Genomic DNA, 110,881 nt, shown 5'->3' with positions numbered 1-110,881 from the left:
TATGGTCTTTGCCGATCAGATCCAGAGGGCCTATAGTACCAGGTTAAAGGCTATTACATTACTATTATTATTATGCAAAACAATGTGCTGTTATATACCCATTGTATTAGGATGGCATATGTTTTTGCAAAATGGTTAATTTTTTTTATCTTAATACGTTTTTTGTTTGGTGATTTTATTGTTTTTTTGATGCTAGCTGCTGACAGAACCTATTACATATCTGACATTTAAAAATAATTCCCCAAATATGGTGTGACACAGGAGATATTGTCATCAATAGATCTTCCAGCCTTTGATAGAACTAATCATGTAGACTAAGAGAATGGGTTGGCATCACTGAACCTACCCCTGGACTGGTTCATATTGTACATGTGAAATAAATAAGTCTCTTTTTCAAGGGTTGTGGCACAATGCCCTGAAGCAGCCTAGAATTTGTGGTTGGGGTTTAGGTGGAGGCCACTTCATTACTTAAAATAGTGGCAAGAAAACCTGGAAGAAAAGTGTGAAGATTCAGTAGCCTACTATTTCCTGACTACACCACAAGATGGCGCTATTTGCTCACCTAAAATACACTAGACGCTCCAGAAATAATGTTAAGCTCCTATTATACACTCAGTGTCACATCATGTCTAATTGATCCACAGAAATCAAAGTTATGATTTAAAAAAAGGTCCAAATAACTATATCTTCAAACTCCAGCTCTCCAAAACTAAACAGTTAAATAATCCAATCACAGCCAATGAAACATTGTTTATAAAGCATAAAGCCTAGTTAAAGCCTGCTTGTTTCAGTATATGTGTAACCAGTAGTGGTAGCCTGAAAGGTTGTGGGTTCAATTCCCGGCTTCCATCGTTGTGCCCTTAAGCAAGGGACAATGGCCCTTGTAATATAACTGACAAGTCACTTTGAATAAAAGCATCTGTTAAATGAATAAATGTAATCAGACCACATCAATGGCACATAGGCTATTTTGCGAGATTTCTCACATTGTGTGGCGCAGCTATTGCATAAAGAAACCGCTTGGAACAGTAATTTTTTTAAAGTATATTTTTTGGGCTTTTTTTGCCTTTATTCGGATAGGACAGTGAAGATAGACAGGAAGGAATGGGAGAGAGAGATGGGGTGGGATCGGGACATGACCGCAGGCCGGACTCGAACCTGGGTCCCCGTGGGCACTTGGACCCGTACATGGTATGGGCACTGTAGCCTGTTGCGTCACAGCGCCCCTCCAGCTTGGAACAGTTCTGATTGGTAGAGAGCAAGGTGTAATGTTCTCTAAATGCTTTACAGTAGACGAGAAGACACTTTTAAACACCAAAGTAATTTATTGAAAAACAAAGAGTACAACAGACAAATGTATCAGATTTACAGCTCTCAAAACAATGTACATAAAGGGTGTGGATTCACTGATTAATCATGTCAACACTGTAATCAAACACCATAGCTCAGCAGGAAAAACAAGCATATTCAGCACAGAGACTAATAGGCTAGACAACTGCTCAATAATGCCTGTCCTTGTTGTGACAGTGAAAAAGTAAACGCACCCTGCCCTTAACTCCAAACATATCAGAAACCAGGATTATGTCAGTCATCAGCGATGTCTGGAACGCTACAACACACATCAATAGAAAACGTCAATAGTGTCTTGTATTGGAGCAATTTTACAATGCAGTACGTGGGGTGTATGCAGAGATTCTGTTGAGTTCTGCCTCCACATGAGCCAACATTCTATTCTATTTCTCAGGAGAGGGGTGGCTGTCCTCGTTCATTTAAAACGCATAGCGTTCAAAGTGGTAATCTCTTAATTTACAACAGACTTCTCAATTTGTCCAGTGTTCCTTTATGATATGAACTTGAGAAGTACAGATAAAGACCAAAAATGTGAATCAAGACTGGATGCCACACGTGTTCCTATAATATTCCTGACTACTATCTGTCTGTAGTCATTTACATTTAAAATTACCAGGTTTTTTTATATAGAGGCGCAACTTGTGACTTTGGTCTTCTTTAAAACACTCAAAGTTAAGATTTTCATCAGTCTCCAGTGGTTAAGAAAGAAAAGGACAACATTGAAGGAAAGAAAGGACACCACAAATTTTCATTAGGAAATGCATTGTCCATCAATACACTCTCACATTACAATAAAATATAACTACTGAGAAAACCATTTTATTACCGCCATCACTTCTAAATAAAGAAATTAACAAATACTGCCATACATATTGCTGTTTTTCTTGTTTTCATGACAAAGACTTTTTTCCATTATAAAGCACTTGAAAAAGCTAAATACTCGAAGCTGTGCATGTACAAAGGGGTTTACACTTCATGGCTTATCCACGTCTCTACAGATTCAAACAAATGAACAAAATGAGAAATTGTACCACACTCTCTTTTTTTTGGTATTAATTTGTGACTTGTCTACTCCACAGTCCACTCTACTGTCAAAAACATGTAATGTAACGTCATTACTGACTTTTCATTTAACCCTCCATGGACTTTGTTAATACACGTCACGAGAGTCAAACTCCTTAAAAATAACATTTCAACAATAACATAGTTTGTTTTTTTCTACTTTGCTAAAATTGTCTATTTGCTGCACCCAGCACAACAAATTGATTAGGATTCATTCAGTCAAGTGACCACCACAAAAAGATCTACTCTTTTTTCTCTGTACCCTCTTCATTAAGTTCCTTCGGAATGTTTAAGTAAACGATCAATGGATACAAAAGTTTGAATTCTCTGATATGCATTTCACTTGATTCCTTTCTGCAAAATGAGAAGACATTTTTGTTTCCTCAATGGCACACAGTGTATAATATCTGTCCCAGCAAATGTTATCAAGCAAATTTCAAAATGGCTTCCATCAGTACAATGTACAGGTCAAAAGTGCAAATCCATTCCGTTCAAAAAGATTCAGTAAGATGTACACATCTATGTCTGAGATGTTTAACTTATCTGCATATACATATACAAAACATTATATTTACAAAATATGTAGTTAATATTGTAAACCACAGTGGCTCCCAAAGAAAAGGTCATATTGCCATGTCGTAAAGGGTAGAAGATTTGACCTGTTGTATCTGAGCATCTCATCTCACAGTACAAAATAACTTTCCAATCAAAAATGACTGTGTGCCGCGAGTCTTGGTAATGCTTGTGCATGAGCAGGTCCACTCACATAGATCAAAAAAAATCCCTGACGTCATTTTTTAAATTCTTTATCAAAGATAGAAAATTGATGCAAAAGTATTTATCTATGCCTTTTAACCCGTCAAAAGTACAGTGTTGTATTTGTAGGGTTATATAATTATTTTTTTCTTTGAGACACTGAATGGTGGGCTAAACCAGCAGAGTTTAGACGAAAAGCTACATCTATGACAGAACACAGCGTCACAACAGAGGACCTGAAAATCTCAACACGGGGGAATATAAAGGACGGGGTGTGGAAGGACATGTAGAAGGATATCTGTCTCTCTGTAGTGTCCAGAGTTCTTTCTTTGAGGGTATGCTGGAAAGGTGAGACTGCTGCTGATATATTTCGCATCTGCGTCTTGCATTTTCCATCCACTCATGCATACCAGTGTCAGAATGTGATGACCTTTTGCACAAAAACTTGGATAAAATTCAGCTCTTCATCATCAATTTCTTTTGTTGATGCTAATAATAAAATATTTGGATTTATATGGCTATGTTTCAGGTAATATTATTATTATTATTATTATTATCATCATCATTATGTTGTTGTTGTTTCCTTCTTGCCCTTCCATAGGGTTGTCTTTGATTATCTGTCTCGGACAGTATATCAGATGTTCTGAGATGAAATGCTGAATGTCTGTGACTGTATACAGTGTAGACAAGAATATAACCTTCAGGGGGAAAATCACAAATTTATGGAAAAACACTCAAACAAAACAAATAAAGTAAAGTGATTTAGCCCTTGAGGGTTCTATTGATCACCAGAGGGTAAAGGCCTCTGGAGCGCCCCCACGTGGCTGGGGGGGGGGGGGTTCTGTGACCCATATGGCTGAGGAGGGGGTTCCTTGTGAGGGCTTGGGACATTCCTGCTCTTTTAGAGAGCCAGGAGGGTGGGGGAGTTAAGCGAATCGGAGGACTGGTCCCCTCCGCTGCTGCTGCTGCGGCGGTGGGCCTTTGAGCAGGACTCGGACGACGGGGAGGGGCTCTCCGGCTCCAGCATGCTGGGGTAGGTGAAGATGAGGCTGGGCGCGCTGGGAGTGGACACTGGGGTGGACGCGCCCACCACCGGTGTGTTGAGGCTCTCGCCATCCGAGCAGAACATCCCCCCTCCCATGGAAATGGGTTTGATGACTGACGGCTGGAGTGCGCCGACCTCGTCGTCATCTTCGTCATCTTCGTCGTCGTCGTCATCCTCCAGAGGCTCCTGCTTCACCACGACTGGGTTGAGGTGGGTCATCTGGCAGCGCTGCCCCATGGTCCGCATGGTCAGTGGTAGCGGTGCGCACTGCCGCGGGTCGGCCTCATGGCGGTCCTCGGGAGGAAGCTTGCACACGGGATTGTGAGCGACGAGCATGAACTCCAGCTTGTCCTTCTCTTTCTGGAGCGTCTCAATCTCTTTCTGCAGATCTGCCTTCTCCTCTTCAAGCTTCTCAGTCTCCTGGTGACAACATTAAAAGGGTATATGAGCATCTTTCTAATGTTCATAAACATCTTTCTGACCAATTTTGACATTAAGCATTTGTTATTCCCAAATATTTAAAATGGGGTGATCTACCACCCTGCAAAAATAAATTTCCGATAAATTATCAAGCACCCATATGCAACAAGACAGTTTTGATCTCATCTTTATGATACCATAACTATAGATAATAATGTAACTGTTGTCAAGACTCAATATACTGTACTGGATACAGATTTCTGATCATTTGGATCTTCAGACTGTGTCAGCAACCTTTATACTGGTGCACTGCTTTAATAGCCTTCACGGTGTTGAACTGTGTTATTAAAATCAAGCATTATCAAAATATCTTGGCACTTTGTGCACAAGTAGATCCACCTTATCTGCAGAAATGCATTACTTCACAGTGCTTGGCAAACCTTCTGTTATAATATCAATCTGCCAAGGTGCAGGCACACCTGGCTTTTTTTTTTTTTTAAAGAGAATGGGAGATAATTATGGGATTGGTTTGTTACATGCAGCCAAAACTCTCCCATGGTTAAATAACAAAGTAAGTACACCCCTTTTGAACCACACACCTGGTTCAATACAGTTCATGGCCTTCTTCAGTAATAGAATGCACTATGCCAATGCAACAGATATGAATATGAATGATTGTAATTACATACAATCGTTATTGATATTATTACGATGCTGTATTTTGTTTAAGAGGTCTTGGATAATGGGGGTGGGAGGAAAGTGTGTGTGGGGTCAATACTCAAAATAATGTAATTAAAACTCACACACACACACACAGACACACAATACTGCTAAGACACTCCAGGCTTTATATTCACAAAGCATTTCATCTTGCCACTAAGAGTACTTCAAAGTCACACTAACAGCAAGATAAGAAATATAAAAATGCCTGTGAATATGGGTCCTTGGGTATAACATGTCTGCTTTACCATGTTGCACCATTAAACTAGTGGGGGCCTGTGGCGTTTACTTTACTGTGGCGTTTACTTTACTGTGGCGTTTACTTACTCCTTGAAGCATCTCGGTGAGCTCTCTCCTCCGATTGCGGCACTTTGCTGCTGCAAGTTTGTTCCTCTCTCTTCTCACTCTTCGCTTCTCCTCCTCCTCTGGGGTCAACTGAGATCAAATAATAATGTTTTATTATCCCACTCTCTCTCTCCCTCCCTTCATTTATCTTGTCGATCTCTCTTTTTTCTCTCTCTCTCTCACACACAATCATACATACACACACACACACACACATTTCCCGACCTTGTGTGTTTAAATTTGTATTTATTTTTCCTGGTGCAAGATGAAACCCGCTTTAAGACAAATAAGGAGAAAATAACAGATTGAGGAGAAAAAAAAAATAGGTTTTATGACCTTCAACTGAACTGAAATTGGCTGAGACAAGAAGAGGGCTATTAAGAGTCGCAATCAATCAAGATACTTGAGAAAATGTCCATAACCCAATATTGATGTTAAATTGAGTGCAATTCTTTCTAGGAGAAATAGGTGAGTCAAAGAAGAGATCTCATTTCAATGTTTCCCCTCCTCTGGTCAGGGCTCTAGACAAATTTTTTCCACTGGTCACACCTACAGATGGTCCCTTTTTTAGGCACAGCATGATATTAATCAATGACGTTGCACGCTGATTGATAGTTCTCTGTATTTGTGCACCATAGTTTTGCATTGACATTTGCATATCATTTCAATCTGAACATTGTTTCACAGCCAAAAATAGTGGCTGCCAAAATATATAATCATTTAAAAAGAAAATGCAACCAAAAAGTTCTGAAAGAAAAGCATGAGAACATCATGTTTGTTTCTACATGTACTTAATGACTGTTGACAAACAAACAAAAAAACAAAACAGATTTGAGTCCCTTTATCCAGGTAATGCTGAAAGGACTGAAATCTGTTTTGTTTTCTTGTTTGTTTTTAGTGCGACATGAATTGGAACCGTCAAATATCGGAATTCATCGGACTTTTTTGCCTAGATATATCCTGCTTTCTATCATACCCTATGTTAAGGATTTGAGCTTTTTATTTGAATCTAAAATTCAACTAAAAAAAATAATGCAGTCATCAAGTCTTTTTACAATCTCAGGGTTAAACAAACTCAAGCACATGTTTTCTTTCAGTGATTTGAGACAATAGTCCATAGCCTACTTTTATCTCCTCTTGTTTAGACTGTTGCAATGAACTTGTGCTGTAATCAGCCAGACTACCCTTCCACGCCTTCAGATGGTACAGAATGCTGCTGTACACCTTTTAACTACAGTAAATCTAAAATAATTATGCCATATTACTCTGATTTTATGATCATTACACTGACAACTAGTTTCATTTTGAGTGGATTATACTGTATATTTTTACTGTTCATTTGTAAAGCTGTAAACAGGCTAGCCCCATCTTATATCTGTGACCTGACACACCCTCACTATCCCGCCACTGAGGTCATCTGATAAACTATTACGCCACATCCTGAACAGTTGTTGGAGGTGAAAGGTGGCCACACCTTTTCTGTGGTTGGGCCACAGTCTACACCTCCATGGGCCAGATATGTAAAAATGTGTGCAAACTTGTGTAATCACCCACAAACAAATGTGCAAGCTGATCCACGAACGGTGTGGACTGAGGTTGGCTTCTTTCAAATATGCGTTTGCCTTAATGAATATGTAATGTGAGACGTTTCTATCTAGGTGTAGAAAATACTGCGAGGAAAGCATGTAGGTTAATTTAGTACATGTGATTCCTTTTTACAAGGGCTGTATGTACTCTGTATGTGTGAGAGTATGTGTGTCTGTGTGCCTTTATGAGTGTGTGTATGTGCGTATCCATGCCTCTGTATGTGTGTGTGTGTGTGTGTGTGTGTGTGTATGTATGTATGTATGTATGTCTCTACTATTTCAAAAAATAATCAGAATTGTGTTCCATGTGGTGCATTTTGTCCGTCTTAAATGGGTCAGGGTTCTTATATTTATATTTATGTAGTTTAGCAGACACTATTGTCCAAAACTAAATCTTATGAGATAGAACATGTAAGATCCAAATAACACATTTTACTATTAGTTGAAGTCAAGAATATGTCTGAAAAACAATATGGAACATGGAAAATTGACATTTATAATAGGACATGGGTATACACTTTCCTACCAATATGTTTCCTAATAATAAGTAGCACTGCCAGTGGATGGAATGTTATGAAATTTGGCCTGCAAACAATGTGGTACAGATGTAGCACGTCACATTTGGTCAACTTTGAACCTCAGCATAACAAGATACTGGCACATGAATGTATTGACTGCCAAATAGGCTGTTGGCAGCCATTTTGTTGAGTGAGACCAATGAACCTTTAAAAGGTGTGATATTGAAATGTGTCTGTTGCAACGTCCCGTATGGACTGAATTTGATCAAATTCGATGTACATCCAAAGAATGTTGTTGTAATCCGTGTCAAATGTCATGAAGTTCACACCGTCCTGTCACAAGGTATTGGCCATTGAAGTGCTAGATTTTTGCATCGACATCATTCACTAGGTGGTCCATGGAGCAAATGAATGCTAAAGGCCTAGGGTTAGGGTTAGATACATTATCCTGTGAACCAAGGACTCATTGTGGAGCTAATGTTTATCACAAGGAAGCTCAAATGCAGTGACAAGGTCACTAATCTGCTCAGGGTACAGAATAAGGAATATCTATGGGTGTCTACGCATGTTTAACCAGTCCACAGTCCAAAGCAAAACATACTAGAAGAGCCCTGGCCTAATCAACTAACACAAGCAAGCCAACTCGGATTCAGTTTCTCAGGAATGATTAAGGGTTTGTTTAACTCAATAAAGACCAAAACTCATTGACATCACTTCCACTGAACATAAGACACACCAGAACAACCCATAGGCAATAATGTCTTCATAAGAACTGTCCAATGTAACCTCACCATCGGCAATAAAACCTCAGTATGTGTATGATAACGGATCAATTTACCTCACACTTGCTCAGCCACCTCACATAACAATCTGACAGGAAATATTCCAGGGCATCTCAACCGTCCCTAGACTGCCTTGCCCAGCTTGAGTGATTTTAAAACGTCTTCACTAACCAATCACTCCCCTATTACTACTATTGTTAGAATTGGACGAGTGGATTTTGCGTAGGCTACATATTTCGCTCCTTTAGCTTTACATGATTGCCCTGCTGTGTGTGTGTGTGTGTGTGTGTGTGTGTGTGTGTGTGTAATGAAATTGCCAAGAAAGAATCTGAATAAAAAATAAGTCACCCAAAAGTGTCTCACTTGCTCATCTCTCTTGCGTCGACCACGAGCGTCCCCAATGGAGCGGATCACTCCTGGTCGGGACAGTGCTGTGTGGCCCAGGAGAGCGGTACCGCTGGACACGGGGAGCCCGTACGGATGTGAGCGTGTGTATGGGTTGGACATTGAGGTGATGACTGTGGGTTGAACCATCCACTGCAGGTCCTGGCTGGTTGTGATGGCATTAATAGTGGGAATAAAGGCACTACTCGAGCCCGGCATGTCGACCCGGTGTTTCTATTCATGAGAGAGAAAGAAAGAAACAACAAAATGATGAAACAGTCTCAACTAGAGAGTTGCATAGATCACCATTCAAAGTTATAATATAACCCTAAAAACATAGCATTAATCAGGAAATTTTCCTGAAACCTCTGTGTCCTCTTGAGCATTGCATGGCATTGTCCTAATCTGTAGCCTACAGTGAATCATCACCCTAGTGCAGTCGCATGGTATGCTTGACCTATTGCAGCCTAGTAACACAGTTTAGTGAATCATACAAAAAGCCCACAGTCTACTGATTTCACAATAACCTCCTGTCCATGATGCAATGGGAGACTTTACAGACAGCGTTAGAATGTGGAAATCCACGTGTGTGTTTTTGTAGCCTACTGAATAACACACCTGTTTAATCTGCTATATTTCCTGTCTGAGAAAATGGAGGAAGAGCAGGAGAACTCTCATTTTACGCGCAATTTAACGAACGCTTAATTGAACGATTTTAATTAATTTTAAATTAAATTTTAAATTAAATTTAGCTAACACTAACTTCATGCCATTTAAATCTATTGACAGTTTAAAACATTGTTTTATACGTCCATGTAAACCTATACTTGTAAGTAGCCGCTGACTGATTGTTGCATCACATTGCGCTGTCGTCCTGCCTCTGAAATCGAGCTGGCTGGGACCAAATAGCCTAGTAGACTAACCAGTGCAGAAACTACTTCTGGCCTAACAGTATTAGTGGTTGAATATGCAACAACGCACGTAGCCTACCCTGAACATGATTGATTAGGCTACATTCGTATCATATGTGCCGACAGTAGGTTCCACGTGTTACTCATCTAAGCTACTGGGGAATATGCCTTCCTTGCATTTGGCCGCGCGCGAGATGACTAATCCCGAAGGTATGCCAAAGACCGTCGATTCCAGTAAGACGGGAAACAGCACGATATTTAAGGTGCAGGCAGGGAAAACAGAGTCTTGGCAAAACATTCCATGTGCCACACAAAGAGGAACATTCCACGACGTTCACGAATCCCGTAACAAGAGGTTGTCTGAACTTGACGGGAACTGATTCCAGTAAACTAAGGATGGGGATGAGAGTCATTTCTCGAAAAGCTACAAAGGACTGACGTGGTTAAATGGCCTTGCGAAAAAAGAGCAACCTCATAAACTAATAGCCTATGGTTATACGTGTAGGCGAATTGCACAGATGTCAGGATTTTATTAGGGCATGTTGGGATTAAAGCCTGAAAAAAAACCCTTATTTAAGTCAAACTAAACGCCCTATTGACGATTATAAAGACGTATTATAGGCTAATAGTCGTGCGTCTGAAACACTCTATTGTCTGTTCTAGGTCTATCTCAAGAAAACAAAGTGTTTCCACATCATAGGCTACCCTGACAATGATACCCTAAAAATAATGCCATTACTTTTCTCCCATTGCGAGATGAATGTAAACTTAGTTTAACTTTTCATGGTGCGGCAGACCAGTTCAAGAACTGCACGCTTGGCTGCTCAGAGGCTTAAATGTTTAATCAGTTTCCCTTGTATGTGGGGATAGACATCCTATAGACGTGTGTTGTATTCATAGGCTAAATCAGCGCTATAATTTAAGAAAACATTTGTTTTCTTAAGGCTGAACACAGCTAGACGTAGAATAGCTTCCGCCATCCTTCGGCTAACTACCATATTAGGTGGACAAAGCCTATTTGGGAAGCTGGAATTCACAGTTGTGTGGGCTGGTCTAGACTTAGGTGCCGTTTCTTTTCAAGGCTGGGGTACTACTACAAGGATATAGGTAACACATTTTGCCCACATTGTTTTTGCAGTAGCCTAGGCTATGAAAAGTCATCTTCATATGGCCTAGGTTACGCACCCTTCCTAGATGAGGCGGACAAAAAGACAAGCATTTTAGGCAGATGCACTGAAGATATCTGTCAAAGCAAAGACTTGATGCTTGATACATCCTCGCCAACAACCCATAGACCTCAAGCGCAAAAGCTCGAAAATTGCTCTTGGCTTGAGAAACATATGCTGAGTTTGAAAATGGCCTCTTCGATTTCTATAAGCAGACTTTCCACCTCGACTGAATTCAAGACCATGTTTCAGTTCCTTTTGGAAAATATGTGTCAATACAAGCCTGACAAACCAAACGCATGGAAACGCACGTTAACGTGGTGTAATTTATAACTCGGACATTCTACCTAGAATCTCGCCTAAACGAAAGTTAAAAATTCTAGGCTACTGCACCTACTATACATTTTGTAACCTACTCTGGCTATGGCCCGTGAGGCGCAATAGGATATCACACCAAGTTCAGATGTCAGACAATATCGACCTTAATTGCCATAATATTTCCAGGTGATGCGCTCACCGATCCATGCCACAATCTGAGCGACATCTCTCAACTAGTGACGGTGACCAGATAGAATTCCATGTTGGCTGATTTTGAGCGCATCACCGAACAACACAACAGATTTCAACGGAACTCCGGATAAAGCACACATATTAAAAATAGGATTTGGATTGGTCACCTATAGAATATTCACAGGGACACAAAATTGCCACGTCTCCGCCTATTTGCACTCGCGTAAATGGTGGACAAAAGCGCGATAAGCACAACCATGGCACATTATGCCAACCTAGAAGTGATAACGCTCTGAATCAGTGGAACCGAATTCCCAAATAATCAATCACTCATGTTGTAGTCTTTTATCAGGCCATAAAACTTTAATTTATCCTAGGCTTCCTTTCATATTTGAATTCCACACATGACCAATCAATCTGTTGCTTAAGTTAGCCTACCTGATAGCTTGAGGTAGAAATCGGACTGCCGATACTGCTGCCGCTTGTGAAGGATTCTGGCTGTGCCGGAGACGCGCTGCTGCGGGAGGATGTGTCGTAATTCCCGGGGTAGTCCTGGTACATGTTCCAGGAGAGAGGGGAGATTTCAGATGATTACTCCGGTGTAGGCTAGTCTACTCAAATCGTCTTCGCGGAGGGAACAGCCTTTCCAAGTAGGTTACACCGACAACGGAATCCCTTACTCTCAAGAAATAGTAAAGGCTGAACTAAAATGTAGCCTTAAATAGGCTAATCTACATCCAGAATAGCCAACCTAGAATTTTGAAATGTTAATTGTCTGGCTCCTAAAACGATACAGAACAGGCCTATCCGTTTACATCTGCTTTACACATCAGGCGTTCGCTCTAAAAACATAAAATATATCCTTTGCGGTGAAAGTAGCCTACTTGTTTCTTTCGGTATAGTGTTGTCTATTTGTATACTGTTGTCTCAGGTGTTGTACCAAACTTGAGGAAAGTCATCGAGCCACCTACTTTCCGCAGCCAGTCCAGGGTTCGCGTGGAATGTAGGCTACTGTGCGGATGAATCACAGGGACGAATTCAACGTCGTTCTTGAGCTGTGAAAACTTTGATTCTTTTTTTTCTTCTGTAGAGCAATTATTGTCCTGTTCTTTTCTCGACTGCCCCACTCAGATAGCCTATGACTCACACACTGACACTATATTCTGCAACTCTGCTTATCAACGCCAACTTCACTTGGTACGTCATCGTCCGAGGGCGTACACTAGAGCATTAAGCTTTTACACACTTAGGCCTATAAGATAAACATCTTCAGCCAACATTTTATTATTTTACAAACATATATTTATTTATCAAAACATCGTATATGTATGCAACCCTATTCTTTGAGACATTATTTGGCTCTAAATAATTAATGTGATAACACATTTCATATCAGTTGGTTTCGTCCATTGACGCATGTTTCCAAAAATGGTCAGTTGCGTCAGAGAACACGCGTGTGGGTTTCCTTGGTAAAGGCAAGCTGAAAAGGCACGTCAGCGAAGGGAGGGATTCCCTTCCTCCATTTTTCATTTCATCTGTAGGTAGGTGCTAGTTGTTTGATGTACAGTATTCGTCTCAGACTGTAGCGCAGAGAGAAGGATAGGCAACCTTAAAGGATATTTCTAAAACAGTTGTGATGGTAAGAATTGCTCAGCTAAGTTCTGTCATGGCCAAGCCTAACCTATGTCATGGCTTGGACTTTGACACTTTGTGGGTGAGAGAGTTTAAAGAGGAACTAAGAAAGTCAATCGAAACAGGGTAAGCCTCGGGTAACGTAGGCTCGTCTTGCCTATGGTTTAGATTCGAAATTCAATTCCAATTGAAGCACAATAGTGAGCTGTCACCAATGGGAAGATTCTGAGATCCTCTGTGCGCCAAATCCAGCAAAACCATATCAGATGCTGAGCTAGTTAGGTAGATGCTAAATACACGTTGCTGTTAAATTAAGAACCGATTTGTCTGTAAGCAGAATGTCAAGCTATGAAATTATCAGTGACTGAAACGTAGCCTAGGGTCCAGATTGAGTAGTCGGAGACGCGGCACTAAAAATCCCATTTTCTGTAAGTCCTATTTTGGGTTTATGCCCCAGATTTGGCAAAGACACTAATATTTTTGACATGCATTCAGCTATCAGTGAAGGGATAGGCTGACAGTGATCATTAAAGAATATGCTTGAAGGCAGTTCTAAGAGCTCACGCCGTTACAATAGGCAAACAATGGCATCCTGTCTGTTTTTTATTATTATATATATACAAGACAGGATGTTATACATTAATATATATATATATATATATATATATATATATATATATATATATATTTATATATGTATAACATCCTCTCTTGTTGGTGTCATGCATAGGCCCAAGCTACCTCAGTATAGGCCTACATCTTGTCATGTTTGGGGTCACTTAAATATTTCCATTCCACTCCATTATAGACAGAATGCCAGCTGAGATCAGATTACATTATGTGCTTACATAATTGCAAAAGGGTTCTCCAATGTTTTCTCAGTTAGCCTTTTAAAACTATATCAGATAAGTAAACAGAAGGAGCCTTTGGAACATTGGATGCATGGTTGCTGATAATGGCCAATGCAGATATTGCGATAAAGATCAGCCATTTCTTTCTACAACAGCCGAGAACCCTTTTGCAATTATGTAAGCACATAATGTAATCTGAAAACTGCTGCCCTGATTAAAATTTTTTATAAAGTATAAAGGGCAGCCGTGGCCTACTGGTTAGCACCTCGGACCTGTAATCGGAGGATTGCCGGTTCGAACCCCGACCAGTAGGCACGGCTGAACTTATCACTTGTGAAGACGTCACAATACCATCTTCATCTGTGATACTGATAATTAATGCCAAGAATCAAATGGCTTGGTCAAGTTAACCTTCTAAAAAACTCCAACGCGTTTCTTCCGGGAGTTAACTGCGACTTGACCAAGCCATCTTTTTAACTTTTTCAGTAGAGAGTGCCTTGGAGTTTTTTTTCTTGGCATTAATTATCAGTGTCACAGATAAAGATGGTATTGTGACATCTTAACAAGTGATACTTTATAAAAAAATTTAATCAGGGCAGCAGTTTCCAAAGAGCACCTCTAACTTAACCAAACTTTAGAGTCCAGGAAGCGCTCCTCTACCCCCCTTTTTTGTTGACTGATAATTAATGTTTCAGAAGGCCTTAATTGGATGATTTTGTCTTTATGTGCACAAGAGGAGTACATTGAGTCACAGGTCTTTTGCACTGATTGTCTAGTTATTAAGCTGTAGGTTTACATTAAATCTGTATGATGCAGCGACAGCAGGCGGGCTAACGTTAGGCAGAATCAGCATGAGGAAGTGACGTGACTGTTCAGCCGTCCTGAATGTTACAGGGGCACCTGACATTTAGGATCTCTATCTGAGAAGCATAGAGGACGATTACAAACCAGCCTACTTCAATATTAGCAAAATCAGTAAAGTCTTTTTATTTTTTTAATGAATGTCATAAATTGTTTACTGTTGATGAGATGGGATAATCCTTTATTCATCTCATAACAGGGACATTTTCAAGTGAAAAGTGCAATGGTTAGATAAATAAAAACAACATATAGAAATAGGTAAATGGACAGAAATATTTATTTATTCATATATTTAAATGTATTAATTTAGCTCATGCTTTTGTCCGAAGCGTCTTAAAAAGAGGATAACCTTCGTATAAGGTACAGTGCAAAAAAATAGCTGATAAAATAAAACAGATAGTACAGTGTCTGCCACTGAGCAGGGCTATATAGGCTAATCCAGTGTAATCTGCACAATTACTTATTAGATGTACTGTAATGTCATTGTGCTTTTGACGACACATGTCACACATTGTATTCATCGCAAAAGAATGGAAAAGTCCTAAATGTCCTCGTAATATGATTTTCTTTCCGATATCCTCGAGCCTACACAGGAGAGGTGTTAGAATCCTTGTGCCATACAGTAGGTGGAGGATTTCCCACAATGGCCAATCAACAACCACCAAGCCTGATAACATTACACAATATGACATTGAATACAACTACAACAACAACAACAACAACAACAACAACAATGATGAACCAAAGCAACACAAAATCAGCAACAAAGCAGCCTTTCTGAATGGATCTCAAACCCCAACACAGGATCATATTGCTGCACCTAGATTAGCTCCTTGACCTAGATCTTACACGTCCTTCATACACAAACATAAGCTCTTCACTCCGCATTCTGCTGCAATCCAGCGGCGTGCCTGAGCTCATGTGATTTGAGTTGAGAAAACTGATGTGTCCCTTACATACTTATCAGCAGAAATCAGCAGCTTCTTTTTCACCTTTACCCAGTCAACATGACGCAGTCAAAATTATATTCTGTGATTCATGATATGATGTAATACTTCATGCCACATCAGATAAGGTTTAAATATGTTTATGTTCATGTTTGTTAGCAGACACTTTTGTCTTAAAACAACAACAACAATAAATATTACATAGTTTAACATTACATTATTTTACATAGTAAAATAAATAAATATTGTACACTAGGTAAGCATAAAGAGACAGGATAACATACACAGCATAACCAGTGGCACTAATACAGTCCACAGGCTCTACACAGATGTCTCATAGATTCCAGCCTGGCAAAGACAGCTGATTTTGATTAGACAACCGACTATCTCTGCAAATTTTATTTGCAGGTTTCCGTGGCAACTAATAAGGAGGACTCAGAGACAGAAAAAGGGTAGAATGTTAATATTCCGGGGAATGTGAGATTGTCAGCAAAAGAGAAATGAATTCATGCTGGAACATAAATTGGTTTATGCATACCATGCACACAGTTCCGACTATTTATTTTGTTCGAGAGGTGAGTTGAAATTCAGGTCTACACAGCATTCACACATTTAAACCTCTCCCTTATGGAAAATAACTGAAGGGATCTTATAGTATTTTGGGACAAAATATTATACTTATCTTATTGAAATACTATATATATTGTAGGAATATTATAGTATTTGAGGACATATAGAAGTATAAGTCTGTCCTATAGGAACAATGTAGAGGGCAAGGATATTATCGAATATTACAAAATATTATATAGTACTATACACTCCTATAGACATCTTGGTAACACTTGCACAGTTCTTATTTGCCTGATGAAGATCTGTTGAGATCGAAACGTTGCCTTTTAATAATAAAGTATCTCTTGGAGCCCATAGAGTGTGCAGACCATCTCCTTCTCTCTCTGACACGTTTTGTCTGGCACCTGTTACAACATATTTTGGATGTGCGCACCCGTCTCTACAAAAGCGAACACATGTTAACCATTAATACATAACTAATATGTGTATGTATTAGTGATCAATAAGGTCTGTATTAAGCGTCATTACACATTTATTAGATCTTTATTCAACAATTTCTTATTCTTACTCAGTATAGGTTAACTTTTCTTGATAAGCAGTTGGTCTTAATGTAAAGTTATTAATATGTAGTATCAAAATAAAAAAATGTATAGCCTTCTAATACATTGTCTTAATATGTTATTATTCTGTCACTATAGGAGACCATGAATTAGGAGTCTATAAACTCTCTATTTTGATCCATACTATATACCAGTAACCTTAGATCAAGATCAACTGGTTACCGTAATTTCCCAACTATTAGCCGCGGCTTATACATTGATTTTGCTAAATTTCTTCAGCTATGAGGTTAATACATGGGGGCAGTTAATATGACATTAATATGGTTTTGTTTCTTTTAACTTGCATAAAAGTTGCTCATGACGTCATCCATGTGGATTGGCTGATCCTCCCATGCAAGAAGTTGCCCTCACATCCACCAATCCACATAGACAACATATGTTGGTGTCCACTAGTGATGTGGCACCTAACTGGCTTGTTTATGAAGACGTGGGCGGAAGTGAGCCCTTCAGGGAAGCTATTTTTAAAGCTGGCGGATGCTAACGGGCTGAGGCTAACCCCTCCAAATCCTGACCCCCTGGTCTGAACACTTATCATCTGAAGCATCACTTCACTATGCTGCAAATTCCTCTTCATGGGCTGGCATTATCAGCTTTATACGGCACATCAAAGAGAAAGCACACTAACAGCAATCAGCAGAGAACAAATTGGAACATGACAAGGGCAGCATTGCATGCTATGAGTGTTTTTCTTCTGATTCTGTCTATGTATCCCCCATCCTCCTAGGTTGCCATGGCAGCCTGTAAATTGAGTACTAGTCCCTAGTTGGACTCCTCTGGACTGGGTGCTGTGAGATCGCTGTGCAGGAAGATGCTAGGACAGTGCCAGTGAGCCAGACAACTGTATAGCTGTTTGTTGTATGGACTATTGAAAACAACTATTTTACTGTTACTGCATGATGGTGTATGGGTATGATTTAGCTGTGTGGTGATTTAACTGTGTGTGTGTGTGTGTGTGTGTATTTGTGGCAGGGTTGGCAAGGACAACAAATTCCTAGGTGGAGGGAGGGTGTTTTGTTTGTGCGGTTTGTTTAATTCTTCCATTTTCTTTTGAGGCAATTTTGGTTTGTCTGTTTCAACTTGTCTGTAAACTCTCTATTAATTCATGTATTCACATTCGTGTTTCCCGACTCCTTTTTTACTTGGGTTTATGTGTTATCTCCCGCATTCCCTTTGACAATAAAGCTGGGACGTAACAGATTGGAGCAAAACATGGTTATGAATATGGCTATGATATTTAGCTTATTTTTGACCAAAGCAACTTACAGAATATGAACATTGAAAAACATGAAAGCCACTGAAATAAATTTAAGTTAATACCAATTCTGAGGTCTCTCTCCACACCCTTATTTTGAGGGGAAATGAGAGAAACTGGGAGGCAAGTATCAACCTCTTCCCCTACTTGTAGCAATGAATATCTTATGTACGACTCTTTTCTTTTTATTTCCAATACGAAAGCCGAAATATGTGGCAACGTTCCAGGCATGGTGAGAACAGGCATGGCAGGGTAGAAACCAAAGATTCTAGAACAGAGCTCTGTTCTAGAATCTTTGGTAGAAACCAAGCAGAGACAGGGGACTAAAGGGACATAGAAACATAGCTGGGGAAGAAGATACATTTTCCACTGCTATAACAGGAGGTAAAACAGGCTGTTAGAATAAAGAGCAGTGACCTGACGAAGCAGTGGTCATGCACAGAGGCAACACTCTACTCTTCTACTCTGCACTGCACTGCACATGAAAAGGATGAAGAGAGGTAGGCAGAAATTAGCATATTAGAGAGGAGAGGAGGAGGAGGAGGAGGAAGGGTGGCATCAGTCCTTTCCTGAGGTCTCTTCCTTCTGTGCGGTTATTCCTTCCAGCTGGATGGAGGCTTAATGTGAGTGTGGAAAAGTGGAAAATTTAATTAGGCTGCCAAAGGGGGTTTGTGTCACTTGGCACGAGCAGTGCGTGACCCCTCCCCCACCCTCCACGCCCCTATGTTTCTTCTTCATCCTTAACCACGCTCTTTTTTTTCTGTTGACCCGCCTCACTTGCTGCCTGTACTGTACGTTTGCTCTCTGACCTTCCTTAAGGGCATGACCTCAGCTGTTTTGGGGGACAAGCAAAGGTCAACATGTTCTGACCATAGACTGTATAAAATAGGTTCCAACACTGTTTGGGCGTGACATGCTGTGTTTACACAATGATCCTTTCTCCACCTAAAAGGAGACTGGAGGACTGAACAAGCTCTGCACTGATACATCTATCAGGAGAAACTGTAAACCAATACATAATGGAAATAGCTACTCATAACAAAAACCACAATGATTCTCAGTGACAGAGTCTCTCTGTTGTAAAGTCTTACTGATATTAGTGTATAATATAATCAGTAAACAGTTTGGGTTTCTCTTCTTTCACATATTAATGAAGTGAATTTAATTTACACCTTGTATTTTCACATCGGAAATGCACAAAACACATATTTCATAACTGAAGACCTGAAAACATGTAAAGCAGAATGAACTTATCTGATTTCTCTTCACATGCACATCTTTCACCAACTCCACAGGCAGAAGGCTCGTCCTGTCCCATCGTTTTAAATGTACCTGTACATGCGTGACTCAGTCTACTGTCAGTCCACCTGACAGGTGTAGCTGCGACATGGGCCACCAAGATATGTCTCTTATGATTGTGACAGGCCCTCAGTCAGATGTAAGTCAATTCTAACTGACAGGTCCAGGGGTGAGCTGGCAGGAGGGGCACAATAGATTTTTAGTCTCGGAAAAGTAGGGTGACCAAACTCACAACACAAACTCACTCTCATACAGAAATGCATTGGCCTGTGTGTAATTTCACTAAAATTACAATATGAGCTCATCCATGTAAGACTGATAGTATCTACAAAATTTCATGATTTCCATGCGAAGACCAAACATTTACCTCATGTCCAAAAATATCACACAATATGGTGACTTGATTTAATACATTATTACAAATACTGGACTTCTGTTACAAAGGTGTTTCTTTCCATGCCATGGATTTTTTTTTATTTCATTTTCTTGGTGGAGAGTGGTTGCCATACATTTAGCCTTATTTTAATTCAAGCCTAAAGCAACACTCCCTCATTTTATTTTTCAAATGTATGTTTATCAAATGAATGTTTATCAGCTTAGTGGTGTTCTCTTCTGGATTTCGATGCTAAACTAGGAGGAGCCTGATTGGCAATTAACAATCAGAATTTTTTTTTTTACAGCAGTTGGTATCTGCAACATTCTATAAATTGCATGCAGTGTGGTTCTGCAATGTAATGTGGGGGGAGAACAGTAATTCTCTAATTTCCATGACATCTTCAGGGCCATTTTTCTTGCACTTTTAGATCAAACGGGCTGCAACAAAAGGCGCCAAATCCCTCCACTCTCGCTCACTCCCAAATTAGCTAAGCCTCTCAGCTCCATCATCCCAAACATGGCTCACGTCAACAACTCAAGCCACATCCCTGTGCGCCACCACTACAGAAAATCACAATCCTCAATCCTCTCCCGCCCCCACACTCCTCCACCAAGGAAAGAAAAATGAGGCAGAAAGAGAAGCCCGAATAAAATGGAGAAAGGAAAAAAAATCCTCCTCCTCATGTCATTCTGAATTTCCACACGTTAGAACTGGAAATAGCCCAGAGTAAGACAAAAAAAGCAGTGAAATATGTAAGAAGTTGTATATGTAAGGAAGAAATAAATATATAAGACATTGTTTTCCACCTTTTCTGTCCTCCAACGACTACTTCTACCTGAGGAATACGATAACTAAAGGAGACTCCAAAAAGTGACTAGCCTGGTCTGACAGCTTAAGCAGTTGGCCATTGTAAACAGGCATAGGAGGCGTATGCCTCATCATGACAGATTCAGGCCTGTGCAACGTTCCCCATTTCGCTCCAGTTGTGTCCTGCACTCTCTTCTGCCCTGTCTACTTAGCGTCTCATGAAATAATGGTGATTCAGAGTGGCAAAGTGGTTTTCAATCAGGTTCCCTTTTTTTCATGCACCTGTTATGTGGACTCTTTCTCAATTTCTGAGGTGGAACTAAAACCACAGCGAAGTGAAGAAATGTCATTTTGACATATTGACATTAGAAACTGACCAATTAATATACAAACGTCTTAGAAACAAATTCACAGGGCAACTTATGAAGGTAAAGGCCTGGGATATACTTGTTGTTTTGTCCAAGCATTCGCATACATTCACGTATACTACCGGCTGCATAGTGAACAAAACCATTCTTCATTACTACACAGGCACTATGTTACCAGCAGTCTCCACTGAACGTACTTTGCTGCATTTTGTACATTTTGTCCCTGTGATAAATAAGTTTAATAAACTAAACTAAATGTTTATCCCTATTTAAGAACCAACATGCAAATTCCTTTTTTTTTGTTTATGACTAAAGACAAGTGCAATTAGGCTAGAGATCTTATTGATAGTAGTACTCAAAGAGTGATGTGAATACCAATAAAGTATCAGAACCAGCCTCAAAAGTAATGCCAGCAAACCTGATGCGATGCATTTTACCTTGTGTAACGGCTAGCAAACAACATATCCTTCTCCTGTATGTAAATCTAATGTGACATATTTCAAGAATCTGTAAATGGAGTGATATTGTGCGTAGCACCTTCATCATCATGTGATGCCCATCATAAACTACCAGAGGTGCAAACAGCCAAGGGGTGTTAATGTTACACCAATTACTGAATCACAATTTTGTTTAAATCAGCCCTGGCTTCAACTCCTTAATTTTCCCAGCCTGCTGCCACAGATCTCTGAAATAAGGCAGGATTAATGGATTTGAGGAATTAAACCCAGAGCTGGCAAGCACAAGGCCTCTGGTGCTGCCGACAAAAAAAAAAAAAAAAAGTATTTCCCTGTCATCTTCCCAGCCCAGCTCCAGCTAGACTTATTTGAGGGCTAAGCCATCTACTTCTCCGTTTTATGCTTCTCCATTTTATACTTCTCCATCTATACTTATACTATATTTTGATACAGTGAGTAGGCTGAACTCCCTTACTCACATATCTTGGTGGAGTCTAGTATGTTACTACACAGGAGGCTAAAATTAGTCGATAAATACATGCTCTAATGAAGACGATTAATTAATGTCTATCATTATTTTTAGAGTACTGTAAATACCAAGGAAAGAGGAAACCGTTTCAGGCATATTTATTTATAGTGGGAAACTACAACATCCTTCCTTTCGTTCTCTGTATAGGCAGAGGGAGGTTATATCAGTTGGAAAAAAAACAATCTCACATTGTAACATCTTATTATTAAGGGATCTGCAGCTAATAAATGCTCCAGATACATCTTGTAGTTCCCAATTCAATGTGACAGTCCCTGCATTACAAATAGTAAATATAGCAGAGGGCTGGCCCTCGGGCCAAGAGAGGCTGCTGACAATGATAGTCATGTTTAGAGATGAAAACAACATCCACGTCCACACACACACGCACTCACTCACTCACTCACACGCACGCACTCACACGCACACACTCACACACACACACACTCACTCACATCCACACACTCACGTCCACACACACACACACTCGCGTCCACACACACACACTCACATACACACACTCACGTCCACACACACACTCACTCACATACACACACTCACGTCCACACACACAGCTGCCTTTCCAACAGTTATTCTGCCTGTATTAAATCCTTCATTTGAAAATGTACACTCTTACTCTTAACACAGAACATTACAAGACCTTACCACGTCTTTCAGTTGACTCTTAAGAGGAGTAACTCTTTAACACACTGTTTGGCTTACCTTATGTTGACACACAGCCCTTCCCATGGATGAAGAATGTTTCAGGCCAATGTGGAGGAGCTAAAGAAAGCCTTCCAAACCTGGGCTTGGGGCCAATTTCGCAGACTGATAAGCACAATAGAGCAGACCTATGTTCAGTTGAATTAATGGGTTTGGCGACTGCATATTATCCCCTAATCATTAACTTACTTAGAAACAGATGTTTTAAAATGAGAAGAAGTCTTAAGGTCATTGCTGAAAGCAGAAAACAGATCAAATCAGTTATTTATATTTTGGACATGTTTGGCCATCATAGCTCAAATTAGGTAGATCATTTTAATAACTCCTACACAAGTGACCTGCCTCCAAATCGTTAAGAAACTATGTGGGCCTGGTAGATTTAGATTTACAAACTCCCTTACCCACAGCACAGTACTGTATGTATTCATCTTATGTGTACTTCTCAACTTAGCTCATTTGGATTTGCTACGAGTTCAGCACTTGATCACAGGATCACCAACAGAATTGAGTTCCTAATAATTCCAATCTATCCAGGAATATAACCCAGTAATGCATAGGCCAGTTCAAAACTCAAAACGACTAAGAAAATCATGTCAGTGATATAGTATTTTATAAACAGTGTGAGGCAACAAAGAAATCTTACATAACAAACCATTTTTCAACACAATAAGTCACACAGATTTAGAATAGTTACATATAATTTTGGCCATTGTGTAGCAAATTGTAGTCTAAGAAAGTAGCATTTCTATTTAATCTACATAAGCAGGTAAATGTGCAGCAAAACATCTTCTTTGTTTTTGGGTGCAGATTCCAAGATGAATTCAACTTCCAGTCAGTAAGATCCTTAAAGTTGAATTCTGGGTATTGTAGTCTCTAGCATGCGTATCCCCTTTTTTCCATGTTTTCATTTTACAGATGCTACCTCCAAGAACAGACCGTAGTCCAAGTACTACAATTTCAAAATGTCCCACAGTAAATTCAAAACGCTTGACTCAAACATCGACATGCACTGATGCGCACAGAAGCCAAAGTCAGGTGACCACTATAGTTTTCCATTGGCAAAGGCCCCCTCCTGAAACTGAGGAATAAAGCTCCTGAAGTAGGCCCTGTAGAGAGGGAAGATGAGAACGGGAACAGGAAAGGAAGGCAGGAGTGAGAATCAAGACATGCAACACAATGCCTTGCAGAAGTATTCAACCCCACTCAAGTCATCATCATCGTCTTGATTACAAAAGATACTGACACACTTTGTCTCCCATTGGTATTGTCATTGTTATCAGTTATATGCTGTATTATTTCTAGATACAAAATAAGAAGATTGTCTACTGAAATAAAAAAGGAATGACCACATGCAGTATGAGTGGTTTAGAGTAGAGGTCTTGTTCTAGATATAAAAAGCACTCTGTCTAAGAGTCATCAGTCACGTTGTGAAATAACAGAGACATCAAAGACTTAAGGGCCAAAGTGATTAAAATACTCAAGTGAGAAAAAGCATTGCAATAGTAACATCATGCCGTGGGAATATTTCTCATCTGTGTGGACTTTGAAACCTTTCCGTATTCAGAGGAGAATACATGGGAAAACAAATCCCAATTTGGTGAGAGAACTTGTTGGAGTCTGTAGTAACACTAAGGCTGATTAAAGGGCACGGCACAAGGTTAAGCCCTACTGGCACGGTTCAAAAACAGTAAAGTGAGTGTTCTTCGATGCCCCAGACAAAGCCCTACCCAAAGTTCTATTCAAAATCAAAAACCCCAATCATAATCCTCCTGGCATAATCTGAGGCACTACAGTCACGAAGCGCTAACCAACCTAGATGATGCATAAACAAAGAAAAAATGGGATAACGCTTGCAGAACAAAAAATGTAAAGACCCACAGATGAGGGAATGTACTGTATACCTGTATACGCTCAGAAAGGCAAGGGGGGGGATTCAATTTGTATTATAATTTCGCAATACATTATTGTATTATAATGGTATAATAATAAAAAAGCACAACAATCCTTCTGGAGCCTACCAAAACCATCAGTAGAAATGTGGATATAGTTCCCATGTGCCTCAGGCAAAGACTAACATATGACAATAACCGCTAACTTGAATTCTATGCATTTATCAACTCGATTATTCATTCGATGACTTACTTGGCTCTTTTGGCCATTTCATTGCCATCCCAACGTGGACTATAGGGGTAGGATTTCTGCACCTGTGAGTAGAGCTGACCGCTATTTGTGAAGTGGTAGATAGACTGGAAAGTCAGGGTGGGCTGGTCTCGCGGAAAATAAAGAGGCAGATCCACTGTAAGCGGAGAGAAGAGGTCAGTCAGTGTGGGAGAAGCACTTTTGATGTTGTAAACAGACTTCAGGCTCAATCTACTCAAAATCACTCACCGTGGACTAGGAAACAGAAATCTTTCCACATGAGGAGAAGTGTGAGCTTAGTGAAACCCACGGCGTCATACTCCACCACTCCCCTACACACACACACACACACACACACGTACAGACATGCATGTAAGCGCACCACGCAAAACACACACGCCCACACACGCCACACAAACACACAGGTCAGGGCCATGGAGTGATGTTGTTTATGAGCTACAGTATGAGGTCATTCTTCACATGATCTGTCAAGTCATTGTGGGCGGACTATCCAAGTTAAGTGTTAACCAGTGCTATTATTACACGTTAACATATGCTCCACTCTATAGACCCTTTCAACAATAAAAACAAAAACAATGCTTGAACGTTCTATTTGGTTCCCAATCTACTTCCTCTGCATTAAGATAACATATGGAATGTTAAAACGGAAGCCTTGTGGGGCCAACTATGATGCTGATAATGGAACTCTCTTGAAAGGGTCCATAGAATTACATACAACAGAGAAAACATCTACAATACATTAGCACAGGACTGAGGAACTCACATTCCAAAGTGACTCAAGAAGGCTGCAATATATTCTCTTCTTTTGTGGTAGCCCTGAATGACATATTGCACCTATAATTTACAGAGAGAGGTTGTAAGAAGAACTGTAGACAGTCTGATACAGATGGACCATAGGACAGATGACAAATGTGTTCTATACCAGGGGTCCCCAACCTTTTATGTACCATGGACCGGTTTGTTTCCTTTTTTTTTTTTCACGGACCGGCGAGGGGGGGGTTCCATGTTCCATATGTGTTGTGCATGCATTACTTGAAAAGAACTAGCTCCAGTTATGTATGAAAAGTGAAGGTAACGATCTCTTAAACATGAAGAAGTGAAAATTGAACAATATGAACTATGAATATTGAATAACTTGAAGCTACATCTATAAGTGTGAACATGCTTAACAAAATATGGGAACAAAACACGGGAACTAAACGTGCATTACGAATATAATCAGTCTGAGCCCTGTGCTTGTTTCCCTGCAACAAGAAGGTTCCATCTGTGGGTGATGGAAGACAGTGACACCCTGAGTGTGTTTGAAATGTCCAGTCGATTGCGCAATTTGGTCTTAGTTGCAGTCATTGCCGAAAACCCGGCCTCGCATAGCTACGTGGTGGGAAATGGTAGCAACGTTTTCAGCGCTTTTACGGCTATCTCGGGATATTCTGCTTTGGTTTTGATCCAAAATCCCGCCAGATTGGTTTCCTTATACACACTCTTAAGACCACCGTCATTTGCAATTTCGATCAACTGCTCTTCCTCCTGCGCTGACAAGTTAGGACTATTCGGGATATTGACAAATGGGTTGCGGACCCACTCATTGGTTTGCCGTGGATCTTTGGAGGATGGGAAGTAACGCTCAAACTCATTTGAAAGGCCAACAAGGTGATCGCGCACCAGCTGCGAGAGAAAGGGCCCTGCCTCAGTCTCTCCCAAAACCCCCACTACTGTTTGGAACATATCAAATACACCCCGGTCCACTCGTCGCCCCACAAATCAAGCTTGGCTTTAAATGCAGCGACTTTATCTGCCAGTTTAAAGACAGTCGTCATTCTCCCCTTGAGTGACAGGTTGAGGTCATTAAGCAACCCGAATATGTCGCACAGGTAAGCGAATTTTGACACCCAGTCCTCATCACTAAAATGTGCAACTAACGGTGACTTTTTTTCTGTAAGAAATCTCTGCAGCGGCTCTCGCAACTCAAACACTCTGGCCAGTTTTTTGTTGCTCATTGTAGCAGTTTAGCTAACTGCGTGTGACACTACCGTTCGCTAAGAATGTGAAGTGAGCTGACCTGAGGCTGCGCAGCGCTGAAGGCAATATGTAAAAGTGTTGAAGGCGGGACAGACAGACGTAAGAAAATAGACCTTGCAAAATGCAAACATGCGTGCAATCAAACAACTGCATATAGGCCTATGCCATGTAAAAACGTGACATTATTGCGAATTTAATTTAATTTAGTTTGCATTAATTTTTTTTAAAACTCATGTCGTAGGCTACGGCCCGGTTAGGAATGTGGTTGGGGACCGCTGCTCTATACAATTTGACTGAATGGCCTCCGCAACTGAAACCATGCTCAAACATGGCTGGAATGTGTACAAGAAAAGTCAACAAAAAGTCATCACAAGCTTCATTCAGTATAATGGAGGTTTTCACGCATAAAAAAACCCAACTAACTAAACAAACTGTACCTGACCTGACACACACACACTCAAAGTTTATATTGCGAAATATTGACACTGTCTGTTTTGATGCACAATTCAAACTTTTTAGACTGTCACACAATATAAATTGTCACTAGGCTATGCTGGCGACCCAAATAAAATCTCCTACGACCCACCCACCCACCTCTCTAGACCACTCTTTTACCACATTTAATAAAATATATTATCATCTTACTTAAATACTTCAGAAAACAAACAAACAAACTAAAAAATCCATCAATCCAATGTGCACAGTTGGTGGTGTGAACAATCATCTCCCAAAAGTAAAAAAAAAATGGCAGCTTTGCTCTATTAAAATGCTTGACTTCTAATTCGTAAAATGTAGCAACACAGAAAAAATACAGGAGTCTTTAGCCTTATGTGAGCAGCCCTGAGCACTGCAGCTCTAGTGTGGATGGATGTGCATACTGTAGGTCCAGTGCGAAACCCTTAGGCCCAGGATACGCAGGGACCGCAAGTGAAGCGCTCCGTTTCAGAGCGTAAAAATAGTTTTCGTTTTTTTGAACGTATGCGCCGCTATCATGTCTGGTGTAGCCAGTGCCATTGATGACGGTGGAAGCTAATTGTTGCAGCAGACGCTCCACAAATGGAACGCTTCAGTTACGTGCCTGGTGTGGCCTCCCTGTTAATAATGAACAGGATATGACAACGTTTTTAAATGGGATGGGATATATCAATATGTAATATGAATATATCAATATTCTTTGGTATGACAATATTCAGCCGTGGCCTACTGGTTAGCGCTTCAGACTTGTAACTGGAGGGTTGCCGGTTCGAACCCCGACCAGTAGGCACTGCTGAAGTGTTGTTGCAGGCAGCTCACTGCTCCGGGATTAGTGTGTGCTTCACCTCACTGTGTGCTGAGTGTGTTTCACTAATTAATAAATAAATGCCGAGACCAAATTTCCCTCACAGGATTAAAAGAGTATGTACACTTATACTAATATATATATATATATTTCTGATGGTAATGGATTACATGAATATGTTACAGATTCTCTCTCATTTCACCGTGGTATAATTCTACAGTATCATACTGTCCACAGCTGCATAGGTCCCTCAGTAGCTGTACTGGAAATAACTACTCTGTGCTTGTAAGGCAGGATGCTTGGCTGCATATTAACCGGGTACCCCTCCTGGTTGTTGACGACTGCAGAGGGCAAGTGAGTGGGGATAGGAGTAGGGGGTTGGGGGTTGGGGGATGAGCACAGACAGTGCTACTGGACAGAGCCTCTGGACAGGTCTGTAAGTGTGAAGGTCATTATTACTGAATGACCTCCATGGGACTAAAATGCATCCATAGGAACAGGTCAGATAGGATTATGTTTGGTGGGCCTGGGATGGGACTAAAATATGCAATGGTAATGTGAATATAGCACATTGTCCCTACCAGGTCCCAGTCTATGATATGAGTCAACTGACTCTGTTGGTTTCTCTGTTTGGGCACACCCCCACAAAACAAGCCTGTGCATATTGCAGAATGTGACACACACACACACACACACACACACACACACACACACACAAATGCGCATTCATACACAGACAGAGTCTACTGCTGGCTATGTTTCTGCGATAAGGATGAAATGTGGATTAGTGCATGTGATTTACACGGCTGTATTCAGTGGGGGCAGGAGAGAGTCCCCTACACAAGAACAGGTGTAACCAATAGCAGCAGGCATGCATCCTACCAAAAACATATTTAAATCTGTGGGGGGGAAATCCTTCATCAAGAAACAATTATCTATATAAAAATCACATCATGCCACAATTACTAGCATCCCTTGAAATCGTATAAACAGAATGTAACTGATGCATTTTTCGCATTTCTGTTTCACTAAGTAAATCAGAGTGTCTGGAGTTTCAAGCTGTAATCCATAACTTCCTGTTTTATTGAGGTATAAAACAAGGTGACACAGAGGTCAAATGCCTTCGACATTCTTCAACATGGCATTTATTAAAGGAGAATTCCGGCAGTATTTCACATCGATCTCTGTTTCTCGAGGTCACTAAATATTGTTGCTACAGAAAAAAAAGAAAACAATCGGTTCAACCAAGTTCGACTTGCTGCTGCTAATAGCTAGAGCTGCCAACCAGCTCGTGCTTCACTCTGGGGGCATGAACATGGGGGCTCATGAACCCTAACAGCCTGTTTACAAAATTGACAATGACATGACAACATAATTGCACACATAATTACCGGAGATAGAAACACACAACCACAAAACAACCAGACAGGTCTAACTTACCTTATTAGTGAGTAACTGGCACACTTGCGGCACATAGTCTATAAGACAGCCTCCACTAGGGAATGCTGGGATGTGTAGTGCTGAAGAGCCTCCAAGGGCACTATGACATAGAGAGGGAGAGAAATGTAAACATTCATCACTACAAAAACAAAGTCTACATAATATCTTCACATTATATTTCATATGCGGCAAGGGAAAGTAGCCAAAATCTTGAATGGCAATTTTGGAAAAGGGGGAGAGGAACTGCACTAGGAAGAGTGGTGAAAGGTGCGATAGAAGAGTATTGCAGACAGTGTGCATCAAACTTTCCAGCGAAAGCTACTTCTTTCACTAGCTGAAATTATATGCTAAACTTTACATACATGTATGATGATGTGTGGTTTTCTTTTAATCAAAATACTGCAATGAGTGTATTATGCAAGGAATGGGAATGACACATCTTTGTCATGTGGCAGCATCACCGGGCTATACAAGCAGATGGCATCAATAGCTCCTCCTGCATAACCCTGCGAGCTTCACTGCGCCCGCTGTTATCTTCGCTAATATATTCAGACAAGCCACAGATCTGCTAGAACAGCACAGTCAATCAATGTGCCAGTCCAAAAGACCTGCGTTTCCTCAGTGTAGATATAGCCTGCTCTGTCCTGTTCTGGGTGTACATTGTCTGACTAGTCCAGTTTATTATGCAGATGAGCGCCAAGATTCTTATAGGATTTCACCATCTCAGTGTCCATTACATGGATATTCACTGCTTTCTGAGAAGGTTATTTCCACCTATGGAAGTCCACCACAAGCTCTTTGGTTTTTCCTGCACTGATCTGAAGGTGATTCTGTTGACACCGACCCACAAAACTCTGGGGTCAATTCTATGTAATCTGGGTCAGTTCTCTTGACTCCCTGTGATTCCCAGACAAAACGATCAGACAAAGAATCCAACTTCTGCAGGTGTCAGTGTGCCGAGATGTGCTTGAAGTCTGCATTGTAGAGGCTGAAAAGGAAGTGAGCTAGAATTGTTCCCCAGACGGGAGGGCTTCCGTAATACAGACAATCATGTTGGACTCACAACCCTGTACCTTCACATACTGTGGTCGTTTTATAAGGTAGTGCAGGATCCATGCTGTCAGGCGGGTGGTCCACCCCTATGTGATCCAGCTTATCAATCAACAGTATGGACTTTATGCTATTAAAATCACTTGAGATATATTTATCAACTGCCAACGCGGTGTTCAGTTATTTTTCAATACGTTTTTTTTCCAGATTATGTTTATGCCTGACACCTTTTTTCCCCTTGCATGTACTGTATGCATGTTTAAATGTATGATATATGTGTGAAAACATGTATGTATGAATATATCTGCTTTCTTCTGATTTTCTCTGCCTCTTCCCCATCCCCCTCATCCGGCTGGCTTTAGGCAGATGGGTCCCCTTTTATGAGAGGCGTTCTGCTCAATGTTCCTTCCTGTTAAGAAGACGTTTTTGTAAGAGGTTTCCGCTTTTGGGTTCTGTAAAGTGCCTTGAGTGCCATTTTTTCACTTTGTATTTTTTACCTGCATAAACATACAGTGCATACGAGTATTTTATTTTGTAAACCTGAAGTATCTGAAATGATTCCTCTGAAATAATATTGCACATCAGGGCATAAGCAGTGCCCACTTGTTTCCTTTATGTAATACTGTGTGATGCCCAAGTGAGAAACCAGTGAATGAGTGAGTCACAGTATACTGAGGTTTAACAACTTCAAAAATATGCCCACATAAAAATAGAAACAACAGCATAAAATGTCAAGACTGTATTCAGACTCTCTCACTGGATATATACACATATACACCTATAAATGGCGGTAGCCAAAATGAGTTACCATCAATGTTTATCAAATGAGGGGAAAGTTGAAAGCTTTTGGGATGATAATGTTTAACAGCGGAGTGGGAGTAGAACATCAGTCAGCATCACCGCGGTTTCGTTCCTGTTTATAGTGCCAGAGGTAAGGCAAGCAGACACGGAGCTGCGCTCACAAGGGTTTGCCTCAGAAGACAAGGCCCGAAGAATAGAAGCAGAAAAATGAGGAAGAGGAAGAGAGAGAGAGACAGAGAGAGGGGGGGGGGGACAAGTGGAAAAGAGCGAGAGAGAGAGAGAGAGAGAGAGAGAGAGAGAGGGAGTGAGTGGAACAGAGAGAGACAAAAAGAGAGAGAGAGGGGGAGAGGAGCAAAAGAGTGGAGGCCTAGTGAGGTTTTCCACACTGCCTTGATACTACAGCTCCTAGTGACCCTGCAATACTGCATGCCTTTAAAGTCCCACTCATTCTCTTTCTCCATCTCTTTGTGCCAGAGGGGATGTCGAACCAGAGTGAGTGTTCCATGAGCATGCAGAAGCCAGGGAACAAACAAACAAACAAACAAACAAACAAACAGACGAACACAAAAACTTCAGAGGTGCTGTCTTTTTCACTGTCTGCCCCTAAAGTAACTCAGAAACAACAGAAACAAGACCACTTCAACAACAGAGCCTAGGGCATACAGAAACTCCACACACACATGCGCACACACACACACAACACCACACACACACACACAAACACGCACGCAAGCATGCACGCACGCACACACACACACACACGCACGCAAGCATGCACGCACGCACAGCTACTGTACATTAGTGTATTAACATGTCCAATTTCAGTTGAATACATTAATTTGCTGTTGTACAGATATTATAGATGCCCAAGTGAGGTATTAGGTTTTTTTGTCTTCCATGATGATCTTTTAGGATTGACCATGTCAGACAAGGCGATTATAGAACCAAACATTCCTGCCGCGTCTTGGTCAGGAGGTTGGCCACATTACAAGAGGCAGCCTATTGTTCACATTGCGTGTTATCATAGTGTCACAGTCAACAAAGTGTCAAGAGATTCCCCCAAAATTCTAACATCGGCTTATCAGTTACGACAAAATTGTGGCAAAAGCAGGCTGAAATCGTGTAATCTGACCAACCCATTAGTTGGATGCCCTGAGTGTCCTTCCAGATAGGGAGAGCCTCCCACTACAGAACACACACATGCACACACACACACACACGCACACACGGACACACACACGCACACACGGACACAAACATGCTGCTCCACACATCCCTCACATGGTCATCAAACATGGCCATCTGACACACTCACACAAATTTAAATTTATTCGCTTTAACACTTATAACACTTTTATCCAAAGCCACTACACACATAGGTACTCACCCACATACATACCCACCACCCCACTCCACCCACACACTTCAAGTCAAGACCATTTTAGTTTCCTTATTTCCTTTCCCTAGTGCTCAGCACACTAATGTAAAACCACCCTGGCAAGGTCAACTCCACGCAGACACACATTAGTACAGCCCTGCAATGCAGCGGGGCAAAGGCAGTGTGGTCTCTGATTGATCCAATGTGACATGGCCAGAGAGCGGACATGCCCCCCCCCCCCCCCCCCCCCCCACACACACACACACATTCAAGCAAAGCTGAATAGATGCAGGCCGGCATGGGAGGGGAAGCTAGAGGTGTGTGTGTGGGGGGGTGGGGGGGGGGGTTGGGGGACAGTGTCTGTCCAGAAGCTGACACAGGCAAAATTCCTTTTGTTTGCCAAGATGGTCTTTGTATGGAAAGCCCCCAGTATTACCCCCAGACAGAACCTAGCACTTCAGCACTTCAGCAAGGGGAAGAAATAAAGGATGAGACTGCTATAGCCTGATGTATATGCAACCATCCGTCTTATTTGAAACTATTTCACCATGTTCTCCTTGGGAACTCTGTCTGGTTTGCATCACCTTGGTAGCAAAATCTTAGCATAAGATATGAGACCTTCAACAAGACAATGTTGTTTTGTGATTCCATTTTTCTAATATTTAATTTTTCCACACATAAGATGCAGGGATATGCCAGAATGGTAAGCTGGCAGACAGTAAGCAAAACTATTTAAAACTCTACACACCAAATAAATTGGGGCAGCGCATCATCAGCAGTCGTTTGTATGCAAGAGAGAAAAGTGTTCAATCTGAAAACGTACTGTGACAGGAGGAATCGAATTTAAGCTGCCCTCACTAGCTGTACCCCTTCCCCGCCTCTCTGTACATTGATAAATGCCACTGCTGAGTCTCTTTAAATAGGCAACTGCTACCATCTGGGTATGCGCCCAGTTGTGTGTCTGGGGGAATATTATAGTACCGGTATAAAAGTATAGTATCATGGACCTTTCCAGATTCAGAATCGTAGGCTTTTCAAGGAGGGTCCCCAGGTATTTTAGCCCATATTATAAGGCTACATATAAATACACAATAACTTATATTTTGGAACGGAATCTTATGTTAGAATGTTGAAAAACCCACACCTTTAAGGATTAAAGGACTGCAACGGTTGTGAGGGCCAGCTTGTTTATTTTCGGTGGAACATCAGTAACGGCATCTTCTGTTACAGTATATTCTGCTCCTTTCGTGTTCACTTCGACACTAAATATCCTGTTTATGCCCAACAGGGCAACTCTTTATTCAACTTCGACACACGCATAAATTCTTCAGCATTTTAACATGCTCATTCACTAGGTGTAAGACCCAACCGGGTCCGTGTAAACAGGTACGCTAAAACAATGCAGGTGATCGTCCATCGGACTAGTTTGTGCTGGCTGAAAAGCCTTCCAGGAAATGCATCGCATATAGGCAATAAAGCTGGATAATATTATTAAGATAAGAAGGTGCTGATCCAGGGTGCTGTATAACCTGACCCTCGCCAGATGAATTTCGTTCCGCTTAGCTCCGCCTAGCTTCACTCACATCCATCTGGGACCTCTTCCATTGAGAGTGATTTCTGCAACCGACTTTATGGTTCAGCCAATCAGGACGCAGGGCGGGAGTTTCATAGATGTGACGTAGTGGAGAAGCGACCGTGAGACTGTTATCAGCGTCACAGGTTGGCTTAGATGTGAGTGGTTGAAGTAGCACATCAATAGATGATGGACAAGTGGCTTATTCAATCATATGCAAGCATTTTTTGATTAGGCCCAGCCTTCTGAAACACCATTCCGATGGATCGGTTCCAGATGGATGAGTGGAGCTAGGCGGAGCGAAATTCATCTGGCTAGGGTCAGGTTAGGTGCTGTAGGCCAGAGTGAGGGATTTGAAATTAATTCTGTCTGCTGTAGAAAGCCAATGAAGAGTAACCAATAGAGGAGTTACATGTGTTTTCTTTGGCTGATCAAAAGACCAGACGCGCTGCTGCATTTTGAATCATCCATAAAGGTCTCACTACATATGCAGATATGTCAGCCAATATTTCACTGTAATAGTCCAATTTGGAGGGAGTGGACCATGACCTGCACAAGAAGTTGTGTGGAATACTGCATGAAGTAAGGTCTGATCTTCCGTACATTGCATTTACATTGCGTGTAAATCTACATGACTTCCTGACTGAGGCTACACGCTCAGTATTATACAGAGTAATTGAGATGATCATCAATGATGACACCCAAGTTATGTGCAGTCATAGCTGGGGCCAATGAAGATGAATCAAGCTGGATGTTGATCTGTTGGGGATAGCTGTATTAGCTGGGAATACCAGGAGCTCAGTTTTGGAAAGAGTGATCTGAAAGGTGATGATTTTTCATTCAAATTGAAATATCAGTCATCTGGTGAGAAAGACAGACAAGTTAAGTATCATCTGCATCAAGCTGCTTAACAGTGATTGGAGAGTCCTTAGGAGCAGATGATATCACCTAAGGAAATGGTACATGGGAAATAGAAGGGGCCCAAGTATTGATCCCTGAGGTACACCTGTGGTGAAGTCATGAGAGCTCCCGTGAGCTCCCGTGTACATTAGAGTGCGGATCGGGCTGCAAATTTCTGTCCAAACCCGGCCCACGTCCAACAGAGTTGCGTCCGAACCCGACAGGCATTTTCATTTTTATGTCCGAACCCGACCCGACCCGAGCCCGACGCAGATGATGCCTCAGTTATTCCCATGCTAGTGGATAGCCTGTCTTTTTAGCCCATTAAACGGAACACACAACAAATTGTCAAGATGAGTGTGCACGCACGCAGGTCACACACAGCGCACATTAAAGGAATTATCCGGAGTAAAATGCACTTTAGATCAATTTACGGATGATTGGGAGTACATACGTTGACTTGACATCAAAATCATGTCATTCGGATATGTTTTGAGAAAGTTCGATTTTACCGTTTTTAGTCAAAACTTGTTAGCCTGGAAGTGACCCGGGCATGTCGCATGTCATTTTTAAAAAAACATAGTCCAGTATTTCTTTCAAAATTGAAATGAAGTTGTATGCAACAGCAAACCCTAGCTTACTAACAGGTTGGAATTTTGAAATGTCACATGACGTGATGTCTTGCGTGAGGTAGCCTCCTATTGAAGGAAGAGGCTCTGATTGAGCAGCAGAGAAGAGCAGGAAAGAAAAAACGTAGCAGGATGGCAGAAGATCTCTACGAAGAGGAGGTTTGCTGTTGCATACAACTTCATTTCAATTTCGAAAAAAATACTGGACTATGTTTTTAAAAAAAAAAAAAAAAACGGCGACGAAATTGTGAATTTCCAGAGCGTGCTATATGCAACGCAAATAATCTTAAAATCTCCTGATAGGCTAACAACTTTTTTTAACGTCACCCAAGACTGTGCTTATGTGCATATGTGCGAAATGTGCATAACCATTTGTTTATGTAGTCGTGACAACGCGTGTGAATTTCAGACGGCATGCCTGAAATGCGTTGTCACGATAAACAAATCTTGCACACAGGAAGAAAGCTATTAGGTCTTTTTTACAGTTTACTTTATTCTCAGAAAACAAATGTTTGCATCATGTAAAGCAGACCTGGAATTTTAAATAAATGTTGTGACATTTCAGGGACCCGTTGGGCTCGGGTCGGGTAGCCACACTCTAGTGTACATACCCCCAGAGTGTAGCGCTGTAGCTGCCTGGCTGCAGCAACTTGATCTAGGTAAAACCAATTGTTTTAGTTTTTTTTCTTGTACCGACAGTACTTGGTGACTTTGAGAAACGGAGATCTATGTGAAAACTTGCTGGGTTTCTCCTTTAAGGAAAGGTGTGGACCTTGTCTGTTTGAAAGAAAGAAGAATTTCTCCATAACCGAGCGATTAATTAATAAAATGTCCACTGGCAAAATAGTGGGTGTAACAGATTGCAGAAGAATGGATGTAGTTATGCAACACGTGGAACACCCAGTTCTTATGCAACTAAGTAACCCTTCACAAACCAGCATAGTTGCAAAAACTTCTGATATCCAGAGAATACAAACAATTGAAGATGTTGGTAGAGGACCAGCTGGTGCTTATGCAAATTTCTTGAATACAATCACCTTTGCATAGGGTCCAAGAGGCGTCCACACTACCAGCAGAGTGGGAACTGGGGGAGTCTCATAACTGCATCTAGTAAAGTCAATTTCATTTATACACTGCCTGGCCAAAAAAAAAGGTCACACACTCTAATATTTCGTTGGACCACCTTTAGCTTTGATTGAGCACAGCATGCATTCGCTGTGGCATCGTTTCCACAAGTTTCTGAAATGTCACAACATTTATTTCCGTCCAGCCCTGTATTCATTTTTTGCCAAGATCTTGTATTGATGACGGGAGATTCGGACCACTGTGCAGTCTTCTCCAGCACATTCCAAATATTCTCATTGGGGTTAAGGTCTGGACTCTGTGGTGGCCAATCCAGGTTTACAAATTATGTCTCATGCTCCCTAAACCACTCTTTCACAATTTGACCTGACCAACTGCAACAACCCCAAATCATAGCACTGCCCCCACAGGGAGGCTCTTACCTATTTGCTTAGTTAAATCCAGGCAGTGACCTTTTGTTTGGCCAGGCAGTGTATAACGCATTTTCAGGCATAATGGCAAACTCGGCAAATGGCAACTCGGTTTACACAGACATTAAAAGACATAACAAAATAGACAGAGCTTAAACAATGTTAATAATCAATAAGTTAAATTAGAACCACTGGTTATTCATTGGAGAAGTACACCCCACTATGTTAAATTCCCATAGAGGCAGGCAGATTTTTATTTTTAAAGGCCAGTTATTTAATGGAGTACTTTCTATAAGATCATCTCTCAATGTAAATTAAACCAGCTATTAAGCTAATTGAAATAAAACCATGCCAATCTCTAGGTATGGTGAAGGGTATGTGATGATGTGGGGCTATTTTAATTCCAAAGGCCAAGGGAACTTTATCAGGATGCATAGTATCCTGGATCCATGAAATAACCCCCTGTATTTTATTTATTTATTTACGATACATTATTCATTCACAAAGAAAATTGGTGTCCTAAAGGTTGGATTTTTCCTCATTTTGTTAATTAAGGCATTAAGATCAATTTCTAAAATATGATTTTTTTTATTCCTCTTTTTAGTCAACTTTAGCATGGGTGTGTAAACTTATTCCCACAACTGCATTCTCACAGTCTGACACGATTACTTGAAAAAGAATACTTGGCAATGCTACCGGTCAGCTAAAGGGTGTGAATTTGAACATGCTAACAAAATATTACATTCCGCAACTATTCAAGATTTTAAAATTTCATGCTGAATTCCATGAACACAGATATTCTTTAGAACATTCATTTTCCAACAGTGGCATCACACTGGTGTGACGGAGCATGCTTGTCTCCCCACTTAGAGCACTCAGCCACATCTTTATGAAATGTTTTGTGCAACAGTGTGCATGCATCCCTTGTTTCAGCCAGGTGCTTTCGCTCTCAACATAGGGGCCAACGTAAGACAGAACTTAGCCAATCCAAAGTACAGATTTAGTTTGGAGAATATGACAAATGCATAACGTCCAGACAGTCTCCAAATAAGTTCTGGCTTGGAAAAACACAAGATGATTAATTCACTCCAGGTTTTGGAGAAGTAAAGAGCAGAAGAGGAAGTTGGATCCTTTAGTCACTCTCCAAGCTTTGGCAGTTGGCTGGGTGTGTCAACTGCCCGCACGCTCTTGACATGTATGGATCACTCCTGACCTTAACCTACATTTTCATACTGTCAAGTCTAGCGTCGGTTCCACAGATACAGATAAAGTTTACATTTCTGACCTTCATATTTGTGAGGACAAACGCAGTCATTTAAATGAGATGATACAGAACATTTGTTAGAAGTCTGACTTACTGCTCGATACTGGGGGAGAGGTAAAGTTTAGGAAACACTTGGGTGGCCTCGGCATCTTCAAAACTGACGGAGAGAAGGGCAACATCTTCAGCTGGGTCCAGCGCTGTGTCCTGGAATGAAAGCCACACAGACATAATATTTAGGAAAGAACAGACTTCCTAAAACCATTAGATATCAAACACACTCCCATCTGTACACATAGGAGTCAGATGACAGACTAGCCAGGCTATAGCGGACAGCCTGACAGTGTTTAATACCATGTTAGTTCAGGCCAGCAAACTTCATGCTATGACAAATCAAACTGCATGTACATGTTCAACATACTGCACTAATCTTGACACATTTTGTAGGGGTCATTCCATGTCAATTCAACCAGGTAACATAGGTACACCTGGTAATTTTTTCAGATTTTTTTTGAGACCTAAGTGCGTGGACCCTGGTTGAATTGACGTGGAATGATCCGTAGGGTAGCCGTTCGGCTACCAGAAGGTAACCGGTTTGAGCTCAGCTCCTCCAGACCCTATCAAAGCATCCTAGAACAAGACACTGAACCCCAAACTCCATCTGAGGTGCAGGTTGGTGCCTTGCATGGCAGCCTCCGCTATCAGTGTATGAGTGTGTTTGTGTGTGTGAATGGGTGAATATGAGGCATTAAACTGTAAAGCCCTTTGAGTGCTAATAGAAGTAGAGAAGTGCTATATAAATGCATTCCATTTGCCATTAGGTGCAACAAATTTAATATAACAATAAAATAAAAGTGAGACGGGTACTCATATTAAATACACTGTATTTATAATTCTTCATAACATTTACAAAAACTATTAAACATGATGACAATTACAATTGGTGGACATGTGCAGACATGTCCAGAAAATCTGTGACTCCTTAGTTTCTCGGTCTTCTCATTTCCTTGTGTTTTGACCTACTATTTTGCCTGCAGTAAGAGGTTTCATCTGGGCATCATTGACACAACTGCAAGTTGCTAATAAAATGTCTTTCAGTCCATTTGAACTCATCCATTTGAAATAATTGGCGCCTTCTGTAAAAACCTTTCCCACCACTGCATTGGGCATGCATGTGAAAAGACACAGTCCCACCAGCCATGGCCTGTGATTCTAACTCCCTCTGCTCTCAGCGAGGCACACTAAGGTCGAAGATAATTGTGTGTCAAGAGGCAGATGAGACAACCCTGGTCAGCAGCCATCCCGATGTGATGCCTCACTCTGTGCCTTCTTCAGTTCTAACAAGCTTTCTTACATTTGCACCAATGGAATCAGGTCATAAATCACTCTACTCTGATACTGAAGTACCAGATAACAGATGATGTCTAAAATATCCATTAACAGAGATATAAAAGATAAAGCTCCTTTGCTGCAGCTTAATTAAAGATGGTGAAAGTACCATAATATATTTTCAGTGGTTGCTTACTAATACATGATGTTTGCTAGCATGTGCACCAAGTTTCAGAGCTGCATATGCCATATCATATCAATGTCAGAAATTGGACCAAATGGCTAATTTGCTTTCTGGGAAGGAATTGGAAGATAACATTTTGATGGTGGGAAAACTCCTATTTCTTCTAGCTGTTGATCTGTCTGATAATACAAAAAAAAAAGTCATACTACTACTACTACCAATAATAATAATATTTATACAAATAATACATTTAATTTGCATAGCGCTTTTCAGAACACTTTACAGTTTTTACATAGGCACAAGAGCACAGACAAGGTACATAAACGGAGAAAAAACACACAGGTACAAAGCAGAAGACAAAACTAGAGAGGTGGGCAATGAGAAGAGAAAAGCCGGAGAAGTCAATTAACAGGAAAAGGCAAGTTTGAAGAGGTGTTTTGAGGGCCTGTTTGAAGGATGGTCAGGGTGTTTGATTGTTTGATGTGTTGCCAGGGAGTGCGTGCAAGAGAGAGTGAGAACTTGTCATCACACTATAACCAGTTTGGCAACTCCAGGAAATTGAAATCATCTTCAAATTACTTTGGAGCTGCTCAGACAGGCATTTCCTGGTAAGAGGTAGGTGTATGTCACAAGTGTACTTACAAAGAACCAGTTCCAGAGAATACTTATGTCCTGTGTGTGCTTGTATAATCATTACTCTGTTTGAGCTGAGGAGAACAGAAGCAAAAAATAAGGTGGCCTGGTTTGTTTTCTATTTTGCAAGCGTGTAAAACGTTGTACACCCCAGGTTTTCACTTTTTCATAATTCTTGTTAAGCAAATGAAAGTTATTAAGTGAATAACTACAGTAAAGATGATCTACCATTGTTGTAAGACATTATGGCTGTCCCATGCAAGAAATAGGCAAGAATGTATATTACAAAGCAGGGCTCCGAACCGGTTCAAGGAACGAAAACGAAAACCGAAAACGAACGGAATTTTACGGAATTTTACGAGGAGCAGAAACGGAAACGAAAACAAAATGGTCTTCAACTGTTCCGGAACAGAAACGTTATTCTGAAATCCACAAAACCGGTTAATAACGTTTTTTTTTCGTTCTCTATATATTTTATAAAATTTCACAAAAGCATATCCTATGTCAGGGAGACTATTTCCGGTTGTGCGAAAAACAAGCCCGCATCTACACTGTTAATGTGAGCTAACAAGCCGCTATGTAGCCAACTAGGCCTACCTATCCGTCTGCCACTTCGGATCTTAGGCCAGCTCGTAGCGTAGGCTACTGAAACTTATTTGGAAATTGTTTGTAGCCTATGCGTAATAGCCTATTTTGCCTGTCCACGCCTTGTCGTTTTAAAGTCGGGATTTGAAATGTTTGCGCAATTATAGCCTATTCTATGTAGAAGAGTTAAATTTGGGAAATTTGAGATAGGCCTTGTCAGCAACAGACAGGTTGGAAATTATAGCGCAAGCCTTTGAAGAAATCCATATGGATAAAACCAGGTAAGGAGTTTAGCACGTATCCAGAAATATTTTTGATAAGAAATTATTTATAGGCATAGGTTAGGCTTACAGTAAGTCTGTAGGCTATGGGATGGATAGCCCATCTGAATGTTTTTGGATGCCGCCTGTGATTTATTATTTTTGGGCATAGCTACGGTATAGGCTAAATCAAGGGGAAATAATGAGTACGTCTATTCTAAGGTAAAGTTCACAAAAATAGACTTGATAGGCCCGCCAAACACTGCCGGAACTTTAAGAACGAACGATATTTTGCGTTCCGAACCGGTTCAGGACCGATATGTTGGTGGCGGAACGCATGCAAGAACGAAAACGTTAAACATAGGCCTACCTGAACCGTTCGGAACGGAACGTTTGAAAAATAATTTCGTTTTCAAGCCCTGTTACAAAGGTATATACACATACTTTCACAAAATATTTTACCAAAACCAGCAACCAGGATACAAAGAGAGGCAGGAGGCATCTAGCACATGTAGGCAATAACAGAATGTGCAATTTCTCTAGTAACCTCTAATTACTGGAGACACTACCTACAAAATCGAAAAAAGTTTGCATTCCTTTTAAAATAACTCTTTTAATGTCTTCCTTAGTAGCGACAGGGGTAAAAAACTAATGTTTCAGCCATTAGGCCTTCATCAGCATGTCTCTGGAGATGCACACAAACACAGGCCCATTATATAATGCTAAATCTAAATGTTACTCTAATCAGAATCTCCAGTTTGAGTAAAAGACACCTCTTAGTAGAGCTGCTAGCTGAAGACCTGAGTCGTAACCACAAAACACCAATCTTATTTTCAACAGTGCAGAGGGTTCAGAATGATGGCCTTTTAGGGAGAGTTTAAGAGGAAAAGCACGTGTTGAATGGTTAAACATTCACAAAACTAGATGTACCTTGTACGCAGAGCGGTACAAAAAATCACGCTGAAAGGCCTATATGATTCTAACTGTCTCACTAAATTGCATTATCCACACTCAATTCTCACAGGTATCTGCTAGACAACAAGTACCAAAACATGATTAGTTCATAGATTTCACATGTAAAATTCATTTTATACAACCCTACCCCCATCTTGCCTGTTCATAATTCTGAGAAATTCTTGAATTGTGTGCATGTGTGCGTGCACACGTTTATGTTTATGTGTGTGGGTGTGTGTGTGTGTGGGTGTGTGTGTGTGTGTGTGTGTGTGCGTGCTTGTGTGTTTGTCTGCGTATGTGTGTTTGTGCATGTGCATGCATGCGTACATATGTCTACTGTGTGAGTATGTGTCATACGTATGATTACTGTGAATGTATGTGTGTGTGTGTGTTTATGCACATGTGTGCACATGGAATGGGTTAACATGACCACTGGAGGCAAACATACAGACAAAAATTGGTCATCCTAGGCCCTACGGTTCTCAAGATATTCACAGAAAACTGTGTCTGCCCTACCCTCCTTTCGGGGGGGTCCAGTCCAGCGGGGGGGGGCTACATATCAAAACGAAAAATGATGGTTCCATGCTATCCATGTGGGGTTACATGCCCACCAAGTTTCGTGTACCCCGATCTTTCAGTGTCCCAGGAATCCTTGTTGGTGTACGGTCACTAAATGTACACATAAATCATTTTATTGTAAGGCCCCCCATGAACGAAAGTTCACAAAACTTGGCATGCATTCGGAAGGTGTCATAATGATCCTACACTTTCAATTTCGTGCAGTTTTGACCATGTCAGCCAGAGATATTGTGATGAAAACACCTAATTTTTTGCTTTTTAATTTTTAACTAGGTGGCGCTATACATGAAATAAGTGGTAATGGGATGGGTTGACATGCCCCCTTAAGACCAACATACAAAAAAAAGGTGGACCTCCTAGGCCCTATGGTTCTCGAGATATTCACAGAAAACTGTCTCCGGCCACCTACAGGCCAGTTGGTGTATAGTAACATAAATTAATTTATTGTGTTGCCCCCCATGAACGGAATTCCACGAAACTTGGTGTGCATTCAGAGGGTGTCATAATGATCCTACACTTCCAATTTCGTGCAGGTTTGACTATGTTAGGTCACAGATACCTGCGATTACAACACCTCATTTTTACTTTTTTGTGTTTAACTAGGTGGCGCTATACATGAAATGAGTGGTTATGGAATGGGTTGACATGGCCCCTTGAGATCAACATGCAAAAAAAATGGTCCTCCTAAACCCTACGGTTCTCGAGATATTCACAGAAAACTGTGTCTGCCCTACCCTCCTTTCGGAGGGGTCCAGTCCAGCGGGGGGGCTACAGATCAAAACGAAAAACGATGGTTCCATGCTATCCATGTGGGGTTACATGCCCACCAAGTTTCGTGTACCCCGGTCTTTCAGTGTCCCGGGAATCCTTGACGGAAATTTGGACATGCGAAAAAGAAAAAAAAAGAAAAAAATCTGACTAAACCTATATGACCGCCGCTTCGCTGCGCGGCGGTCATAATAATCAAGCCAGCTAAGAAACCATAGGTCACCCAACTCCTCTTGTGATTGGTCAGCTGTCAAAAAATGCCTGACAGGGGTTTTCCACCTGGAAAGTAGGATAGATCTTGGCTGTCCAACACAGCAAGCAACTACCTGAGACTACAGCAAAGGAACACACTTTTACTCAGACTGCATCTCACTACTACGGTGTGCATATTTAGGCATACAGTATTAGGACATACTCGGACAACTTTTCATTTGAGGCTGTTTCACCTGATGTCGTTTTGCCTGACAGGGATTTTCCTGACACTTGACACTTTTTTACTTGACGGTGTAGTTCCGTAATGACAGACGTTTTCCCCTGAGACCTGGCAGCTTTTCATCTGATGTCTGAGACATGACTGTGTAATTCCGTAACTTGACAGAAGTTTTCCTGAGACCTGATGCCTTCCCATCTGATGTCTGACACCTGACTCTGACATCTGAGGATGTCCTAATATGTACACCATACATTTGGGGCAGCCGTGGCCTACTGGTTAGCGTTTCGGACTTGTAACCGGAGGGTTGCCGGTTCGAACCCCGACCAGTAGGCACGGCTGAAGTGCCCTTGAGCAAGGCACCTAACCCTTCACTGCTCCCCGAGCGCCACTGTTGTTGCAGGCAGCTCACTGCGCTGGGATTAGTGTGTGCTTCACCTCACTGTGTATTCACTGTGTGCTGAGTGTGTTTCACTAATTCACAGATTGGGATAAATGCAGAGACCAAATTTCCCTCATGGGATTAAAAGAGTATAGACCCTTTCAACAATAAAAACAAAAACAATGCTTGAACGTTCTATTTGGTTCCCAATCTACTTCCTCTGCATTAAGATAACATATGGAATGTTAAAACGGAAGTCTTGTGGGGCCAACAATGATGCTGATAATGGAACTCTCTTGAAAGGGTCTATACTATACTACATACTACAGGAGCAATAGCTGGATGTGAGGCCGCTGAATTTATGTAGGCACTGTAACAAACTACAGTGCTGCATTAAAGAGGATAAAGATGATAAGTAATTCCTTAAACATGCTTGGGGCATGCATGATGCTGTATTTGTATGAGGCCTGGGGCTTTTTTTTAAAGAGCCTCATACAAAAATAAAGCATCATTAAAATGAACCTCTCCATGCTCACTGTGGGGAACTAATGAAGAGACTTGGGAGGTGAGTAATACGTGTTTAAAGGCCCCTTGCTGGGGGACGAGAGTGGGGCCGTGTGGCAGAGTTACTCCACTGCTGTCCTTCTCAGAGAGTATGAGTCAGAAGACTTACTCCAGTGAGGGGAAGAGAGTTGACGGGGAGAGCCCCTGGTCAGGCCCTCTACGTGGACATAAACCAGACCGCATTTCTGCTTCCCTGCTTGCCTCCTTCCATCTAACCTCCCTCAGGCCTTCCATCTCTGTTGTATCTGACATGACAGCTTTAGAAATGTGACAGCTGTCCTTGTCCTTCTGTCCAACCATTCAAAGTCGCTTAGAAACACAAAGGAAAACAAACACACACATATATAGAGGAGGATTCTCTGTGAGGGAACATAGTGAAAGTCCTTGAGAGGAGCTTGGTAACCTTTATCATTTGTAGCCCTGAGAAATTAGATGTATTTTGTGCTTTTAACCAGTTCTCTCCATGTTAAATTAAAGGCTTTTTAAAAAATATTTTTTCAACCTCAGAGTGCCTCTTCAATTTCTTTTTTCTTTTTTGGATTCTCACTTCACCTGTCGCAGAAGAGCACCTGAGCAAGGAACTATCTGAAGTCTCCTGAGCGCCCTAAGCCCCTTTGTGTCTTCTTAGATGTATAAGGAAACCTTAATCCCTAAATATCTCAACAAAAAAATAATAATATTTTAACTAACCCTGTCTTGACAGGTTTGTAGCTATGTTAATAGTACGATTGTAAACTGGTGTAGCTATAGCAGCTGTAGCATAGACAGTATGGCAAAACTTTCGGTTTGTTGAAGTCTGTCAGGACTATTAAAAATACAATTCAAATAATATTGTTTGGATTTACATAAACAACTCACATAGACACCAACAACTTTGCTTTGGAGCCACACACAGGCAGTTTACACTGATGTAAAATATGATATTCTACTACACACTGACATACATGGACTGCCAGTGAATCTGTCAGAATTCATTGTTATATTTGTACTGTAGTATAACACTTTAACTGTAAGCTGATCTGTACATGCTCAGTGATCTCCTGTCCGTTTCACCAGAAGCAATCGGTTGAAACACTAGCTACTGCTTCTGCACATAAACCCATTCTATGTGTCTACTCTATGCACTGTTGCAAAACACACTGGAAGAAACTATAGTGGTGTCGGCAAAAAGTTAAAATTTTTCCTGAATACAGTTGCTTATGTGTCTTTTTTCCCCACAAATAATTTGGGAAAACGCCACTCCACAGGCCAGATGTCGGTCAAAACTAGGTTCTATCCGTGGTAACGCAACAATGGGCTGTTCTGACTCTTTATTATGAAACCTCACAACTAGTACACTGCCCATCTACAGTAAACCAGAAGTACTTAGCTGTGGTGTTTACTGCTTAAAGCTATGGTTCGGAGTAATTTCACTCTAGGGTCCTTTGCACCATGACCCCGAGCCAAACACCCTCCCAGAACCTGTTTTCCCTTTGTCGAACCCTGGTCGAGTAGCGCTGTCAGAAACTAATGACTTTCTGCAGGCGCTAATAGAACCAACTTTACTCATAAAACAAGGCATTGGAAAGTTTGTAAGTACACCAGGAGTTTATTTAACACTTGCCTGATAGCTTCTACTCTGCTGCTATCTACCGCTGCTTCGACGTTACTTCAGTGATTTGGGAAAATAAAATAAAAAAGGTTAAAAAGTAGATTTTTGCCAGAGTGAGTTTTTAAGATTGTTTCCCCATGAGATAAGCGAAACTCTTGTTTTTTAAAGAAAGGTAATCAAACTTTGTGTCAGAAATCAAAATTTGTGTCAGTTATCATAGCAAATGACTGAATCCAACCTATATATTATGCCCACTCCTGAAGCTTCTCCCTACAATAGTAGCACACAGTACAAAGTGCCTCCAACCAACAATCGAAGGTGCTCCTCAGAGTTTGTTAAACCTGTTTCCGAATGATCCCCCTGATGACAGAAGTTCACATTACAGAACACCGTCAGAGCAGAACACCCTCAGAACAGAGCAATAATAGAAAGAGGAAGACAAAGGCAGAAATGAGTGACATGATGGCGGCCTTGACATGCAGAAGAAACAGTATGATTAATCCATGCACCTGTGCCAGCAGCAAGATAATCACTTCACATGCTCTTTAATTTTTACATTTCTGTGAGTGATATTTATGTATGTGAGATATGTGTGTTTGTTATGTTATGGTTAAAAAAGCTACTGGATGCCTAAAATTTCTCTGGAGATGTATAAAGTAAAAAAAATCTATCTATCTATCTATCTATCTATCTATCTATCTATCTATCTAGAATGAGGGGCTTGATACCTGAATGAAGGCTTGAATGGAGGTGGAGGGGTGGGGGAACAGGCATAGAAAGAGCAATGCCGAGAGGCACACAAGGTTTTTCAGAAAAATGATGGGACTCTTTAAACAACGGAATCAATCAGGGAATCAACTGAGCACACCGATGTTGAAGTTGCTTATTTTTATATTAGAATAATGCAACAAATGACTAATGTTTCAATCTTCATCAGATGTAACCACATCCATGGACTCCATGGACTTTGATGAAGATATAACTACATCGAAACATTAGTCATTTGCTGCACACACAAAAAAAAACATACCTAACATGCCTTAACATACCTGGGCCTACTGGTTAGGAGTTCCGGATTGTAACCGAAGGGTTGCCGGTTTTATCCCCGACCCAGTAGGAAAAATGTGGGTGGGGGGAAGTGGTTGAGCACTGCTTTCCCATGCCCACATCCACGGCTGAAGTGCCCTTGAGCAAGGCACTTAACCCCTCACTGCTACCCGAGTGCCGCTGTAGCAAGGCAGCTCACTGCTCCGGGTTAGTGTGTGCTTCACCTCACTGTGTATTCACTGTGTGCTCTGTGTGTTCACTAATTCACAGATGGGATAAATGCAGAGACCAAATTCCTTGTTTACGCAAGTATACTTGGCCTAGAGATTTACATTTACATTTAACTGTTCTTTTAAATCAAATTAATCCACTGAACAATACCATAGTCCTGAAACATATGGGCTGCATGGGCCTGAAGTCAAGGCCCGGAAGTCCCTGACACACCTCCTCTGCGGTTTACCACAATATCTAAACTGTGGGAACAGACTGTGCAGTTCTACACAAAATAAAAGTGAAACTAAATTTGCAAACTAAATTTGAAACTAAAGTCGGGCTTTTGTGTTACCTTGCTTAGAGACAGACAAACAAGTTGCAATGAAAACATAACCTCCTTGCCGGAGGGAATACAAGGACTCAACACTGCCCTGTAAAATTAATAAACAGAAAATATTTATATCAAAGGGCTTTTTTAAAAATATATAAAATGATATTAGATTCCAATTCGAGAAATCACATTTTGTTGATACATTTGCACAAGGGAGTGGTGAATGAGTCTGTGTCTCAAACTTTCTTTCCACTGGAGTTCCCAGGAAGAACAAAGAAAGATTCCCAGGAAGAACACAGACATACACCACTACTTATCTTTTATTTTCATCCAACAAAATGGAAAACCAATGAAGGGTGTTAGAGTCATACAACATGATGTCATACCCACAGTCTCCTTATCAACATTCTCCAGTCAAATCTCAAAGCCCATGTTTCTGACAAGAAAGATTGCAATGGCACACACGTGCATGAGTACGTCTAAATTCATTCTGAGCAAAACAAGGACTTAGCAAATGGAGGCAAATACGAATACTTTTAAGTTTAAATTCGAGAACTATCTTGAGCCACCAAATCTCTGGGCTGCCCAACAATACTACAGCAGGAGGGTCTGTACAGGAAGAGAACAGTAAAGATTGTATATGTGTGATAAGGGATGTGAGAAATATGAAAAGAGAGAACATTTAAAGCTGCAGTAGGCAAGTCTGACAGATTATGGGGACTTAACCAAAATTTTGAATGTTTACAACTCTCATGCCCCTCCTCCACTACCACCGAGCATCCCCTCATCGAGTTTGTGCTCGTCAGTGCGCAGCAGACTGCACCAGACTGTGATTGACAGTCAAATCTCACACAGCCCTGCTCTGACCAGAAGACCAGAAGAACCGGGAGCTATGGAATTTTGCAAAACAAATAACAGGCTCTGGGTGGAGGTAGAAGTGCAGGTTTTTTTCTAAAACTGGCTGATTTATGTTGTCCTGTCGGAGCATAGTGTCGGTTTCATTGAATATGATCAAAAAAATCTTGCCTACTGCAGCTTTAATTCTCTGATAACACTACTAAAAATGTAAAAAACTAAAAGTTTCACTGAAAAGAGCAACACAAAAAATGTGCGTTTCAGAGATCTCAGTCTAATGAAGAAGACAGACAGACACTTCACACACAACTCAACACGATGGTGTCAAACAGAACTATATCAAACAGCCTGGGATGCTGCAAGCCCCCCCTCCATGTTGCCATGTTGAGGCACTGGGTCCTGAAGCTCCAGTGATTCACAGGCGTGGGCCGCGGAGTAAGGAGCTTTATGTCACTCTCCATTCCACTAATCTAGGCTTTGCTGAAGCCAAGCGGTGCGTCAGGGATGGTGTTTTTGGGTAGAGTCCTCAGGTGCTGAGATTGATAAGACTCAAAAGAGCTAGCAGTAGCATCTCATCTCTCTGTCTGCCTGTCTGTCTGTCTGCCTGCCAGAGACAGGAGCTTTGGATGTTGGTTAATTTCTGGTTCCAAATGTTCACATTTTTTTGAGACAACCTAAATGTGTGTGTGTGTGTGTGTGTGTGAAAGGTAATCTCTTATTGCTCTGTCTTTAATGGCTAGGTGGAGAAGTGGCAGTGTTTCCTGAAGAGAACTACTGATGAAAAACTGACTAAAAACGTGACTAAAAAACGTGCCCACTCACTTTCCTTCACCACTCAGGACTATGAGTTGCCTGATGACATTTTTTTTAATTTTAACTCCTCTTCTCAGTACTTGCTGTAGATCAGCAGTTCCCAAACTTTTTTCCCGCGGACCACCTTCTACATCCTGACTCGGCTCGCGTACCCCCGCCATCCGACACATAAAAAAGTAACACATTCTATTGAACCATTCCAGGTAACATGTTTAATTAGCCGCCCTACATGATAACAAATAACAAAATCAAAATGTGCAACTGGTCTATGAGCTCTCACGCTAAAAAAACAGTGTAGAGAACCCCATTAGAATGGTTAGATAGCACCTCACTGCCAACCACGCACTGTGGCTTTGGGCAGTCTGTCTCCCAATCCACTTGAAGCCGAGGGCTATATGCCTCATCATACTTTCGTTTTCTTCGCGCAGTCTTTTCTGTCTCGTTCTTTCTTTTATCCCCCTGCGCTCCACCTCCACCATTCTGACCCCCGTCCCATCGTTACCTGTCTCTTAATCTGTTTCTTTCGCTGATCCTCTTCGATCGCTTTAATTAGGCCTTTTGGACAGTGTCCCTGTTTTTAAGCCAGTTTTCCATGTTTGCGTAGCCTTCTACCTAGCCTATACTTCCATGAAACTAACGCGCCAGATATTCTGGCTGCCTGCAAGAAATCACGTGCATTGTGGGTAGCTTATTTTTTAAGGAAAACATATCCTACTATAGAGTTTACAAATGATTTCCTTTAATTTCATGTTTCCATATCATTATAACCCGATTCAAAATTATTTATTATCTATGAATTAATTAGATTATTAATGACTTCATCATTTTTAACACCTTTCCGACATTGCCCTTTTCATCTTGCGTACCCCCTAGTACTCGTACCACAGTTTGGGAATCCCTGCTGTAGATTAACTCCACAGACTTCAACCACATTAAGATTAAGAGTCAGAGTATCCCAGACACAGGGAATTCTGACTAACTTGATGATGTGTTCAAAAGCAGAGCCAAAGAGCATACTGTATATGCCCCCCCCCCCACACACACACACACACACACTCACTCTCTCTCTATCACAGCAGAGGTGAAGAGTGCGATAGGGAGGTCAAGGTGTGTCAGGAGAAAAGAAGTGAGCGAAGAACTGCTGGGGAGATAGTGACTACACTGGTAGATATAGTCATCAAGTAGGAGAGGGTTAAGAGGATGCGATGGAGTAGCATCCTGAGGGCACATCCTCTTGTGGTTTCCACACAAAACATTTGCATAAAAGCTGCAGACAGAACAACAACAGAAATGAGAATAGTTCTCCATGTTTCCTTTTTTATCCTGACAGAAAAAAAAGAACACCAACACCTACACTTTGGATCAAAGTGTCCTCAGTGAAGTTACGTACTCTGTCAAAGAATTCAGTGCCTCATATATTTATTGCCATGAAAGAGAATATAGCAATAAGCTTTTTTATTGCTATACTACTAAACCACAGATACGAATGAAAGAATAAAAGTGTGTGTGTGTGTGTGTGTGTGTGTGTGTGTACTGTACAAACGTGATGTTGAACGTGTCAACATTTTCTCCAGTATGTATATTTCCAATGAGGCTATTCACATGAAATTTTCACCAGACATTAGTATTAACTCAGGAAATCCACACATGAAGAAATCCAAACAATAAAGTCCATAAGTAAAGTTATGTGTAATAAAGTGAAACATGGCAGGAAAAAAGTGTTGAACACGCTAAGAAAAAGTGAAGGAAAGGCAAGGAACCAGCTAAAATTAGTTAGAAACGTAGTTAGAAAGTAATTATACCTCCTATCTGTGCAAATTAATATCAGCTGGGTTAATACATATTTATGGGCTATAACAAGGTATTTTGTAAGGTGTCACACAAGAAGCATTATCATGATGGGTAAAAGCAAAGAACTCTCCTACAAGACCATACCCCAATTGTTGCAAAACACATCAATGGAACTGGTTACAGATGTATTTCAAAACTTCAGAATCTTCCAGTAAGCAGCATTGGGGCCATTATCTGCCCAAGAGCCAAGGACCACTCGGAGAAAGCTCCATAAAGACTTGGAGGCACTAGATACATGCACACACTCACCCCGCACGACTCCATTACTGAAGAAAAACATGTCAAAGCTTGTTTAAAGTTTGCTACAAAACATTTGGACAAGCCTATGAAACACTGAAAGGCTGATAGTAGTCTGGTCAGACGAGAGCAGAATTGAACATTTTGGCTGTATGGAGGACAAATGGCACTGCACATCACCTTAAAAATACTATACCAACAGTGAAGTTTTGGAGGTGGAGGCATCATTGTGTGGGGCTGTTTTTCATCTCATAGTACTGGCAGACTTCATATAGCTGAAGGAACGATAAATGGAGTATTTTTTTCCAGCAAAGGAAACTTAGAGGCCTTGACTTTAATCCAATTGAACATTTATGAAAGGAAGTAAAGATTAGGATTCACAAGAAGGCCCCCTGGAATCTTCAAGATTTAAAGACTATCTGTTTAAAAGAATGGGCCAAAACCACATCTCAATACTGTGACTGATTAGTTTCTTCATACAGGAAATGTATTGAGGCTGTCATTACAAACAAAGGCTTTTCCATAATGTATTTAAGAAATTTCAGTTGGCCCGTTCAATACTTTCCCCCTGTGTCATTCCACTTTATTACACATAACTTTATGTACAGATTTTAATTTCTGGATTTCTTTCTTCAATGTGTGGGTTTCCTGAGGTAATATTAATGTCTGGGGATTTTCATGTGTACATACATACATACAAAGATTCTCGACATGTGCACATCTCATGAAGAAGGCCTTTATAAGCTTGACAGTAAAAGTACAGTCCCTCTTTTCCCTGCGAGTCACACCCATATTTTGATGATATACCCTCTTCTGCACTCTCAATTCCCCAAACCATGTCACACCTTTGAACATAAAAACCCAGTGCCTTGTTCCTAGAATACAATGCAAAACTAGTACTTTTAAAATATTTCCTCCCAAGAGACTGAAATGACTGATACCACATTTTATATTGTACCTTCAAAATAGAGTAAAGACAGATAATGGGAAAATATAGCCACAGGGGAAACCAGACATCACAACTAAAGAGGTGTAAAATGTTAGCCATTAAAATGAATCATACAAAGCTTTCAATGTCACGGCCCAAAATATATATGCTCCATAACTACTGACTCTTTGTAAACCCTTCTCTGCGAGACTGTTGTCTTAACACCCCGTTCTTCGTCTCTTTATACCCAGGCTGTGGTCTATGTTTGTGTTTGCATATTGTTTCACTGCACCTCATTCCACACTGGTGTCAAAAGAGATACAGTGTATATTCATAGTAGTAACATCTAAAATATAACATTAAACAAATCCACACATCTAAATTCTACTTCACCATCATCGTAAAGAGGAGGCGAGAGAGGGGGGTAGAACATAAAAAGCTGTGCAAAGCTTTTTGTCTAAATAAATGGGGGTGGAGGAAACACGGATGCCCTAAGGGTTCATTCAACCCTTACCACATCTGACAAGCAATGCCGTGGGAGAGTCAGCGCAGGGTGGGGTGGGGTAGGGTGGGGTGGGGGCTTAGACGGAATGCTGTGTGATGGGACGGGAATGTGATGGGGGATGGAAATGAACAAAATAATTAGAGTAAATAATTGAATTTTAGTTCTGCTCAATTTGCATATTTGTAGGAAAGAAGGGAGACTAGGGAAACATAACACAGGCAGAAAACACAGCTGAGGGACAAGCTACACACCAAAAAAGGAGGAAAAAAGCACTGGAATCTACAACAGACCAGAGAAATACTACCATGACCTAACCCACCACCAGTGTGAACTAGCAAAGCATGCTTTCAAAGCATGATAAATGCAACCTCACCAGGCTACAGTGAAATAAAAGTCCATAGTCTGGAGACAGAATGTCAATTGGGCCACTAAAAGTGCTGAGAAAGCAAGACCTACCTGTCAACTCTACCTGTCAAAGCAATACCTAACTGTCAACTCTATTCTACTTTCCTTTGAGACCGACCCTCCGGAAGTCTTTCATTTAGTGTAACCCTAAAAGTCTTTGGGCATTGACGGATTATGAGGACCATGGAGGACTATGGAGTATTTATCTCAAGTGTTCCACTGCAGCCTCAGAAAATATTGTATAATTTTTAAGAGGCTGTAAGTATAAACAGAGGTGTTTTCACAATAAACAGGATATGTGGCATCAGGTGGTCTGTCCCTAGGGGCCTCGTTCACGCTTTTAAAATCCTGTAGGAAATGTAGCCTAGCCGCTGAGCTTCTATTTTACAACGGCTTTATTTCCTCTGGGGTAATTCAACATGTCAAATAACTCCCCCAGGAATATAAGGAGTGTTTCAAGTTGAGTTATGAGTGTGCCCGTATCAACATGTGTGTGTATATGCTTGTGTAGGCCTACTTCTTGCAGTTTTGAGTTCACACTGCTAACCAAATCTGCCTACACAGACGAATAATATGAAAGGCTGATTACTGCTCCTGAAGTGAGCTCAATGCAGCTGTGCACAGTGTGCAGGCTGGATGGACACTGTCTGTGTCCATGTGTGTATGTTTCACCCCTGACATAAGGGTGTGATGCTGATGATAGCTGCTATTCTCCGTATGTTAACCATCATTTCGTCTTAATGAAAAGGACAAACATGGCTGAAACTGGAAAAGGCCATAGAGCAAAGGCCTCCTGAGGGCCCAAACACACACACACACAGACACACACAGACACAGACACACACACACTGTGATGGAGAGAATGTGCGAGAGAGAACAAGAGCGATAGAGAGAGAGAACATAAGAGAGAGAGAGAGAGCATAAGAGAGAGAGAGAGAGCATGAGAGAGAGAGATAGAGCATGAGAGAGAGATAGAGAGAGAGAGGAACAGTGGAGAGAGGTGGCAGCAGCAGAGTGCGTGGTGTGGGTGTGGGGGCGGGGGCCTGCGTGACCTGCATAGCCTGGAGCCGAGTCAGCATGCAACTCAGAGTTGATACAGAATGACGGGCCACTGATTAGTCAACTCACAGCCCCGACAACCAGCGACCACAGACACAGACACACAGACACACACACACAGCCAACAAAATGAACATTGTTTAATCAACAATGACTATAAAGCAGACACACTATCCTCTACTATCGTCTTACTGATATATGCACAAGAATACTCATGGAAATGTATGTCCATTACTAATTACCATTATTAATAGACACTATGTGTGTCATGACATCTCTGTGCTCATGAAATCACATGTGCATGTGTGTGTTGGTGTGTGTGTGTGTGTGTGTGTGTGTGTGTGTGTGTGTGTGTGTGCGTATGTGTGTGTGTGCGTGCGTGGGTGTGTGCGTATGTGCATGTGTGTGTGTGTGTGTGTGTGTGTGCGTATGTGTGTGCGTATGTGCATGTGTGTGTGTGTGTGTGTGCGTATGTGTGTGTGTGTGTGTGTGTGTGTGTGTGTGTGTGTGTGTGTGTGCGTATGTGTGTGTGTGCGTGCGTGGGTGTGTGTGTGTGTGTGTGTGTGTGTGTGTGTGTGTGTGTGTGTGCGTATGCGTATGTGTGTGCGTGTGTGGGTGTGTATACCTTGAGGAGATAGATAGGGATGTTGCTGAAGTCCACAGGGAGTTTAAGCAGGAAACGAGCAGAGAACTCTCCTGTCTGAAAACAAACAAACAAATAAACAAACATATGCTACATTGTTGCCACAGTCTCACATCTCTCCTGTCAATCATGCCCACTGCTGCAATCCAAAAGGGCAAGATCATGCAAGCGACAGGACATCATTTTTCAGAGAGGCAAGTTCACTGTTATGCTGTGGTCTCAGTTATTCAAAGAGAAGTATGTAGCTTTTTCCCCATAATATCCCCTTGGGAACGAATAAAGTAATTACCTACCTACCTACCTACCTACCTACCTACCTACCTATCTATCTATCTATTAATACACACACACACACACACACACACACAGACACACACCTTCCTTGAACAAAATAGTAATGCTTTATGCTACAAAAACAGAAACATGTAAGACCAAAAAGTTACCAAATCACTGTCTGTTACCCCACAAACCACAGTGGCCGTTAAAACATCCATCCATGGAACTGACTACCCCCACCACTACAAAACAGTTTCCTCATAGCTACTTCTGCTGTGGAGGCTCTATCGGTTCTTTAACCTTTGCACAAGTAAAACATTTTACAGCTCTTAAAATAGTTCTCCCCACCCATGAAGTAGATCTGAGACTTCTTGCAGTTTTGAGTTCACACTGCTAACCAAATCTGCCTACACAGACGAATAATATAAAAGGCTGATTACTGCTCCTGAAGTGAGCTCAATGCAGCTGTGCACAGTGTGCAGGCTGGATGGACACTGTCTGTGTCCATGTGTGTATGTTTATGTGTCTGTGTCCATGTGTGAGTTAATGTGTGAGCTTCGCAAAATATTGTGTATGGATGTTTTCTACTTTTTGACTCCAAAGTCATCTGTCCATTGTTGTAGACGATGATTAAAATGATGCTTTAGCTTTACACGTCATCCTCATGAAAGTGATGAAAACAAGACAAAAAAACACTGCGCAGAGTCTGCTGTACACACTTGCTGTCAGGTGATTAAACAGAAACAAAATCTAAACTGATAATAGTCATTTGACAATTGGATAATAGTCCGATTGTCTGAGTCTGTGTGGGTCTTCACATGTGTGTATGTGTGTATCCATGAAAACCGCTTGATGGTATTTTAAGCCCCCAACGCTGTCTTCCAGGCAGCGCTGCCACTGTTGACTTAAAGGCACCTAATCCTAACCCTAACCCCAACCCTAATCCTAACCTTAACCCATGCCTAACCCTAGCACCTTCCAGGCAGCGCTGCCTTGAAGACAACGTTGGGGGCTTACAACACCAAGAAACATGAAAACCAAGATGCAAGTGGGTGTACCCAGCTGTTTTTCCGTCCAGCGTAGACCTCCATGCTGCGGCCATATCCTGGTTCCTCCAACAGACTGTCGTACTCAAAGAGCAGTCGCGAGCTTTCACGCAGCCGTTGGCACTGGTACCCGTGGTACTGTTGGAGAAGCTCCTTCACCAGCTGTAAGAGGCACTCTGGGTCCTGCGCATCCCAGGCACACAAGTGCTGTAACAACAACAACAACAACATCACAGTGCATTAATATAGCGCCTTTTAAAACACCCAAAGAACTTTACTGTGAACAGGGAACCTCACTAACCACCACCAATGTGTAGAACCCACCTGGGTGATGCATGGCAGCCATTATGCGCCAGAACGCTTACCACCCACCAGCTTGAGGTGGAGAGTGAAGGAGTGAATGAACCAATTTAACTGGTGGATGATTATGGGGCCAGACTGAATGAGCCAGTTTGGGAATTTAGCCAGGACATATAGCGCTGTAGGCCACAACGGAGAGGACAGGCAGAGGAGATGAGAAATGACGTGTCAGCAGAGAAGACAAGAGGAGATTCGGAGGAAAAAGGAAAACGGGTCAGACAAAGGTCGACTGTTTTAAGACTTACTGGTGTGATTTATAACGCAGACCTTTATGCTAGGTTTAAACGTCAAGTTTTCAATGCAGTTCCAATTTTGTGCCACTATACATTTTTAAATGGTATGCTTGGAACAACCAAACCAAGCAACTTTTACCAAGCTAATTTTGTCTTTCCCTAAAGGCACAGGAATATTCCAGAGTGACAATGCCAGGATTCACCAAGCTCAATTTTGAATGGGTGGTTCATCCATTCATGCATCTGCCACCACAGTCCTAACCTTAACCCCCATTAAATGCCTTCGGGATGTACTAGAGAAGACTTTATGGAGTGGTTATTAGGATATGTTATGTTGGATACGGTGGTCGAAACAATGCCGAAACCCCATTCTGTGATGTAATGAAAGCAATCAAATAAAAGCCAACAATTCCAAAGCTGTTGTTTTTTCTGTATTACCAGATTGTATTTGAAACCTAGTTAGAGCTCTGTTACACACTGATTGCTTCGATACATCCCAGAAGCATTGTAAACTCATCTTTACCTTTCATTACAGCCTTAACATTTGCCATCATTGTTGTTATTATCTAATATTCAATGTCTACATTTCATATTTATTTTTAAGGTCTGGAAATGCTGGGGGGATCCCAGTAATTCAGATAAGTGGCTGTTCACCCATTACTGAACCCTTTCCAGATTGGCAGCATGGATCCTCATCAGTGGAACTAACTTATGGCAGTTGCACCACGGCAACATCTAAGTTCCCCTTTCATCTCTGACCCCTTGTGCCAGAACTCCCACACATCAATGTCAGCAGACAAAGTCCTTCCCTTTGTGCCAGAAATGGAAAATCTATGCCAAGGCACAGGGTGGAAAGCCTACTAGCATAAGCATAGTTCAAAGGAACAGCCTATTCATTAATACAGATAATTGATGTGAGTCTTTGCTTGCTTAGCACTGTACTGTACATCAGTCAAAATTATTTTTGATTTAACAAACTGTTTGCCATTACCAGTTGGTTTTAATACTTACTGGCATGGAGGCATCCTCTTATGAATAAATACGTCTATTAATAAAAAAAATAGACCTCATTATACGAGAGCGAGGATCGAGTGGGAGTTAGCTTAGGTTAGTGAGGTTATACAAGCTGCTGGGAGGCTTTGGCTTTTGTGATTTACTGTATGCATCAGTTGTCTTGCATGTATCATGCACATGTGCAATTCCACTGACCTCCTCTCCCACAAGTTTACATTAACATAAACAATGCCACTTGACAGTAATTCTGTTAACTAAAGTAAACAGGTATTCGTCTCTCCTCAGATTATACAAATAATAAACATCTTACCACAAATTATCAACACTTTTTTAAGCCCTCCTCCCCACTCCTCTAAAGCCCTACCACACAAGCTGTCTTTTTTCCATGTGCACAACTGATTTGTGAGGAAAGCCTGATACAAGGTCAGGTGAAAATTATGAAAAATATCTCTAGAAACATGATAAAGAACAGAGAGTGCTGGTGACGGTGTTATAAACTGATCTGCTTTACTTAAGAATACGGAATTAAATTTACAATAAAACCAAGATGGCTGAGTGCAAACAGTGAGTGCAAATCAAGAAAATCCAACTGCCTTGACAAAATGCTGGAAATGTTATGCTGCTCGCCGTCATAACCTCTCAGATGATGGTAATGCAATTTCAGCCTTATTTCTGTAGCTCCTTTGAGTCAAAAGATCGCTGCAAGCTTCACTGAGTGTGAGAGACAGAAGGAGGACAAGGTTGAGGCAGTCCATCCACAGAGGCGAGCTCTGCTTCGGTCATTAATGACTGAAACCAGTGTAGTGTCTAAATTCATTACATTATAACATTGTTCAAATCAAGAAATGTTCACAGTCGCCGCAGTCGGAAGGGAACAGAGAGAATGGGAACAGAGAGAAAGAATCTGATTTTGAAAAATATAGCTCCCACCAGCAATGTGGGGGGCAAGCAGTTGCAATGGAAGTTTTGCAATGCCAGCAAGTTTTGCATTACTATTGCATTATGTCTATTAGCTAACTTCCTGTTAGACAGTTTCACCACCAAATTTAATTGGATGTAATTAGGGCTGTATTAGAATATTTGAAAACCTGTATAAACTGGACTGATTTGAACCCTGAATACACATATACAATATTATAATATATGAATATATTATATTAATATGATATTGATATATAAACTACTGATATAAAATGAGAAAATATTGATTATAGCCTAGGTAGGCTACTATTTCTATTACAGCTCTACCCCTTTCTGTATCTTGCTGCTTCAGCCGTCAGCAGCTCTGGTTGAAGCCTGAAATATTGTAAACAAAGTAGCCTAGTTGGCTAGCTTATCATAGTTTACTGGTTGGACTGTTCAGTTTCCCCATGTATGTTTAAGTTTCAAAGTAAGACTTTTTGTCCTTGGGACAGGCCCTTTTGAGTCTTGGAAAACATTGGTTTTGAATGCAAGACTTTTAAACAAATTTGTGCAGCGTGCTAATAATGATGGATTTAATATCAATTTAGCTAGTCGTCTTCTACGTGTCCTTGCTTGCTTCGATTATGAATGTTTTATTTGGATTTAATGTGCATGCTGAGGGGAGAGAGAGAGAGAAGGGCAAGGAGAGGGGGGTTAAGCTATGGAAGAGCTATGAGCAGTGTTTCAAATGAGTAGAAACCCATGGAATTTGGCACACATATCAGGTGTGAGTGAATTTGGTGCACACATCAGGTGTGAGAGCAATGGCAGCTATAATTCTCCTTTCCCTATGTGGCATGTTAAAATATCTTGGTGTATGGGCTCAGACTTTCTGCTCACAGGTCTGGTTAATTTACCATAATTATGAATCGAATAAAGGAACTATCGCAGGCAACATTATTTCCCAATCTTCACCAAAATTGGTGCAGGCATTCTGGCTGGTACAGATGATCTTCAAACTAAGCCATACCTGCCCATAACTTCCCTGGGGCCCTAAGCAAGGTTCTGCCTAGGGGCCCTTCTATCTGACCCATAAACCATGTAAAACTATTTGGCATGCAGTCGCAGCAAAGTGCTGTATATATTTATTATTTGGCTCTTGGGTGCTCCTTGTTGGTGCCCCCCCCCCCCCACACCTTTCTTATGCAGCCCTTGCCACTTAATCTACTAAACCCCTCTTCTACTGCACTTTTTACCGCCCCCATAAATGCACAAATAGGCTGACACCAGACATAATTTCACTGCATTTTTTACTTCCAGTAACTATATGCATGTGACAATAAACTTCCTTGTATCCTTGTATATATTAATGCTTGTATGTTATCGACATAATACAAACAAATGCAATGGAATTTAATACCAGGAGTACCAACTCTCCTTTGGTACTAACGGTCATTAGATCTACTACAAAAGCAAAATAAAAGCTGCTCATGAAGCTTTCTAATCCTACTACAACAATGACAAAATGGTTTGAAGCAGCAAATCTTTATTCTTTAGTATTTTTTATTAATTAAAAGCAATTTCATTTAAACATGTAATATAAAACGGGACTGACATTATCTACCAAATACAATTAATAATAAGAACGATTTTTTCTTGTACCATTGATTAAGCATTGTCATAGAGCTGTCTACTTTGAGCAAGAATACTCACTGGAAGCTCTGATGGTTCTGGAAGAAATTCAGCATCCTCTCCGAAAATAAAATCCGGGGGCAGCATAGGATCCCCTGCATTAAAGATGATGTCCCCTGGGAGAGAAATACTATGTTTATTATATATATATATGTATATTATGTACTTTCTTGTCAACAGTGCAATTTATCAAAAGTAAAGGCATAAACGTTTAACCAAACTAAAAGAACCTGATTAACAAACAATTACAGAACAAGAAAATGTCAAATAATGCTTCATATTCCAAGCAAATCCTATGTTCCACACACCCTCATTGAACAAAAACAAGCTGCTCTCCCACCAGTGGTGGAATGTAACGAAGTACAAATACTTCGTTACTGTACTTAAGTAAATTTTCCACGTATTTGTACTTTACTTAAGTAAAATTTATAGTGCATACTTTTGACTTTTACTTCGTTACATTTTACAGCAATTATCTGTACTTTTACTCCGCTACATTTCTACAACACCATCGTTCCTTTTTACGATAAATTTTATGATCAGTTTTTTTTTCTCTCTGACAAACACGTTTGTTTTACCGGGGGGGTTGCTACCAAAGATTCTGGAGCGCTACGTGCATTCTTAGAAACATAAGCTTCTAGTCTAGACCAGGCAAAGCGTGAGCTTGTAGCCATCTGCATTCGGTAGGCTATATTCACCAGACCCATGGCTACACTATACATGCAACTGTGTTCTGTGCCTTTCTCTGTCTGTTATCTGCAGCGTTAGGGCCTCCTCTCCGATGAGATTGCTATCCGCGGATCAGCGAAGTTACAGGCTATGCCCATGCTTCTGTCACACGTCTGATCATTTGCGGCACAAATGAATGGTAGACTATTAATGAACCTGTGGCCGGAAAAAACGTAACATTTTCCAGATTAGGAAATATTCCTTAATTGTGTGTGATTAAATAAAGATGCATAGCCTACAATTGGGGGGTAGTAACGTGAGCGCTCATTCAATGTCTATGCGTCTGCAAGTGAAACTGAACTTAATCATAAAGACACCTTTCTCAGCAACGTTTCTGTTCAATCAGCATAATTGGCATTACGATCCACCCGACGTTTCCCTTGTCTACCCCGTTAAACTTCAGGCTCTCGTGTTTTGCTGAATGATATTACTCAGCAGATCACCCTAGTAGATAACCAGAATTACAGTCTCTAGAATTGTAGGTCAGAATGTAAACTGCGCCACAGATGGTAAGCACAAATGCATTAACTTAAAACTATCTAGTCGAGTATAACCTAAAACTAGCTTAATTAAAATGCCACAGCCCATACTGATTTTTCCTTTTAGAATATAGATATTAAGAGAATAAATCATTATGCAAATACTTTTACTTTTAATACTTAAAGTACATTTAAAAGCAGGTACTTTTTACTTTTACTTAAGTAGGGTTGTCATTGTGGTACTTTTACTTTTACTAAAGTAAATATTTCTCTGTGTATTTGTACTTTTACTTAAGTACTGAGTTTCAGTACTTCCTCCACCACTGTCTCCCACACACTTCCATTGCGTACAGTATGCAAAATTATAGCACACAGGTATATAGCCCTGTGAAGTCTTAGCATCTAGCCACATTTGTACTGTAGGGCTGAGAGTGTTTTGATAACATGAGTTTATAGGTTATTCCAAAGAGGGATTTTATCTGAATTAGCAGAGGCACTTACATTTGAGTGTCTCTCCAGCATAAGGTATGTGCAGCTTGAAACGATCACAGCATGGGCCTGCCATCAAGGAGGTACATCTGAGAAGAGAGAAACAGTGATAGTAACTAAATAATTTCACTCCTAAAAACAAAAAACATGAATATATCTGAATAGTGCTTATAATAGGTTATTCATTAGCCCTAAAGTGGGTATTTAAAAAAAAAAGAAAAAAAAAGGCTATTTTTGTAAGGTTGCTCACCCAGTCTTGAGGTCAGTTATACGTAGACAGTTTGTAGAATCTAGGCCCACACTGCCATTGCGGATAATACTGCTCAATAATGGCCGCAACTCAGGTGAAATTCGGCTAAGCGCCACTTCAGGAGACAAGTTGCTCATCTTCTTTCCGAGGGTTTCTGGTAAATTTAGGGCGTACATCATACATTAGAGTATGTAAAGACCCATACAGTTTTGAAGAGTTACAATGAAGAAAACACCCATTGTGCTAATTAATGAAAACTATTCAGAAATGTTACATGAATACATGTTACATGAAATGAATACATTAAATGTTACATGAATTGCTAATTCATGGATTGGGATAAATGCAGAGACCAAATTTCCCTCATGGGATCAAAAGAGTATATATACTTATACATCAACTTTCAGCACAGGCATAATCATGACAGAGTTTGTGTTCCTGAAAGTGGTTACTATTGGTATGAATGGTTACACAATTACAAAAATATTGTCAAATATGTTTCTAACATTCAGATCATTTATGTACATATAAGAAACATGAATGATAAAAACATGAATTTTATAAACACCAGGCCTGCTCAATTGAAAATTAGTTTAACACAATTACAATAGCATTCAAAATTTGGTGCATGTATTTGGGTTTCATAACAGCCCAGTAATCTATGTCCCTAGCAAATCTGATGCCCATGGCTTTAGTCGCAGATAAAAGACCCCGGGCAACAATGCTCTAATGCCAGCATTCCTAATGGTCAGAATTTAACGAAATTTAGTGTACAATACTGTTCGAAAGTTTGGAGTCATAGAATAGAATCCTTGTCCTTGTTTTCCATAGAACAGAATTCGGAGTGAGAGGCCCCAGTGCACAACTGAGTAAGAGAACAAATACATTAGAATGTTTAATTTAAGAAACAGAAGTCTCACAGGTCCTCAACCTGGCAGTTTTGGTAATTAGTAGGCTACCCACAAAACACCAGTGTCAGTCAGCATCAACAGAAATGACTTCAGGATGCTGGCATTCTAGACCGAGTCATATAGAAAAAGCCATATCTCAAATTGGACAATAAAAACAAGGGAAAAGAGAACACAGTCAACAGAGGTAGACTGGAAAAGAGCGTTATGGAGAGACAAATCTATGGGTAGGCAACAGATCAGAAAGAAGAATGCTTGTGACTTGTGAGATGCTGACCAAATGCTGGAGGAATGTTCAACTCCATCTGTCAAGCATGGTGGAGGAGGTAAAATGGGAAATGTGTACAGAATAAAATGAATCTTTAAGAAAGAAGGCTATCAGTCCAGTTTGCAATGTTACACCACACCCTGTGAATGATGCTTGATCAAAGCCATTTTCCTCCAAAAAGAGGACAGTGACCAACAGCACAGCTCCGAACTATGCAAGAACCATGTAGGTTAAAAGTAGTCAGTATTTTGTCTATAATGTAGTGGAGTGGGGAAAAAGTGGCTCAACTTTTGAACAGCAGACGTGCACCCTCATTCACTAAGTGATCTATTCTGACATTGTCTAGCTGCAGGTTCACATTAACAGAGGTCCTGACAGGACCTCTATACACAGAACGAAACTGAAGGAAAAGCTGCTGCTCTCAACCAAATACAGCAAGGCAGTGCTTCAAAAGGCCAAACCAAAGGCTTGTTGACCATTACAATTAAACAAGCCCTGATCCATCAATTAAAATCCGTTTCAGTGCCTCAGCAATAGGAGACACTGTAACGTTACCGTATTATTTAATACAGCATTTGAAAAAGGCTTTCCGTTTTCATTTTGGACACAAAATGTTCCACAAAGGACTTGGGGTACTTTGACTCTGAAACTATCACTCTAGCCGGCTGACTGACCAACATTTTTAACCTTGACACCCTTTACGAAAATGAATTGAACACAAGCCTCTTGGGCATTATGGAAGCGTATACAGGACTTTTTTCTACAACATTTCATTGTTAGGAAATTGCATGAAGCTCACCATCATGCCCACATATATCTACTCTACCACACTTCAAAGAGGCTAATATCACTCACCACTCAGCGTACGGTTAAATCACACAAATTAGGAGTCGTCCCACTTGATAGACTGTATATGGCATGACATGTCAGTGAATTTCTGAGATGGACATGCTCGATAAGGATAAGGATGGATGGTGTGTAAACTAAGTTAGCTATAGGATAGCTTGCTAACTTTGTATGCAAGCTAGTTGTGCTTGATCCAACACGTTTGGCACAATGGCAAGGTATTATTCGCAATAACCCAGTTTAATGCTGTACAAATGGATATTTTGCTCGGTACCTGATCGGTCCTCGAAAGGCAACTTCGATTGAATTATCAGTGTTGACAACTCGATTCTGCACTTCCGTTGTTATTATTCATGTCTGGTCCTTCACACATTGTGAATAGCTGGTAGCTGTTTGATGATCTGCCTGTTCATAGTTTTGTCAATAATGTACAAACACGCTATATTTAGGTGTTGTTTGGTTCAGTTCTGTTCTTGATTAGAATGATCAAAAAAGACAATAATCAATAACTGAGATTAAATTGCGTGAATTAAACTCTGCCTTCATATTTATTATCTGGCTTTCGCGCGTATGGACCATAGTCTATGTTAACGTTAGAGACCTAGGTGCAAAGTCTGAACATTTGTTTCAGATAATATTAAAAGTGTGTCAAATGCAAAAGTGCGTTCATGTGTCTCGTTCAGATAAATTGCATGCACAGATAGATTCGCATTATTATTAGCGTCGTTGGACCTTCTGCAGAGTGATGGTGAGAGACATGCTGGTTTTAAAATGCTTAACTCTGAATAAAGATGAACAAGTTGAGAACGAAAGTACCAATCCAGTCGTTCTAAATCCATAAAACTTTAGTCTGCCTAAAATTCATAGAAGTATAGGCCTAGTCTAAGAGACAGCAGCTTCCCCATCGTTGCAATAATATGCTATGCAACTGTCATTTTGAACCGTCAGTAACAGCCTATGCTGTCCTATGGCCAGCGGCCAGTCTCTCATGTACAGCCTTGAATCAGGATTAGCATAACCTAGGCTACTGTTCAAGGGATTGGAATTAATTAAGGATTTTCTGCGTTGCTGCCAGTCACATCACATTGTATTGAAATAATCAGCTATATCGCAAATAGGTAATTGGCAACCTGAAAGCCAACATATCTCTTTTAGGCCGCCAGCTGCCATGTATAGACATTATATCTCCCATGAGCTATATGATACCTCTTTAAAAATGGGGGGAGGGAGTCATTCTTTTATTATCTGCCCATCAGAGTGCTGAGGACTATGATGTGGTGGTCGTAGGTTCCTGCATGACTGACCTGGTCAGGTGAGTGTAAAAATCAACTGTTTCCCTAGAAGTATCTTTCAGATTGTAAAACAGAAGTAGCCCATGAAACAGCAAAACATTTCAAATTGAAGGCTAGTTAAAAACAGTTAAAGTATGAAGGCTGAATTTGTTTTTGCACTGTAGTAGCCTAACTATACCACAAAGCTAGCTTGCAAACATTGTTGGTACGTTTATGCCACTACAATCAAAATTGACTCACACTACAAGTAATTGTCAATATTACAAATATGCACTACTCTTTACAAATATACTGTACAGATCGGTTTTACACTACAAATCATCCGACAGTTAAATATAAAATATTTCCATTACAAATATATTCTACAGTTAGACTACAAATAAATGCTGTATGTACAAAAAGTTGTCAACACAGCACCACCTTTGGGATTATAAGTGCCTCATAAATTGTTTGTGTGTGTGTTAGGATTTGTAACTGTAAAACTGATTTATGACTTTGCAAAAAAATACATGAACATTTTTCAGTATTACCCATTACCCATACACCCACATCCCACATATAATGTACCAATACAAACCGTTCCACATTAGGCTACTATGTCTTTCAATTACGAATCTATTTTGTGTGAACGAGTCATTTCTACAGAGCTAGGGACACTTTTGAGAAGATCGATGCTTTCTGGTTGAATAGCCAATGGTGATGTTCAGGTTTGGTTAGCCAATCAGAAATTTAAGTTCACTATCTGTCACTACTACGTGACAATGACACATACAAAACTTATGATTCAATTTTGATTCAATAGACCTACCTTTTCCTTCTTCCGGTCTGTGGCATTGCTTCAGAGAAAGTCCCTATCAGTGGATTCCCTATTCTCTGACTAGTATGGACTTTCTCATGACTCAGAAGCGATGCAACAGCCCGGAAGAGGACACTATACCAAAACAAGACAAAAAAACGCAGCCCGACGATTTTTTCCAAGCTACTGTACTTTAGTTTTGCCGTCGCTCCGCTATCGTCATCGTTTAAACGCAACACCAAACTTTTCCTCTGTCGCACGCTATTTGTTTATCCAGCAAGGGCTTTGCAAATAACTATGTCCATAGACAACGTAGAATATGTTGCATGATTTTATGAAAGTACGATGTATTGCGACATCATGCAAGTCAAATTTGTAGTTTCTTATGTCTCATTCCATCGAACTACAGATCCGCTACCCGATCTGGCAAACTTACATAGTGCGGTTATAGCCGATAGATGGCCGCGAAGCGAATGCAGAAGTGCCGTTCACTCTGTTACGAGTTGATGAACCACAAAACTAATTTTGGAAACATTATTTTAAGGTACAAAAAACTCTTTGGTGTTGCTTTAAACCTGCCAATAGCGCGCCAGGTGGATAAGCCAGCGTGTAATTGGTCACGGCAAAATTGTAACGGAAGCAGCAGAGAAAGATGCACAGGTTTTCAGCCTGAGCTGCAGGGCGAAAAAGAAATCGCCGACAGATCAGGCTGGGTTTACCCAGTCTAGGGACAGGCCAAGCTACGGAGAATGTCAGGAGAATGTTACCTTGCAATAAGTAAGTATAAGTATGAGTATATATACTTTTTTGATCCCGTGAGGGAAATTTGGTCTCTGCATTTAACCCAATCGGTGAATTAGTGAAACACACTCAGCACACAGTGAACACACAGTGAGGTGAAGCACACACTAATCCCGGCGCAGTGAGCTGCCTGCTACAACGGCGGCACTCGGGGAGCAGTGAGAGGGTTAGGTGCCTTGCTCAAGGGCACTTCAGCCGTGGCCCACTGGTCGGGGCTCGAACCGGCAACCCTCCGGTTACAAGTCCAGAGTGCTAACCAGTGGGCCACGGCTGCCCTGCAAAATAATACCACAAGCCTGAAGAAGAAGAAAAAGAAAATACTTACCTTGGGTCATGGCATACCATGGGCAGGTCATTTGGGTCTTGGCATCCCATGGGCAGGTCATTTGGGTCATGTGAATCTACAGAGGATAGCTAGCAAATTGTAATGGCCATACACTGATGTGCAGAAATACTACTAAACATATTCCACTTTTAAGTTTTCCAGTAAACCAGTTAAGCATTTCCAACTTCCGTGAAGGTTCTTGCCATTAGAGGTCCTGTATGACAGACAGGTGAGGGGCCCTCTTGATCTTCAAAGACAGTGTTTCTCAAAGGTTTTTTTTTTTTTGCAATATTGTACCAACTTGTATGTAATGCCCAACGGTTCTGCAACATTACCTATGTAAGCTACGCCAGTTTAAATCACATGAATCCTCTGACACAATAAGCAAGGTGCAAAGACAATAAGCAAGGTGGTTCAGTGAGTAGGCCTACTGTGTAATATACTGTTGAAGTAGGTCTACTGTTTGTTTTTTTAGATAGGTGGTCCGTGAAGTTTTTTTTTTATTGGTTAAGTGGTCGTTGGTCTGAAAAAGTTTGAGAAACACTGTTCTAAGAGATGCCTGGGAGTGGCCAAAGACCACCTCCAACATACTCACCTGTCATCACCATGAGGGAGAAGATGGAGGAGATGACCAGACTGGTAAAGAAGAATCTTCATTGGGCTCTGCAGACCTAGACAAGCTGATATGACCAGCCAGTGAGACAGTGGTCTTTCCAGCCAGGCCAGAATGTTATCCTGCTGAGGAGATCAAGCTGCTGGCCAAGTGGCAGGGACTTCTCTGCATCAGCAGAAAGCTGGGGCCAACCACCTATGACCAGCCTGAAAGGAGAAAGCAAAGGCAGGAGTTGTAGGCTGTCCTCCCTGAAGAGCCTGTTTAGAGACCAGCCTGGAGTCACTCCCCTTTGCTGAACCCAACATCCAACTGAGGGACTACACTCCAGGCAGGCAGCCAATGTACTGAGTTCCTGAACGGTTGTTGCCTGCAGGAGCTGCAGGTAATGCAAAGGCTTGGGGTGATTGAGAGGTCAGACAATGCTTGAAGCAGCTCTGCACTTCTTCATAGACTTTCAGCAAGTAAATGCTCAATTATACTTTGATGCCTACACAATGCTGAGGCTAGTGGACCTTACAGAGCATCTGGGGAATGCACACTGTATCTCTACCCTGGACCTATATAAGAGCTATTGGTAAATGCCTAAGGCTAAGGAGGTCAAAACGGCTAAGGAGGTCTGACTCAACACAGCACTTACTTGGACAATGCGAGCATTTACTTGGACGACATTGTCATATTCAGGGATGAAGCATCCATCAGGCAGGGCTGACTGTCTAGCCCTAGAAATGTGCCTTAGGCCAACAGGAGGTGCTGTAGGGCATATCCAAAGACATGGGGTAATTAGATTCCAGAAGGACAAAATTGAGGCCATTCAAGACTTCCCACCACCCCAGACTACGAACAATGTCCAGCCCTTTTTGGGGTTTGCAGTTTGTGCAACATTGCCACCAACACTGCATCCCTCACTGACTTAAGAAGAAAGTCTGGCTTAGTAAACAGTGTTTCCCACAGAATTAAATTCTATCTGTGGTGGTAGGTTTGCAGAATTAACTGGAATGCAACAGTTTTTAACAAATTAGCGTAGCGTGGTTATGATGCTAATTAAATTTAAGCACAATTTAGTACAACCTGGAAAATCATTGTGTGGTGGTCAATGTTGATATTGTGGTGGGCCGCCACAAATAAGTCAATGTATGGGAAACACTGGTAAAGGTCAGGGGGACTTTCATGACCTTGAGGGAGGCTCGTGACCTTGAGGGTGCCTTGCAGTTAAGTGGGCTTTGAACACGTTCAAATACTACCTTTTGGGTAGGGACTTTGTTTCTGAAACGGACCATAGAACCATGAAATGGCTATAGGGAAAAGCCCGCATAACACGTTGGGTTTTGGCTTTGCAGCCCTTAAGGTTAGCAAACACAACACAATGTTGTGGCAGATTTTCTGTCTCACCACCCCAGTTGAGAGTCTACAGAGGGGGAGGGAAATGTGAAAAGGCAACCCATCCTTTTCACTGACACGCCTAACACTTCCTGCAACATTTAAATGGACTTACTTTCCCCTACATGCACCAGCACGCATACACAAACTAGCCAACATTTATTTCTATGGCGTGCAGTTCTGGTAATGATTTTATGATTACTCAGCATGAGCGCAACAAAGCCTTCAGTTAACCATTATTTTTGTTGAATGGCGAGGTACCCGTCGATTCTGCTCCATAACCCATTCCATTCTGTTAATCTATTAATTTGTATGTTTAAGTTAAAGTTCACTGGTATTTATCAAAATCAACATGGACTTGCAACAACTGGTTTGGGAATTGGAACCGGGCCAACGGATTGTCGTTATTGTGACATTACCACTGGTTCACCACACCCACTTCTCAAGTTTTGCACACCAACACAAACATACGCTGACAGCTTATTTCTTGTCCTGTAAAACTTTGTTTCCCCAAGGAACGAACATGCGCCTCATTGAATTGAATACTTTATTCCCTGTATTGAGATTGGTGAAAATGACTGTTTAATATGGGGTTGGTTATTATTGCTTTATCAATACTATATAATAATGTTTTATATATCATTTATATGCAAAGCCTTTGTTTATTTGTATATCACTTCTGGTAAAGTCAAAATACTCCCCAATAGTCAGCACAAACCATTCCTGCAATTTTGCTTCAGCGGCAGCCATTTCTCTACACTACAGCTGTACAAGCTGTGCAGCTGCTAAATGTTGAGCCACTTCTGACTGGTGAGCATGCCTGGTAAATAGGGATCATGGCACTTCTGATTGGTGAGAATGACTGTCTGTCACACAAAGAGGATGGCATGTACTCAAAAGCCATAAACCAAAACAAAAAAATCAGGTCTGAGTCACGCGCTGCGAGATTAATTGCAGCCTTCACAATTTGCTAATTGCATTAGTTCAAATTGTGATTTCAATGAAAAAGCAATTAACCGTTTACCCCTAACTGAGCGTCATGTGTTGATTAGATGTGAAAAACAAAATACATCAGTGCGCTATAGACCCTTTCAACAATAAAAACAAAAACAATGCTTGAACGTTCTATTTGGGCCCCAATCTACTTCCTCTGCATTAAGATAACATATGGAATGTTAAAAAGGAAGTCTTGTGGGGCCAACTATGATGCTGATAATGGAACTCTCTTGAAAGGGTCCATAAAGCACCCACCTTTTGTTGGTGCACACTAACATACGAATGTTATGAAATAGCTACATGAATGTGCTAGTGATCAAAATATCTCTATGTGACCTTGTTTGTTGTCAAAGTTGTGTCTGATGCAGTATTACATTAATTCTGTCTTAATCATGTAAAAAAATATCACTTATCCACACATCAATAGTTGACAGTCCTAGTGCAGTGCACTGAGAATTATAGGCCAAAAGGGCATGTATTTAAAAATAATTGTGAACATTTGGAGACAAGTAAGATATTTAATTATCATAATAATAATAATGAGAGTTGATTCAGACTCTCACTATACCCCTTCAGATACCCCCTGTGACCTACGGTCCATCGGCCATCAACCATCAGGCCTACACACTGTGTGATACCACGATAGAATTCAGAACATGAGTCCCAGCCACACAGAGGATGTTTTAGAAGCTCTCTGTATTCTAATTTACTTTAAATCATGAACTCTGCTATTTGAACAATAGAGTTGAGTTGCATGTCTTAAAGTTTAACTCTAATTCAACACAAGAGCAATGGAACTTTGAATTGCCCTTTAGTGAGCTTTTAGTCATCTTCTCTTCTCTGAATTTTGCAAGTTCAATCAAGCCCATATCTGATTTGGATCTTACACATTTTCATCAGGTCATTTGTCTTCTGTTCTCAAAGGTGTCCACTGGATCAGTGCTGGATCATTTACAATAACTGGAAAGGGATATTTTATTTTTTCTGTCTCTTTTTTGGAAAAAAAAATTTCAGGGGGTGTTATAAAAATGCTTCCAGCTCATCAAAGTGCTATGCATGGCTTTGAAGTTTGAAATCCAGTTGTCTAAAGGCTGATGTGTAGTGCAGTTGTGACAAATGGAAGGACACAGCCTACTCAAAGCACGTCTTCCTTCTTTTTCTCTCCTGCTGACAGCCAAGGCAAAATAGTGCCATCTGCTGTTTCTAACTGCAGGAGCCAGCATAACCATAGGGTCTTATGGTGCTGTGGGATTGCACATTTGCAGAAATAATACCCTATGTTCCTACAAGCCATTGTGCTTCATTGTGTTCTACTCAGTTTTGATGTTCCATTATTTAGAGAGTAATTTTATAATTTTCTGGCTTTATTAAACATTTGATTGAAACCGTCAAAGACTGAAGAATCACACACTCTGGAACAGGTCTGGAATAATGTACATAGACAAATTGATAACGGTCTAAATACATGCATTATAGTGTTAATAGCTAATGCCAATTCTGCAGCACCCGTCCCTTGAAGGGCTTCTCAGAAAATGAGAAATTAGTGCAATAAAATAAACATAAAAAAAACTCAGAAAGAAATAGTAACGTGTATGGTATGAGATGAGTAACGTTACAGCTGGATACAGTTGATATAAGTGGGTACTACAGTAAGATAATAAAACACACATTTAGGGCTAACCCAGCTACAGAGGGCTAGACCATGAGTAGAGGCATGTTGTTGGATTCATCAGGGATGGTGACTCTTAAAGGTGTTTTGTAGTAGTTTTGTAGCATATTTTAAGTGTTCAGGTAGCAAGTTCCAGCACTTTGCTCACAGATTGTTTTTGCTAAGAATACAGTGTCAATATATTTAACTTTCGTTTCATTTACCATATTGGTGCTATTTTAACTTTGAACACAGACATGACTTGGGGCAGCCGTGGGCTACTGGTTAGCGCCTCGGACTTGTAACCGGAGGGTTGCCGGTTCAAACCCCGACCAGTAGGCACTGCTGAAGTGCCCTTGAGCAAGGCACCTAACCGCTCACTGCTCCCCGAGCACCGCTGTTGTTGCAGGTAGCTCACTGCGCTGGGATTAGTGTGTGCTGAGTGTCTTTCACTAATTCACGGATTGGGATAAATGCAGAGACCAAATTTCCCTCACGGGATCAAAACAGTATACTTATACTTATACTTATACTTGTCTGTATCCAATGTTTTTCTAATAAAAGCAACCTATTTAATATAATAGTACGCTGCCTTCTCATTTTAGTCAGGCCCCAAGGCTGCCCAGAGTTGGAGAGACCATCCATGGACACAAGTTTTTCATTGGCTTCGGTGGGAAAGGAGCCAATCAGTGTGTACAGGCTGCCAGAATGGGAGCAAAGACTGCAATGGTCTGCAAGGTATTATATGTGTTTGTAGACTGTGTAGGCCCTAATTAAAATGGCGTGCAAAGCTCGAAGTCAGGCAACAAGTAAAGTATGTGTATATGTATGTTTATCTGTCTTCGCTCTATTCATCTCATATCTTGGTTCAGGGGTAAACACACACCCTCTGAGAGGGCTTTTAGGCTTTAATTGGCCATCTGGAATTTTAATGTAATAGTGTTGTGTATGTTTAGTCAAGATATATCCACCACAATGAACAGATCCAATTGAAATTCCAAATATTTATTTCTTGATGAGTTTTTTTTCTCTCAGATTAATGTATTGAATGTTACAGATGAAACATTGGGAACCAACAGATTATTACAGCCTGTATGTCAATAACCTAATTATATCAACTAAAAGAAAATGATTGATCAATGTCACTCTGGTGCTAGTTAAAAGCAGTATTTTTGTAATCTTTTTGTTTATTTTTATGATAAGTAATGACAAAGTAATTATCATTAATAAAGTTAAGTAAAAACAATGTGACTGATTACAATAGAACACTCTTTGAAAATTGTAAAAGTATTTTAAGTATATTTCAAAATAATATTTTCAACCTTCATTTAGGATTACGGGAATAACCCAGGCTCACATACCACACATTTACATGAAACATTGCAGAGATATTCAAGCTATTCAGAATGGTGGGGTGGCTAAACTGTATTGGCTGTGTGTGTCAACACTGATTCATCCAGTTGCAAACCTAGACTGTCTTTTATTGCTACATAGTAACACACTTGAGCCTGCTCAAGGGGAGAAGTGACAGGACAAGGAATGTAAATCTTTGAAGTAATTTTCAGAAACAAAAAACAGCAGAGAGCTGTTTACAAATAGTAAAGCTACTTGTATGAAGTGTATTGTTTGCACTGACAGATCTTATTAGTTTTCTGACAAACTCTGGTTGAAAACATTAACTGTTATACAGTATACAATTATAATAGAACCCTATTTAGAACCTTGGTTAGTTCCAGTTTGTGGTATTTAGCAAAGGACACAAAACAGTAACTGTAACTGGTTCGGTACAATTAGTGTCTTAGGATTGTTTTGGACCTACGGTACTGTTTCCACTGATTCCCTTCAATGGGTTCAAATTACCCTGTTCTGTTGCAGGTTGGCAAAGATGTTTTTGGAGACAATTACATACAGAATTTTAAGAACAATGGCATATCAACAGGTAATGATTGAAGGTTTAGTGTAATTTACTGTCATTAAAACTCATAGCAAACTATTCTAACTCCACCATTTATCTCTCCTTTTTCCACTGCGTTTTGGCAGACTATGTGGAACAGACCAGTGACGCTGCAACTGGAGCTGCCTCGATCATTGTGAATGATGCAGGTACCAAAAGTCAACGAAATGAACTAAAAGCTCCTAAAATAGAACCAGGCCAGATGAATGCATTCTAAATAAAGCCAGTATACATGTACTTCAGTTCACCTACTTGACTACACTCAGCACTCTCATACACCCCCACACTGTATTTAGTTTTAAATAGCCCAACCTGGACAGAGAGCTGGATGACATAACCAGCCTGTGTCTGTGTGTGGCATGGGCCTAACTGCACACAAAGCTTGAACCATCAACTTCACTTCTAGTTATAGAGAAACAGGAAATGTAAACTTGAACGTCAGATGGTGATGCCAACAGAAGCCAAAGTTGTTCATGAGGAAACCAGCTTTCCCATTCAGCATATGTCTAGAATCAAGTTTTGTGTCTTTAGGGGCAGCCGTGGCCCACTGGTTAGCACTCCGGACCTGTAACCGGAGGTTCGAGCCCGACCAGTGGGAATGGCTGAAGTGCCCTTGAGCAAGGCACCTAACCCCTCACTGCTCCCCGAGCACCTGTTGCAGGCAGCTCACTGCGCCGGGATTAGTGTGTGCTTCACCTCACTGTGTGTTCACTATGTGCTGAGTGTGTTTCACTAATTCACGGATTAACACAAACACTTGTGGGTTAGGCGTCTCAAGGTAGCTATGATTTTCTAAATTATCTGGGTCTCATGTCATAGACACTAATCTCTTTTTATTGTTGGGTTTCCTGTAAATCCTGGGACCAGATGTGATACAGTAGGTGATTCAAGCCAATAAACTTCCAGGTATTTATTGGAAGTTAAGAACTTGTTTTTATCACCGGATTGGCTTCTGATCAGTCAGACATATAAATACTTTTGATTGTATAGTGATCTGATTGTATTTTATCACTGTTATCAACAGCTGGCTAATACTGGCATATTAACAGAAATGTTGATTCAGTCAGCGATTGCACAGGAAGTCGCGTTTGTTTGTGTTTATGTTCATATTTAATTTATTAGCAAACGCTTTTGACCAAAACAACGTACATTATATTTGAATTAAGGATCAAAACAAAACACACCAGAGAGGTACAATAGCTTACCCCTCCCTTCAGTATTCCCAGAGAAACTCCACACAGGGTTTCGGTTTTGTTTGGGGGACAGGCTGGCCCCACTTTGTTTGTTTCCAGTTTTCGGAGCCTGGGCTGCCTACAGAGACTGAGTTTTTTTTACAGTGTATTCATGGAATGGGCAGCTAGCAGATCGTGAGGAGATGATTTCTGAATGTGTCAAAAAAGGTTATGGGCTTGAAATCGTGTACAATCGCTGACTGCATCTTTAATGTGAGTAATCCTACTCTCAGAAAAGTATGTTTAAGTGATTTTTACATTATGAATAATATGTGAAACTAGTTATTGCCTTTCCTAGCACTGTGATGATGAATGTGTGATGGCATCGCTGATGAGAAGGTTCTATTAGAGTTTGACCATGTAGATGACAGCGACTTCTTCCCATTAGTACAGGAATTTCCTGATTGTTAGCCACATTGTGTATAAACGACTGGACAGTGTTTTATGCAGATTAAAAAAACAAATCTGTTTATTGACCGCACCCGTGTATTTACCACAGCTTATGAATCATTACATTACTAATGATAATCAGATTTGTTTTAATTCAGATTTCAGATGGAAGAATGAAGAAAATAAATACATTCCCATGTACTGTATAGCCCACCCCCTCATAGCTGAAGAAATTGGGCAAAATCAATGTATAAACCTTGGTTATTAGTTGGGAAATTATGGTACACTTCTCACTTACTACTGGCTAAGCAGTTATAACTAAGGTTGAGTCAGCAACAACTTTGTTTATTCAACAGAGCTTATTCACTCTAAGCAGCACATTTAATGCTTCAGAGATGTATAGACCCTGCTTTGTCTTTGTCTGGTGTGTCATGTCTGCAGGTGAGAATGCCATCGTGATTGTGGCTGGTGCCAACATGCTGCTAGGAGACCCGGAGCTGCAGAAGGCGCAGGGGGCACTGAATCATGCCAAGGTGATGATCTGCCAGCTGGAAATCAGCCCGGACACGTCTCTGAACGCCCTCCGGGCAGCGCGTAAGCATCAAGGTACAGTTACTCATCCATGACCCTGCCTGTGACAGTCTAGAGGCTTGCATTAGATTTAATCAAAATACTGTAAGTCGCTTTGGAGAAAAGCGTCTGCCAAACACCATAAGCATAATCTAATCCATCACTTTATGACCCATAACTTGAAGCAAGTTAGGAAGTCAAATTTAATTTTAGCAAGTTAGTAAGTCAAATTTAAATTTAAAATTTAAATTTAAATTTTAACATTTAAACACAGCTTTCACTGACCAAAGTGCTATACTAAATCAAATATTGTATTGTTAATTGTTAATTGTATGAGACATACAACAGCAAACAGACACATATCAACAACAACAACAATAACAACAACAATCAAAGGACAGCAGGAGACATACAGTGGAGGAAATAATTATTTGATCCCTCACTGATTTTTTAAGTTTGCCCACTGACAAAGATATTAAAGGTCTATAATTTTAATGGTAGGTTTATTTTAATAGTGAGAGACAGAATATCAAAATATACAGGTAATGAGCTAAGATTAAAGCGAATAAAGCAAGTAAAACTTTCTTAAAGTGAAGACTAATCTGTGGGAGACAGATTTTTTTATGGTTGGTAGGGGATCAAATACTTATTTCACTCAATAAAATGCTAAATAATTTTTTTCATGTGTTGCAATGTGAAACCTACCATTAAAATTATAGACTGTTAATTTATTTTTCAGTGGGCAAACTTACAAAATCAGTGAGGGATCAAATAATTATTTCCTCCACTGTATATGGCAACAGATGGAAGGTTAGGAAGCTGGGAAGGCCAGAGAAAAAAGGTTGGTTTTGAGTTTTTAACAGTCTTGGGCATGGCCGTAGTACTTAACTAAAGTAGTTTAACAATGGAATTGTCCATTGTTGAATTTCACTAAATAGGATACACCCTCACTAGGACTCTCAGCTGTGTGGTTTATAGATAGAATCACACCACTGTTCTCTTAGAGTGAAATGACAGGAAGCACAAAATGTTATTAGCACCTGAGCTATTCTTAGACCCTTCCATGTGGTGCAGACATTTGCGTGTTTTCTTTGGCTGGTAGGAGCCCTCTCCTCTCTGCCTGGCACAGGCCAGTAACCTAATGGTGACGCACCAGGGCCTGTCTGCAGATGGGCAAGACAGATGGCCGCCCACGTTCCTTTTGACATCACATACTAATGTGCATTGCACTCAACGCTGCCAAAACTCCATAGAGCTGGTGATGCTGAACCATGTTTTAGTGAGTAGGAGGGGGGCGGGTTGGGGGGGGGGGGGGGGGGGGGCAGCCGTGAGGGGCCTTCGTTCCAAATTAATAGAAAATCACTTTAGATATCAGGGTTTGGCCTCTAGCCGTGACACAAGCTAATAGCATTTAGCATCAGCGTGGGCTTGTGCAAATACTCCCTTCACACTTCTCTGTGATTTTCTTTTCCTCCCTCTCCCTCGCAATTCAACTTTACCTTTATCTCCTCCCCCTTTCCACTAATATAATACAATATACATGTTGTTCACACACCATCTTATTCAGCTTAGGACCCCATCCTTTGGTGAATAAAACTGAATTGCACAAGATCACTATTTAGTCAGTCCTGCCAAGATGCAATTAAAGTCATGTACACTTTCCCTAAACAGGAACAATTCCGCGCCTCAGTACATGTTTCTCACTTAGGTTTCATTTTATTGTGAAATAACTTTGATTACTCTATGATGATTAAGCTATTTTTCTAGCTCAGACGGGAGCTCCTTACTGTGTTAGCATTTGAAATGTTAGCCAGCCTCCTCACTGGGTTGGTGGTGTTATATGCAGGTCAGCCAAACCGGATGTTTGCAGACCTTTGAGTTGAGCTGTTGAACACTCTGATATTTGTATTACACACAAGATGTCCACAGACCTGATAATCCCACAAAATTATTGAGTATCCTTTCAACTGTAGGTTTTATGTATGGTTAGTATTTGCTATTTTCCACTTCTAGATCACATTCACTGTGCAAGGAATCGTGAACCCCTAAACTAGAAAATCAATTATCTGCATTTAGTTGTATATTTGTCTTAAAAAAAATGGTCTGGCCTTCATCTAAACTACAATTGTGAATTGTGAACAAACACAAACACAATCTGTTTTTACTGATAACAAAAAAATATTGTATTGATTTTGTCCATATCGAATACATAATTCAAACATTCACAATGTCGGGTTGGAAAAAGTAAGTGAACCCAATGGCTGAAACAAAAGTCAGAAGTTAGCACACCTGGAGTTCGATCAATGAAATAATACATTTGGAGTTTATCAATCTGCCAGCTGAAGCTCGGGAAAAGTTAGTTCATGCAACAGGACAATGACCTTCAACATACAGTAGAAGGAAATCCACCTATGGAATAACCTCGAGAGCCATTCACACCAACACATCCTTATGTGTGATGGCCACTATTGTCTATTCCCCAAAACTGTATAAAAGGTGGATGACTTAGCATTTACATTATGAAAATATCACAGGAACATGCATATTTTGTTCATTGATCATTTGTACTCTCACTCAGAAGCAATTCATTGTGACTTTAAGGCTCCTTGCTCCTTGTTTACTTTAGTATTTTAATCCATTGTCCAAAATGATATGTAATGTCATTATGGAAAGCCCTGGAAGGATTTGGAGTGTAGTGCTGAAAGTACTGTCCCCCTCCCGCAGTTAGAACCATCTTTAATCCAGCACCTGCTTTTCCTGACCTGTCCCCCGAGTTCTATAAGTTGTCGGACATCTTCTGTTGCAACGAGTCAGAGGTGAGACAAAAACAACCTTTGCAAACCAAACCCAGACACTGCCAATACACTACTGCCTGTATGTACTGTGCTTAACTTTAGATCACCTGATGCGCTTGTCAATTCTAATTCTAACTAATATACAGTGGGAGAAATAAGTATTGAACCTGTCAACATTTTTTTTCAGTAAGTATATTTCCAATGAGGCTATTCACATGAAAATTTTCACCAGACATTAGTGTTGACTCAAGAAATTCACACATATAAAGAGATCCGAACATTAAAGTCCATAAATAAGGTTATGTGTAATAAAGTGGAATGACACAGGAAAAAAGTATTGGATGTGCCAATTTAAATATTTAAATACTTTGTGGAAAAACCTTTGTTTGTAATGACAGCTTCAAGACATTTCCTGTATGAAGAAACTAATCAGTCACAGTATTCAGGTGTGATTTTGGCCCATTCTTTCAAACAGATAGTCTTTATATCTCGTAGATTCAAGGGTGCCCTCTTGTAAATCCTGATCCCTTCCACAAATGTTCAGTTGGAAGTCAGGGCCTTGATTTTCTTTCTGTATGAGTTTCCTTTGCTGTATGCTTTGGATCGTTGCTGGAAGGTCTACCCACGTCTCATCCTCATCATCCTGGTGGATGGCAAGATTCTCCATTAATCATTCCTTCAACTGTATGAAGTCTGCCAGTGCCATAAGAAGAAAAACAGCCCCACACCATGATGCCTCCAAACACAGTCTATAGTATGACAGCCAAAAAAATCAATTTTGCTCTCGTTTGACCAGACTACATTCTCTCAGTATTTCATAGGCTTGTCCAAATGTTGTGTAGCAAACTTTAAACAAGCTTCGACATGTTTTTCTTCAGTAATAGAGTTGTACAGGGTGAGCGTGCATAGAGGCCATGGCAGTGGAGTGCATTGCCTATGATTTTCTCTGTAACAACTGTACCCGCTGACTCCAAGTCTTTCTGGAGCTTTTTCTGTGTGGTCCTTGTTTCTTGGGCTACTCCTCTGACTATCCTTCTGACTCCCTAGTCAAAAATCTTGCCAGGAGATCCTGAATGTGGCCGGTTGATGATGCAGTGATGTTCTTTCCACTTGCAGAAAATGTGCCCAATGCTGCTTACTGGAAGACTCTGAAGTTTTGATACACATCTGTAACCAGTTCCATTGATGTGTTCTGCAACAGTAAGGTTGTGAAGGTCTTGGGAGAGCTTGTTGCCTTTACCCATCATGAGAGGTTTCTTGTGTGACACCTTGGTAACGAAAGACCTTTTTTGTAGCCCATCAATATATACTAAGCCAGTTGATATTAATTTGCACAGATAGGAGGTATGGTTACTTTCTAACTACTTACAGATTTCAGCTGGTTCCTTGCCTTTGGGTTTCTTTTGTGTGGATTTCCTAACTTAAAACTAATGTTTGGGGAAATTTCATGTGAATAGCTTCATTGGAAATGTACTTACTGATTTTTTTTGACATGTTAAAGCAACACCAAAGAACTTTTCCTCTGTCGCACGCACGCTATTTGTTTATCCAGCAACGGCTTTGCAAATAACGATATCCATAGACAAGGTAGAATATGTTGCATGATTTTATGAAAGTACGATGTATTGCGACATCATGCAAGTCAAATTTGTAGTTTCTTATGTCTCATTCCATCGAACTACAGATCCGCTACCCGATCTGGCAAACTTACATAGTGCGGTTATAGCCGATAGATGGCCGCGAAGCGAATGCAGAAGTGCCGTTCCCTCTGTTACGAGTTGATGAACCACTGAAACAATTTTGGAAACATTATTTTAAGGTACAAAAAACTCTTTGGTGTTGCTTTAAATACTTATTTCCCCCCGTTGTAAGATGACCCCTTTTTGCTTGTCAGGTCAAAATCAGTATAGAGCTCAAAATATATCACTGTACGCCCTGTCTATGTCATCACACAATAAATTCCATCAGCTGCTTAAAAACACCAAGAAGGAGACTGGTAACTAAATCTGTATATTTAGAGACCACTCTCAAAGACAAAGACAAGATGCTTGTCTATGTCAGTCTTGCACACAGTGTAGCTTACTAGTGGAGGACAGATATTTTATCGGTGAGTCAGATTTTGTACAAGGCACAGGTGTAACCACAAAACACATATCATACTTTGATGTGGCAGGTACATTGTTGTTGAAATGTTTTTTATGCTTAAAGGTGCCATGTGTAATGTCTGCCAAAAAATCAATTCATACTCCACATTCCATAAAAGATGGAGCAGTATACCTCCACCTCCTTTTTGGATATTTTTACCTCAATTCTTACACATGGCACCTTTAAGGCCAAAGGTACATTGCACAAAATCTACAAATGCACAAATGTAGGGGCAAACATGTTACCATTTCAGACGTAATTGTGTTGGTACATGCACCTAAAACATGGCATGTAGAGACTGCACATGTAGAGACTGCATTTCATTGCATTGCCTACTACAGGAGTGCAGAGCAGAAGGGCATGCTGTGTTTTTCCGTGTCATACATACCGGTATGCATTCAAGGACGTCATGAAATATTCCTTTTTAATGTTGCTGACTCCATTCAACTACACCTGCGATTGAATGATAACTGTTCAGTTGTGGGCGTCTCATATTACGGTTCCGGAGTGTGGTGACATGCTGGTTACATGGTTACCCTGGGGCTCAGTTTATTCAGTGTGAAATGAAAATCTCTCTAATGTATCTAAGTACATCTGCCCCTTAGATGTGAGTAGTTGCCTTGTCTGGTCATCTTCCCTCTGACATATACACATACAAGAACGCACTTTTATTCATTCACAGCTTGATATTTCAATACTTGCAACTTGCGCACAAGAACATAGTGGTCAAGCCATATTCATGAAAAGTCACCTTGTGTTTGATTGAGAATAAATTTAAATTTATTCTTGTTCCTCTCTCTGTCGATTTTGTGTAGTATGTAAAATTATCTTTATTAGGCCGATATTCTCACCTCAGTATTGTTTAGTTTGTAAATTAAGGTCTTCTCTGACCCTGTTTCTCCAGGCGGAAATTCTTATGGGTAAGACGGTTGCCACCTCGGAAGATGCTGGGAAGGTAGCCCTGGAACTTTTGAGACGTGGGTGTGGCTCGGTCATTGTCACACTAGGATCCCAAGGCTGTGTAGTGCTATCGTCACAAGACTCGCACCCAAAGCATATTCCAACAACCAGTGTCACAGCTGTGGATACAACGGTAGGAACTGGAACTTTGAGGACTATTTTTGATTCCACTTTAAAGGCCCCAATTTTCTGCATTTTACCCTGACAAGTCAAGTCAAGTCAAGTCAGTTTTATTTGTATAGCGCATTTAACATGCACAGAGTGCAAATCAAAGCGCTCCACATATAAGACATTGTCATTGACACATACACTAACAAAGACAATAGCGGACGGAGCGGCGTAGTCGCCAGCGTACCCGTGACACCAATAGAACTACATTTAAGAAATAACAAACGCAAAAGATGCCGGACGGAGCGGCGTAGTCGCTAGCGTACCTGTGACACCAAGACATACAAGACAGACAACAAACAAATTAATAAATAAAATAAGTAAAATATAAAAATAAAATTAGTCCAATTTCCAGCCGGCTGAAAATGTCCAAGGGCAATGATGACTCGCGTGACAAGGGCCATAGGGACAAGGGCCCCTATGGCCAATATTTCTGTTATGTAATTGAGTTTTGGTCTTAGTTCAATGGCAGCTCACATCCAGCTTCTAGTCACCTATTTATATTAAGAATATATTTTAAGAAAAGTAAATCCTCAAAATATAGACCGCATTCATACTACTGTGCCTTGCAATATTCAACCCCTCTTAAAATCCCAACCACATTTCACCAATACAAAAGATAGTGGCATATAATTCATCATATAAGAATACAAATATGAAAACATAGAAAGACGCTTACAGTTAATTCAAACCTGTAACGTTTTTATTTGCAAGTTTAACATCATGGGCAAGGCATTGTAGCGCAAACATTGATGAATCAGCTCAATGCTCCCATATGCCACACAACAGCTGTTTTTTAATGCATGAAAACTTTGTTTGCTGACATACTGAGCACTTTACCCGTCAAATGAATTAGGGCCCCACATGTTTGATGGCCAAATTAGTTTCATTGGCGAATCAGATAGATCTATTTTGACGCTGTGGGTGGAATCCTTATTTTTACAGTGTACGATGGGATCTGGATTGTCTGCTTGGGTACCAGACCTAGATGTTTGTCATCACTCATTTACCACTCATGGCGGCGATGCTGATATGATCCCAAATTCTCCAGAACTCCCACAAGAGATTCCTTGGAAAGAAATTCTTAGGAAAGCTTCTAACCTCTTTAAGCCCTCTTTCTGAGTTTATTTGGTCAGTTTACTTTGACAGCAATGTACCGATAAAACACAAATATGTTTTGTAAACAATTTTGCAAACCTTTTCAATTTATGCTTTGTCAGACATAGCATTCCTAAACAAAGGAAAGGGGGAAAAAGTCAAACACAACGAGGTGTAACTTATTCACACTACATATATTGTTTACTAACTCTCTTTACCACTAATTCTGGCTTGATGCGTCGACTGTTGTGGGCTAAATGAAGCATTTGCCTTTGGGCTTCAACACACGCTGCCTTGGCTTTGAGACATGTGCCCCCTTCCTACATTCCCTGCGTGTGAACACTAACCCCCCCTCAGGCTTTTCCTCCAAGGGCTGGGTGACTCAATATCACAGCAGAGCTGCCATCTGTAGCAAACACCAAACAGCGCGGCTGTGGTTGGTCCAGTTCTCGTCTGTGTACTCCCTCACGCGTTAATGACCCCGTAAATACTGGCTTGTTGTTCGACTTTCATTTCTTTTCCAGTAAGCCAATTTTCCCCTTCCAGCACACAGACAACTCAAAGCCGAGGAGATGTTGTTTATGCTGGTGCCAGCTGGATCTGCTGTTACTGTTTATTTAACCCTTCAGCTGGTACCGACACAAATAGTATAGAAGTTACTTCTATACTCTTTGACCGACACACCGGTGTGACGAGAATGTTGGAAAATGAACATTCTGAAGAATTTCTGGGTTCATTGAATTCAACATGGAATTTTAGAAGATTGTTGCGGAACAGAATCTTTTGTTAGAATGTTCAAAGGACAGTCAGTTCCTCAGTCCTTGTTTTATTGAACCCAATATTCATGACAGAAGCTGCTGCCAAACCACATCATAGCTCATCATCATAAAACTGCCTGAACATCAACTTCCCTCTGGCACGCACATCAGACATGCAAACATGCATTCACACACCACCCTCAACATGAATGCACACCACCATCAACAGGCCATGCTGATGCACACCCCCAAGAGACGTGGGCTCATAAAAAAACAAATGATTTTTTGAATGTCTTCGCGATCCGTAATGGTATGTTACCACACTATGGCTCAACCTTTATGTGTGTCTCTCCACTGCTTCTCCTGCTCCACAGCGGCTGCTTCAGTTCAGCTTGTAAAATGAAAAGGGCACCATGCTACATGGGTTATGGGTTACAAAAGGCAACAGTATTAACCGTATTAACACTATTAGAGAAAGAGAGAAAGAGAGAGAGAGAGCGCAGGGGGTTGGAGAGGAGGGGGCACGGCATTGGTAAAGTGTGAGGGGACGCCACAAAAAACTAGCCTTGCCACGCCCACCTACTGTAGATGTCCTTTCAGGGAGATACTAGTCTGGAATACCATAATTCACTAACATTTCCATTGGTCGGCAGATTACCTCTCCAATCAGCGATGAGAGGGGATGACGCTATAGTTTCAAAATCGAAAATTGCAGTTGGAAGAATGTGTACATTTATTTACGGCAAAGGTAGGCTCACATACATTGTTTCCTGACTGCAGATGCTGTTTATTGTCAGTTTATAAAGTTTAGGCGAAGTAGGAAGTAACATTAGGAATCCCTGATCAATGTGATTGGTTAGGCTGGACCAATGATTTCAAAGTCAATGCTATGTCTATGCCCATCACCATGCTAGTGTTGGAAAGGATTCCTGATCGTGAGTGTGTTTTAACCAGGCTAACGAAAAACACAGACTTGATTATCCACCCCAACCCCCCATTGGTTCTATTCACCAATTTAAACAAATGTCTAATAACAAAGGTAAAACCTCAAAATATAGACCACATTCATATTTTACAAGAAATGGTGTTAATGAAATGTGGGAAAATATAAAATCATTTTCTTATTGGTGGCAGTGTTTTAGCTGTAACACCCGGTGCCTATTTTGGGCACAGAGTATACTGCGGCTTCTGAAACATGCTGCTGTGCAACTGGTTGAAAAGGAACACTTTGCAGGCTATACTTACATGCACTGTGTGGATGCATAGCATTGAAGGCATATTAAAAATTGACCAATGTCACTGGCTTTGCCCTAGAAGGTCATCGTAGAAAAAGGAGAAAACAGTATTTCACAACACAGTCTTTCTCTGATCTGAACGGACTGTATTTGAGGTTTCAACCAAAGTCATCTACATTGCCTCATCAGCTGGGAACTTTCCATGAACAGCATTTTGACCACACAAAATTTCCAAACATAGTCTGGCTAACACAGCTGTATTCATGGAACCTGTAAACACACTTGCTCAAAATGTGGCCGCCATATTTTTTAAGTAACCTTTCAATTTCCCTCCTCCTATTAACCAAGGCTCTGTCAACCATAAACCAACGGTCATGTCTGAGTTTGGGGGAGTAGAGATTGTGGGAGAATGTACAATTAGGGCTGACTTATAGAAGAAGTGCAGGAACAACGCGGCTGAACTGAGCGAAGGCTGGAGCAATGACTCACGGGGCAGGCCTGTGAGAACCAGTGGTGGAGCCATCTGTGGTTGAATCTGAGCACATCACCGCATTCCTGCGGGCTTTCCCGTAAGAGATTTAACACCCCCCACCTCCCAAACTAATCCAGTCATCCCTCTCCAGGCAAGCCCCCCCCCCCCCCCCACTCTTTCATCCCATCCAACATTCAACTGCTCTTTTTCAGTACTTGAGAGGGACTAATGTTTTAAGTGAAGCAGACACACGGGTATTGCAACCCCCCAAAAAAATGTCCAAAACAATTTACTCACATGCAGACTTTCTGAACTGATATCCAAGGAAAGATGAAGACTCAAAAATCTGTTTCAACTGCACTTAAGCTTATTGAAGCCTTAGATAAGCCTAACATAACAGCTTTGTGTCATACAGATACAATTTGCAGGACGGATGACTCTGCAAGTTAGTATGCATTAAATTTGGAAATCTGAATTTAAATGTTTTGATCGGATGCTGTATCCATGAAAGACAGTATACCTACATTTACAAAATGATTGACTGAGTAGACAGAATCTTTAGTAGAACTTAACAGGTGTCTCAAAAGTTCTTTAAAGGTTTTTAACACACGCACAGCCACGCACACACGCACGCACACACGCACACGCACACACACACACACACCACACAGACACACACATACTAGTTATACACACTATGTACCTAAACTACCATTCAAAAGTTTAGAATCATTAAGAAATGGGCTCTCTCCGGAGACCTCTTGAAAAAGCATGATTTGATTTATACATTTAAACAAAAAAGGAATAAGTTTTAGTTAAAATGTTACACAATACTGTATTTTACTGTAATATTTCTCTTACAAAAGCCAGAGAATGACCCTCTCCCCAGAAAAACTGCTGTCTGGACTGCAAAAAAACATAATTACAGAAAATTGCTGAAGCTTAAGATTCTATTCTCAACTATTGACAAATTAAAGCTGACACCAGCTTTTGATATTCTTAAGGTTACTCACCTCAAAATGTATCCCTAACCATAACTATTATGTAGACTTTATAAAATAAACACCAATAAATATGACTTTTAATGTGTGTATAGAAATACAAAGGGCTTTCAGCCAAGCACACTAACACAATCTTTGCATTTCCATGCTAGAGACTCATTGCTAGAGACTCACACTGGCCAGATTATGAAATATCCTTGTTGATAATGCACGTTTAAAAAAAAATACTGTGCCTTTTACTTTAGACAAGGTTGTTCTTGGTCTGTCTCTTTAAGCTAACCTAGGTGAACTCAGACAAATCTATTAGCAAATAAAAATGTTCTCTGCAGGTCTGTCCTGAAAAGATCCCATGGAAGCAAATCAAATTTGCCAACAGGTTTGTCTGGGTTCACGCAGGCTAGCTTTCAGCTGCCTCAAGATATCAAAGTGGCCACAATGTGCTCGAGCACACCTACTTTTTTGATCAACACACCAACAGGCAATTCTGTTGATACAAGTATATTTGCTATTTAAACAACATGCGCACCGGATGGACAAATATGATTGTAAACTTTGTCAATCACTCACAAACTAGCGAAGACACGACCCGCGTATCAAACACTGCATTCTAATGTATGCTAATCCAGCCAATTTAATGTGTATCTCAAAATATAAATAAGGACAATTATGGAGATGGACATTAACTCATTGAGTGCCAAAAACGTAATATTACGTTTAGCTTTTTTTTTTTTATTACGAAACTAGACACTTTTTTTTTTAATTACGAAACTAGACACTCTAACACACCTTATATGTGATTTTGGGAACTCTGTGATGAATGGAAATGAAATATATGATATGACGATCGTGAAACTCATGAAAACGCACAATCTGGACATTTTATCTGGACATTTTATCATAACTCGGTTGCCGCTTTGGGTCGAATCAGTGACGCATGCACGTCAGGTCAAAACCAGGCCATTTTCGTTGGTCTATCACTAGGTGGCAGTCTCGCCACTGTCGCCAGGTCTCGCTCAGAGTCGTATATAGAGCCGTATATATCTCTATAGACCCTTTCAACAATAACAACAAAAACAATGCTTGAACGTTCTATTTGGGCCCCAATCTACTTCCTCTGCATTAAGATAACATATGGAATGTTAAAAAGGAAGTCTTGTGGGGCCAACTATGATGCTGATAATGGAACTCTCTTGAAAGGGTCCATATACGGCTCTGGTCTCGCTGATCACTTCCCGGCTTAGTTTGGTGAAAACTAGCCACTGTTTAGCTTGGGATTTATCAGGAACAAAGGCGTGTAGAAATACACGGTTTGCACCCACCGAGAGCTTAAAGTCTCACCTTTTAATCGAGCTATTGCATGTGTTCATAGCTATAACACAGAATATGCTGTGGCTGTACAAATCATCAACAATGGTCTAGATTGCTGGCACTCTAGGACAAAGCTCCCGAAAACAGCTTGGCATTCAATGAGTTAAGTGCGTTCATGTGAAGCAATTCTCAGAGATAAGTGTAATGCAACTAGATATTATTGCAGTGATTCAAAGTAAAGCAAAATCTTGAGACATTTTTTAGTTTATACAGTAAATGTTTGAGTTTGTAAAGAAAAATGCAAACACTGCTATTTTTTTGAACAGCCTAACATTCCTTTTTCTTCACTTTCTGTAAAGGTATAACACAAACTTGATCAATTATGGTCATGTTTTTATTTGAAATTGAATGTGCAGTGTTCCCAATGCATTGATATTATGGAATTAACAGCTATTCTAAGGATTTTATGATTTTTTTGATATTATGGAATTAACAGCTATTCTAAGGATTAAGGATAAAACACACTGCTATTATTCTGCACATAATTGTATATACAATTCTTACACATTTCAAATAAGTTGGGCCAGTATTTATCCCAATCTTCCTGCAAACAAGTCAAGGTCTGCAACAATGTGGGGTCTTGTCATTTGCTTTTAAATCCCTGAATAACATTTTCAGAATTCCAAATGTAGGCCTATTCTGTTGAAGCTGCTGCTGAACTTTTGCCATGTATATTCTGTGAACCCTAAATTTGCCTCTTGTGGCTATAGTTGGTATTATTTGTACTACAACATTATGTTTACTAGAATTGTTTGCATTTAGTTGCATTATAATGCTTAATTTCTCACTGTTTGCCATCCTTTAAAATATTTTGGACATACTTAAAACTTAAACTCTACATTAGACTTCAGAATTTAAAAAAAAAAAAAAACTTTAAACGGTGTTAATAGCTTTTAATCAGAGGAATGCGACACCTTTCATCTGTTGAATGACTCTGAACAAGAGTAGACCATTTTATTTGTTTTTTTTAACAATATTGCTACTTTTTCAATGTGCTCCTTTCTGTGCATAGTTGAAAGGTATTGCCATCATTTGGAACCTACTGGTCCATCTAGCTGGTGTGATACCACCCCCTGCTGTTGCTTGTTATACTACACATCATAAACTGAACAAGGCATTTCCAAAAAGACTACGTAAATCTGTTTTCTGATATTTTACTTGCAGTACATATAATCTTTGTCATAATTTATCAGCAAAGTAAAACCATAGTCTCTCTGAAAATCTGTCATGGGCAAGGTTGATATATATGTTGCCATGTATTTTGTTGTACATTGAGGTGGCCTGGTACTACAATAATCTTCCTCCATGTCTTTAAATGGATATTTTAAGAAAGAAACACAAAATAAAATCAGTGCGTGGGTGTAAATCAGTGAACGGGTGTCTTGTATTGTAGGAATAACACCTCTGTGTGTATCTTTTCTGTAGGGTGCTGGAGACAGCTTCATTGGGGCGCTGGCTTTCTACTTAGCTCATTATCCCTCTCTGCCTTTGGAGGAGGTAGCCAGACGGGCCAATGTGGTTGCAAGCTTCTCTGTACAAAAAGAGGGGACCCAGACATCTTTTCCCTACCAGAAGGACCTACGCGCAGAGCTCCTGTAGATGATATCTACTGCTGTCACCGACTTTAAAGAACGGTAGAAAATCAAATCTTCAACAGAATTCCATGTAAGAGTGGTTGTACATCAAAATGAGAAACAATATAATGAAAATGTGCAATGTTCTGAGAGATTACTTCAATTATGCTATTAATCTATTTTACTGGTTTCAAAGTTGTGATGCAGTGACAATAAAGTTGAGTATATCGCTATTCAATAAGGCTTTTTTTTGTACATTTCAGAAGTTCTTGGTGAATCAGATGTTGCAATGTGGGTTTGCTATATTGAGACATCCCACCGACAATTGAACATTTGTCTTAACATATCTGCTTGTTTGGCTCAGTGCAGACCACGTTTTGAAAATCCTTAATATGCAAAATATCTCCTGCCCACTGGAAGGCATTGATCTTTTTCAAATACTATTTTTATATTGGCAACTCCTATGAACCAAATGGTCAGGTTATCTTATATCTTATCACCCAAAGATCAAATATCCATTCTCCACACTCAGGCACACTGACATCAAAACCCTCCACACATCAAGATGCCATACAACACTCAAATAGTTAGTTTGAGTGGCCACACCTTCCTGTCCTAGTCGTGTACACCTGCTTTCACTCCTAACTGTTTGTATTTCTGCCCCCCCGACACACTCTACATACCGGTACATTGTGTATCTGTTTCTTTATATCTGGGCATGTGCACCTTTGTGGTTTGAGGAATTGCTGTGTAGACTGATGTGGTACAATGCACTACACTAGAAAAGTATTGCATTACCCTGAAATTTAAAATGTTAAAATACCCAATTTTATTATAATACTCTAAGAATGGCATTTTAACCAGGTTTTAATGAAAGCTGTACTTGTTATCAGGGTGATTTTCATAGAATTGGACATGGGTGGTATTCCAAGTACGTGGTTTAGTGACAAACCTGGGTAAGTTAACTCAGAGTAAGTGGTAAACCTTCTAATAGAAGAGCTGTGTGGCTTCATTTCCCTAACAAAACAATGCTATAGGGCTCTTGTTGTAGGAGGTTTACCACTTACTCTGAGTTAACTTACCCAGGTTTGCCACTAAACCACGTACTTGGAACACCCCCCTGGTCTATTCAAAGACTATGATTCTCACAATACTGCCAGATTCATTCAGGTGAGAGTGGGGATCCCTGAAGCTGGTAGATAATGCAATCAATAATACCAAAATATTGACAGTAACTGCATTCATTCCAAAATAAAACATCTAATATCTGTGGCCAAAACATTAATCACTGATACTGTACTCTATGCTTTTGAATTGTCAGACATGTTTTGTTTTTTTATCAATGTACAGGAAAAACAAGTCTGTCAACTACATTTCAGAAGGTCACATAGAACAAAAATATGAGACATTTTTACAGAAATTGTAAAAAATGTAAAGCAAATGTTTTATTCTGTTCTTATGATTTGATAGCAAAATAATCACAATTGACACCAAGTTATTAACATGTATTTTGGATTCATATTGTATAAGTATACTTGAATCACCACAAACAAATATCCGCTGAAATAGGCATATATCCACAAGAGAACACAGGAGTAGCACCCATTGTCTACAGATTTAGGTAATGTTTAGCAATTAAGCGTAATATCAGCCTTTGCAGCAGCCATATTGGATTATCTTGAATCATGGCTGCCTGAAACTTGAGTTTTTCTGGTGTTATCGTGTGACCATTATCGGAGTTGAGTTAACAAAATGTTTTCTACCGTATATATGCTTAACAACAAAGAAATTAAAAGGAACATCAGTGCATTACATCCACATTACACACTGAAAACCTGTCTTCAGCAGCCATCCATACCATGGTGAGCATACATATGGAAGTTATACAGAGTCCTGAGAGGTTGATGGAAACCTCTCATTTTACTATGGCTGCCCATGCCGGTGACCCATACAGGTATTCCATCACCTTTAAATGGATCGGATCTTCTTCTTCTCAAAGAAAAGAACGTGCTTGTTGACTGCAGGGGAAAACAAGAGGATGTTCAGGATGTAAGATAAAATAACTCAAAACATCACACATACACATCCAAAAATGCAAGACTGTTGGTCAAATGACAACGCATCTTGGCTCCCATCGTGTTCTCTGGGTCATGCTACATATTGTCTAATCAGTCTAATGGACCTTATGCACGGAAAGGCTCTTTACTGTAGGTCAGGGGTTCCAAGACTTTTCCACGACAAGGCCCCCCAAATACCACTAGGTTCTGGCCAAGGACCCCCTTGATGTGTTATTAAACCTATCGACAATACTACGGCAAATGTAAAAATACATTAAGCTAATCCTAATAATTATTTTAGCCACAACCACTTCGCGATGGAGCATACAGTGTGTACAAATTGTATTCGGGGCTTTCTGCTATATGAGAGCTATCGCTCTACTATTATTCCAAGTCATTATCATGGGAAATATAATGTTCAGATATGGGTCACATTATTATAATGCCATTGTATAACAATCCTCATAGTAATAGGTATATTTTAAACTTTTCAAATGTATTTATTTGTCGCTTTTATTTTTCCTTCCAACTTGCTGAGGCACCCCCTCGCGGCCCCCGGCCCCCACTTTGAAAACCACTGCTGTAGGTAACCCATTTATTTCCGGTGGAGCGTCAGCTGTGCTGTAACGGCATCTTCTGTTATATTCAGCTCCTTACATGTTAATTCCAACACTGAATATCTTGTTGTTGCCCAATAATAACAATTTTAACACAGGCAGAAATCCTTTTACATCGTAACATGCTCATTCACTAGGTGCAACAACCAACCGGGTACGGGTAGACATTAATTACATTAACAATAGCGGCAGGTTTAAACACACCTGGCTCCACCAGAAAAGAATGAGTTGACTGAAGAGCCCAATTTCACTTCAAATACTTAAAGCAGTTTTTTTTTTGTCATTTTGGAGATTATGGGCCTGAATTCAAATAGTGGGCAAAGTGCAAAGTCTATCAACAAGCAACGTTCTTGTGCTTGAACTATAGCTATAGCAAAGTATTTAATTGTGTAAAAGCCAAGAGCACTTCAAGGACTCACGGGATATGAAAATAGCAAAAGTACTTAATGTGGAATGTAAGCCTACAAATATTGTGTTAAGAAAAATGCTCACCAAGTGGGTCATGTTTGCGCATGACCAATTTGTCCCGCAGTCGACCTCTTTTAGTATTGAAACAATAACCCGTCCCAGCAGCACTCATCATCTGCACTAGGATTGTCCTGAAAAAGTCAATCGTATAACTGAACTCAATAGCTTTCAAACCCTTGCTAAGCCTACTGGTAACATTAACTTACATTATGTTTTTACATACATAACATTGAGTTTAGATAGACTTACTTGGATTTGGCTTTAGCCACTGAAAAGTAAGAGGAGAAGCAAAATTTAAATGACAATGTCCAATCACACTGTAATAATAATAATAAGATTTTTTAAAAAGTGACCTGCTACCAGAACAAAAAGTGATACTGACTGTTCAAAATCTGACTTTTGAATCCATAGCTTATACAGTCGTGGTCAGATTTGTTAGTACCCTTCCACAAAAAACAGCCCCCTCAACTTTTCTCTAAAATAATTTGAAACTGACAAAAGTAAGTAACTGGCATTCATCAATGTTTATTCCATGTTTAATGGAACAGTCCACTGTTGTTTTCTTATCCATTCTTGAGTGTTTTTAGCTGTGTTTAGGTCATTAGGTCTCTGACACTGGGTGATGTGTTGGAGGATGCCTTCTTGTCTTTAGATTTCATAGTTTCCTTCACAGCTTCAAAGCACAGATTCAGAGAGTGATGAACTTTAAAGTTCGCCTTGAATGTTTGTTTTGACCATCTTCCAATTCGCACTGTGTCAATTTTCCTCTTGCAGCCAGGTCTAGAGAGCTTTAAAAAGATATCTTAATAGCCTAATATGTGTAACTGTAGTCACAGGAACCTCAAGCTGCTTGGAGATAACCTTTACCTTTGACGTGTTCTGGGTGCCTGTTTGCAAAAAAGCTTTCTACGGGCTCTACAATATATTTTCCACTTCGTACTGCATGATATTTGACAGTGATCTTTGGATAGGAACAATTCTGTGAATGTTATCTTGACACGAAACATTGGTAAGGTTACCATTAGACTGTGATAGAATAGGCTAGTTATGAAAACATCACTCATCGTGGATGCTGAATGAATTATGTTGACAGAAGTGTAACTTATCAAGGTATCACGAAGAAACTCTATATGTGTCACTTGTTCAATGTTCTCAGCTATCAGCAAAGATGAACGTTATAGATATAATATTTGACTCAATGTTAGCTACATGGAGACTTGCTAACGTTAATTAGCAGCTGACAAAGCCGTTTCAATTAGCTTAAAGGGACTTCAGTTAACATTGCAACAGCAACACATATGACAATGCATAGTGGTGTTATATGAATTAAAGACGTGCGAACTCACAGTTGACAGTTGTTAGAAACATTGTCGCTCATTCCTTGATGACCGCTGCGTCTCGTTGGACCACCATGAGCCACTAGATGAACGGAAGTCAGACTGCGACAGGGATGTATTACAATGTAACACACACTTCCGCTTCCAGTAATTTCTACCGGTGAACAAAATCAGAGGAACCAGCTGCCTGGAGTATTCTAGAAAACGTGCCTCGGACAGTAAGATATCCTTTGCCGGGGGAAGAACTTACAACACCTAAACTGTATTTATTCATTAACAGAGCAATCATGGCAAAGTGGGGCGAAGGAGACCCTCGTTGGATTGTGGAGGAAAGAGCAGATGCAACAAACGTCAACAATTGGCACTGGTAAGGGATCACTGTTAAACCGAGTCCATTCAAACTGGTTACATTTCAAGTGATGGTTGGGAAGCTGGGAATTTCGCGTTGCTAATGCTGACGTTAGCTTGGTTGATTTCCCCCTTTGCCATTTAATTTATTTTCTGATCAAGCCTAAATCTTCATGATTTTAATGTTAACTTGTGTGTTAATTTTAACGTAGCATTAACGTTAGTGTATTTTCACACATTAAGTAATTTCGAGAATGGTCTGCTATAGCTAGCTAGCTTTCTAGCTGTCATACTAGCCATGTCAACTTTGTAGGTGATATCTTGCTAGAATTTAAAGTTGTCAACGTTAGATTCATGCAGCTCAGTCAACTTTACTCTTTAGTTAACTACTTGAAAATAATACTGATTGGCATTACAATGGTTAACGTTCCCTCATCAGTAACTTAAGGCAAGTGCTTATCGATGCTTATCATTTTAAGACAAACCTGCTCACGTATTATACATGTATGTATGAATTAATGAATCGAGAATACATACATTTTTTAGGTAATCTCCTTCAGGCAACATAATCGGGGAGTGGTGGCAAACTTGGTTCCCTGTATTGCAGTAGCTTAACCGCGGCTTGTTCATAAGTGGGGTGTCTTTCGTTAGCAACCAGACACTGCAGTTCAGCTCATGGTAACAGAGATGCAACTGTCAGTGGGGTGTAAGCTAGCGTGGTCATTTTTTTTTTTAACACACGAATGGATTTTGCAGTAACGTTAATGGAAGCTCAAGCTAAAAACTGTTTTACAAATGCTATACGTTGAAAGAAAACGTTATCATGATATTCCATTTTTGTTTGGCTTTCACAATCTGTCGCGAAAGGATGACAGTTGGATGCATAGGCGTCAAGATTTGAACCAGTCCAGATGGTCATGAAGAAAGCAAAATGAATGTGTGCTAACGTTAATATGCAATGAAACGTTGATGCCAAGAGTAAAACTGCTGATTATGATGTGATGTGCTGAGAAATGATAGCCCTGAACAAATGCCCTTAGCAGTCAAGGGGAGGTGAAAGAGTGTATCTGAAAAGTATACACAAATCATTCAATACAGTCTATGATACAAATGCATACAAATGTTAAGATATCTCAAAATGATGGCACTATTCATTTTTGCACTACCACCATTCCACACACTCTACCATAGCACCTCATCATAATCAATGCATCACATGGTTAGTCCATACCATACCTTGGTAATCACTTCACATGTTCTTTATTTTTTACATTTCTGTGAGTGATTTGTATGTATGTGAGATGTGTATGTGTGTTTGTTGTGTTATGGTTGTATAAGCTTCTGGATGCCTAAAATTTCCCTTGGGATGAATAAAGTATCTATCTATCGACAGTTGTGCTCATAAGTTTACATACCCTGTACATACACATGCTAAAGTTGACTAAAAAGAGGAATAAAAATCATCTTTTGGAAATTGATCTTACTGCCTTAATTAAAAAAGAGGAAAAATCCAACATTTTCTTTGTCAATGAATAATGTATTGTAAATAAATAAACGTTCTGCCTTAAAATACAGAGGCCATTGTCCCCTTTATTTTTTTGTTAAATTCCCATAGAGGCAGGCTGATTTTTTAGGCCATTTATTTCATAGATCCAGGATACTATGCATCCTCAAAGTTCCCTTGGCCTTTGGAATTAAAACAGCCCCACATCATCACATACCCTTCACCATATCTCACGATTGGCATGGGGTACTTTCCATAAGATCATCTCTCATTGCAAATCAAACCAGCTATTAGGCTAACTGAAATAAAACCATGCCAATCTCTAGGTTAGTACACCTACTGTTATGTGTTAATATGATGACACTGCTCAATGCTTCATGCTCGGTTGCCTTCTCCTCTGTTGGTGTGGTCAGGACGGAGCGTAATGCCACCAACTGGTCGTCGGACAAGCTGAAGGAGCTGCTCCAGGGCGTGCGGGTGGAGAACGAGCATGGCTCATGTGAGGTGACGGAGGTGAGCAAGGTGGAGGGAGAATCCTCCATCAACAACCGCAAAGGCAAGCTCATCTTCTTCTACGAGTGGAACCTCAAGGCCAAGTGGAAAGGTGATACAGAAACACGCAACATTGCACACACAGAACACACACACACACACAGATACAAACACAGAGCGCATACAAACACACTCTCACTGAAAGCTAAATAGAACACACATGCTGAAATGGATCCTTGAGGTTGAGTAGATTATAGGAATTATGGGAACTGGCTCACTGCCCCCCACACACACACACACCAGCTTCCACAATTTCCCTGGGAATGAATAAAGTAAATGTATATAAAGTGTATTTATCTAGCCATTGTCACATTCACAAAAATTTTTAAGAGAATCAGCATTTTTTTTTCCTCACTGCTATCGGCACTCATGGCTGTGTTGTGCTAATAATACAATAGTCTTGTTACACTGCTCTAGTAATAATGTGGAATAAGGGGGGATGCTTACAGTAACTAATTAACTATTTTAAATCCTAACTAATTAAATCTTTTTAATAAACTATTTTTTGTAGGAATAACAACATCAGGGATCAAATGCAAAGGCCATATAGAGGTTCCGAACCTCTCAGATGAAAATGACATGGAAGACCTTGATGTAAGTTTGATTTATTGCTTCTGAATGACGGAATGAATCATGAATATTCTTGTCCGGATTTTTTAGCTGCTGCTATACTGCTTGTTGGTGTTATTTTAATGTGTGTGTGATGTTTCCGGGGGGGACACAGATTAGCGTGACGCTGAGTAAAGACCAGCCTGACACTCAGCTACTCACCCTCATGAAGAAGGAAGGAGCAGAGAAGGTGCGCTCTGCCCTGGGCAATTATGTCATCGCCCTCAAGACCGGTAAGGCCCTCCTACACACACACAAACATACATGCACATAGAAACACACACACACACACATAGATACACATAGAAATACATAGAAATACAAACACACACACACAGTGAGATACTTAGTGATTGTTTGTTAATTGATTACATCTTAATCTTTCATGGGTGTTTCCTCTGGCTTCCTGTTTTTTGTTGATGGTTGTGTGTCCTTTGGTGATTTTCAACTGTCAGCTGGTGCCTATAAGCAACTATATATGTAGTGTTCATATTATAAGTCGCTTTGGACACAAGTATCTGCCAAATACATAAAATAAATGTAAACATAAGCCCTTTAGTGAACAGTTTGCACAGCCTAAGGCTTTATGAGACATGATGATGGTACCTAAACAAAAACGGCTGAAATGCAAAATGGGGGCTATTTTTTCAAGTGTGGCATATTGTGCATCGCAGGTCAGCATTTGGCTAGTGAAGAGAAAGACTCTCCTTCAAGCATATTATGCAAACTGTGGTAATGATGATGAAGGTGGACTAAAAAAACATATGGTTGTGGGAATCTGCACAACTCGGCAGTATAAGAGAACAGAAGAGCTAAGCAAAGTTGCACCCGAAGTGGCAAAACATTCGCACAGTGGCACACAGACTTATTCAGCTCACTGTAGAGTAACACAGGAAGTGTACAGTACACAGTATACTGCATACTAAACTAAATATCCATACTAATTGCTTTTAAAGTAATTTCTAGCTAACTCTTACACTGTGTGTGTGTGTGTGTGTGTGTGTGTGTGTGTGTGTCCGTGTGTGTGTGTGTGTCCGTTTGTCCTTTAGAGTTCACCCAAGGCATGATCCTGCCCACCGCCAATGGCCTCAGTAAACAGCAATCATCTCAGTCCAAAGCCAAGGTGGACAAAACTCTGGTGGGTAATAAAGCAGTGAACAGGTTCACAAGTACACTTTTCATATATCTAGAGTCTGGTTCACAAGGACACTTGTCACATATCCAGAGTCTGGTTCACAAGGACACTTTTCACATATCCAGAGTCAGAATGCTTCTGAGACTGAAGTTGGCAGTAAGCCTGCCTAGCCCAGCACAAATATTTGAAGAGGCCACTTGCAAAAACAGCATTCCCCATTTTAACGATTTTTTCATAAATCAAAATTAAAATAATGCCTTCCAGGTAGGTATGTCTATCAACGGCAGTTGGGTTGATTAGGTTAATTTGATCTGTGTACCAGCTGCGGTTTGATTAACGTTACCTGGAATGGACAACAAAATGAATTTGCACGTCTGTAAAAATGGAGATATCTGTTTTTGCAAATGAACTCCTCATTAGTAGGCTTGGCACATCTGAGACTGCTGTGTATCTGCTCTGTGTGTTAATTCCTGTGGATGTGATCCAGATTGGTACCAACTGCTCGACTCCCGCACCCAACACTGGAGTGAAGATCCCCACCTGCAAATTCAGCATCAGGGACACCTTCATGACGTCGCCTGAAGAGCTGTACAGAGTCTTCATCAACCAGGAGGTACATACACACACATACACACATACAGTCTTCCTCACCCAGGAGGTAGCGTAGCACCAGACACAGGCCCCAGGGGTCTGCTGTTCACACTCGACCCCCTGTTGAAACAGCCCCTTCACACAATACAACACACACACACTCGCAATATGAAAACAGATGAGCATTTGTGTGTAAAAATGCATTTCTGCTAGTGGTGGATAATGCGGTAAGGAACAACATTGGGAGTGCTATTCCTACCAACTTTTCTCCAGTAGTTTTCCCATACACAGCCTCAATTGGAATTTATACCAGGAGCATTTTTTAAGTGTTTTTTAGCCTCTCTGATGGCCCGGTTGAAACCAGACCCTTCTCAGTCGTAACTGAGAGTGGGTCTGGGGAAGGTTCGTTCACGGCCCATTTCCAAAGGGCGTTCCCAAACGGACGCCGATCAAAATGCCTCGGACGCCAAAAAACAATCACAGCAACGAAAGAGACAGAGTGACGGAAACACACAATTTGCAACACTGTCTGGTTGTAGGGAGAAGCAGGAAGAATGAACCACTTTTTAATTAAACGTAGGCTAATTTACAAAGACATCGTGCCACACTGAAAGCTAATATTTTGTCACTAGCAATTTACATCTGCCCTCTGTCAAACACAATTGCATTTTCAGCTCTGAACAAAAACGTTCACGTTCAAACGAGCATTTTGTTTCATTAGTCCTTTCTGGCTGACCGGGACATATAAAGCAGGAATGGGGGACGAGAGACTGAAACGTTCAAAGCAATTATGCCGGAATTGTTTCAAGGCAAACACTGAAGTGTAGCATTCGAGTTATGCTCGCATAGCACACCAATTCAAAAGTAGCCTATGTGTTTTCTGTCTGCTACGTGTCCAGCCACTGTAGGCCTATAAATGAACAGAATATCAAACCGTTTTCAGTAGCCTACCACTGTTGCAGATATCACATAGCTATCCCTTACATACATGTTTGTACAATGTTGCATATTCCAACATAAGGAAGCAGTTAAGACATTTCTAACTCCCTGTCTTAAACCAACGTGATAGCAGCTTCAAACAAGCGGCAGCAGCCATCGTTGATGTTTTTTTTTTTTTTTTTTTTTTTTTTTTAAACCCGGCTTCTTTAACAAGGTGCGCTATCGTCAACGTGTAAAGCCCGCCTCAAGGGTTCTGATTGGTGCCTCGATCTAGGAAAATTGGCAATGGGCTAGAATGGGTTCTTGGCCAGACCGACTTTCAGAGCGAATCTCGAACTTGCCAGAAGTACGTCTGGGTTTTTCCCAGGCTACCTGTCTGACATCTGTCTATTTTACAGCAATAGAATTCCATTAGAATTTGTGTATCAGTGGTTTTGTGTGTTTTACGGCTGTTAAAAGGAGAGAAAAGTGTATTTTTACCCTTCGCTACTAAACACATTGTGGCTAGGGATGTCCCGATCCGATATTTGGATCGGATCGGCCGCCGATATCATATTAGCAAAAAATGTGGGATCGGCCTGCACGGGAAAATCCCGATCCAGTTTGTTTTCGAAACTCCGGTCCGTGTTTTCCAGCGCACCGATGTAGGTAATCCATTCCAGTTTTTTTCAGCTTTTCCCCCAAATCCGGTTCGCGTTTTTCAGCACACCTAGCGACCTGTCCAGCATCCCACTTGTCTGTGCATGTCCCACTAAGAATTTAAAGTTATCGAGCAAATATTTCATGTCACAATTGAATTAATATAGCATAAGGTTAACCGCGACCGCGAATGGCCGAAAGACCCTTACTATTAAGGCTCTTATGCATGTTGCTGCTGACAGCTTTGCCTGTCTAACGAATGTTATCTCGGCGATTTAAGATTGTTTGTGTAATGTATAGGCACAGCACGCACTTTAATTTCCCTATTTTTACAATCGGCTAGCCTAACAAACGCATTTCATTTCAAAAAGCAACGTGGTCAATCGCTAACAACTAAGTGCACCTAGGCCTACAACTCTACACATCCAAAAGGGTAGAAGCTTCCAGTAGGCGATCATAACTTTTTTTTTTACCTTCTGTGCATCGGCGCAGCCTACGACGATGTGAATTAGTGACAGCTGTTGTCGCGGTAAACTTAAGCTCCTGTCTCTAAATAGTGTAGATAGGCCTACGTGCTATGTTCCTTGATTTTCAGTAGGCCTAATAAATGCAGCCTGTAGCCCAGGTTACTTCAGCAAACCCAGACCAGTTGTGGCATCAGTTTCGCTTTTAAAACGCAACAGTGAGAGGCTTTTTAGCGCAGTCTCACTTATCATTGATGAGCACAGGAGCAGGCTGACACCTGAGCATGTTGAAATGATCACCTTTGTGAATAGAAGAAGAATCTCCCCATCATGCTCAGACTGCAGCCAGGGCAAACAGTAGACATTGAAGGGAGTATGGAGATGGAGCAGTAAAGTGTGGAGGAGATAGCAATACTGTAGAAGGCGTGACAGTTATTTGGGTTGTTATAGCCAATTCAGTGTGTGTGTGGTAATTTGACTATTTTCTACTTAGGTTTTGTGTGTGTTGCTTTTATATATAATTTTAGATTGTTTACAATATTGTTTACACTGATGGCTTTTTTAAAGGTGCCATGTGTAATGTCCGCCAAAAAATCAATTCATATTCCACATTTCATAAAAGATGGGGCAGTATACCTCCAGAAAGTGTGTTGGTCTACCCTAGAGTAACAACCAACACAAGTGTATTGCAGTTTGGCTGGCAGTTATGTTGCCCGCATACCGCCTCCCATGGCCGAAACTGGTATTATGACACCTGTCGGGCTGTGGCTAGTAATTTAGCATGCTAATTCAGGTTGATATCTCTGCAGCACTATACCTTGTCATTTTTTCAATGACACCATCGCCCTTATTTCTTCTCATTCTTTTGATGCATGTAGCTCATTTTTTGGATATTTTTACCTCAATTCTTACACATGGCACCTTTTAAGCCTTGGTTTACACTCTTGAGCAGAGCACTGATGCCAATTCAGTTTGTGTGGTTAATTGACTATTTATTATTTTGTGTTTATTTAACCCTGTTAAGAATAAACAGGTCAGCTGTGGATTATTCAAACTAACCTAATTAAGTTGGCTAGTTGTTCTTAAGAGTAAAACCCTTTTCAACATGAGTATAACAACAAAATAAGTAAATATCTTTAATCTTTAATACATGCTTGGATCGGCCGGTATCGGTATCGGCCGATACTAAAAGCTACAATATCGGTATCGGATCGGAAGTGCAAAAAGCTGGATCGGGACATCCCTAATTGTGGCATCACGCTAAAGACGGAGGCAATGTAAACTGATTAAGTTACGTTTCACCCTTCTTTCTTGTGGTGTGAATTCCCAGTCAGTGTGACCAGTAGCCTTCTACACTGGTGCGTTAGCTTCAATTGAGCCCCTGCTTTGAATCTTCACACAGACTGAGACAACATGCAAATTAATCAGCATGTCCGCATGTATTAGGATATTTTTTTGTCTTTAGCTTTAGCGCTGTGGACAGAGAAAAGAAGCTCCGTACCACCTCTGCATGCCCTTTGGTAACCTGCTTACATCAGGGAGGCAGCATGACGCTGTTCACGCATTATGTGAACATTATAACCCGTTACCATGGTCACTGAAAGAAATAAACAAGACACTTGTCACCCTCTCACTGAGGCTGTTGCATTGGGAAAGCAAAAGTCATTCACCGAAAAGTGCCTGTGATTATAGGGCAAGGGATTATGATAACGCGTTGTTGGCGTGAAGTCGGCATTGTGTGCTAATGTTCCTGACTGTGTCTCTCTGGTTGTGTGCAGATGGTGCAGGCCTTCACACATGCGGCCGCCGTGGTGGAACCCGTAAAGGGCGGGAAGATCCGCATGATGGACGGCAATGTGATGGGGGAGTTTCAGGAGCTGGTGAGGTCACTTCCGGACATCGTAGTAACCGCCATTTAAAAAAGTGCATCTCAAAAAAATCGAATATTGTGGAAAAGTTTTTCATTAAATAGTATTTTGAGATACTTGATTTTTAATTTCCATGAGCTGTAAGCCCTAATCATCAAGATTAAAACAAAAATGGCTTGAGCTATTTCACTATATGAAATATCTCTGAAATATCTCACTCTTCACACTATGTTTAATGAATCTAGAATGCACCTGTAGATTAATACAGACTACTGAAGCATGTTTTTCCTTTTGGCAGGTTCCTGAGCAAAAGATTGTGATGAAATGGAGGTACAACTCCTGGCCCAGTGGTAAGACATTTACCTTAAAAATTCTCCACAGTGAGATCTCTTTGTGTAAGATCATCTCTGCCATCTAGATATCAGTTATATAATCTATTCTATATTCAAGGTTTTTTGTTTTTTTTCCGTTTGTTTGATTGATAGACTTACCTTTCAGTAGTCACAACAAGGCTTTGGTCCCTCCAGACTGTAAAGCATAAACAATTAACAAATGGCCTGAAATGGGCGAGCTGTAATTGTACCTTGTAGCTTCCTCTCATCTGGTCCAGTAAACGTCCTTTTGGCGCCGAAAGGGGTGGGATATGTGTAGACAACTGACATATTCACCTTGTTCAGGCGGCAGGTATTGTAAACCAAAACGAGGCTACAGGGTACACAAACCACAGGATTGTTGTGTTCTATGCATTCGCCAGTAGGTGGCGAAAATGCATTAATGATAATATTCAGTGTACCCTGAAGCCTCGTTTTGGTTTACACAATGGCCGCCACCTGAATAAGGCAAAGTGACGTTTCAAACTAACCCCGTACATTTCTATGGAGGATTCATTGAGTGCTGTGTCTCCTCATTAGAACGTCTCTGAGTAAACTGCCTTCTCTGCTCGTTTGCCTCTGCAGAGCACTATGCTACCATCACGCTAAAGTTCGCGGACCGAAGCGGGGAGACAGAACTGACCATAGAGTGTCGGGCTGTGCCGGAGAGCGAGGAGGAGAGAACAAAGGAGGGCTGGTACCGCTACTACCTTCAGGGCATCAAACAGACGTTCGGCTACGGAAGCCGGCTCTATTGAACAGATGGCCGGCTATACCCGGCTCTACTAAACAGAGCAGCCTTTTCTCTCTCTCTCTTGTTATTTCCTTATTTCTTCTTTTTCTTTCTTTGTTTTGGTTTTTTGTCACGCACAGAACAAAAACTCGACATCAGAAAGCCACTCTGCTGAAGAACCAACTTGGCACCATCTCGTACTGATTGGTTTTTAATTTTTCACTTCATTTTTCCGTTATCATTTCTTGATCCTGATGTGCAGAAAGAAGGGGTGAGAACTGAATTTGTAGAACTTTCAAAGACAAGAAGAAGATGGAAGAGAGTTGTTAAATGTTCATGAATTATCTCTTGTTTGAGTGTGTGTGTGTGAGTGAATGAATGAATGAAATAACTACGTTTTAATTGCCGCATGGTCTCATCGTGCTCAGGTCACCTGTATAGCCAGTGCAAGGTCAGGGTGGACTGTGCCTTCATGGATTGAAGAGTTCCGACATGTTCCATAAGGATTCTTAAGTTCATACTGTAACTGTTTTAAGATGTAAAGAGGAATGGCAAAAGAATAAAAGTAAAGGGAGAACTTTGCAACCACTTAAAAAAAATGTTTCATTTTGACAGTAATATAACAGAACAGAGCATGAAAACAGATTGGCTGTGTGAATGGTGCGTATGTCTCAGTTTCACACTCATATTTTCAGCATCGCTCGTTTTATGGATTGAATTATGTAATTTATACTGAACATGTGTTTTAAATGTGCTGACCACTGGTAAGGAAACTCTTAAAGGGGATTGCTTGTGTCAAGCACCCATCAGCGAGAGGCTTCAGTGGAGGCTGTATTGAATTGCTGTGCATTGTAAACTAAAAGGCATCATGCTGTAAAGTGTAGTCCTGTATATCTTGATTGGCTTGGTATGGCAAAGCCCTCATGTCCTGCCAGTGTGTATTGGCTGCGTCGCCCAGGGAAGGTTTTTTTTTTTTTACTCCAGAGGTTGAACGTGCAGGACAAGAAAAAGACAAAAGACCCAAGCGATGTGTCTTCACTCATCTGCATCGAAAACTTTGCAACAGCCCTCTGCTGCGGAACTGTCACTTATTTATGTTTTTTTCCACTGAAGTATTCATCGGTAGCACAACACTTTGTAACCTGTTAAAACCTCATTGATTTCATATCAATAAAGTCATCCTTGCAATTCCCTTGCCTCTGTAAATAATATTTTCCTAAGTGTGGGTGCAGTGACCACCTTGAGTTTTACTGCACTCACATTCTGAGGGCTGTACTGTACAAGGAATAATGATGACTTCAAGACATGGCGCTGTACATTTTAATGTACAATATATGCATAGTTCAAACAGGAAATAGACAAAAGAGCCACTAAGATGTGTACAGGAATGGGTAACTCATGAAAATCTGAATAAAGCTTTTGAATTATGAACCGGTGTTGCTTGCATAACTCATCACACACAATGCAAACAAATTCATGATTAAGCCAACTGATACATCATTGTTACCTTCATGAAATTTGGCAACCACAACCACATAGTATTCTCATTCATAGATATGGTGCTGATGATAATCGATATTTGTACCACTTGTAAAGGAGCCAACAAAAGCATAAATAAATAAATAGATACACCCTGGACTTTACACTGATGACATTTTCCCCATTCAACATCCAGAAAACATTATAAGTTACTTACTTACATATTATATACACATATATACACACACACATATATATCACATTATTAAACTTTCATCCCCACAAATAATAAATCACCAATATTGAAGTTCAAAACCAAAATTACTGTTGGGTCTTCACCGCAGTTCAAACATCAGTTTCCAGAGATGCTTACGGGAAAGATAACATCATGGATAGTAAACCTGCAGTCAAAACTTGATATTTATGAAAAGTAATAATAATGTCTACAAACTCGCTTTGTATGAGCAAAGTCTTGAGAATAAGAATGGCTCTACCTGTAGGTTAGGAAGACGTGTCCATAACTATGTATCCAAACAGATGTACAGCTCTGACTCCTAGAGGGGCAAACAGAGGAAGGGAAGCATGAGAGGATTCCTGTCTGAATGAGGCTATATATGGCCTTACAAAAAAAACCAGGTACTGTAAGTCTTAAGTCTAACTAAAACTAATTTAATAACAAGGCAAATCTATTTACAAATCTTGCAAAATCCTAAGCTCAAACATAGGTGGATCAGCTCAATGTTCCCACACCTCACATGATAGCTTAAGTTTATGCTTTGATCGTCATTCAAATTAGGGCCCATAGAGTGAGTTGTAGTAGTATTCATATAGAATCAGTGTAATTGCAGCAGTAGGCTCTGTTGCTTAAATAAAAAATAAAAAAACTGGTATAAAAATTGAGCACATACACTGGAGGAGTTGTCGTCATAGAGAGGCTCTCGAATGGCCAACTTCGACTTAGGAGCCTCTTCCATTTTAGATGGCTTTGCTTTCACAGGAATATCCTGCCACCTCCGCCTGCAAAACAGTTTAGCCATAAACTCCATCTAGTAGGCTACCCCTTGTCAAGAGCAACAATCCTAAAGTCAGTTGCTTTGACGTGTGGGTTGATTCTAGAAAAGAATATTGGAGAATAAAAAGCCTATAGATTCATCAGCATAGTCAAGTGCAAATATTAGGCTATAGGCATCTGTGAATAAAAGTAAACAAACAAAAATCTTTTTCTCTTAAAAGTGTGTCTTAGGCACTGCAGTCACTTTCTTCTTTTGTGCCCCACCTGTGCTGTGACCAACTCCCCTTCTCTTGGCTCTCTTTGGTGGATGAGGTGGCATAGGCCTGATCAGCTAAGACCCTTAGGAAATCAAATGTCCTCTCGGAGTCTATGCACTGCTTCCTGCAGACCACAGAAGAAGAAGATCACACACACACAGGTTGGCAGATATTGACAGTTGACTGACTAACAGTGATGGGCTATTTGCTATTCCAGCTCTTCCCGGAAGTTACAGTGATGATGAATCCATTGGGATTAATTGATGGTAAACTTACACGTGGTTAACTGATAGAGTTCGGCTATGCCTTGATTGTGTGATGAGGTTGGCCTTGGTGAGAAGGGACCTCAGAAACATCTCCAAGACTTTAGCTAGGGCAGACGTTTAGGTGGCACAGCTCAAAGCGCACAGTTTGCTGCTGAAGATAACATACAGATTATGCAAAGGATACAAATAACTACTGGCACGGCCATGGCCATTCGTCCCACCTCGGTGTCCTTCTGCATGATCTTCTTAATGCGACCCTGTCCAGCGTAACACAAGCCAGGTGAACGTAGGTGAAAAAGCATCCGAGCAGACATGGTAGCCTATTCATTTCAAGCCTTTGCTAATAAAACATTTTCTAAGGTGGTTTACTTACAGGCGGAAATCGAACATTGTATCGTCGTTTTTTTCCAGGCATTTTAAATTTCCCCCTTGGAGTTGCTAATTGTTTTCGCATTTTGCTTGATGGACGTTGTGACCTGCTTATATTTACCTGTCACAGGAAGTAAATGGAAAAGAAGAAATCGGGCTAAAGGCCCTATTCAACATATTCGACACGTTCCTGGGTGTGCTCAGTCTGCAGGTGGAACAATATGGCAAGCCTAGGCCTACAATATCTAATGTGTGATTTGGTGGAGTCAGTTTGCGAAAAATAAATACCCTAGGCCTATATTTTTAGCTGGGTACGAAAATGCTTTTTTGAATTTACCGTGGCTGTGTATGTTTTAGGTTACCAACGAAAAAAATATGCCTACATTTATTTTATTGTCTGAAGGTTTATTAGATAGGCATAAAACGGTGTGAATGACAATGGACATTTACATTTTGGGTTACATGATGGCCTAGGCCTACTTGTTGAAAAAAGACCTGTGGCAAACAATTATCAGTAAACAACTTGCTACAGAACTTTTAATATTATATGCTGCCCAGGGATGTAGTGGTAAAATAAGAGGTGGGTAAACTATGAATTGTGTGATCACGGTGAGGTGGACTGCGCCATGCGATATTGGATTTTTTTGGCATTTAGGACATTGGCATTTGGTTCATAGAGTGTTGATTAGTGTACATATTGTGAATGTGGCTAATACAGTGTGACTTTTGAATAAAAGTTGCGGTTGGTGAATAAACTCTTGAGAGGTGGATAAACTCTATTTCTGACATTTCAGAGGTGGATAAACTGCGTTTAGCCTCCACTACATCCCTGATGCTGCCATTAACTTCACTTTTTTCACATTGTCAAAAGCAGACTATGTCACCCTGCCATGTTATACTCTCTAAATAAATCACCCCTAGTCTCTGATAGTCCATCTCTGATCTAAAAGTATTTTACAAAAAAATACATTAGCGCTTCAACACAACAGAGCAGTTTTAGAGAAGCTTATAGCATGGAACAGGTGAAAACACTAGACTTAATTTACACATTGACAAGTACATAAATGGTTTCATCAAACCAATGGTGGTGGTTTGGAACTGTTATTGTTTTTGATGGATGTGGTGCAAAAGAACATCTTAGATTGTGTGTTCATTCATTCCCACAACAACCTCCCCATTTGGCATACCCCACATAAAGCTGACAATGTTGAGGCAAGGAAAGGCAAGGCAAGTTTATTTACATAGCACATTTCATGCGCAGGGGTAATTCAATGCTTTACATAAACACAGCAGAGTAATAGTACATAAAAGCATAAAGGGGCTATAGTTTAAAAATGTTTTAAAAGTAATCATTAAAAGATATAAAAACAACATAAAATTATTAAAAGAGAGTACAAAACAACAAATTACTTAAACACAGTGAACAACTTCACCTTATGCTTCATATGAAACTGCAAGCAGTAAAAGGAATGATGAGCACTCTGATTAATCGCATAAAAGCATGAGAAGGCAATAGTTAAAAGGGGAAAAAAAACTTTATAGTGATTGTAGTCAAACACTCAGTGAACAGCGGCATTCTTTGTGTGCGCACACATTTCCTTTCAGGGCCAAAATGCCCAACCAATAGGGCCCAATAATCCCGGTAGAGTAATTAAAACCCAAGTAGAGTAGTTTACACCTTAATACAGCTTCAGAGAAGCCCGGTAGAGCTGTAACGCCCGAGATAGAGCTGTTACGCTCTCAGAGGCTATACCCGTTCTGTCTATTCTGTTCACTGTTCACTACTTCACTGACTCCCCCTTTATCCAGCCCCAGTACTTCACGGAACAATAATACTCACCCCGAAGAGTGATCCGTGAACTGGTTAATGAGGATCTTACCACTTGAATTTTGGACTATGCCAAATAGTAGTAATCAGTTCAAAGATTCAAAATTTGTAACTCACTGATAATGATCCTAGTCAAACACCCAGGGAACAGCAGCACTCTTAATGGATATTATTGAAGTAACCCCATTTGTGCGGGCATGTCCCATGTCATAAGAACATCAAATGGTATGTCATGAACTCCAAAGCCTTTGTTTTAGGTGAGACCATCAAGAAATGCATGTCATTGGGTTGACCCCTAGAGGGCAGACCAGGCATGAATGAAATCTGGCAGGGGAGTAGTGCAAGCAAAATAAGTCGGATCTGCCCTTTCATGATATTGGTTCATCCTTGGACCATGCATGCTAAC

The 110,881-nt window shown here is 40.6% G+C and overlaps 6 protein-coding genes across 12 annotated transcripts; 2 read left to right on the top strand and 4 right to left on the bottom strand.

Moving 5' to 3' along the window:
- Positions 1–2,069: 2,069 nt before the first annotated feature.
- Positions 2,070–12,727, bottom strand: fosl2 (FOS like 2, AP-1 transcription factor subunit). 4 transcript variants are annotated; one of them, XM_042072284.1, is made up of 5 exons: positions 12,527–12,725; positions 11,994–12,107; positions 8,933–9,202; positions 5,681–5,788; positions 2,070–4,633 (listed from the first exon to the last, which is right to left on the bottom strand). In XM_042072284.1, exons 3-5 carry the CDS (start codon positions 9,185–9,187, stop codon positions 4,070–4,072), a joined length of 927 nt encoding a protein of 308 aa, XP_041928218.1. In that variant the 5' UTR covers positions 9,188–9,202; positions 11,994–12,107; positions 12,527–12,725; the 3' UTR covers positions 2,070–4,069. The 4 variants fall into 4 exon arrangements, with proteins under 4 accessions (XP_041928218.1, XP_041928219.1, XP_041928216.1 ...); XM_042072285.1 differs by lacking the exon at positions 11,994–12,107 and having other exon boundaries at positions 12,527–12,727; XM_042072282.1 differs by having other exon boundaries at positions 11,994–12,725.
- A 10,708-nt stretch (positions 12,728–23,435) lies between these two features.
- babam2 (BRISC and BRCA1 A complex member 2) lies at positions 23,436–65,833 on the bottom strand. 2 transcript variants are annotated; one of them, XM_042072886.1, is made up of 12 exons: positions 65,739–65,833; positions 63,443–63,596; positions 63,205–63,281; positions 61,517–61,611; positions 57,306–57,500; positions 55,954–56,028; positions 38,923–39,032; positions 29,741–29,840; positions 25,766–25,836; positions 25,231–25,313; positions 24,985–25,138; positions 23,436–23,948 (listed from the first exon to the last, which is right to left on the bottom strand). In XM_042072886.1, exons 2-12 carry the CDS (start codon positions 63,577–63,579, stop codon positions 23,885–23,887), a joined length of 1,161 nt encoding a protein of 386 aa, XP_041928820.1. In that variant the 5' UTR covers positions 63,580–63,596; positions 65,739–65,833; the 3' UTR covers positions 23,436–23,884. The 2 variants fall into 2 exon arrangements, with proteins under 2 accessions (XP_041928820.1, XP_041928819.1); XM_042072885.1 differs by lacking the exon at positions 65,739–65,833 and adding an exon at positions 65,474–65,724.
- Positions 65,834–66,056: 223 nt separating this feature from the next.
- Positions 66,057–91,270, top strand: rbks (ribokinase). Of its 2 annotated transcripts, XM_042072093.1 has the most exons (10): positions 66,057–66,212; positions 66,721–66,776; positions 73,918–74,050; positions 75,188–75,251; positions 75,353–75,415; positions 77,330–77,494; positions 80,183–80,274; positions 83,303–83,491; positions 84,472–84,657; positions 90,884–90,970. In XM_042072093.1, exons 1-9 carry the CDS (start codon positions 66,210–66,212, stop codon positions 84,646–84,648), a joined length of 942 nt encoding a protein of 313 aa, XP_041928027.1. In that variant the 5' UTR covers positions 66,057–66,209; the 3' UTR covers positions 84,649–84,657; positions 90,884–90,970. The 2 variants fall into 2 exon arrangements, with proteins under 2 accessions (XP_041928027.1, XP_041928028.1); XM_042072094.1 differs by lacking the exon at positions 84,472–84,657 and having other exon boundaries at positions 90,884–91,270.
- A 1,182-nt stretch (positions 91,271–92,452) lies between these two features.
- mrpl33 (mitochondrial ribosomal protein L33) lies at positions 92,453–95,632 on the bottom strand. The gene is made up of 4 exons (XM_042072098.1): positions 95,521–95,632; positions 94,424–94,442; positions 94,199–94,305; positions 92,453–93,050 (listed from the first exon to the last, which is right to left on the bottom strand). The coding sequence occupies exons 1-4, from the start codon at positions 95,540–95,542 to the stop codon at positions 93,001–93,003; spliced, it is 198 nt and encodes a 65-aa protein (XP_041928032.1). The 5' UTR covers positions 95,543–95,632; the 3' UTR covers positions 92,453–93,000.
- A 28-nt stretch (positions 95,633–95,660) lies between these two features.
- ahsa1b (AHA1, activator of heat shock protein ATPase homolog 1b) lies at positions 95,661–106,455 on the top strand. Its single transcript, XM_042072092.1, has 9 exons — positions 95,661–95,878; positions 97,777–97,967; positions 98,427–98,509; positions 98,640–98,757; positions 99,574–99,662; positions 100,147–100,272; positions 104,071–104,172; positions 104,459–104,510; positions 105,117–106,455. The coding sequence occupies exons 1-9, from the start codon at positions 95,799–95,801 to the stop codon at positions 105,287–105,289; spliced, it is 1,014 nt and encodes a 337-aa protein (XP_041928026.1). The 5' UTR covers positions 95,661–95,798; the 3' UTR covers positions 105,290–106,455.
- A 121-nt stretch (positions 106,456–106,576) lies between these two features.
- LOC121692987 (dr1-associated corepressor) lies at positions 106,577–109,914 on the bottom strand. 2 transcript variants are annotated; one of them, XM_042072096.1, is made up of 7 exons: positions 108,652–109,914; positions 108,463–108,535; positions 108,289–108,382; positions 108,020–108,136; positions 107,652–107,760; positions 107,238–107,297; positions 106,577–107,144 (listed from the first exon to the last, which is right to left on the bottom strand). In XM_042072096.1, exons 1-6 carry the CDS (start codon positions 108,730–108,732, stop codon positions 107,265–107,267), a joined length of 507 nt encoding a protein of 168 aa, XP_041928030.1. In that variant the 5' UTR covers positions 108,733–109,914; the 3' UTR covers positions 106,577–107,144; positions 107,238–107,264. The 2 variants fall into 2 exon arrangements, with proteins under 2 accessions (XP_041928030.1, XP_041928029.1); XM_042072095.1 differs by having other exon boundaries at positions 106,577–107,111.
- Positions 109,915–110,881: the final 967 nt, after the last annotated feature.

Source organism: Alosa sapidissima, chromosome 19, assembly GCF_018492685.1.
Source record: "Alosa sapidissima isolate fAloSap1 chromosome 19, fAloSap1.pri, whole genome shotgun sequence".
NCBI classification, from domain to species: Eukaryota; Metazoa; Chordata; class Actinopteri; order Clupeiformes; family Clupeidae; genus Alosa; species Alosa sapidissima.
Note: the sequence above shows the minus strand (reverse complement) of the source record. Positions and strands in the feature narration are given on the sequence as shown.

Bases quoted from the DNA above. Each gene is read 5' to 3' on its own strand.
- rbks (XM_042072093.1), top strand. The intron at 66,777-73,917 runs GTGAGTGTAAAA...TTCTCATTTTAG, and splicing joins TGCATGACTGACCTGGTCAG to TCAGGCCCCAAGGCTGCCCA. The intron at 80,275-83,302 runs GTGAGACAAAAA...CTGTTTCTCCAG, and splicing joins TCTGTTGCAACGAGTCAGAG to GCGGAAATTCTTATGGGTAA.
- babam2 (XM_042072886.1), bottom strand. From the start codon at position 63,579: ATGAGCAACTTGTCTCCTGAAGTGGCGCTTAGCCGAATTTCACCTGAG. The intron at 57,501-61,516 runs GTGAGTATTCTT...TTGTTGTTACAG, and splicing joins CAGAACCATCAGAGCTTCCA to CACTTGTGTGCCTGGGATGC. The intron at 29,841-38,922 runs GTAAGTCAGACT...TCTATGTCATAG, and splicing joins CTCTCCCCCAGTATCGAGCA to TGCCCTTGGAGGCTCTTCAG.
- ahsa1b (XM_042072092.1), top strand. From the start codon at position 95,799: ATGGCAAAGTGGGGCGAAGGAGACCCTCGTTGGATTGTGGAGGAAAGA. The intron at 99,663-100,146 runs GTGGGTAATAAA...GATGTGATCCAG, and splicing joins CCAAGGTGGACAAAACTCTG to ATTGGTACCAACTGCTCGAC. The intron at 100,273-104,070 runs GTACATACACAC...GGTTGTGTGCAG, and splicing joins GAGTCTTCATCAACCAGGAG to ATGGTGCAGGCCTTCACACA.
- mrpl33 (XM_042072098.1), bottom strand. From the start codon at position 95,542: ATGTTTCTAACAACTGTCAACT. The intron at 93,051-94,198 runs GTGAGCATTTTT...TTTCCCCTGCAG, and splicing joins GCGCAAACATGACCCACTTG to TCAACAAGCACGTTCTTTTC.
- LOC121692987 (XM_042072096.1), bottom strand. From the start codon at position 108,732: ATGCGAAAACAATTAGCAACTCCAAGGGGGAAATTTAAAATGCCTGGA. The intron at 108,137-108,288 runs GTAAGTTTACCA...TGTGGTCTGCAG, and splicing joins ACTCTATCAGTTAACCACGT to GAAGCAGTGCATAGACTCCG. The intron at 107,298-107,651 runs GTATGTGCTCAA...TTGCCCCTCTAG, and splicing joins ATGACGACAACTCCTCCAGT to GAGTCAGAGCTGTACATCTG.
- fosl2 (XM_042072282.1), bottom strand. From the start codon at position 12,116: ATGTACCAGGACTACCCCGGGAATTACGACACATCCTCCCGCAGCAGC. The intron at 5,789-8,932 runs GTGACTTATTTT...ATTTGATCTCAG, and splicing joins AGCAAGTGAGACACTTTTGG to TTGACCCCAGAGGAGGAGGA. The intron at 4,634-5,680 runs GTAAGTAAACGC...TGTTGTCACCAG, and splicing joins TCACCGAGATGCTTCAAGGA to GAGACTGAGAAGCTTGAAGA.